The 143,029-nt window shown below is 39.9% G+C and overlaps 9 protein-coding genes across 12 annotated transcripts; 6 read left to right on the top strand and 3 right to left on the bottom strand.

Annotated features, from left to right (window-relative positions):
- Positions 1 to 50,320: 50,320 nt before the first annotated feature.
- Positions 50,321 to 54,700, top strand: cdcp2 (CUB domain containing protein 2). The gene is made up of 6 exons (XM_070919519.1): positions 50,321 to 50,387; positions 50,609 to 50,956; positions 51,827 to 52,168; positions 53,503 to 53,856; positions 54,089 to 54,267; positions 54,395 to 54,700. The coding sequence occupies exons 1-6, from the start codon at positions 50,321 to 50,323 to the stop codon at positions 54,698 to 54,700; spliced, it is 1,596 nt and encodes a 531-aa protein (XP_070775620.1).
- Positions 54,701 to 54,959: 259 nt separating this feature from the next.
- Positions 54,960 to 56,974, bottom strand: tceanc2 (transcription elongation factor A (SII) N-terminal and central domain containing 2). The gene is made up of 4 exons (XM_070919520.1): positions 56,620 to 56,974; positions 56,382 to 56,523; positions 55,805 to 55,998; positions 54,960 to 55,282 (listed from the first exon to the last, which is right to left on the bottom strand). The coding sequence occupies exons 1-4, from the start codon at positions 56,716 to 56,718 to the stop codon at positions 55,094 to 55,096; spliced, it is 624 nt and encodes a 207-aa protein (XP_070775621.1). The 5' UTR covers positions 56,719 to 56,974; the 3' UTR covers positions 54,960 to 55,093.
- Positions 56,975 to 57,443: 469 nt separating this feature from the next.
- tmem59 (transmembrane protein 59) lies at positions 57,444 to 61,121 on the top strand. 3 transcript variants are annotated; one of them, XM_070918977.1, is made up of 8 exons: positions 57,444 to 57,633; positions 57,859 to 57,964; positions 58,197 to 58,291; positions 58,379 to 58,531; positions 58,696 to 58,738; positions 59,330 to 59,453; positions 59,586 to 59,703; positions 60,377 to 61,121. In XM_070918977.1, the coding sequence occupies exons 1-8, from the start codon at positions 57,478 to 57,480 to the stop codon at positions 60,527 to 60,529; spliced, it is 948 nt and encodes a 315-aa protein (XP_070775078.1). In that variant the 5' UTR covers positions 57,444 to 57,477; the 3' UTR covers positions 60,530 to 61,121. The 3 variants fall into 3 exon arrangements, with proteins under 3 accessions (XP_070775078.1, XP_070775077.1, XP_070775076.1); XM_070918976.1 differs by having other exon boundaries at positions 58,666 to 58,738; XM_070918975.1 differs by having other exon boundaries at positions 58,197 to 58,531; positions 58,666 to 58,738.
- Positions 61,122 to 63,818: 2,697 nt separating this feature from the next.
- Positions 63,819 to 65,882, bottom strand: lrrc42 (leucine rich repeat containing 42). 2 transcript variants are annotated; one of them, XM_070919417.1, is made up of 7 exons: positions 65,397 to 65,882; positions 65,178 to 65,309; positions 64,971 to 65,089; positions 64,770 to 64,855; positions 64,575 to 64,688; positions 64,363 to 64,447; positions 63,819 to 64,261 (listed from the first exon to the last, which is right to left on the bottom strand). In XM_070919417.1, the coding sequence occupies exons 1-7, from the start codon at positions 65,783 to 65,785 to the stop codon at positions 63,966 to 63,968; spliced, it is 1,221 nt and encodes a 406-aa protein (XP_070775518.1). In that variant the 5' UTR covers positions 65,786 to 65,882; the 3' UTR covers positions 63,819 to 63,965. The 2 variants fall into 2 exon arrangements, with proteins under 2 accessions (XP_070775518.1, XP_070775517.1); XM_070919416.1 differs by having other exon boundaries at positions 64,971 to 65,092; positions 65,397 to 65,880.
- A 426-nt stretch (positions 65,883 to 66,308) lies between these two features.
- yipf1 (Yip1 domain family, member 1) lies at positions 66,309 to 70,575 on the top strand. The gene is made up of 10 exons (XM_070919200.1): positions 66,309 to 66,380; positions 66,673 to 66,784; positions 66,977 to 67,131; positions 67,253 to 67,333; positions 67,452 to 67,539; positions 67,680 to 67,796; positions 67,910 to 68,076; positions 68,649 to 68,831; positions 69,546 to 69,652; positions 69,962 to 70,575. Exons 2-9 carry the CDS (start codon positions 66,751 to 66,753, stop codon positions 69,648 to 69,650), a joined length of 930 nt encoding a protein of 309 aa, XP_070775301.1. The 5' UTR covers positions 66,309 to 66,380; positions 66,673 to 66,750; the 3' UTR covers positions 69,651 to 69,652; positions 69,962 to 70,575.
- Positions 70,576 to 71,341: 766 nt separating this feature from the next.
- On the top strand, positions 71,342 to 72,515 carry LOC139297015 (myosin-11). The gene has a single exon (XM_070919596.1). The coding sequence runs from the start codon at positions 71,662 to 71,664 to the stop codon at positions 72,418 to 72,420; it is 759 nt and encodes a 252-aa protein (XP_070775697.1). The 5' UTR covers positions 71,342 to 71,661; the 3' UTR covers positions 72,421 to 72,515.
- A 442-nt stretch (positions 72,516 to 72,957) lies between these two features.
- Positions 72,958 to 80,359, top strand: ndc1 (NDC1 transmembrane nucleoporin). The gene is made up of 18 exons (XM_070919307.1): positions 72,958 to 72,996; positions 73,711 to 73,831; positions 73,918 to 74,019; positions 74,319 to 74,493; positions 74,575 to 74,710; positions 75,020 to 75,128; positions 75,353 to 75,404; positions 75,516 to 75,648; positions 75,938 to 76,030; positions 76,124 to 76,205; positions 76,357 to 76,518; positions 76,597 to 76,857; positions 77,167 to 77,279; positions 77,773 to 77,823; positions 78,366 to 78,429; positions 78,522 to 78,622; positions 79,257 to 79,417; positions 79,515 to 80,359. Exons 1-18 carry the CDS (start codon positions 72,958 to 72,960, stop codon positions 79,576 to 79,578), a joined length of 2,019 nt encoding a protein of 672 aa, XP_070775408.1. The 3' UTR covers positions 79,579 to 80,359.
- A 1,470-nt stretch (positions 80,360 to 81,829) lies between these two features.
- dcaf8 (DDB1 and CUL4 associated factor 8) lies at positions 81,830 to 89,936 on the bottom strand. The gene is made up of 13 exons (XM_070918520.1): positions 89,749 to 89,936; positions 89,146 to 89,219; positions 88,934 to 89,029; positions 87,994 to 88,637; positions 87,602 to 87,742; positions 87,354 to 87,448; positions 86,918 to 87,028; positions 86,642 to 86,772; positions 85,924 to 86,031; positions 85,579 to 85,709; positions 85,150 to 85,269; positions 84,777 to 84,893; positions 81,830 to 84,075 (listed from the first exon to the last, which is right to left on the bottom strand). Exons 2-13 carry the CDS (start codon positions 89,180 to 89,182, stop codon positions 83,968 to 83,970), a joined length of 1,839 nt encoding a protein of 612 aa, XP_070774621.1. The 5' UTR covers positions 89,183 to 89,219; positions 89,749 to 89,936; the 3' UTR covers positions 81,830 to 83,967.
- A 2,723-nt stretch (positions 89,937 to 92,659) lies between these two features.
- LOC139296204 (guanine nucleotide exchange factor VAV3-like) lies at positions 92,660 to 136,820 on the top strand. Its single transcript, XM_070918551.1, has 27 exons — positions 92,660 to 92,952; positions 96,092 to 96,208; positions 101,110 to 101,168; positions 101,932 to 101,997; positions 102,653 to 102,770; positions 103,273 to 103,362; positions 104,265 to 104,333; positions 104,424 to 104,527; positions 105,291 to 105,390; positions 105,952 to 106,047; positions 108,013 to 108,081; positions 109,125 to 109,211; positions 110,480 to 110,565; positions 110,825 to 110,957; positions 113,710 to 113,819; positions 115,989 to 116,090; positions 116,649 to 116,740; positions 117,377 to 117,399; positions 118,018 to 118,042; positions 119,932 to 120,062; positions 123,315 to 123,380; positions 123,628 to 123,662; positions 123,813 to 123,929; positions 127,666 to 127,753; positions 129,024 to 129,153; positions 135,931 to 136,094; positions 136,779 to 136,820. Exons 1-27 carry the CDS (start codon positions 92,749 to 92,751, stop codon positions 136,818 to 136,820), a joined length of 2,523 nt encoding a protein of 840 aa, XP_070774652.1. The 5' UTR covers positions 92,660 to 92,748.
- Positions 136,821 to 143,029: the final 6,209 nt, after the last annotated feature.

Raw genomic sequence — 143,029 nt, 5'->3', positions numbered from 1 at the left:
TGACAGCAAATGACCAGTAGGCAAACAGTAGCTCAACAAAGTCGACACTCAGCTCTGGCACACACGAGCACTTCATACACCTGGGTTTCTGAGTTAAGGAAATCAGTAGTGTGAGCCTAATAATATGAGCTTAATACTCAACCGAACAGAGGTAAATTTTGAAATGGGAAAAATACTCTACTATTACTCTGTGTATAATAAGTAGTCATATAAAACAGTTTAAAGACTATTTCAAAAGAGCATAACACAGTGTCTATATTCCTAAAAGCTAAGAAAGGTCAACAGAGTTGGAAAAAACTAAATATCTTGGGGAATTAGCTTATAGGAGTCGATTGAAAAAATTATCAAAAAGTCAATAGTTGAGCTAGACAGTTTATTCCTGACATCTCCGCCATGTTGGCTTAAAGCTGGCTTAAGTGTCTTCAAGTCAAGTTGAAGATCTCCGGAAAAGGACAACGTAGTTTACGCTAATGTAACCCAGTAGAATGTATACCCACACCACAACTCTCTTTTTTGGATCCCCAGAAGTGATATATTTCAACTTTATTCACACACGGCTGACACTTCAGTGGACGTCCTCATCAGCAGCAGCTGTTGCTGAAAGATTAACTTCAAAAGGTTCCATACATCTTAAAAGGATCCCTTTTGTTTGTGAGGAGAAAACAAAAACAAACTGCTTATCCCACTGTGTTACCAGCAAGCGTCCGTCCACAGCATGCAGACCATGGAATGAATTCTTATCGGTAGCAGTGCAGTCTGGTCTCTATGCAACACTGACACTGTGTCTGGATGAAAGATGTGTTTTGATGAGAGCTGTATAAGAATTTAATGAGGCATGATGGGAGTGAGCCTGAAGCTATGGACGCCTATTGATGTGAGATGTTTTAAGGGGATTCCTCCTTCTTTGCCTAGTACCTGCACATGTATTGCAAATACTATTTCATTATTTGTTTTCCAAAAAAGTTTCTTTGACCCTGACTTGAACTGCTTCATAGCCTTAATGTGACCTAAAAGACCAGGTCATAGATAACAATGATCTAAAAATATATTTGTCAGATAACACCATCGCACCTCAGTGAAATCCCCTGATTCATCTTTAGTTGAAAAGCGAGCAGGATTCAAAGGCACGCCTCGGGCAACACACATCTGAAGTAAAGGAAAATTTGCTTCTCCAGTTACACTTTGATATTGGGACACCCCATCGTAAGTCCTGGTTTCTTACGTTATTCATCAGTTGCTTCATCAGATCCGTGATGGTCTCAGCTCAAAATGGAAAGAACGAGAATCCTCCTCAGGGGTGAATATGCACAGTGTGTTGAATGGAGTAATGTCATCTTCTAATGTGCTTTCCATTCACTTCCTCGCAGTCTTCTCAACATAACCTCTTAATGTTTCTGTCTGTATACAGGCATCCTCTCCAGCGTTCCAGTAACAGGTCTCCAAGAGGTCAATTAACGGTAATGAGGCAATAATGTGGTTTACTCCGAACCTAATTAGATTTCGTTTAGCCAATGGGCTCTCAGATGTCCCATGTAAGAGGCTAAACTATGCATATCATTTACTGTGTTTTCTTTCATTTCACTTCACTTGGACTCGAAGTGGTTCTCACAGAGGCAGCAGTAACACCCACCCATCAAAGATACAATTGTTTGCCATTTAAGTCTCCATCAACCTATCCCAGTTACTGTGTATGTTCACAAATCCCTTTAGTCTGTGCTCTCTGGTGTCTCTAACATCCAATTACATGCCGCCTCCTGATTTTTTCCTTTGCAATCAGACATTAGCAGTCAGATATCAAATATGAAAGAAATTCAAACCAAGACTGCAGGAAGATGTTGACATCTTTGTAAATTTCATGAAGATTCATGTTAATGCAGCCTTTTCAAACATTTGTGACCTTACTTTGGCAGCTACACAGACCCAAACTGTGTGGGAGGAGGAAGCACAGGAACAACCAGAATTAAGACAAAGGTGTAAATCAGTGTTATTACTAAAGATTCGGTCGAGCTGGGGCGAGAGACAAAGTCGAGAGCCCCGTTCTGGTGGTTTGATTCAAATAAATGAAGAGGTGGGCAGAAAAGTGGTGCTATAATGCAAATTCGATCAGATGAAATATTACACACTCAAATCTTAAGTGGCCTTTGAGGTCAATTGACTGGCTGCTGAGTCGAAACGTGGCAGGGGTGGTGTCCATATTTCACACGCCATTCCACCGCACGGAGCTTATAAGTTATCACACGTGGGGAGAATAGCTTAGCTCCGACCTTATGGCCCTCAGAGCCGGCGTAACACAGACTGCATCCGTCACGAGCGCAGAGCAGGGATGAGGTCTTTTCTTGGCAATTTGTACCACAAAGACTCTTTTAAGTTATAGGGAATTTAGGGGGACTTGCAGTTTCACAGTGAACATAAATAATAAAAGAGTTAATGAATATAGATATTTAACCAAATTCAATCTGTGCTTAATATCTCACTTAGAGCTAATATCACGTGTAGGATGGTTGGGGTTCACAGAGTGCAGAGTTAAAATTTTGCCCAGAGTGGATGCTGCAGCTGAACTATCTCCTTTATTGTTGATTAGTTGCCTCTTAACTTCCTTGGAGTGATTCCCTCCAAAAAGATGAAAGGACAATTTCCATGTTAAGTGGACTTCTTCCCTCAATTGTGTCTGTGGAGGCAGAATATCTATATGTGCACATGTGCGAGCGAGGGGCTTTTCAACAACTCAGATTTGATAAGGTTTTGCTGCAGCTTCCATCTATTGGATTCCTCCCGCTCTTAATGTAATTCTTCCAACTGTACTGTGTTTAATATGGGCCCAACAATTACATTATTCTAACTGAATTAGGAGATAAAAATAGCATACTGTAATCCATGTGCTTTGTTTATTAAAATACATATGTATGTTTTGGTTTGTTCAGAATATCCTTGGAAAGCAAACAGATTGCTTGGCGCATCTGTGCATAATTTGATTCTTGTCATATCAAAACTTTTCAGATGAATGCCGCATCCTCTCCATGCTCTCCACGGTGACAGAAAAATGAAGAATATCTATTCATTTTTCTTTTTTTTTTCCTGTTAAGGCTTTCCATCTGCTCCAGCAAAGTCATAAAAGTATTAACATTCCTGGATGTGACAAGTAAAAAATGGCTCTTAGTTTTGGCTGAGGTACAAAGGAGAGGAGCAGAGAAGAACTAAAAATGAGACATCTGTAGCTTTATAACCATCTACTGTGAAATGCATGGTCCGTGTTTTGTCTTTTTTCTACTCAAGAAGTTGGCTGTTGAGAACCAGAGAGATATTTTCTCTTTTACTTATTACAGACACATTGCTACAGCAGCTACCGCTTTTCAAAAGTGGACTGTGGAGAACACGTTTTCCCTTAATCTTAAAACTTGGGACTTCACACCATTTCATCAGGATAAATTCATGTGAGTTAGCATCCCCCTCTTCAGCTCTTCTCAAGGGACACTCTTTTCTTTAACTCCCACTTTCGACCCGGTGAGGGCAGCTGTAATCCCAGCTGTGTTACCTATTGTCTATATGACCATTCCCGGGGCTATAACGAACAGTACCAGACTCCCAAATCCCATAACAGATGTCAGGGGAAACAAATTATTCACTCATACCGACAGGTTTATCGTTCTCCATTGAAGCCTGTCAAAAAAGCCAATACTTCAGGGTTCCAGCGTGAATTGTTGTCTTACTTTTCTCTAATGGACTACTGCTAGCTACAGGAGAAAGTTGAAAAAGAATTGCCTCAAGGACGTGAGTCAGCTTCCCAAATAAACAGGCTATGTATAGTTACCCTTAATGAATGTGGTATATGATGTTTAAATAGTTTCTTTTCCAGCTGAATATCTCCATATAATATCTATATTTGTCACTATAATGTTTTTTAAAAGTTTAAACTACCTTTATGTTCATACTTCGAGGTATGCATCACAAAATGGGAAGTTTCTAAGCAAACATAGTTCAACTTTTGACCTTTGAACTTTGGCCTGAGCACACCCCTGCTGACAAAGCCATTACCCTCCAGGAAGCTACTGACACAAAGAGCATAATTCATACAGCGTGCGCCTGCAGCCAACTAATCAGTGTTCAGAGCGGTGTAACTCAGCCTCGTACACATCAGGCGTTTGCCAGACAAACATTTCCCAGAGGAGGACGGCAGCACTCTGACTGTCAGTCACAGCCTCACTTTACTATTACAGGAACGTAGTTATATAGCGGAAACAAATAAATCTGAAAGGCCGATATATCATATTCATTTGTCTATGTAAAAAAATCCCCGTTTGGGAATACATTAGTTACAACAACATAAACACGTCTAGGTACGACTTTATATTTCTTACACATGGATATCACAAAGTTGGTAATATATCCCATAGCTTTCCTGGTGCATTTCCATCTAATTAGAAAGAAGTCATCACTCAATATAGGCCGCTCTACTGATCAAGAATCATAACAAGCAACGTGTTGAGCATAAAACATGATTATCGGCTCGACATGAATGTGCTACTGCAGTTTATTCTATGCACCCAATTAACTTCAGCACTTCAGGCATGAACATTCTGCAAATAGCACTTTTTCATTTTTGGATTGACATGAATGTACACAGATTACATATTTTCCTGGTGACAAAATTGACAGGAGGCATGGTTCTTTCTTGTGTTGGAGGGAGGGGAAATTAAAAACAAACACAGTATAATCACATTCGAATAAACTCGAAGGTGTTGCAAAAATGTAGCAAGGCATCATGAGTTATGTAGCTGTGATGGAAAGTTGATAAATGATGGGTTGTTAAAATCAAAGTTTAAGCAAAGTTGACAAATCCACAGATGAATTTTTAACCACCCCTCATTCAAAAAGAACCGCAGAAAGCATCTAATTTTCCACACTTGGAGTCTCTGCCCATCATTATAGCATTACAAAGAATAAAGCTCCACTTATTTTCCTTATTTGACAGGACCGAATCTCTTCAAATACTGTCGATAAAGTTGTATGTATGTGTTGTTCCATTTACAAAAGGGGGAGGATGTAATAATCCAAAATCATAATCCAAACATCATTTAATGCCTTGAAGCCCTGTGTGTGTTTATGAAATATTGCCTTTCTGTCATAGGACATTTTGTGCTTCTCACACCCAATGGATGAGAAAGGAAGCCAAACCAGTCTACTTCAGTCTCTACAGCCTTGAATATGGAAATATCACACTTAACTGTTAGGCATTTCCGTCAAAAATAACGCCTATCAATTATCTCTGCAATACACATTTTTAAAATTCAAAGGCATGTCTTTGAATGAATCAGTGGACACTCACACATACAAAAGTGAAGGAAGAGGAGTTGCTAGAAAAAAATTAGGTTTAATTTGCTTTTTTTCTTGTGAATTCCTTAATAATTTTACCTCTAAAAATAACTCTAATTTAAAAAGAGGGGGAAAAGTCACTCATTTGAACTGGTCACAGTCGGTAAACAAACGTGACCTATGACAAGGGATCGCAAGTCGACATTTCTTTTTTAAAAGAGTCACAAGCCAAAAACGTGACTGTCTCAATCATCCGTTTGTGTTGATGTCAGTTAAAGTTCAGCTGTTACACAAGTGTAGAGGCTAGTTCTTTTTTGCTTTGCACAGTAGAAGAATACAGTATTTGTTCTGTCTTACATCAGCACTGGTGTGCCACGGCAGAAACATTTCTATTTTTTTTAAGAAATAGCCGTATAAGATAGGAGCATAACTTGACCTAAAACAAACTCAAGTGCATTGCTTTGTCAAATGATAAGCGTATTCTAACAAAATCAGAATCAAAACTGGGACCAAAAGGACAGATGTGGAAATAAAACAAAAAATACCCGTAAGCGCCAGCTACAGTACATAAAACTAGAGGAAACACTTGCAAACTGTGTTTAGATTTATCAGATAACTGTTATGGAGTCAGAACAGCCGCAATAAATGGATAGTTCAAACTGAATTTCCCCATCATTATATAGCCAGAGGTACAAAGAAATATCCTGCTTAAGAAGAATTACTGATACTGTGCTGAATTTTTACTAAATCAGAAGTACGGCGTCTGGTGTATAGAAGAAATAAAAAATCCAAACAATGTTTTTACAATGGCCTTTCCTCTGCAGTGTAATAAAGAGAGTCCTCGCATTCCTCTTAATTCTTTAAAGCAGCTTCTCTGCAGCATTAACTGCAAGAGTCTGGCAGAACGTAATGCAGCCCGAGCACAGAAAAACAAAGATAAAGTGGCCATCAGAAAATGTGTCACATAATTGGCAGGTGATGTACTGTGCTCTGGAGACTGCAGTCAGATGAAGCATGAATCTTTCCTCAAACAACCTGTCAACAACTTCTCTACCTTGATAGTTATTTACTCTAATGCACCGTTGACATTATAGCATGTTTTTTATGGACTCTGTTAAGCATTCTGAAGATAAAATGTTGAAATTTATGTCAGTATTCACTCTATGGTTTAACATTTTTTAATCTTCATTATTCAGTATTACACTGGTATAGCCTAAAACCTGCAAATGCTTTTAGGCCAGTATTATCTATCTGCTACAGATAAATGGGAACATTTAATGGTGCAGTTGCTTTACATTACTTTTAGCGAGCTTGCACAGGTTTGACACATGCAATTTATTCATGCAAAATATGAGAAACATCAATTTTCACATCCAGCGTTTATGGAGAGCCTTTAAAACAAATATATATGTGATTGAAGTTATTTACGGTACTGCAGGTCCAATACTTCTAAAGTATTATGTTCTTGTATTGCTCAGATGTCACAAAAAGTGGAGTGACTGACACTAGAGACCACAGTTTATGTTCTACACTCCGTGTGTGGTAAGATATAGGCTTCATAAACACTTTGGTTAAGGTTAGGGAGAGATTGTGGTTTCGACTGTATGTAGAGAAAGTACATTTCATTGAATGGTGATTTGCAGATACATTCAGTAGGAACATTTTGTGACTTTGCAGATATGTTTGTCAATGTTAACTTATTATGTGAATATAAAAACATAATACAAGCGGCATTACGTTTCTTTTAAAGAAGATAAACCTATATTGTAGGAGACAGGCAAAAAAACATTATCCATTTGGGTAAATGTGATGGACTGTTGGATCACAACAAGAATATGGTAAACTGAAAACACTGCTCTTATAAAGTAATGTTACTAAGGTTCATGATATCAGTTATCTTACCCTATAGCTGGACAAGCTGCCACAGCCCATTATTTTTAATTAGCTCAACCTTTTTAGTCTGTTAGTGCCAGTTGTACAGATTCTTATGCTGCATGCCAAACTGGTGAACCGACCTTTAACGCTGCAGATAAACATTAATGTTTGCTGTCTTCAGTAGAGGCCTAAGTGTTTGAACCAAGCAGCATTATTCAGATCTATCTATCTATCTATCTAAAACATCATCTGTACATTAAATATTGCCCTTTAGAGAAAATACTTACCACTTTATACTGGCACTGATCAGTCATGCAAGGAGAAAAAATACAACCAAAAAAACATCTCTCCACCAATGGTGGCCCCACTAGACCAGAATTCAATGCAGCCATAAGACATGATGCACTTTGAGAAAGTGCTTTAGAAACTCTCTTTCTCTTCACTTACACATTAAACCCACATCTAAAATCACGCTAAGGGGATTCTGAGAAGTTTAGGAACTCACAAACTGCAGTAGAACTAGAGGAAGCAGCTTGAGGAAATTGGGTACACCAAAAACTGAAGAACAAACTCAGAGACCTTAATACACCTAAAATACGTGAATGTCACAGTATATTTAGATATATGTATACTACTTGTGTATGGGCAAGAGTCCAAGGATGAGTCATTTTTCCATTAAGGTTGCATTTGCATGTTAAACTAATCTACAGGCACAGAGGACACTAAACGTTACTTTTGCATATTGTGGGAAGCAGCACAGAAAATTGCATTCACAGCACCACATAAATCAGATCTTATTTAACAGTAATTTAGTCACAGCGCAGTTGTTATTTACTGTATTTGTTTATATACTTTCAACCCCACACTTGGACTAAAGAACCCATTCACAATAACTATATATTTCTCCCAGTGCAAAATACCTTGTTGGGCATTTCCTCATTACTTCCAATTAAGTAAGCTTGTACATTACTGCATTTGTTCAGGCTATATGCATCCTCATGGGAGTGTGTTAAATCAGACAACTTGGTTATTCATTTTCATACGAATGACCTCTCTTGAAGAGTGAAGAGAGCAGTCTAAATTGGAAAGGGCCTCATTTTGGCTTCAAACTTCCACTCAGCTGAGAAGGAAAGAGACGGGAATTAATTTGCAGTGAGTGAATGGGCTTTGACAGGGGGCTATTTCACCAGTCGGTGTCAGTGTTATCCTGGCTGTGCAATAATGCAATAAGGAAAACAATCAAACAGCGAGCTGCAACACATCTGACCTCAGATTCTGTTTTCATATAAAATATAATTGCATTGTGCAGAGGACTTACACTGGCCTCTGTGTTCTGCTGATTTCTTAAAATAAGTTAGACTGAAGTGCAGTGCCAGAAGCATGGTTATTTTCATACTGCCTTTGTTCTGCGAGATCAGTCAGAACGTCTCCAACAGGGAGAGCTAGTCTCTTTGAAACATACGGATAAACCTTCATCTTCAGATTGTTTCCCACTTCTCTCCCGCTTCCACTTCACACTTCCACAGTACCCCGAGAATGTTATAAAAGCTGAGAAAAAGAGTGCATGTCATCTAGTTTCTCCAGCAAGTTTTCATGTTGTTTTTGCTCTCTCCAGGAACAATTGTTCTTCCTCTGCAAGTCTGGTTGTTCTGTGTGTTGGAGAAAAAAACCCCTCCTAATTGCTGTAATGATGCTGCATCAGCACACTGATTGACCGGTTGATCAACAAACGTAAATACAGAAACATCTGCAGTAGGGTTGGGATTTGATAGCACTTTATTGAATCCGAATCCAGTATCAAAACCACTATCAAACCCAACCCCAATCTGCAGTATGTTGACCACTTAGTTAAGCATTAGTTGTATGTTGTTTAGTATAATATGAAAAATATGCATCATGTATGACTGACAGTATCATTATTTTACCACGAATAAACTGTCACCCTTCATGTCAAACAGGGAAAGTATTTATTTTTCACAGTGTGTAGTTGTCAATATACAAGCACTTGAAAAGCAAAATAAATGTCCAAGGATCAGAGACACTGCAGAAACGGCAGGTCTAAAAGTGGATTATATTCTGTAGCGCAACAGTCTCGCTCTGTCCCTGCATTTCCTCTCTTAATCCAATCATGTCCCAATTACAAAAACCCAAGATGAAGTCCGGGAAACACAGAAGAACACTCTAAATGCAAACTTGGCTTTCTGGCTCCATTTTTGATAGATGAGCTTATGACTTTTATTTTTGTGTATTTACACAGATCTCAAGTACAGAGTCCCCCTGGGGTCAGCTGAGAAAAAAAAGAGCAATGTGTAAATGTGTGCTCTCGGTTTACAAATCCAAGAGCACGGTTTACAAATCTATGCCCATAGATTTGTAAACCGTGCACATGGGAGTCCCTGGTTCGTAACCGGGTGGAAACATGTTTTTGCCAGTAAAATGCTTTTAGTGAGATTATAGTTTTCATTTTTAGTTAGAGCTGCGCTAACTAGCGTTATTATGCATCTGTTTTTTTATTTCAGTCCATCATCCTCTTAATATTTCTGTAATTTCTTCTTGCCGCTTCGCTAAAAGACAGTTTCGAACCAGGAACGTCCGTGCACTCTATTTACAAAACCGTGGGCACTGATTATGAATCAGAGAGCAAAATTTATAAACCTGTGCACATATTTATAAACGGAGAGTACAAATTTACACACACTCTTTTTACTCTCTCAGCTGACCCCAGGGGGGGCTCCATACAAAAGGAGCCCAGAGGGCAACCCAAGAAAGCTTCATCATTGCTGAGTGAAGCACATGTAAAATATCATGAACGTGTGTCTGGCCTGAAGACTACATCTGCCGGGAGAGAGAAAGGAAGTGACAAATGGGAAAGGTATTTTTCTGCAAAAGAAAAAGCAAGGACCAGCTAATCATAAAATTGCAACATAAACCGAATCCTTTACAGTAACAATGTTTGTATTGCCAGATGGCTGTGAACACCCTGATGAAAAAGCTGTGTTTTCCATCAGGGATGCAGAGATCATTTACTGGTTTACAATATTGTTGTCTTAACTGCAGCTTCAAACCATTAACTCCTAATTGATTAAATTTTTTAAAGGAAAAGTTACATTGCTTTTTAGAGGCAATGTCTCAAGGTCCCTTGATTGAAAAAATCATTATCTTTTATGGGACCTGATGGAAGTCATTTGAATCGTTCTTTATACCTTGGTCACAGGAAATGTTGCTTGACATAATAACTGAGAATTGATTCAATTTGTTTTTAGTGGATCTTTCTGCCCCAGGCAAAATAATTCCACAATCATATATCTGTATATATTGTACAACTGACTATCAAATAACTTTGTGAGACAATCTCATCTAATGTTTCACTAATAGTAGTCACACTCAACATGGACACATTTAGTGCCAAGGGCCATCTTTATTTGAATGTGACAGTTTCACTCTGTCGAGTTTACTAAAAGGCTTAACACACATTTTACATGGAGGGTATCACTACAGAAAAAAACCCATTTCAAGTGGAAACTGAGATTGACCAAAGCCTTTGAGAATGAACAACATCTATCATTTTGTTTTTCAGAAGAATTTAGGTTGCATACACACACACACACATTTCCAACCAATTAACCAATTAGTCAGACAACCTACCAAAACTTATCCACTGTTTTCAGATATGTGGGTTGGCATTGGAGATTTATTTGTCAAACGGAATTTCAATAAATTATTCATTATATCCCAACACTTTATCATACAAGTCAAGAATTTTTTATTCATATAGCCTAATATCGCAAATTTGCCTCAAGGGGGCTTTACAATCTATACAGCATACAACACCCCATTCTTAGACCCTCAATTCGCATAAAGCCCCCCCAAAAAAAATACTGTATGTTAGAGGGAAACCCCATCTCCCACAAACTATGTTAACAATTTTCTTTGCCAAATACATTTTGAAGGAAATATAATTGCTGCCTGGATTATGTTCAGTCGTATCGTTATTTCCATTACAGGAAGTGTGACATCTTTATACTACTCAGAGGACAAAAGGAAGAGGCAAGGGTGGATGGTTAGGAGTTTTCACACCTGGGACCAGGGAGCTGAGTAAGGTTAGGTTTCAGCTACTGAAACACTTTGTTTTGTTAAATATTAAAACAGTAAATGAGTCATGTTGTGTGCTTTAACTCAGCGTTGACTCTTTAAATATTTAACCAAAACCACCACCTTTCCTGGTGCTTTTAGTTGTCTAACCACAAAGACAGATATTGTAGGTAAAACAAATGGAATACATTCATAGTTAATGTATGTATGTTAAATATAAATGTTGAATGTTAAAAGATTTAATGGTGGCATTATGTTTCTTTCATAACTTATTTGCTGATACAAATTAACCATGTTGTATGTGAATGTGATTTTTAGAAGACAGGGCCGTAGGGGGGATTGGATAAACATGCCTCAAAAAAAATCCATATGTTCACCGCATTTCATTGAAACTGTTTTGATCATTCATGAAAAGGTAAAGGATAAGACACTCATATTTGAAGCCTTGATTTGTATTGTAGAGCTGTAATAAATCATTATTTTCATTATTAATGAATCATTTAGTTTATGTAAAGTCAAAAAACGTAGAAAAAGTGCCTGTCACGATGTCTCAGAGCCAAAGCTGACATCCTCAAAATACTTGCTTTGTCTGCCCAACAGTCAAATATGTAAGCTAAATATACTCAATTTAATATCATATAAGACAAACGAAAAGCAAATCCTCATAACTGAAAAGCTGGAACCAGTGAACTTTTGCATGTAAAAATGACCAAAACCATCAATTGTTTATCAAAATAGTTGACAATTCATTTTCTGCCAATCGACTAATAAACAATTTGTTTCAAGCTGTAGTGCTTAATGACTGAATAGTCACGTGCTACATTACAGTTAAATGTAAGTGAGGTTCTACCCCTGAATATCTGTCCATATGTATCGTGTGACTATTTAAGCTGTCTATTTATCTTTGGAACAATGTCACCGCGGCAAATTCATGTAGTTATTGTACTTGACAAATAGAGTTACACTGACGCTCATCATTCAATGTGGGAGCCCAGTTCTCGAGGTTAATATATTTTGCCAAAACTTGTGAAGCAGTATGGCCTTGTGGAACATCTGAGCCATTATTCCTCACAAATTATGTTGTGAAAGACAGAAGGACTTTGGTTTATGTGCCTGAGGCCTCTTGTTGACCTGAATCATGAAATAATTCTGCTGCAGCAACAACTGTGTGTGTGTGTGTGTGTGTGTGTGTGTGTGTGTGTGAGATGCTTAAAAAGGAGCCTTGGGTAGCACGTAATGCAGGTCAGTAATTACGGTTTGCTCAGCTGAGCAACACTGTTAATCTGTATGTCACTGTTAATCTGCCACTATCTATATATGGATGTTGCTTCATCGCACCTGAAGGCACAACAATTACTCTTTTTGTTTACCTTTAAATTGGGTCATTAAACACAACAGAAACCGTGTGGAATATTCCTCATGTAAATGTCATCCCTGTGATAGAAGCCTGTCACATTAATGTAAAACTTAAAAACAGGCCCTTTTGGAGATACATCTGCGGGCAGTTTTGACAGCAGCATCACTAATTAAACTTATTATATGACTTCATTAGTGTGTGAGACAGCGTCTTTCCAAAGCGACACTGGGTAATCAGATTTAGAGCTCACATCTCTGACAGTTCACCGTTGACTCACCTACCCTCATCCCGCCCCCTTTTGTCTTTGACATCCCCTCTTTAAAGATTCATAAGCCAGGCCAATTTACATAAAAGTTAAAGCGTCTGATTAGTCGTATTACAACCCACTCTGACCGGCATGAGCCCTGCAGGGACTGGAAGATTGGCCAAGGTTACAGCTGAGGCATGTGCTCAACAGCACGCCATGGGACCCACCGTGACGCCAGGCGTAGAAGAGATTATACATTTCTTTGAGGGAGGCAAAGCTATTCTACAGTATTTTAGAGTCTCTTTTACCTCTATGCTTCCCCTAATTATTGATAGTACTATGTGGGGACCGTTTAATAACACTATTATCTTGACACTTATTACACAGAGTTAATTCCACAAATAGATTCAAAAAGGACTATTTGTATTTATGACACTCAGCTATTTTGCATGAATAATAATAGACTATGGGCATGTTCTCCACAATACACACAAAGATATTTTGTTCTTTCTTTGTTTGTGGACTGAAATGAGTGACCATGATGCAATGCTGGAACAATTTCAATGTTTTCATGCACATAAAAACATTGAAATTGAAACTATTCCTTGCAATTCAATTGGGGTCATTAAGTCAAAATTTGCATTTAAATAGCAACATTAAAATGTTACATAGCATTGCTGAATAATGTGCTCATTCATACTCGGGCATCATAATTAATGGGTGTTTCCAAGGAAACCTAAGAAACCTAATTGCTCACAGGGTGGTCTCATTACAGCAGCAACACAACACTTTGCGCAAGTCTGGTTGACCAGAGCACAGAAACTGAAGCAGTATGTTTAAGGTGGCTGTTAGGAATGCAATCAAGACCAAGTCACACATTCTACTACAAATATGGAATATTTATATTTCTACATTCTCTGTGAATATCTTGTCATAGCTCCTCTCTGTGCAGGCTCATCTGTCTTTTTGGAATAATTCTGTACTGGAGTGTGCAGATGAATTTTGGAGAGGACCCTCGAGCAAACCCCTGCCCAGGCAACATCCCCGAGGCTGGGCAGAAATGCATCAGGACTTATAATAACTGCCTCCTTTTCTTTCCCAAGACATGCCAGCAGCAGTCCACACCATGTTCTACAGGGTACAAGAGAAGGCCTCTGCAGACTAAGACAGACCTCTTTTATAAAAGACAAAGAAATACAGCCCTCTTCCACAGGTAAGGCCCTGGGGCGTTCTTGCATGCATGTCTTGATAAGGAAAACAGTCAGGCTTGACTGCAGGTTACGGGTTTGAGAGGTTTATCAGGGCAACACAAGGTCTTTTTTGTGGGTGATGCAATAAAACTCACACATAAAATAATACTTGATGTAAAAAAAACACTAGAGACAGCTAGATAAAACTTTTATTTCTAAAACCTGCTTTAAAATATACCACTAGCATTGCATTTTCAAGCAAATGTACTTTACGGAGCACCAATTTCTCCATCATCTCCTCCATTAGCTGCAGTAATGCAGGCTATTAAGAACAAGGAGGGCAAATTGGAAGGAATATGGTGCTTATGGGAGGACTATGTGGCACCATTGCAGCAGCGGTGACATTTTGTTGTTTGTTTTGCAGGATGGAGCAAGAGGTGAGGAAGGTAGCCATATGGTGGGTATTTATCAGCCGATGGCTGCCAGAGTGATTGAATGTGAGCTGAAGGTGAAGCTGCAGACAGCTGAGAGGGAGAGCAGGGCCTGAGGCCCAGGGTCTGGTACCAGGTTGTTCATCATCTCCCTTAAAGGAAGGTCAACAGTCCAATGAATCACACTCACCACCAAACTTACAGCTTGTTCTCTGTCAGCTTTACTGCATTTCGCTGCAGTTCTCAGTGTTCAGCTGGAACCTAATCCACTCCCAGTGTCCCTGCATTAGATTCTTTAGAAGAGATTGGAAGAAACCAAGATGCCAAATTATTTTAATTCTAATGATCCAATATTCTTAGACGTCATCACAAATGGCTGCTGACGTCAGTAAAGACAGCAACAGTACAATATTGGATTTGCCCTGATGTAACTACAGACACAAACGGTACAGTGCACATGTGGCACAAAGTCAATGAAGTGTTATGGAGCAGTTCCATGAACACCTTAGCATGGTCAGAGGGCTACTACCCATTCAGCTGAGAGCTCCAGTGGGAAACACTGCAAATCCCAAGGAGCATACAGTTTTTATACACTTAACTCAACCTTTTTCCACCAGCCACCAAGACCTCACAAAACACATGGGAGGCAGGGAAGGCAGGGATTTGGCTCAGAATACTGTAGACTATGCAAAACATGACAAGGACACTCATGTTCGAAGAAAAGTAATCCCCCTCCGTGTGAAATCCGAGCATCAGTGAGGAGAAAAACATGTATGCACATTTTCTCTCTCCGGGAGACATGAGAGTCTTCCAACTTGGTTCAAATTATGAAAACTCCAGAAGTTAATTCCCTTTTTGACTGACACCCAAGGCTGATTTGGCCATCCCAGGGGGTCAGTGCATGACAAGCATCCAGTTAGTGCTACAGAGCCAGCAGTTTCCAACAGTAGGTTCAGATGTAGGTGATGCAAGTGTGACAGATTAAAGAAGATTAAAGAAATAAAATGTATTGCATGAGTATTTGCAACAATGTCAAAGGGAAGACTTTTGTTTTCCAAGATAAATCTAGTAGAAGACTCTAGTCCAGTTAGCAATTGTAATGCAGCCAATAAACAAGAAGAAGGAAGACAGAGAATTACAAGAAAAGAGACAAAAACGAACCTGAGAAGACCACTTATTTCCAACCAGGTCTTGTTTCTGAACATACATAAGAAGAGGCAAAGATTTTCAGAAAGAAATAGTTCAGATTTTGTTGACATAAAGTGATATCTAAACATTGACATTAGCTGAGCCTACTTGTCCTGTGGATGGAAATATCCCAGAGAGCCAAAAGCTTGTCACACAGAAATGAACATGACAATTGTTGCCTGTCATCCCCACTCTGTCTCCTCTCTTTTGCTTCCCCTCTCACCACTTGTACACAATCTAATAAAAGTAGGAATGTCATGAAAATATTATTCTAAAAACAGGACGCATTGATATGGAGAGGCATCACTTTCATTTCACTTTCGTATGACACTATCACAGTAGCACAGAAGGCTTGTTTCATAGCAGGTGGTAAATACTGCAGCTCCCCTCCCAAGCAGCTCAGCCATCAACCCCTGAGGGTACAACAAGAAGACTCACACTTTATAAGTATACGTACACATACACACCACTTTATCTGGCACACCTTGCTGTTTACACTGCTCCTCCACATTCCTGTGTGACTAAAGCTTAAGCACAAATAATGCAGAGATAAAATGCACGGTTACTGTTCAAGTAAATGTTAGAAGTGGCAAGACGTGTGGTTCAAGTGACCTTGAATGTGTCATGATGTGCCATGGCCAGCAATTCAGAAACAACCAAAAGTGGCCAGAAATGGCTGCCTTGCTGATTAGAGATGAGGGGAGAAAAGCAAGGCCCCAGGCTGGTTGCACACACGGGGGGGACCAGGTATGTAAATACCAACCCTGTACAACAATGGTGTGCAGAGGAGCATCTCCAAACAAACAACTTACAAGGGCTCGGAATGGATCAAGAGACAGCAGGAGATCACTACTGGCTTCCTGCTAAGAATTTTAGGAGGGTATGGTGGGCACGAAAAGGCCACCTGGCCCAATAATCACAGTAAATATTGTAATACTGAGAGCAGGGTCATGAATCCATATATCCACCAGGTCTCAGCCGAGTAAAAGTAAAGTAAGTCAAGCCACGATACTTGTGAATGTAGTCTTGCAGACCTGAAGAAAAAAAAAGAGCACAGGCTTCTCTATTTCTTTGTAGCTATGTATTCATGTGCTGGTCTGAAACTCTGGACATCCAAAACTTCAGTGCCAGCATCCTTGCTACTTTGTCAGGAAATCAAACTCAACACACAAGCAACAAGTACACATGATTGCCATCAAAAAGACTACATTTGCAAGTTTTGTAAGTTGGGAGTTTCCCACAGCACATGAGCACTACAGCACTAGTGTCAGCTACGCACACAGAGCAGCCTGCAGTGAACTTTCTCAACCAAATCTGAGAAGTCATGCAAAAACACAGGTACTGTATGGTGCTTGAACATCATAAAAGATGCACGAGTGAGGGAGAAGAAGCAATGAATTCATCATTCTGTAGCTAAGAGCTTAGCAGCTCCAGGAGGAGGGAGTTAACAGAGGTCAGGGAAGCAAAGGAAAGGTAAGTGTTAAATATGTATACTAAGTGCCACATTCAGCTCTGCTCATACATAAGGAAAAAATGCAATGTGTCTATCCAGATATTTGTCTCTTGTATTGGTGCAGTAGCTGCTTTTGGAAATAAATGTGATGGATATTTGGATCTTGTGATTGGCTGTTTTCCTTTTTTGGCCACTCATATGGACGTGAGTGTGGACAAAACACGATTTGATAAATAAATCGACAACAATTTTGATATCAAGTAAAAATAATTGCTAGTTCCGGCTTTGCAAATGTGATGATTTGCTGCTTTCCCGTTTTATATTTTTGGACTGTTAGTCATTATCGGTGTGGTCTCTGGGAAATCGAGTGGCCTTTTCCAGAATATTCTGACATTATATAGAATAAATCTATCAATCATCGATGAATACAAAAAATAGTCTGAAGATTAATCAATAATTAGAAGAGTACGACCACCGTCTTCCCCTTTCTAAAATGCATGCATCCAACACATAATGCACCATGTCACTTTGTATGCTGCAGCCACTGTGTGTCCTAAGATTACAATGACTTTAACAGCAGAACATAGCAGTGACTTTAGATCAGTCCCCATATCTCAACCCAAAAGTGCACCTTTGGGATAACATAAAATGGGATGTTAACACCAAAAAGGTGAAGTCAGGGTAGACCAGGATCTGAGCAGTGTTTTCAGCACTTTGCTGAGTCAATGACTTGAAGAATCCAAATTGTTTTGGTGGCAAAGTTATCCTATATGGTGCTGGTTAGGTGTCCTCAATAAAGAGGCTATGGAGTGGAAAATGTTTTGTGCTTTCTGCCTAAATACTGAGCTATGTTCTAGGGATCAGTGCGTTGTTCCAAAGAAGGGAAATTACTCTCTCCACTCTGTTGGATATATGCAAAGTCCCTGTCTCTCTCACACACTCACTGGCAGGTTATTGATTCCCAACCTCCCATTGTGTTACATAGTGAAACTGACACCTAACTCACAGAACACATTATGCAGAAGTCGCTGCAAATGGTGGGGGAAAGTGAGGGATAACAGAAAGAGACAACAGCAAGCTCCTCTTCCCTGTACTGACCCTCCTTCACTGATAACCAGTGTAATACAGGCACTCAGTCCCTATTGCACCTCCAGAAACCTCAAATCTATTGACCAATCACGTCTCTTAATTCATCTCCTCTAAAATCTATCAAGTCTGACCCCTTTTTTCTTAAACGTTTTGAATGCTATGGTGCCATATTCTGACTTTATTATTAATGGTTTTCTATGTAATATGCATATTAGAGCTAGACTGATAAGTTGGCAGTGCTGATACATTATCTGATATTACTAGCCGTATACATTGGGCAATAATTAACAAGAAATGTCAGCACAGAAATGCCAAGTAATTGTTTGAGGTAGTGTAGAAACTGTCACCATTACATCATTTGTCCACCAGAGAGCACTTACAAGTTTATTTTTCAATTGCAAAATGTCTTGTTCAGCACACATCTAGGTTACAATGTAGTTATGTGATGATGTATTTCTCCCTTCTTACTGTATATAACTTCTATATAAAAGCACTCTGGACAACAATTGTGTATGTGTGTATGTGTGTGTGCGTGTGTGTGTGTGTTGAAAAAAGAAAACGGAAAATCGTCAATATTTACAAACCAGCATATTATGAGATGTCAATGTTGGTCTACGGGGCTGTGCTGCCAGGATAGTGAGGAGGACTCCATCGCTGTAACGTTTACCATCACATATAAGGAAGTGGCTACAAGGTACATCAAACATGATGAGGTATAATTCAAGGATAAGTGAAAATAGAAGAATATTCTAGGAGTACTCAGTGTTCCTGTGCCAGGAAAATGTCAGGTATACTGGTAGATACCTTACCATGCCATACATTCTTTCACTCAAGCATAGAGACCCTTAAGGGTGACAGCATGAATAGTTTAGTTGCAGTCGAAACACGCATGACAGTGTGTACTGTATATTCACACAGAGCATGCACGCTTCCACACAGCTGTCTTTTTTTTCATGCATGGATCATATCAGAGCAATGATGAACGTTACAGGGCATTGCATAGCAGCTTTTACATGTAAGCAAACCATTGTTTGCTAGAATAGCACACTTGCTTGACTCTCACTCTAATTAGCAATACTTTTATGGATAGAAAAAGAAAAAGGCTGGAAAAAGGCAGTACAGAAGTAATTCAGCTATTACATCAGACCGCTTATAAAAGCAGAGCCTTTAAATAAGCCATGCATCTATTGGTTCAAGAGTGGGGCAGATTTATAGGGAGCATTTGAAGAGATTTATTTTTAAATGAAATATTCAACTTTAAAAAAAAAAATGTAGGCGTGAAGGTAAATCATATTAGGAGTTACTGATGAAGTTGAGCTTCCTTAGCTTAAAGAATAGTAAATGTTTCTGACGGTAAAATCATCTGGGTTTATATCACAATGCTTTTATTTTTTAAATATTGTGTTTTGAAGTAACAACATCTAATTTCCCTTAGTTATGCTCTGTAGTCAGGCAGGGTCCGGTCTGAATGAGGACAGCGTGTGCCCAAAAACAATCATCTCCCTCATTTAATTCTGCATGTGTGGGTGGATCTGATGATTCTCAGTCCAAGCATTCAAATTCCTGGCTGTCTGAAATGTAGCCTAGCCTCAGGGTGTATGCCTACAATTCTCCAATACACATAGGGTGGCTATGGGAACACTGGTCACAAAGTACGGTGACAGTGTAGAGAACTGCAGCCGACCACCGAAACCAGTCCACAAATTACTGCAGGTAAGATATTGCCCCCTAGTGGTTTGCTTGCCAAAAGCAGGGACTTCTGAGAGAGCTTAAGTTGAGTGACAGTGAGGCTGAAAAGCAGAGCCATTGGACAGTAAAGCACTAAACTGTAGATCATCTGCATTTGACCAAATTGCCGTTCATTTTTGTCCACTATCAATGCAAGCTAAATACCCAAGACAAACAAAACAACTTATAAATCATGCAGAATGCAGATTCCTTCACATAGCTAAAACAAAGCAGGGCAACACACGGTGAAATGACGGGAACATGAAACATGCTTGTACATCCAAAAAGACAAAATTAAATATATAAAACCATACGCTGGAAGAAGTACAGGATTTTCTCCTTCTGTGCCTGCAGAGAATGTGCAGCTGTTCGGGCACTGTGCCAACAACACGCCAAGGCTGACTCACTTCCAGAAGCTGCTGTGCAGAATCATCCAGAGACTGGGGAGTCACCGGTGCTGGGGCTCACCGACGCACTGTGCAGATTTCTTTATGAAATCCTAATAATGGTTTATAGATGGAAGGATGAAATTTATCCCTCACTCTAGTCCTGTGGTATTAAAGAGAAGGCATTGCTATGAGGGTATGTTTTTTGTTTTTTTTTTAGTTTTCTTCTAAAAGTTTCTTCTATCCTGAATTTTCTGTCTAGATTTGAACATTTTGCTCAGTGTCCGATGGATCAGTGGCACAATCAAAATTATGGTAAAAGACATACAATAATAGAGCTCAATGGATATGTACAGGGGAGGAATGAAGCCAAGAGTCCTCCCCAATACAAAACAATTAAATCAAAGTGTTGTCATAAAAATACAGCAAAATAATAAGAGCAGATGAAAGAAACATAAAAGGGAACTTACAATCAAAAACAAAATAAATTTGAACAATAAGACTATCAATTCAGTCTCTCTAACAGGAGTGGAACCTTTACAACAATAAATACCTAATGATGAGAAACTTTTTATACCAGACTTTTCAAAACAACATGGAAACTACATGGATCTATTCTTTGATTTGTTGTTGTTTGTTAAGCCACTGAAAAGTGCATCTGTGTATTTGTCACTTTTCGTTTCTAAAGAAACACCAGCAGGAAAAATGGAAATCGTAAATGCTGACACGGTTGTCAGATCTAATTAGAGTGCGACAACAAACCGGCTCGGTGTCGCATAGTCCTGTAAAGCCATCCATTTTGTTGCCAAGTTACATTTCTCATCATCTGAGCGACAACAAAATTACAAGTGACAATTGTCGTGATCCCCTGGAAACTCTCAGATCATCTGATAATTGGATGGTTGGCACAAGCAAAGAACAAACGCCATAGTAACATTGCACATAGGCCTAATTGCTCTGTGTCTCACGTTGCGTATTCAGTAATGCAGGCTGGCTCTGCTGCCACTGTGGTGATGGGTTCACTCTGTCATTACAAAAACATTGTGATCGCAAGAGCATTTCCCATTCTATACTGAAACCAGACACTCAGACAGTAATTGGAAACACAAGGTTGTTGTTTGAGGTTTCATGGTCAAACACAAAAACCAAAGACTTGAGCAACACCCTGCACGGTTTCGAGTTAATTCCACAGAATCCTCTCCTTAAAAAATTATCTAAACTTGAATTAAAATAGTTTTTGAAAACCTTTGATGGCAGGAATGTTGAGGCTTCTTCATTATAGCAGGCACAATTGAATAAAAATAGGTTCTTCAGAGTGCTTTAGCTCAACGGCTGTTTGTGTAATGTAGCATGAATAGTACAAATTGCTACAGAGGCCTGTCTCTTATCCTCTCTATATTCGGCTGGTGCTCTTCTGAGCAGTCAAGGTCCTTTAACGCGTATTCTCTCAGACAGTAAATGGAGAACAACCTCACTCACATGTCTCCTATTCATTCTCTCAACAATCCACCATACATTTATCTTCGAAATGGCAGTGTTTTTGGAAAACATCAGCCACAGCGGAGCCAATTAACCTTTTTTTTGTGCTCAAATACATGTTGGCTCAGGACAGGGAAGACACATTTCTACGTGAATCAAGAAGAAATGGTTTGAAACATCCCAGTTTTGAGAGTTCAATGAGTGTGAATAATGCGTGAAGATTGTTGTTCATTTGACAGAAACACATACAGCACATAGAGAGACAAGATAGAGAGATGGAGTGGGAGACACAGAAAGGAATTTAGTTGTAACATAGCAGCCAGGTGAGTGGCCACGCTGTCATGCCTGGTATGCTGCAGCAAGTGTAGATAGTGATAGATGCTTAAATGCACAGTTTTTTTGCTTAATGACTTTCACGCTTTCTGCACTACAAAAAAAAAAAATGCACCCACATAAATGACCATAAACCAAAATATTGCACCAATTAAAAATTCGACCTGATGATGGCACTGAAAGAAAAGTCAGAGGATCATCAACATTATTACAGTTCACCCTGAGGGGGACATTAATGTCACAAAATTTCAAGGCAATCCATCTAACAGTAGTTGATACATTTCACTCAAAATCACAAATGGTGGCGCTAGAGGAAAAGTCAGTTCCATGGCAGTTCATACGATAGTTATTGATGTATGTTTCAGTCTGGAGTGACGTGCTGGAGTGACTGACCAACACACAGACATTTTCTAAAACTCTACAGTGCCATGTTGTTTTAGGAAGTACCTTAGCTTTTTGTGACCCGTTTTTAAAGATTTACAACTTGGAGCTGACTAGAACACACAGAATAGGGAAGTCGGAAAGCACGGACGACGACAAACACATCGTTGGTTTTGGTCTTTTCATGAAATTCGTTGACAATACGAAAAATTTAGAATGACAGCAACCTTGACCCTTAACATAGGCAATGTAAAAAGGTTATCCATGATAATCTGCTGCTGCTCAGTAAGAATCGAATCACAGATAAAGACAACTCCAGGAAAGATGCTGAGGTTGCATGCTTTTTTTCAGCTATACCTTGACCCATACAGACACTTTCATAAATGTTTTCTTTCTACAGAACAAGTATCAAGAGTGATCTAACAGCACAGCAGTGCTGTGTATCAGAGAAAAACACAGAGTGTGCCCAACATAACAATCGTCCTATAGGATCAACTGGAATTACAAAATGTGCTAACCACTGGGTAAAACAGCATCCATCTCCAGTGGATACAAATCTGCTGCTGTGAAAATATGCAAGGAGGGGAAAAACAATCCAATTTGTCTGGGCTGTTAAGGATAACCTCTAATTCAGTGTTTCCGTCAATACCCAAAATGTAAAATGCAGATTAAAGAGAGAATAATAAATGGAGCATGATAAGCAGGGGAAATTGCTGATAAAGAGAAAATTGTTACAGAGACTAATGTGCTTGGAAGTTCTCATCTCTTTAGACGGCCATTAGCTATTTTGATTGATGCGTGAGAGCATCGCCGGTCGGAGTTTACACTGAATGTTGAAGGAAAGAGGAATGGAATCGGTGAAACAGGGCAGCAGCTGGAAAAAAGTATGATTCACAATTCTCAGCTCTTCCTGGAAACCCTGGGCTGATGGACTGCTGATGAGCGGTGGATGTTGTGGCGGATGAGTGGAGGACAGAGAGAACCCACTGAGAGGTCAATAGTTCTGCGCTGACCTGTGAAGAACTCCATTATACCTCGATCACATCTCTGACTCGCTCCTTTTTTCCAACTGGTGCTGCCATCCAATACTGAGCAGTAACAATATCATTGTTGCCAACTGGACTAGAGTCCTGATTCAATCATAAACCTGTACAGAAATATATCACAGTCGTCTCTTGCTTTCAGAAAAACTTTGAAACACTTTGGCTGTAATATAGGTTGCGATTTGATGGCATTTCAGTCAATACGTCGCCCTTCTATATGATCCCAAAACCTGAGATCACTCTAAAAACATGACACACAAAGAGATGCACATCTACACTATTGTAAGGCTGATTTATATGATCTGTTATAAACAAGCAAATGGCTGCCCCCTCACTTTCAATGAAACAAAAAAGGAGAAAACGTAGCTGATTGAATTCCATAACACCTTCGTCTGTTGTTGAGAGGAACAATCTGTTATTGCTGAAGCTTCGCTTTGTCACTGCCATTACAGCCGAACAATTACATGCCTGATTGTATTCACGTTGCCCTTACACACACCCACTGCAATTCTTTATGCTCTTACAACTGACTCAAATGGTTTGCATATGATACAGCTGCTAAATTGCATTATTCCATTTAGAAGCAGGAAGACTATAATCTGCAGGAAACACATGACATTAAAGTATCTTTGATTTCTCTGGGGTACAGTGTGTCTCTCAATACTAGGGCAGTGATGGAAGAAGTATTTAGATAATTAAATCTTAACAAAACTAAACTAAAAAAACTACACTATTACAAGTTAAGGTCCTGCATTGAATTTTTTACTTAAGTGAAAGTAAAAATGTACCTGAAAAATATATTTAAGTGTGGAAATACTTTATGCAGAAAGGTCCCTTTTCAGATGGTTAAATTATTATATACATCATATTATGGGATTATTATTACTGGCACACTATCTTGATTGAAATACTTTATATACTGTTGGGTAATTCAATCTACAACAGTGCCTCATGTTTTATAAAATTTGACTGTGTTCTAGTATGCATTACTGTAGACAAAACTGTTAACAAGTGACTGTGACTGTTTTATTTGAATCATTAATTTGGTAGAAATTCTATAAACGTATTCATATGCTACTGTATATTCAATATCCCCATGAAAGCCTATAAAGAATAATATCAAATTATTGCCCAGCAATATCCAAACTCCGAAACATAAAACTTTGGTATAATATAATCCATTCAATAGAGTGACATGGAGGTCTCCAGGTCATTATGACCAATGTCAGGTTGGTTTTGGAGCCACACAATAACAGAAGATGGACAGTCTGTCCTGCAATAGGTCTCGCTCCTTATTTGGGTAATAACTCCTCTTGGGAATAAAGGCATATAAAACACACGGCAATTTTTTTCATATCCCCAACAGCGCACACAAATCGCCGGTTACCACAATTATCTCTTTCTGAACCTTTATGAATAGGAAATTACAAATGGTAAACTGATCCAGGAGATGTCTGTCCAGCTACATGGCATGAGAGAATAGTGATTCATGGCGTTATATTTGGTTGTAGGGAGATGAGCCCATGGTAATGAATGAGCCTTAAGGAGGGCTTGGCTTGTCATTAATCTTATAAAACTGGGCTACAGAAAAACGCAGAGTCACTCTATTAACACAAAAGAAGACATGCATTCAGTTACGCTTTGTTGAACTCACCTAAGAAATATGCAGATTGCTTCAAAGCAATTATACAATTCACATAGGCCATTATATGGTCCTCTAGGTACAAATGAGAAAGCAAAGCTACCCTAAAAAAACATGACAGATGGATAACAGGCGGAGGACATATCTGATTCAATTAGGATTCAGAGCAATTTCTCTCGTACCTAAAGACTGAAGGAAAAAGTAAAGAAAATCTGGACGAGAGTAAAAATCTGAAAATCTTTGACTAGGTACAGAGCTATTATAGCTGCCGAAGTAATGGTGCGTATGGTTTATGTCACAAGGCGAATGATACCACCATCATTACACACCTTAGTTTCTTTTGATGAAACAGCTATCTTGGAAAATGTGTCTTCTTCCTGACACACTGTGCAGTCTATTTCAAGTCACCCTGCTCTGAGCGTGATGAGAAAACGCAGAGAAGAATATGACAACTTTCTTAAAGCTATGAGAGAAGAGCATCAGTCACATTTTCCTCCTCATTCACTTTCATTGAGCAAGGCTCGGAAACTTTGAAGACCTTCTGAGGGATTCTCGAGGTGCGGCAGAGAAGGTTTCAGTTTTCAGGAAAGTCTGAATTTCTTGCATAATTCCCCATCCACTCATCCAGCTGTTATCACCTTTTCAATTTATTCATTTCATGAGTGTAGGACGCAATCCTGTGATAGACCTCTGAGTGTGCAGTTCTATAAAAGCTTTTTTTTCACTCATCAAGTGTTTTGATTTGATGAAATCAAAGTGTTGGAAAACGTTACTTTTCAAATGTAAAATACAGATAAAATACATCTGAGACTTCCTGGTGGCAATCATAGGCCTAATTCAGTGCTACTATTCAATAGCAGCTCCTGTTAAATATGCCTTAAAGTAACTGCTAGAAAAGCAATAATTTTCATTTCAGTTCCATTTCTGATATGCACAGTGCACCATTTCCCACAGGAACTATTGTACTGTAGCTTATATTGTGGAACATGTCTCATAAATGCAACATTTATAGTATCCGTATTACCTGGTCTCATACGGTATATAGTATATTTAAAATCTCATTTTTTTCTACTATTGATCGTCACTTTTTTCTGTAATAGCCATTTAATGTATTTGCATTCTGTAATTGTCTTATAGTTAGTTATATTTCCATTAATAAAATGTAGAAAAAATTATCATCAAGTACCTTTTTCATTTGCCACATGTAATACGGCTGGTGAAAAGAAGGATTGTTCTGGATTCAGGTCCAGATGTCTGACTGACCAAACTAATATTCCAAATCAGTGTTGAATGATGAATGATACTTGGCAGGAATCTCTAACACTATAGTTAATATTCTGAAAGGCGTGCATTAATGACAGTAAGCACGGTGTGTCTGATGCACTGAGGCATCAACAACGTTAGTCAACATTTTGTTTTCTTCAATAAATCCCTTGATCATTTTTTCTCTAATTACCGTTTCACTACACTGGATAATTGCTTGAGTTTAATTTATTTCTAAGTATTCCAGCTTCAGTGCCTTCAGCTTTCATTTTACCCCTTCACCAGAATTACAGTGCATCTGCCACAAGTTTTGTTTTAGTCCACTTGGTCTGCATCGGGGACTGACAGTGAATTAGGGTCGAGAGAGACGAGCTCAGGGTGGAAATTGATACAATTACGTTCATCTTTTTGGAGGATGCCTCAGTGAAAGGTGCTCCCTGGGGAATTAATCACCCCAGTGTTTGAGCATCTTACCTGTTTAATAACCAATTTAATCACTTCCTCCCAAGGTTCAACACTCCTAAAAAGATACGAGCGGTTGATTTTTATTAACACACTGCTTCCATTAAAGGCCAATTAGGAGCCATGAATCAGTTGTGTGCTTGTGTGTGTGTCTGCTGCAATTCATTTGTTGTAAACAAAATGAGATAGGACCATAGAGAGTAACTCAACATAGCCTTATCCGGATTAGCGGTATTATTTATTACAATAACAGACACGTAAAAATAAGGTGCTGCTGCTCAACTATCATATGTTATACATCAAATGTATCAATAAAATCCGTCATCTTTTATTTCTACAGTCACTGTATGTGTCTCATAAACTATTTATCCTCAAGTGACTTGAAAGCCTTAACATTCAAACCAGGAACCACGTTTTAAAAAGAGCCCTTTTCAAGGTCGATGGCGCACTTACAACAGGCCTAATTGAGAATTTGATCTAGTCGCTCTAGGGGGTGGACAAAGTGCTGCTGTGAATGTTAAAGATGAGCTATCAGGATTTGATCGGAAGTAATCAAAATGCTGGCCTACTTTTAGGTCACTTCCTTCTTTACCACCAAACTGTGCAGCAGGACATGCTTTTCTGTAGCATTTGTATTCTATACAACTGCCAGACTTTCTTAAGCACAGCGAACACATAGAGAGCTTCTGGTATATCAGCAGAGACAGATATAAATCACAAAATATATTTCCAGACATCTGGACAGTGGAGAAATAGTACAGCAACAACTGTCTGATGAAAGGAGGCTGCTATCCTCTGCAGAGCTCAGAGGGAATTGCTATTGCAAGCTATGATGATATACACTGTACTTGTGTGACTGCAAATTAATCAGAGCACAAGGATTTACACCAAATTAATTTCCTTACGGACTGTTTAAAAGTCTGAAATAAAAAAGCTATAAACCCTCCTGAGTAACTTAGTCAAACATAATCACAAACAAGGAAAGCACAGCTATATGGTTTTAAAATGACTAAAATGGCATTCATTCAAGAGCATCTACTGTACATAAAAGGACTAAAAGGCTTCATTCTAGTGAAACCGATAACATTACAAGTGATCATATACTTTTAACTGCTTTTATATTTAAGCATCCAATGAAGAGGCAGGTATAAAGCAAACTGAATACTGTAATTAATTCTTCATAATGCTGTTACTGCCATGCTCTGCAAGATTTCATTTACAGAAGCGTACTTGAATTATAAGAGCTGTATGCGAGCATTGATACCGCAGCCTAAAGGTCTTAGTGAAAGGCAGCTTGTTTTCAGGGAAACAAACTCTTTGCAGAAAATAATGCTGCTCTGCTCTGATTAAAGGCAGACACCATTGAATATTTCATTGCAGCTTCAAAATGAACTTGTGTTGTGAGGGGCTTTGATGTAAACTTGCCGTTTCAACCAGTGGTGGCTTGTTTGACAGGCAGCAGTCACACAGAGACGAAAACAGCCCAAAGTTGAGCGGGAGAAATGTGCCCCCCTTCTACAAGCTGGCAGAGTGGTAATGATTAGCTCTCTAGCAGGATTCTCCTAAGGCAAGTGATTACGACACGCTCTGCAAACTATGACACCTCTTACCTGGAGCCCAAACAAAGACAGCATCCCAAAATATTTCTAGAGCGCTGCTAAGAACAGTTTGAGCTGAAATGTTGTTTTTGCCTTCTCCCTGCAAGAGTTTGTGTTTATTATTCAGGTTGACTTGGGAGGAAATTGGTTTTGCTAATGAAAATTACTTCCTGCAAAAACAAATGAACTGTAAATGCCAGCCACAAGAGTTGCATACCTGTTTTTTTGTTTATTTTTTTTCTGCTGGGTGCTTGAGTTGGATGAGGGCTGTTGAGTATGAATCATTTTTCTCAGTGTTTCGCTCTGTTTTGCCCCTTACCCGGGTTGTGAGCAATGCTAAGCCTCCATGAGAGGAATAACCTGAAATGGAGGAACACTTCAATGTCGCCCTTTCCCCCTCTCCTCCACGAGTGATTATACAATTGATTTTTTTTCCACCAGTGGTTCCCGCTATAGGAGCAGTAATAACAATTTATCTTGGCTCCTTGTTCCATTACAGCAGAGCTGCAGTGAAACCAGAGGAAAAGTGCTGTGTTTTATGATTTATGGAGGCTATTTGACCTGTGCTTATTAGAGGGATCTACCGAACGTGATGCAGACTTCGGGAAATAGACTATGAGCTTTGCTCTGTGAGGGGAGTGTGAACATGGCTTTCAGAGAAGATGGAATGGCTGTCCCAGCTGATTGAAAAACAAACAAGACCTAGTCTGAACAGTGATGTTTAAATATACAGCATATCCGCTCTGCTGACACATTCCAACACTCCACTTGTTTCCGACTGATTTCAATCTAATTTAGAGATCAATAAGAAGAAAATCTCAGCCTTAACCCCTCTGACTGTCCTTCCCAAAAGGGTTTAAGTTTTGTAGCATCACCAGTCAATCACATTACAGCCCCAGTTGTCTGGTATAATTTGGCATGGATGGAGATAAGCACCTGAGTGATAAGTGAGATGCTTATCGTCATGTGTCCTTACTCTGGTACTAGTTTTTGTTAGAGTGATGCCTGAAGGAAACTGCCGTGGATCTGAGGGGCCCCTGGTTATTCCTCATTTATTGCCGTTTATGGAGCCGTTTAAGCATGGCGGCTACCTCCCTGACTCCCTCCACCAAATCCAGGTCTCTCTCCTGTGGCTAGTGATAATATTTAACTGCTGACCTTATCTTCTCTCCCCCACATCTCTTCTCTGCCAGCAAATGGGGAGCATGTTAATGTCTGACACAGCTCTATATGTAGCATGCTAATCCATCTGTGGCCTGGTTGATTAAAGATGAATATCAGTGGGATGGTAAACACAGGCATGCCCGAGGCAGCTTCACCGATGACTACATCTGCACAGGACCATGTAAGCGGTTACACTCCAACCTGCATATAATATTGCAGATCTTGGGGCTAGATGAATAAATCAAGGGTCCCCACTTAATAGCAAGCAAACAAGCTGCAAACTTTTATTGTCAAGTATGTAAACCACATGACTCTCATGTTTCCTTGGAAAAAAGAAAACCTCATTCCCATACCCCCACATCCACCACAGTTAAACAAAATGTTATTATGATCACATATTTTGCATTTCAAAATGTAATTTAAAACTGTATGTACCAATTTCACACCAAACCTTATTATTGATTTAAAAAAATGTAAGATAGAATCACATTAATATAGAAACACACATGCTAGGGCTGAATTTAATGTGGTAAATAGCTCACTTTGATGTTTGAGGAATGAGATGTCTAATGGGACAGCACTGTATAGGAGCATTGCAAAGTGTCTGTTAAATTAAATAAACTCTCAAATACATATTGTTTATGTGACAGTCAATTTTGAAAGAAAACAAGCCATAAATCATTCTCTTATTCACTTTAATCCCAAAGGGACATGTACAATCTGAGCAAACCATTTCAGCAAGCTGGTGAATATAATATAGCTAAAAGCACTACCCGTATCCCTAAATATTATAATCCTAAATGTAAATAAGGCTGTGTAGATAATGTGTAAATATTATACATATTTGTGACAGAAGGTTACCGGGACCAATTAAAAGTGCAAAGGTTTTTATTGCAGTAACAGCAGCCCAAGGCAGAATAACATCTACTTCTATCTATTACATTTCATTATCATTTAATGTTACTTTGGGATCAAAAATCCCTGTTGTCAAAGACTCAAATATCCCTAATATCTGCACTTTCAGATGTTGTGTATGTGTCTTTTGTTTTGTGGATAAACAATCTATGAGTTTGGCCCCACAGATATTAAAATGCTTTTATTATTATAGGACTCTGCTGAAAAATCATTTGATACAGCATTTGATACTTAAATGTTTATACATTTATAAAAATGTAAACAGATTGATATAGTATAGTAAGCCTTACTTTCATGATAATTGGATGGGCTTTTTTTAAAGGGAGAAGTGCTATATCTTTGTCTAGTAAAACACTACTTGTTTCTGGAGCACCCATAGGTTCCTTTACATGCTGTTACAAATGTCTTCTTCAGCAGACAAAGATAGAATATATGCCGCCTTCAGCTGATCGATAGTGGACCACTTGAGAGTTGTGCCCTTTCTGTGTAGGCAGAGGAGTCACCTTTAGCTGCATGGACGAGGAGCACAAAGTTGAGGGAAAAACTTATAATATTGGTTGACAAGCTGCCCAAAATACCAGGTTGAAAACTGTGAACATTTCTCTGAAAGTGATGATTTACTTTACTTTATAAATATCATCAGAAGCAATCATTATCTCTGTAGTGCCAGGAGGGCGAGCACAGTGCTCTGCTGGCATCATATCAGCTGTAGTTCTCTTCTCAGACAAGCCATGGGGTGGCTAGACAGGAGAACCACAGTCTTACTCAGCTAGACTACTAATGAATCTGGGGAGTTGTTTGTCATCACCCATATGAATAGTTTTGGCTCATGCCATCATCTTCCCCAATCAAACATAATACTTGATCAACAGAAATTAATACACTTTGACAAGCATGCAACATTTCCTCACAGAGGAAGCACAGTGGTCAGCAATTTAACCTGAGACGCAAACTTTTGAATCATATCATTAATAAGGTTAATACTATACCGGATATCTTAAATACTACAACTTACTGATATGATGTCGCTTCTGTGATATATAAGCAGATTCACCATGGGCATGATTCAGGCTAAATAAATAACTATGCCTGCATAAATAGTACAAGAGGCTCGAAATAAAATTATTTTTCTTTACTGAGTTTGCAAATGCTCTGTCAAGGGTAGTTTACTCATCTTACATTCAAGGGCAAAAAATTCTGACTAACATCTCAAAGCAAGCACAGATGCTGCAGTTTGGGAATTCTTCCAAGGGAACATGTAAAAGGTTCTTCACCACTAATTATCATTGCTGATTTTAAAAAAAGCAGAAAGATACAAAATTACCCAACAGCAATAATATCCCTACTCCACAACTAGGTGTTTTAGTTTCTGTGTTTATTTTGTTTTTTTAAAAATCTGTGAATTTAACTGTTATTTTATCTGAAATATAAGAAATGTGTGAACATGCAAAACTCTGTAGTTACACCATTTTTGTTGTTTTGTTTCCAACCTACTTAGAGGGACTGGTGGTGCACAAGCCACAGCTTATTTGCATCCTCTCTCCACTTGTTTATTAGTGGTAAAATGACCTTTGCTCATCACTAGAGAACCTTTACTGTGAACTACATCTTGCAGCAGGCAACACAATAATGTTTAGGTGCGTGGGGATATAAAATCCACTTTCAATATACTAATCAATATTGTTCAGTGAAATTGGATAAGAAACTGAAAACAATGAGCCTAGACATATTTAATCACTGCTCCTATACTTTCATTGCCATAATATGGAATGAACTGCTACCATCAAACCTGTTAACTACGACGCATTTTGGAAAGAAACATCCAATCACTGAGCATAAAATTCTGTTACGTGCACCGCTAAAAACTAGTGGAAACAATAATGGTGTCGATAAAACTGACAAACTACACCACCGTGTTTTGTTGTCAACTGTAAAGCGTATTCAAATGCTGCCACTCTGATTGGCTTCTCCTCCATGACAGCAGTGACCGAGGCTCATGGGTATTGTAGTTTTTACACCCCTCTGCCACCCTGAAATTATGGACAAAACATGATTTCTCAGAAATTATAAAGTTGAAATAATTAAAACTTGTGGCCATAACATAAACCAAGAGGATTGTTCCATCATCCTGGAGTCCCGTGTTTCTATGTTCAGTAACACTGATGAGCTCGTTTAAAGAAAACATTTAAATGGGAACACAACAGGTAAAAACACTTCAGTTACCAACGGTCCCTCCCACTTCACAACTCGATTAATGCCCACCATATATCACGAACTGAGCAAAGCTGACCCATTCATCAGTTTTTAACGTTATTTTATCAGCAAAAAGATAGTCGTGAATTGTAATTTTTCATCTCTGTAGATAGGCACATGTCAGCGAGGTGAGAGGGATGTTTTGTGTTTAATCTTATTTATATGTCATGGACACAGCACATTAATCAACATGAGAATGTAAATGTGCCAGAGCTGGCTAATATTAATTTTCATCAGCAGTCTCTGTCCAGAATTTATCTGCAAAGATAAAGAGTTAATTGCAGTTAACTGAGCTGATAAGAATGCTTTGTGTTTCACTCAAAGGCAAGTCAAGTAAGCAACATTGGGAAGCTTAGTTGAATTTACTTGGGTTATACTTTTTTTTTTCTTTCTCAGCATTTGTTCCATCTTAACCCAGGGCCAACTCAACTTTACACTACTACTTTGGGCAGTGACGGCTTCCAGTGTTTTCCAAAGGTTGTACATTTTTGGCTTTGGATGTCAGTACTGGTAAGTTCATTGGTGCTGTATCTGTGTGGGTGGGCACAAGTACATAATGTCACTTTAATTCCAATGGCCACAGAGACAATTTACCCACTTTGTGGGTGGAAGCTAGTTAGCCTAGCTTAACAGCATGACTGCCCCCCTTCCCCCAGTGTTGAATGTTACGTTCAGCTGATGGCCAACATTATGTAGGTTTCATGAAAAAGGGGGTAAAAAAATGTCTTGTATCAACTTTCGTAAGCTGTACAGGGCTGTGACTTTCTCCTGTCAGTAGCACACCGCAGAAGTTCACAGCGGGTCTCCGAGCAACGCTGTCTCCCAGATGTCAGTCAACCGTTGCCATGGAAAACACCCTCCCAAAAGCTTGAAGTTTGACCCTGTTTCTATAAATATGTTCAAAAAGGTTTATCCTTGTTTGGAAAATGGAAAGATATGCACAACATCTGCAGTTTTGTTTATATTTACTAACAAAAATAGTGGAGAATTTTCAATTCAACTTTGACATATAAATAAAAAAAAGATTTTTCTTGATGAGGGTGGCATTGTGGTGGCCCATCTTTTAGTATGGTTTAACTGAGCCCCTAAAACTGTACTTTTAGCTTCCCCTCTACTATGTGCTCTACATTAATCTAAAAGCAGCCACCCTCCAGATACCAGCTGGCATCTGGAACATGCCCTTCTGTTGGTGTTGGCAACCAAACCAGCAGGCTTTTGCTGTTAATTAGCCTCTCCACCACTAGGCCAATGAGCAGCACCCATGGCACAGCATTTACGCACTCAAAGCAACAGATCACACTGGTCCATTTTCCTTTTATATTTCAGACCTTCACTTGCCACACACACAAGCACGTCAAAACCAGATGCCAATATCTTCAGCCTCAGTTTGGGAGAAGAGGAAGGGGAGCAGCACATTAGCATAAATCTGGATTACTATGCATGACTGTCACTTCAAAGATAATCAAACAAATTAGAAAATTCTTCTTGTGTTCACGAACGTTGGAGTGAGTCACAGATAATCCACTTTGCTTTTATTTATTTATTTTTTTGTTTTTTCACCAGTCAAGAGCATTTCACATGCTTATGTAACTTGGAGCGGGGTGCTGATACAGGGCAGCAGCTGCAAGACGCACAAGGACAGGGGGAAAAAATATAATGAAGAGGGAGCAACAGGGACAAAAGGAAAAGGCGAGCACAGACAAAAGTCTAGACAATGTAATGGATATGGTCAAAAGCCAATAATCAATACACTTCCACTGCCAAGTGATCATTATTAGCACCTCCAGATCCTCAGACACAGAGGTGGTTTCTTCAGACTGCCTGAAGATGAAGAAGGGGGCAGTTTCAGACATCTTGTCCTAAATACGTTTGCTCCTTTCCTAATGTTTACAGTAACCACTGCTGAAGCAATAAGTCAATTCATCTATTAATGTTGACGGTTTCCAGCTTCTCAAATGAGAATTTGGTGGCTTTCTTTGTTATATATTATTGTAAATTAAATATTTTTGGATTTTGGGTTGCTGTCTGTCAAAACAAGCACTTTTTAAAAACTTTTTCTAACATTTTATAGACCAAAAAAACAACCAGTGAATCTGAAAAATCAGGATCAATAATGGAAAAAATCATTAGTTGAACCAAACAGAACTAATCCATTACAGGCAGTGGTAGCCTGAGGATCAGAGAGCTTATGAAAGGTGGGTTTCCGTTAACATTTCTTGCTGGGAATAACTGGGTGGAAGACGTTATTGCTGATCCTTTAATCAATAACAGTTAACTGCTTGTCCTACTGCCCCAATAAAGCTGCTCACTCTACTGTACAACACATAACTGCTGGGATTTTTGTAGGTGCACGTGAGTTTAACAGCTGAACTTTCTGTAAACTTCCCCTGGGCTGTTAGTGTAGTCGACTTGCCCGATTTAATGTTTACTGTATATGAAAATGAAGAAATAAAATTTCCATCCCCCAACACTGTAAATTAATGACATCATATCTAAGAGCCCTGGGCCTCATCAAGCAGCCATAAAGTTTAATAAAGCAAAATGAAATGTGATTTTCACATGGTGCCATTCATTTCCATAAGCCCTGCCTTTACTACCCTCCCGTGTCGCCTCAGTGTCTCAGTGGGGTTGTAGAAAGTGGGGCTTGCGCAGGAGCGGAACACTTTCACAGCTCCATTTTCATTTAGTATCATTAGAAATTCAATTCCCAGCAAATGACTTTTTAGAATTTCACAGCAGTCCCTTAAGATGTTCTTGCATGACCCACTTTTGTCTCAAGCAGCACAGGCTTCTCTTCATCGCTGCAGCTCACAACGTACATGTATATTCCTAAACTGCTCCATCTGAGTCCCAGGGTTCTTGTTTAAGAGTGGGTTTTTCAGGTTGCTTGCTCAGACTGCCAGGGTCACTGCAGGGGAAACTGGTCATTTGTGTTAAAACTCCCATGGTGATTCAGGGCTACTGTAGCAGCTGGCTATTTTCAGCTTGTACATAATGGTGTCTGCAACCTATGTGACTGTGTCAAATATGCCTCCTTGGCTCGACATAAAAAGAGAATATTAACAATGACACAGCCACCCTGGGAAACAGAACATTTCTACCCTGGAGTCCAGGTTATACCTATTCCACTGTGATTTTATATTTCTCTGAAAAAGTCCTAATTCTGCTAACACTGAGCCAGATTCAGCCAGATCACAGGCTGATTTTCACTGGTGTATAAACATGAATTCCTCTCGGGTTCTGTTGATTGCTGACTTCAGGTGCAAACACAATGTACATCAACAGCTAAGCATGCTGAGATTATGTTCTGAGATCAGCTCCATCTGTTAAAAGGGCGATGACAAAGACAGCAGATCCGTCTCGGTTCCCCTTTGGAGTTAAGTAGGAAGTGGGTACAGCTGACACTTGTAACTTTAAGCGTGAAATGAACACACTCACTTTTCTGTCTGTGCAAACAAGGCTTAATAAAGGTGATGGGCTATAAATCTGGTGCTCCACCTTTTTCAATTTCCTGCTTCATCGAGCATCCTATGGAAGCAGGGGACCACCTATCCCCAGGAAATACCCCTACAAAGTGACATCACATGTGTAGTAATGCGACACACATGAAATGTGAAGAAATAGTGATTTCACACTGGGGGATTTGGGACACTGACCAAAAGCAAATTAAATCATGTCGAAAAAGCAGGTATGGGCCATCAGCTAAAGAGAAAGTTGACTAGTAGGACCCCAGAGGAAAGTTCAGACTCCAGGACATTAAGTGAATGATGATTCTAACAGAAATCACTCTGTTCAGGTCAATGACACCGTTACCCTTTGAAAGTCTAGGACTAATGGAGCTAATGAATGCTCTGCGATTGAGTTTATGAAGCGTACATCCTTGAAGTAAAGTCCACTGCCCCCAAGTTGATCTTAAACATCATCAATTGTGAGCCTGCTGGCTCTGACAGGTGGTCCTGCGTTAGAGAGCAGGTGACCCCTCCCTCTCTTCCCTCGATGCTGTCAGTCACAGTGACAAAGGTGACATTAGGAGCAGATCCTGCCATGATGGAAAGGGCATCTGCACAGCATGTACATCTTTTAATAGCCTCTACCCAGATCAGACAGGCAGATAGGAGACACGCAAATTTACCCACTTTTGAGAGAGTACACACACGGTCAGATACAGGGTCCCTCTGTGGTCTGAAAACACACACTACACACAGCAGTAATTTATGACTACAAGGTGCCCTCCCGAGAAAAAGAGGACAAACAGTTTATACTTGATGAGAAGAAGTGATAAAAGTACCATAGGTAGAAGACTACAATGTCTTCAAATCATTTTTTTGTGACTTTTGGATACCGTTTCTACAAACATTGTACTCAAAAGTAATTGCTGAAATCTTTGCCTTGATTTTGAAGTTTCATCATCTGACTGTGTTTCTTGCCCTGTCGGACTTCTTTTCAGCAATGTGACCATATTCCAAGATCTCAGGGATTGCCATTAGAAATCTACAAAAATAACACCCAAGATGTAATAAAACAGGATCCTTTGAAATATTATTAATATGTTCCACTTTTCTGTTGCTACTTGGACACTTTACAGTGTAGAAACAGAAATAGTGCACTCCTGTAAAGATGGATTGTGAACATTCTGAATCTTTCACAACCTCGCTCTGAAAATAACGGCGTGCTTTGAGGAAATGTGAAATGGCTGATGTGTTGGAAAGCTCAAGAAGAGATACGGTGCAAGTCTGCACCGCAGAACAAAAATGGTCTCCCCAGAGTAACACAAGAGACAAGAGCAATCACTTCCTCCTCCTGTTCTTCCTGTCGTCATACTTCAGATCTGCCACTGTTGAAAACATGCTGTGGCCTGTAATGGATGTCTTTTCATCATTGTCTCTGTGCTAATTGAAACAGAATCTGTGGGTAAATAGGTCCATTTGGTCAGGCTAGGCTTTTAACTCCAGTTAATGCACCATTTGTCTGAGCATATGCTAGAGTCGAAATATAACCACTGACTCAAGGGAGGAGTTAGATTTCTTCAGACATGGACAGTGAAGACTCTCCTTGAAAACTATTGCTGATAGCTGCGCTTTGCTTCGCTTTAGGGATTCTTCAGGTTTTTTCTTACTACATTGCCAAAGGTGATAAAAATGCACAACATCTAATGCTTGGGAAAAGTTCTGCTGTGTTTTCACCAGAACTAGAGGTCAGACTTTTGAGTTGTTTAACCCTGAAATGTCTAACATTTTCAGCCTTATGATAATGTGAAATTTGTATCATACATTTCATCAACTATGTGATTAATACAGCGAGACCTATTCTTGCACTTCAGATTAGCGAAATGTGATAATGGGGAGCAATGAGTGCAGCCCTTGAGAGTATTTTTTTTCCTATCATGTAGAAAAACACCACAATTAATAAATAATAGATGGTGCCATGTATAAAAGATTTGTGAATTATTCAGAACTAATAATAGTTCATTCCAGAGGTCCGATGTTTGTCGAGCGCAAATAACAAATCCAGCTGATACATTTCTATGAATATTTTATAAGAGCTGAGCTGTGTCAATTATTCATGTTTATTTTGTAGTGACATCTTGACACGAAAGCCCGGACAGAGTGTGTGGAGTTCTTCCAGGTTCCATGAAGTTAAACAAGAGTTAAAAAAATCTCTTTAGTAACAGTTCTAAATCAACATTAGCAGATTAACATCTGTCATAACCCTAAGAGGAGACACTATGTTTACTGAAACATTTTTAGGCCTTGAATTTATCATTTTGAACTGAGTGATTCCCTATTCTATGTTTTTTGTATCAACAAATCACACGAAAAGACCAAAACCAACAATTCATTTTCCGACTAGCAAGTATTGTCTATTGATGTTACTTATTCCTCTGTGCCACAGAACTCCATTCTTACTATTAAAGCCCCTACACAGCCTTGCTCCACCCATACAGGTGTTTTCACTTAAGTTCCCTGATTAAACTTCTTCTCAGGACTGCATGGATGTGTGCAAACTATGGTTGACTGACGTCTCTGTTACTCTCTGATTAGTTTTGTTGCACCTGTTATGCATCATATCATTCACACCATAATCACAAAGAACTGAGTTGGAAAAAAGTTGATGAAAGACCTTTCACCAAGTGGGAAAAAAAGTGTCAAAACCCGCAATATGGCTGCAAAGCTGGATGCTTTGCTGGCAGTTACAGTTTGTTTGTATCTGATTTCACTGATTTAATGAACTGTTCTAAATACATAACACAGCAAATTTAGACTATTTAAATGGTGTGGCTACAAGGCTAGCAGTGGTGTAACCTTCTTGGAATAATGCGTTAACTCTCCCAAATCGTATTAATGGGAGGTTTTCCTGTCCTTCCAATTCTGCTGACATTGCCTGAACGCAGCATCAGGACAGAACAAGTTACACCATTATTATTTATCATTATCATTTATACCTTTATTATTAGGTAACGTCACACAATTCCCAGCATAACTCCAGCCAGCTTCTACCTGACTAGAGGTCTAATCATCCAGAATTGACCTGTGTGGGTGTACATCAGTGAGCCATACCGTTGCACTGATATATTCCTTTATTACCATGAACATGGACACTGTAGTTTAGTTAGTCCTTGGGTCATTAACACTAACTAGCTCATCAAATGTGTATTAATCTGTGGCTGAAAATAGTCCCCAAGAAAATGCACTATGTACTTCTGTTTGACTCTGCTAAAAACTACTACAAGCCCTGCTGTTTTAGGAAATTACTGAGTCTTTATTGAAAATGAAACTATACATTTCATCCTCGTCAGAAACAAATGGGCTTGGAGCTGGGTACCACTGACAGGGTAGGAAAATATTGGGAGAGAGACAAATTAAGGCATTATTGGTTTTGGTCTTTCTATTGGATTTATTGACACGTAAAAAATAGAGAATACTGTCAGCCTTATCCTTTAAGGACCCGCATACATCAGCTCCTAAACCCATATGACCAGGACAACATCCTTTGGGAATTTATATAAAATCATACACTAAAAAGGAAGACGCTGTCAAAAGAAACAGACTGTGAAAATTAAATGAGCTTCATGACACCCTTATTTTCCCTTTTTTTTTCCCCCAGTCCGTGTAGTCTCTGGTCCAATTCCTCCCTGTGTCACAAAACACAATTTATCCACAAAGGACCAGCTGGGAAAACACTGGCAAACCAAGGACATCCGCACAAGATGCCCTAGTGAGAAGTTGATGAAATGGTTATACGATATAGTGAAACATCATCCACACATAAGCTAAAACACATTTCCATATTCCATTCCTGGAGAAAAAACACATTTGAATGAGGAAGGGACACGTGGGGCATAAGATGTAGAGCAGGGAATGGAATAATCTAAGCTCAGTGACCATACAACCTTTCGAAAATAATAAGGTGACTGGAGTTGTAGGTAGGCAGGGAGGGAGATTTGCAAGATTTTATCACATGAGGGCAAAGGCATATTAATCACAGTCTGGGCACACATGAGCACAACGGTAAGGAAAGAACTCAGCAAAGGTTAATGTGTGGAAACGGGTGTAATAATGTGCGGCGTTGGAATACTAAAATGGTACGTTCAATATGCAGCAAAGCAATCACTGCGCTTTGTCACATGTCATTGTACATAAGGCAATGCTACGCATATACTGCTGGCAAAAAATAAGATGAAAAAATGTACACCATCTGCCAAACAGCATGAATTTAACAATAAAAACAGAACTGTTTGTGTGTGGGAAGCTCAGCTGGTTAAGGCTGTCAGTTTGAATCTGACTCATTCTTTCCTGCATGCCATCCCCTTTCTCTCATATTTTCCACATCTCTGTATAGACAAATAATCTCAAACATCATCTTAATCATCATCAACAACCTCCACTTTAGGCAAATAATCCTTCACAAAACCTCTCCAGAGAGAAGACAACGCTTTAACTATTTTCAGTTCCATTTCTGACTCATTGATGACCTTGATAATGACAATAAAGAGTGGAAGGAACAAAAGCAAAGCTGGCACAAAATAAATCCAAACTTGAGTGATTCAGCTCAGCCTCTTTCTGACAGTCCAACGGGCTACAAGCTTTACATCTCTGTTTCAAATGCAAAATCAAAGAGACTGTGTACTCATCAGCAAGCTACAGAGCCGGCGATCTCCCTCATTGTCTCGCGGCATGGATGTCTTGGCGGCTGGCCCTGGTATTCATGGTGCCATTGCTTCCCACTAATGAATGCAGACAAGAATTCAAAGGCCATATTGAAAAGTAGCAACATAACTCAAATGTTCACTTTTCAAGACATGCAGTTTTGCTGACACAGACAGTACCAAAGAGACTGAAAACACTGACGAGAGAAAGAAGAGAGATCACATGGAAAAAGTATGTTTTCATCAAGGAAACCATATAAATGTCTGATCTTGTACGCTCACCAATTTATACTGCTCTCTTTTCATTTTAATAGCACCTACTATGTCATTTTTATTTGATCAAGGATGTTTAACACAGACGTTGAAACTTTGATTCCGTTTGATCAGCTGGCTTTCAAGTTAACGGTTTTCATTTCATTTGAAAAAAAAGAAAAAAAAAACATCCACTTTCATGTTGTTTCAGATAGCTCATAAGTGGAATCATAAGAGGACTGGACCTTGACTGTCGCAGCTCCCACAACAGCTGCTTAAATCCTTCCAATCAAGCAGGTTTGCAGCATTTCAACCGACATACCGGCTCAAATGTAACGACTTAGCAGCTCTGAATCATCCAAATCAGGGAAGCTTGTACAGTCTGTCAGTCAGGGTCCAGAACCGTTCCACATGAAAGAACTTATTCTTCAAATTCATTCAACAAACACCCTTATTATCTGAACTGCCCTGTTTTCAAAAACATTATTCTTACTCAGATACACGGTACATTTGCAAACAAATTCCTGAAAGCAAATCATTTTAGACGTTTGCTGACCTCACCATCAATGCAAATCTGAGCCTCACGACATCAGCATACCAATTTCCCTTTTTCTGCGGTGAAAAGGTGTTGTAATAAGCATGTCGCTGGTTCAGAACAACAATCCTAGCCTTCCAACACAGTATTGTGCAACATCAATCAGGACTGTGGGTACTAATGGAGCTTCAGTGGCCATCAGAGAGGGCAGCCTACTGATAGATGAGGGAACACGGCGCAAACAACCCCATGTAACACACAGAAATACACAAACACACTCCCATCAGTCTGCATGCGAGTAATGATAATGTCTTATGAGAGGCACTGACAAACGCTGAGATTCACAGATATGGACACCACAGGAGTAATAAAAAGTGAGAAAGAATAAGCAATATCTTCTTACTGTTTTATTACACTGAAAACATTACTCGCAATCTTTAGGAGGGAGACTATTTAATTAGACCCCTATTAATCATAGTAATTGGTCATTCTGCATCCCAGGAGTGTAACTGGCCAATAGCTGTTAACCTTCTGTCTCTATCGCTGCTGTTGTCCCCCCTAACTATTAATATACTGGTGGGCATCATTTCCAAATGACTCCTGGGAAGAATTTTCATTGGTTCTCAATAACAGGTTGATTATCTCCAACTGTTTATTCATGCAAAGTGGATCATTCCTCAAGAGTACTTTGAATTGGTATCGCATACAAACACTCATGTTTTGTTTAGCTGTAAATGCAGGCATCTCATGGATTACACTTCACATCTAATATTAAAGAGAGACATGTCACAGAATAATTAGGTTGCTGTGTTTTTTTGTTTTTTTTGTTTTTACCTCCTTGTTTTGTCAGATTACTGCAACATTATGTAAACTGGTCGGATGGAACACCACTGGCGTGGCCTTTGTCAAGTGCTAAACTTGGTGAAATTGGTTTTCATATTGTGGTGCAATGCAAGACTTCACATTATTTGCAGCTAAACATAGTGTAAATGTTGAATGAGAGGTACATTGTGGGTATTCTCTGTGCCCAGTCTGTACATACAGCTGGTGCCCCCCACAGACCGGGAAATGACTGGTACACTAGGCCATCTGTCCGGAAGCGACGAGCAACATCAGACCCAAAAGGCCACCAAGGCCAAAAGGGTCAGCAGTAGGGAGGAAAACTGTGGCCAGAGACGGGTCCTTATGGTATTCATACGAGCACAATACACTGAAAGACCATGTTGTTGTGCTTTCGGGTTGAGCTCCAGTGAAGTAAAAGTCATATCAATTCTGTTGATGTGACATGGCATTGAAGTATTTAATGACCTCAAGTTACAGGTTCTACTTACGTACGCTGTATTGTACAAGATACTGGCGTTACACACCTTAGTCATGTCACTTAAGAGCAGTGCCGGTAGGTATGAGAGTATTTAGGATATGTTCAACACTGTTCTCCAAATTAAATGACAAACACAGTTTTTTGGTTAAGGTTAGGCAACGATTGTGGTCATGGTTAAAAGAAACAGATGTTAACTGTCAGCAGGAAATGACAATGAACAGCAAATTTGTGTTAACCCATCCAACCACCTCAACCTGCTACCTCTACGGACTTTGTGGCTCTATAACAATGTCACACTATCTCCTCCTTCGTCCACAACGGAAAAGAGTCATAATTCCTACGGCTGCAAGAGGACTCTGTCATAAACATATGTTGTTTTTGGGCATTTGCGGTCATTTTTCCTGGTAGGACAGTCTCAGTATATTAAACTGAAAGATTACAAGACTGTACACGTGACATAATAATTCAAATATTTTCAAGTCACTGCACTCATATTTGTCATCGAGTAGCTGAGCGGTTTGTGTCACTGATCCCAGTCCCCATCCACTTCATCATTCCATTCTTTTAATTACTTGTGTGAATATTCATGCAAGATCATAGCAAGAGCAATCTTCTGATATAGCTGATGCATTATGAGTCAGATGTTTAGTACCCAGTGAGTAAAGGGTACTAAAACAGCTTAATCAAGTGCTCTTGCTAAGGGCCATAATTGTACTCTGTTTTTGTGCCACGGTGCCCCCGTCCCGTCCCCCCCACCCCTTTGAGTTCCTGCTATCTGGAGTATTTACACTGCAGCATTGCTATGTGAGTGATTAATTAAAATGCTGTCGCTTTTTGCCCAAAACAACAAAGCCGTCTAGAAGTCTCAGTTAGAATTGATTTATAGAGCTCTGCTTTTGATGTTATACTTTATGTGTTTGTTTTATGAAAAGCTATGATGTATATTATTATTATTATACAGAAACACTTCACTTGTCACTGATGAAAGTACATCTCAGGGCCTTTCAAAATAATTTGCACAATTAGCAAAGCTGAACTGATTAATATTGAATTTGCTGCTGTAAACAAACAGCATCAGCAAGTACTAGAAACTAGTGTCTGTGTATTAAAAGGCTTGTCACTCAATTTGAGCAGGATATGAGGTTCAACCCTTGTGTTTTGGTTTTGGTAGAAAGGCTACCATTTTGTTTACAAGAGATACACCAGTGCCTTTAAGAAAAACTACTATTTTGATGGATTTCAGACAGCCTAGTAGTCACCACAAGCATACAGCACATTCACCACAGCAGAAAAACAAAAAAATGCATTAGATACTGAGCCCAAAGCCAGCTATGAAGGAATGTGTGTGGATTGATTTTTAGCCATTACAAAAGTCAAATGCTTTGAGTTTAATTACACCATTTCTCTAATGCTTCACTCAATGTAAAGCATTTGGTGAAAATGTTACTGACTACCAACCCTATATGCGACAAAAGCCACGTTGACATTCCCATGGAGCCAGCATTACATGGAAATAACTATGCAACTGCGCTGTGTGCAAGACAACAGTCATTTTTAAAGCCATTATACAATTTTACCCTCGACTCGAGTCGTGGTTTGAAGTAAGCAAATAGCAACAAGCAGCAACCTTTCTAAACCTATCAATCCGTTTCATATGCAGCAGGCGTGTCAGCACTGCGCGAAAAACACAGCCCCATTATTTCTTTCACTGTTTTCAGTCTGAATGCTCGACACAAGAGCTATTAACCTGAACATATCAAAATCGCACAAATTCATACATGCTCTTCTATGAAAGGTTATGTGGCATTGATAAGCAGCCTGACCATCAGTACATGAAGTTTATGACTCTATATGGGTGTAGCAGGCACATAAACCAAAGAACAGGAGTTCAGCAGTTTACATGTAATTATGTGTGAAGAATAGTAAAGCAACAACCCATTCTCGTGATACAAAAGCTTGATGTTCAGCTTCCCATGAAGCCATTACTGGGAAATAATTGTATGAGGAGGCTGTGTGCAAGGTAACAATCATGTTTACATCCCTACAGCCACACAATTTTAGCCTCTATTAGAGACCCAGGTGTCCAATGAGGCAATAGAAAACCTTCACAAAAGGATGGAAACATCTTGCACAACCTATCCAAGTTATTTTTCACCTCCTCATACCACAGCAGCATAAAACCTCACGAAACGCATGGCAAACTAAAAGAAACTAAATAAAAAAGACAGAAATATGCTCAGTCGCTGGAATAAAACAGTTCACAACTGCGCATAGATAGCAGCAACACAGCAGGAATTTGCAAACAACCAACACCATGACACTGCAAACAAGTCAGCTAACATTAGCAGTGTAACTGGCCGGACTGAACAGAAACATTGGCTCAATTATGAATTAGCACAAAAATCAAGCACTTACTTTAGCTTGGCATTTGTTTGGGAAGAGTCAACGTCGTGGTCCCACAGCAAAGACAGGAAACCCCCATTTGAAGTACAAATTTGAGACAGTCTTCCTGAAGTCACATTATGGGGACCATTAGCCGGTTAGCTATCTTATGAAATGCTACACGACGAGCAGGTTTAGCCAATGAGCAAACAATGTAATTTAGTAAACAAGTGCGTGAACAGATTTGACAGGTTAAATCTGCAATTTTTTTGGCCACTTGGGGGCAGCAGAAATAAGTTTTGAGCACAGCATCTACCTTTTAAATTGATATGACAACGCTTTTATTAGCTAACAGTTGCTAATTTACACATCCAGCTCCTACCGAGCAACATTAGCATTCATGTGCAGTCCTGTTCCTGCCCACCTGGCGAATGATGTTCACTCACCTTTTAGCTCTGTTTGTGGTCTCCACCAACACCTGAGGGAAATATAGGTAGTGCAGCCTACATGTGCTGTGGACAGAAGGTTTTTAACAGCGTTTTCTCTCAAAACAGCTGCCTGCTGCGGCTGAAAACGACACTATGAAAGAGAGAGTGAACCAAAACAGTAAAGTTGCTGCCAGACAGCTAAACAATGAGCTGAAACTCACTATACAAGTTAAATGGAGGAGTAAACTAATAAGTGAGGTCTGCTCACTGACAAGTCCTACTCTCCTAGAAGAAGTTATCTTTATAGACTAGAATTTGTTTTGCCAATACGGTTTATATGCATATATAAACTTTGAGATAAAGTTAGGGAAAGATTGTGGTTTCATGTCATGTGATATTGTATTGCAAGAGTGGATAATATGAATATATCAATCAAGGTGTTCACTAACATCCGTGGGAACATTGAACATTTTTCGTGAACATATAAACTTAATTTCGAGGAGATAGGGTTGCCTGATTGGAGGTTATGGGAAAAATATAAAGTTCAACTGTATATTTGTTTTACATTCCATTGTAATTATATAACAGTGTTATTTAGTGATGGTAGTATTAGTATTTCTGTCTCATCTCATAAGCTTTTAATGCCTTTTGTCTGTTACCAGAAAGTTCATCAGTTGTAAAAATAAATAAATAAATACATTTTAAAAACTAGTCTAGTCTAGTATTGTATGTATGTATATTCATTTTGATTTTATAAATGTATGTGTTGGGTTCATTCAAATTCATTTCTCAAAAGTGTATGTAAGAATTTCCAAAAACCAGGCTTTGAGACAATTTACCTTTGCTGCACAACCAATGACAACCAATTAGTGATACACAAAGTATGTTTTATAAGAAAGATTGTTTCATGCAGTGCAAAGTTCTTTTCTAAGAAAAAAAGGAGTTCTAATTAAAACCGCTAAATCTTCTATTTAAGCCTCCAGGCACTGACTACAGTGTCTCATTACTTGCATTTTACATTGTTTCTGTGGCCATTTTCTGTGATGCTTTTGGTTCATTTTGACTCCATATGCAATTAAATGTGTATAAATAACAAAAACAACTACGAACATAATAAATTTCATCTCATCTAATGTAGCAGAGCGAAGAGAGTTGAAGTAGCAGTTTCCAAGGGAAGTCGATTCTTTCTCCTTTCTGTTCCTTAACCTGAATAACGGATTTCATTGCCCTCATAACTATAGAGGGAGGCTTAGCTCATTATGGTCCATAATCCAATCTGTGAGCTCCCTGAATTGGAGGTGCAATGACATATCAATATTGTCCTTGGTAGAGAGAGAAGGGGGAAGTGTAACAAAGTGGCACAGAGAAAATGTTAACAAAACCACTGCAAGGGAGAAAAAAAACGACATTTCTGGCTGTAAGTGAGCACCAGCTGGGAATACAAGGTACAAGGTTGTAGCAATGTTTCCTGTGTACTCATTCAGTTTGGCTGGTCCAATCCTGCCTAAAAAAAAAAGGCAGCCACTTCTATAGAAATGTGATGTCAATACTCTGAATGATATTAAGTAAAGCTATGTTGTTAGGAAAAGCTTTTAGTGCAACCTGCACTCAAAAGAGCTGAAATAGGAGTCACAAATCCAGCCAGCTGCAATGCAAAACAATACGGATGAAACACTGATTTAGTGTACATCTGAACAACATAGCAGCATAAGTTGATTCAGGGTTATCCTTAGGCTCTTTCTGCAGAAACACACCATGCATTAAAAATATTAAAAGACATCTAGCACCGGATGCACTCAGAAATGGCATGGAGATGTTCTGCCAAGCTGCAGGCTGTCAGAAACATTAAGTTTTTATTGTCCTGTGACATATATGCTTATATATTCATCTCATCTCCCCCCGACTGTCAGGAGCTTTTAGAGAACATTCATCAGAGGGAGCAGTTACCAACTGTCCCTGTGTACCCGTAGCAGAATCCAACATAATCTGTCTTGATGTGGAAAAATATGTTTTGTTAACAGATTATGCTTTATTAAAATTTTATCAACATTCACATCATTTTGCCTTCTTGCTGTTTGGATCAAAAGATGCCAGATGCCATAGCTGTCAAGTGCCCCCACCCACAACAACAACACACACACACATAGACACTCCTTTCTCCAGATAAAACAGATAAATCCCATCTACCTATGATTCAGGGTGTTAATAATGGATTTCTTCATGATGCTGAATATAACTAAATGTAACAAAAAGCTCATGTTAGGTATTTCTAACCAAAATCATTCAATTAAGTTCCAAGAGGTATACACGGTCAAAAGGCTGTCATTTGTTGACTGGTTGACTGACAGTTTCCTTTTATTCTACTGGAATTTTCCAATCGTTTCAACCTTATTCATTTGTTGAGTATTTACTCACTAATAGGTGATTTAATTGCTCTAAACAAACGATATCTTTCTGAAACACATTTCAGCACTGCCCAGTACCCACATCCTTGAACAATGACAAGCTTTCAGAGAGGACAGAATTAAAATTCAAAGGCAAGGCGGTTCATTTTAGTTCCAGGAGCCGCTGTGTGACATACACTTGACTGATTTTAATCTCATTCTTATTTATTTCAGTTTAGAGCTCAGCATGACTTTTTAAAAGCCAGTGGTGAGTTTTCAGTGTGTTTTCACAGTGCAACAGCACCATCTAGCAGGTCTCTTTAGGTACTAGCTTTGCTCACTGAAGCCATTAGATATTCACTCTAAAAGCCCTGCCTTCACAGCATTGCTGGAATAGCAAACATTTATTTGCAGGATAGGCTTTTAGTAAGAGTACTCCCTGTCTGTTATACACTCCACTGAGTCAGGATTATTGTTGTCTACATGTGTCTGCACTGTTAGTTATAAGAGCGCCAAACCAGGAGGAATGAGTCATGGGATATGATTGGCATTTGGCAAATACAACAAAATCTCAGGGTCATTGTAGCATTCTTCTTTCAGAAACAGAAACGAGAGTGTAAACAAAATTTGCATTAAAAAAGCTTGCATCTGTGAGAGCAATGACCTTGCTTAGGAGTCATAATGCAGTGACTTCTGCTGTCTGTAGTTTAATTAGTTTGTAATGAAACAGACAGACAGGAACCATTCCTCACAATTGGTACTTTTATTTTTTTTATTTTAATATTCAAGTACATTAAAATGCAAATGCTTTAACACTTTGAGGCAAATGACTACTTATAGTGGAATATTAGAGTGGTGTTGATACTTTTACTTAAAGGAACAGTGGGAGATACATTATTCAAGAGTTAGATGAGGAGGTCGATACCACTCTCTTATCTGTCCGTTAAATATGAAGCTACAGCCAGTAGACAGTTGGCTAAGCTTAGCATTAAAAGTGGAGACAGCTAGCCAAACTATTACTTGGCCTTGAGCTGTGACCTCGAGACAAGACTCCAGCATGACACTGCTCCTGCCCAAGAAAAGGTTACGCACATCAACCCCCCTTAAACCACATATTGTAATTTTTACTTTTCTTTTTTGGGGAACTGACTAAAGAAATGGCCTGTGACATCATTTGTGAGCTTTAGCTGGTAGGATGATTTTCTTTACCCATGTGCAGAGCCTTCTATTTCCAATCTTTGTGCTAAGCTAAGCTAAACACTCTGCAAACACTAATATATTATATTTTACAAGAAAAGATTCAGTAACTGCAGTAGCAGCTATTATAATAGCAACAAAGCATTTGATGCCACCATCCAATGACTGTTATCATTTTATTCTTATTTGTTTATTTCTTCATTGACATACATCCCCATTCAAAGTGAAGATGTTGATGTCTTTGTGTCATGCTTAAGCTGCTTTTACACAAGAAAAGCAAAGTCTGCAGTACACAGTGCCCCTTACTCCATGACATCAATAGTTCTGGGATCTTCTCTCCCTCACATCGCTCTAATAAAGCCATTTATATTAGTGACAAATGTGATCTTCCTCCTCTCTTTCTTTCTGTCTCTTTTATCAACTCATCTCGCATCTGGTGTTCAGTGTGTGTGCGTGTGTGTGTGTGTGTGTGTGCGTGTGTGTGTGTGTGTGTGTGCGTGTGTGTGTGCTTGTGTGTGACCATCATTAAAAATGTATTGCATCTCTCCAAACAGTGTCCTGACAAGCCACTCATGCTCATTGGATATCAGTCATTAAAATTTAGCGAAGAGGGCAAAGCGTGGCCTAGGTGAGTATCAGGTTCCTCATTCAGGCTGTGGATGAATTTTTCAAAGTCTTATTACCTCTACAGGCACCACTGCTGATGTCTCAAGGCTGTACGCTCTGACACTGTCGTTGTTTGTCTGTGCTGGTATTGTAGCTGAGGCGTGACAAAAGCCGAATCAACAATAACAACATGAGTCTCAGGGTGGCCATACTCATTCATTTACTACTGCTTGTTCACAAGGCTGATTCTAAAAAAGGTGAGTTGCTATTTGTTATCTAGATGGAGCAAAACTTAAATTTGATGGAAGTGCTTTATCTTGCGGGTACCGTATGTACAGAGAAAGTTGGGCCTCAGTTGTTCAATGTCAGGTTATATCAGGTTGCTAGAAAATAGTCAAATAAGTATGCAAGGAAAGAGCTATAAACTTACTCAATATCTTTTTTCTTTGAGTTTAAACTTTTCTTTTGTAATTATAAGGTGTCAAATGTGGAGGAATCCTCTCTGCTCCATCTGGCAATATTTCCAGTCCAAACTTCCCAGGCCTGTATCCCTACAACATTGACTGTTCCTGGCTAATTGTGGTGGCAGAGGGCTCCTCTGTCCTCCTCACTTTTCACCACTTTGAGCTGGAATACCATGCCAACTGTGCTTACGACTACATCAAGATCTACAATGGCATATCTGAGGATGAGGGGAACCTCCTTGGGACATTTTGTGGTGACATCTCCCCGCCACAGTTCACCTCTTCTTGGAATGTCATGTCCATCATCTTCCATTCAGACCGCCATGTGGCCTACAGGGGCTTCAGTGTTGGCTACAGAAAAGGTAACTCGTTGTATTTGATGCAATATGACAAGGATCAGTTGGCTAACTGCCCAAAACTTGAGTTGATTTATCCTGGAAATACCATAACTCATGGCTTTTAGCTAAAACTTCTTGACCTTAACCTCACTGGAGATCTTAGATCAGACCAGGACATTATACAGAAACAAGACTAAGAGTCTACAGCCTTGCTAGCGCCTCTGTGAGGTTGTACTGAGGAACAGTGGTGCTTTGAGCAAAATGCTCACATCAGCATGCTAGCATGTTTGTGTTTAGGTATAATGTTTATCATGTTCATCATCTGAGTTTAGAGTGTTAGCATGCGTGTTATTCAGCACTAAACACAAAGTACAACAAAGGGCTGATGTCAGACATTTAGGCATAAAGCAAAGTATTGGACAGAATAAAGATTTGACCTGATGATGGCGCTAGATGGAAGGATCTAAGTTATTACAGTTCATCCTCTGGGGACCATGAATGTGTGCCACATTTCATAGCAACAAATACTATTTCAGTAAAAAACAAAAATGCCAAGCTCATGGTGGTGCTAGCGGAAGTCTGGGGGATCACCAAAGTCATTAGAATTTATCCTCTAAGGACTTTGAATATATGTACCAAATTTAAAAAGGTCACTGGCAGTTTTCAAATATATGTCATTTTCTGACTGCAAATATTGCTCTAACTATAAAGATGCAAACTGAATAACCAGTATACTTCCAATGTTGTAGGTTGACCCTAGTTGTTTTCCAGATTGCCCCATGAAACAAGTTCTGTAGAACCCTCTGTAGAGGTTGCTGTACCCTTTAAGTTTCATCTGTAATGTTACTCCTTTTCAAAAAGAAAAGGTGCATCTGAGTTTGCTGTCTGTCCTAGATATGTGCGGTGGAGTCCTAACTGGCCTATCAGGTGTAATCTCCAGTCCAGGCTACCCTCGGGAGTACAGCAACAATGCCGACTGCTCTTGGGCCATCCACGTGTCTAACATTAGTGTGGTCACCTTGGTCTTCTTGGACTTTCAGCTGGAAAACAATGAGGGATGTAATTTTGACTTTGTGGCCCTGTTTGATGGCCCGACAGTCACCCACCGCCACCTGGGCAAATACTGCGGGGCAGATAAACCCCCCAACATAGTCACCACCTCCAACCAGCTTCTGGTAGTCTTCAAGTCTGATTTCAACATTGGTGGACGTGGGTTCAAGGCCTACTACTACTCAGGTAGGAAAGTTCGGTGTCATCAGTTGTATTTCAATATGGACTTTAACAATAGAAAACAATGGGATCTATGATTATGCTGATGCAGCGTGCAAAACATTCTTCTTAGGACCCCCGGAAGACGTCAAAATCAAATTTTGATCAACCTAATTATTTCATTTACTATTTATCTGTATAGTGAAATGTATTTTCATGTTTAAATATTGAAAGGTGAGGAGCAAACAAAGAAAATGTGACTGACAGTGAACAGGCAGCTGCTGGTGTGGATACTGGCACTGGTTGTAATTCTGCAAACTATACCATTAATTTCTGCGGTTCTGCTCCTCCTCTCCATATTTGAAAACCAAATTTATGTCTTATGTCCTTATTCATCCAACTGAGGAAGTTCTTAAGCAGTCCTTAAATCTCAAAACACAGTAATAAAACATGGGGTTTGGAGATTTGCTGCTATTTAACAATTATGTCAGAGTATAAATTGTGAATCTTTCAACAGCTCGCCTGTGTCAGAAAAGCACAGTGGGCTGATGTAAGCGGCGAGAAGAGAGAAAAAAAACATTTTAGATCATACTGGGAGTTTGAAACAAGGCACAAGAAATACCTAGAATATGACACAAAAGATCCTGTCACCTGATGAAATGAAAATTGAATACTTCTGCTCCAACGCAAAGCACTATCTCTGGGTAGAGAAGAGCTCATCAGCCATCTCGCACCATCCCTACCAAACTTGAAAAAAAGTCCCCAAAGTAAAAGCCCTTGAGTGTTCTAGCCAAAGCCCAGGCTTGAATCCAACTGAAACACTGCAGAATAACGTTTTGACAGCTGATTATAGACTCTCCTGGACTGGACGCTGGCACAGATGGTTTACTGCCTATCTAAATTGTTAATCTTCACTTTTTTAATTTGTAAAAGTAATGTAATGTAAGAGTTGCAAGAATTGCAATCATCAAGATGTCATGCTTTTAAAGTTATAGTTTGACATGTCTGTGAGTTCAATATACAACAGCTGTTTCCCTATATTTCCAGTCCTTATGCTAAGCTAAGCTAAGCAGCTGCTGGCTGTAGCTTCATACTTATTGTGCACAAATGAGAGTGGTATCGATCTTCCCATTTTGGGAAAAATACAGAACTTTTCCTATAAATTGTGAAGAAGTCATGTTTTTTGCTAGACTTTAATTACATACCTGCTACAAACATAAAGATTTACGTTTTTTGAGACTCACTTGTATCAGAAAGTGAATGCAGCATCCTTAAGCAACAATACTGACCAGAATACACTGTAGTAAACTAATATCATAAATAAATTTGACTAACTTATATGATCAACTGTACTTTAACAGGTGAATGCCAGCAGGTCCTGTCAGCTGTAAGTGGCAACTTCAGCAGCCCACATTTCCCAAACATCTACCCAAACAACATCAACTGCCACTGGAGCATCACTCTAGCGGCTGGATACCGCATCAAACTCTTCTTCCTTGTCATGGACTTGGAAGACCGCAACAGTCTGTCAGACGAGTGTGACTATGACTCTGTTGCAGTGTATGACGGGGACAGTCAGACAGACACCCTGCTGGGGCGCTGGTGTGGCAGAGAGCATCCTCCCTCTCTCATCTCAAAGGGCAACAAGTTGCTGGTGGTACTCAGCACAGACAGAAATGAGGCTCATAGAGGGTTCACTGCTTCTTATCTCGGAGGTAAATCTGCCCTATGTAGGCAAACGATTTTCTTTCAGAATGAAAAACTTTCATAAACTGCAGGAGTGTTAATTCTACTTATGTGGGTGCTATAGGTTTAACTCATGCACTCCCTACTGCTTACAATGTTGACAGTCTAAATCTCAGCTAAATATACTCATGTCATTATTATATATGCTGCTCGTCAAAAAGAAAAAGAGTGAACTGTGTCTTTTCTCCCCCATAATCCAAGTGGTACCTGTAAACGTTAGCTGCACAAGATCAGAATTCACCATTTTGATACCCCAGCAGTCCTTACCTCAGCTGGACCGTGAGAGCATCTACCTGGGAAACCCAACCTGCACAGCCCAGTTGACAGCCACCTCATATAAGATACTTGCTCAGTTCGTCAACTGTGGTACTGCTGGCCAGGTGACTAGCTAGTCTCATATCACTTACTGGTACACCATAATAGGCAATCATTTACCGTACTTTAGTGGTTAAAGACATTGATTTGTGACTTGCTTCTATTAATACTGTAACCCCTGATGTCTTACAGAAACATCGGAACATCACCGTGCTGGTAAACAAACTCTACATTGATTTCTCTGACGGAAAGCAGCAGAACGTGCAAGAATACAAGGTGCAGTGTGATGCCCTGCGGAAGATAGCATCAGTGTCCATCATTACGGCAGAGGAGCGTCGTCTCGAGGAGCAGGCCCAGCAAACCGACAATGACAGTCATGGCAATGCAGGGAATCCAGAATCTGTGCCTCATGACCTGAGCGATATTGTCTTCATCAGCATCTGTGTTCTGGCTGTTATTCTCATGGTGATAGCTATTGTTTGGCTGGTGCTGCTTTAGTAATGTATGGTCTTATCCAACAAAGAAAGGACTCCAACGCTGACAATCATATTTTGTATAAAAATCTTCACAAAACAGTATAAAAACAGATCAACAAAAAAAAAAAATCAACAAAACAATTCCTGATTCCAATACGAAGGAGTTTCATTATCAACACCACCGACAATAAATTACATATTCTTGACTGTTATTTACATGAATTTCTAAAACAATGTAAGGTTGCTGATGTGCCACAAAGTGTATTTTATATCTCCTTTACATAAAATCAAGAAAATAATCAAAAAAAGTAAAAAAAATAAAATGTGTATGCATCAAAAAACATTTACAAATTTCAAGTAAAACAACCAGAAGTCTTCAATATGCAGTTGGAGGTTCAGCCTAATTCATTATCAGTTATTTCTTGTATTTAGAAACCAGCTGGTTGACTGATATTGTGTTGTCCTTCACTTGAGTTCTGATCTCAGGGTTGTGTTTGAAGGCAAACACCAGCGCTCTGACAGTCCGCCTGTATGAGCTGCTGACTAAACGGGAGCTCTGATGAAACACTTCTCTCTCAAGGTTGTCTATGAGACCAGAATCCTCCTGTAGGACAGACAAGAAAATAAAAAACACACATACATAAGCAAATAGATATATAAAAATATGTCAATGGCCATTTTTCTGTCACAAGTACCACGATGAGAAAAGCCAGTTTTGCTACACATTTTTACTTGTGGAATGTATATACGTTCAATTAAACATTAAACAAAGGTGCTGCGGGATGCAAGGATTGTGTGTGCTGAATTTTAAGCAGACATTATTGATTTGGTAAAGGTCTTAAAACATTTACAATGTACAGCATGGTTTCTGATAAGGAAGGAAACATTTTACTGCAAGATGTTTGATGGGATTTTTTTTTATCTCTGATGCCATACAAAAACAGAAACGAAAATATGACTCGAGCTACATTTCATACATCCATACACTTGACCACATACTGTAGCTTCTACATCAATTTATATTCCCACCATATCACAGCCAATGTAATGTAAATTAGAGGTGGAATAAACAGAACGAGTAGACTTTTGTCCTTAGATTGGACTTCACCGAGATACTGTTTCTCACCTTGACCTCCAGGGCCCCAGACATTAGTCTTCTAGCGTTGCTCCTGAGTCCTTCAGATTGTTTGTCAGAGCGTACTTCAATAGACGGCTTATTGGAATTCTCCTCGATGAACGTCCTCCAGTCAGTGTAAACCTTTGCTGCCATTGTATTCACCTCAGGGTCCAGATGCTTTCGCATTTTGTTGACAGTGTGACCTTAGAGGAGAGAGGTTTTCATAATGTGTTGAACTAATTTGTGTACTGTGAATTTAATGAAGGGCCTGGCATGTATGAGGTAAACACAATTTTGATGGCCATTTGCTCTTTTGAGTCATAATGCTGCTGAAACAATTCAGTGAAAGCCAACTCGGGACAATCATGCAGGATATTCAACCTATGAACTATTCATTTTTTAAGTTTAAATTGACTTGGCTGTTCTACAGTCTGTGCCACATCCTGAACAGAAAGATACTAACATGCAAACGTTTTACTGCTTGACAATATTCTGATATATTGCTGTGTAGACTACTGACACAGTGCACTCTGCAACGAGCAAAGTGTAAAATAATATCATAACACAAAGTTTTCCCTCAGTCTACCTATTTTTGTGGACTTGAGCACCTCCCTGGATGGGATCTTCTTGCTCAGCTCTGTCAGGGCAGTCAGCAGGTTGTCGTTGCTCTGTTCTGGCAGTTCCAAGATGGATTTGTAGCGCATGATATCCTCAATCACGACCACCCTCTGTGAGAAGCACAAGGGCAATGAATGACTAAGTAGATCTCTCACACAGTAACACTGACTTTGGCTGATCATTCACATGTAGGACTGATAGCTCACCCGTAAAGATTCAATAGTAGTTTGTTTGTAAACCTTTTCGTTGCTATGAGATTTTTTCGGTGCTCCCCCCTTGGGAAGCCGCACTACAAACTTGTCCATCTCCAAATAACGTTACAAACTACCTGGTAGACTGGTTGTTTTTGACAAACTAGTGAACAAACAGTTAAGTTGTGTTCAACAAAAGGGAATTAGTTGCCGATAACTAACTTCAGGTCAGAAGGAGGGTCCAAAGACAACCAACGCTATTTAACTGCAGTTAGCAGTTAGCTAACGTTACCCGGTTAACGTTACCTAGCTAACTCTAATTTACGTTTTAACTTAAATGTACTAAACACATTGCTGGCTTGGTTCAAGTAATTCGTCCATACTTCACTAATCAATAGTTGCCTTTATAACGACAACTGTGACAAATATGTTTGGTATAGCTAGCTACAGCTGAGTTGAAATGGTAGCTCAACAGGAGCGTCTAATGTTGCCTTTAGGTACTGTCGGAAATAACAAGAGTGTGGTGGACCCGACCAAACAAGGTGGGGAATAAGGAAATTCAGTTCTTCGAAATTCCACAACTATTCTGAACAATCAGTAACTAAATAATCATATGAACAAATAAATAATATTAAACTACAAAATGATTAAACACCGTATTATGTAATTTAATTATTCTTATCTATTCTTTAGTATCTACAGAATTAGAACGCGGGTTTATGATGACAGAGAAGAATTAAGGAGTTTACAAGGAGAAATTGAACATAGCAAAACATTTATAAACAGTCTCGCGTGAGACAGAGTCCCCGCGAGATAACAACCCGATTAGGGAGGAAGAAGAGCGTGTTGTTTGTTTAGATTTTCGCAGGCAAAATGGGGACTCTTTCCTCCTTTGTCTGTGTTTTAGGACTGTTCGTCCTGCTTGCGTCCACATCAGCGTCTTCAGATGTGTTTGATAGCGTTTTGGGAAACACAGCATCCTGTCATAAGTCATGTGAAATGACATACAGTTTGCACACGTATCCACGGGTGAGTACTCATCTCGATGATGACAGTGATGTGTGCTAGCGTTAGCTAACGTTTGGTAAGTTAGCTAAGCAAAAGTGGGCCTGTGTGCTTCGCGTTGTTACAACGCCTTCCGTTTAATTAAATGTGGCTTGCGGAGTGAATATCTTCAAAGTTGAAAGTGCGTCATTTTTCACTGTTGTCGTTGTTTGTCGAGGCATTCAACTGGTCCTCTGGTTTGTTTTGCAGGAAGAGGAACTCTATGCCTGTCAGAGAGGCTGCCGTCTGTTCTCCATTTGTCAGTTTGTTCGTGATAGCGAAGATCTGAATCAGACCAAATCCGAGTGTGAATCAAGTAAGCTGTACACTGAGCATTTTGACCTATTTAATTCACCTGTGTGCAGTGTCATGGACTCCATGATATCGCTTGTTGTTCGTGTACAGCGCTAAACAATTGTTCGTGCATATTATCAGCCCCGTGTTTACACCCCCAGTTCCAAAAGGGTTTGCTGTAAACACCCCTTTTGTCCTTTGTCTGTAATCCTGTTTGATCTGTGTTACCTTTCACCACCTCCAAACTTCTGCAGCCTGCCGCGAAGCCTACATCCAGTCTGATGAGCAGTATGCATGCAACCTGGGCTGTCAAAATCAGCTTCCGTTTGCTGAGCAACGGCATGAGCAGGTGTGTAAATATCACTCAGTGGTCTGTATGCATATACACATCTCTCAATATAGAACAGTGAACTCAGTATTGCTTGTTTTTTTTCAGTTGGAAGCCATGATGCCTAGGATTCACCTGCTGTACCCCCTGACTCTGGTCAGAGGGCTTTGGGAGGATGTAATGAATCAGGCCCACAGCTTCATCACTTCCACATGGACATTTTACCTTCAGGCTGATGATGGCAAAGTGGTCATTTTCCAGGTATGGTACTCGGTAGAGTGTGGGTGGGTAGGTGAGGGGGTCTAATTCAGCATGCAAACAACACAGTTCATCCTGTTAGTGGGCAACTGTAATCAAGAACTTTTAGAAATCTCGTCCTGTTTTGTGTTTAACAGACTGAACCCCAAGTCAAGTTTTTCTCCCAGGTTGACGTGGAAAAGGAAGTTAAAGAGGAGCCACAGAAGAGCTGTAAGCCCTCCACTCAATTTTCTTAAAATTCACTGAAAGGATGAAGTTGATGATATTCTCTACTTTTATTGTCAAGAAATCTTACGAAAAAACAAAACCAACAATGAATGTATCCTCACAAGTATTGCCTGTATAGTCAGAACCTGATTGAGTGTATTCCTCTGTGCCATAGACTACAATTATTGTCCCAAAAAACACACATAAATGAGTCACATAGTTGCTCTGAGTGATATGTTCCTTCATTATGATGAATATGCTGTAGGTTATTTTCATTCAATCCCACACCGTCCTTCTGCAATACTCACTAGCGCACCAAATAAGTATTAATCGATGGCTGAAAATAGGAGGTTTTCCAGTTTTGACTGGCCCCTTAAGTGCCACTGATGCAATGGAAAGTATTTAGAGACAAACCAACGCATTTGACAGTAAGAAAAATATAATACCAGCCTCATCCTTCAAAATCAGCGCTCTTAATAACACCATCATCAAGGCTATATTTCAAACACAATACATAATCTTGCAATACAACAAAAAAAATAAACTGATTACATGTGTGTGTATGTCAAGTAACATTTATTTCTCATTTTCAAGTCCCTGGGCTGAGCAGCCCAGTTTACAAGGAATACCATCGCACTTTAATCCAGGAGAGGGACAGAGATATGACCGGGGACCGCAGCTATGATGATGAATACAACCTCTTTAGCTGTCTTTCAAGGTTGGTTAGCACACATTTATCAACATTGTCAAGGAAGTTAAATTGTTTAACTTGCTTAGTAGAGCATGACATTAACAGCACCAAGGATCTAATCCCAGTGGCGCCACACAATATTTGTACATTTCTCCTCAGGAACCCTTGGCTACCAGGGTGGATCCTAACCACAACTCTGATCCTGTCTGTGCTGGTCCTGATCTGGATCTGCTGTGCCACTGTGGCAACTGCTGTAGACCAGTATGTACCTGCTGAGGTAAGTTTTGTCCTTTTTTTTTTTTTCTTTTTTTTTTTTAGAGATTCCTTGCACTTTGGTTAACATACAAGCTCAATCTAGGCATGTAAATGTTTGTTGCGTGTCATTCCAGGACACGTAACATGTTGTTACTTGTTTTAACAACTTGTTTTTGTACTCCTTTTGGTTGATTGCTTTTGTATAGGTAATTGCTTGTAATGTATGTGACCTGAGGAAGTTCAAATAATAGTTTGACATTTTGGGAAATGTGCTTATCCACTTTCTTCCCTTGAGTTAGATGAGAACATCTATACCACCCTTATATCTGTAGGTTAAATATGTAGCTGGAGCCGGTAACTGGTTAGTTTAGCATAGAATAAAGACCGTAAACCGTGGGAAACTGCTAACCTGGCTCCTGTCCCAAGGTAACAAAATCTGCCTACCAGCACCTCTAAAGCTCACTAATAAACACGTCATATCTGTTAATTTAATCTGTACAAAAACTGAAGTGTTAAACGTCGTTTTACTGGGAATGTGTCCCATACTGCATTTGACCTTTTCCATATTTAACATAAAGTGGTTGTATATTCAAGGTTGTGACTATCTTTGCTTTTGAGTTCTATATATGTTGGCAATGCCAAACATGTTAAAAGCCAAAAACATTATTTCAATGGTTTCCTTTTTTTTCTTTCAGAAATTGAGCATCTATGGTGACAGGGAGTACATGAAGGAACAGAAACTGACTCCGTATCCAGCATCCTCCCTGCTGATCATCACCTCCAAAGGGCCAGAGGAAGAGGCCGGGCCACTCCCTTCCAAAGTGAACCTGGGCCAGTCCGACATCTAGAAGCCAAAGCTGTAGCAGAGAAGGGATATCCTCCTTTATGAATAATCTTTAGTTGATTTTTATCCTCTGGCACAAGACCTGTGCTTCTTGCGGTCTAAACAGGAGAAACTACGTGCACAACATTTTGTATTACTGATATAATGTCTCGTCTCCCTTTTTAAAGCTTTTAAATTGGAGTAATGAAAAGGTGTTTTTTCTGTATATTGGTTTGATTGAGGCATTATAATATAGTGATCGAATTACGAGTAAAATAGGTTGGGGGATTTTTCTTATGTATGTAACTCTCTTTTGGTGTGCTTATTTTATTGAATAATGTTTAAATTAACTATTTGTGACTTGAAGTGATAGAGGTTTCCCCCAAAACCCTCAACTTTTGGTAAAAATAGATTGTGCTAATATTGCAGACTCTCCCTGTTTGTTTTCATGTTTCTACTGCAGTGATTTTCAGATGGAATTGCATTTTCCAATAAAATTCTATGCTCTTAATCTTAATTAATAGTTATGGTACATTACAGTAGGTCTTTCCTGCTTCACTGTTGTCTGTTCTCGTAAAGATGGATCAGAATTAAATACAAAGGAGTGAAGTTGTTGACATGGGTGTGTTTTTTTTTTTTTTCATTCATATACTGTAACTAACTTAGGGTCTTTTTTTAACACAAGAACGTATGTTTAAGTCAAACTATATTGCAGTATGATAAATGTTCTTTGTTCAGGTTACACTGCTGTGAAGGTCTCATTTGCATCTCCAGCATTATGTTGCAGTGGGCTTAGTGGGCCTTTGGCTGGACATGGTGACCATTCAGTGTTATTTCTTTCTCTTATTGTTTATGCAAGACTGCAGAGAACAGCACTAGTTTCCTGTATGATGACAGATTGACCGTTTTATCACTCTAATCTCTGTAATGGGATAGTGAGCTGTCTGAGGACTTGCAAATGCAGTAATGCACCATCACACAACATGACAACTGGAATTGGGATTGAAAGTTTTTCGCTTTAGTCAGACTACCCAGCCAGCTTCTTATTGTTTTGGTGTGAATATCTTCAAAACTCGTTCATTGTCAATATGTGTGATAACTTCAATGACTGTGTGGACTGCACTGATGTCAGAGAAGCAGCAATTACACAGTACATAAAATATGTAATTCTTGGCTGCATTAACCTGCTCGGGGGCCCAAGGGCAAAAATGAGCTGCTAGGCCCCCTATTAACCCCCTTTTACCCCCACTCTCTGTGCTATGTGTACAACATTTCTGTGTTGGAATACTGCCTGGCCTTCAGGTTTGCTGTGTGGTAATGTGCTTTAACGAGGAACTGCACCGATATTACACATCAAGGTCTGTTTATAGGTCTTGGGGAGCACTATTGCATATGTGAAACAAGTTTTATAAAGCCTTTTGCAGCTTTAGAGGGCACTGTGCAAAGTCTGAAAAGTTGCTTGAAGGGATGAAAAAAATCTGGAGGTGTGGAGTTAGAAAGAAGTGAGTTTATCAGAGCTCTGTGGCCCACTCATCTCTGCTTGAGGCTAGTAGGCTGAAGCTACATTAGCCGCTACTAGCATAACACAGCTGAATCTCAGATCTTACTTTTAGCTGTGAAATTGCATTGTGGGTAACGTAGGCCAGTTAGTAATCAAGTATTGGTTATACAGTGCATCCGGAAAGTATTCACAGCGCTTCACTTTTTCCACATTTTGTTATGTTGCAGCCTTATACCAAAATGGATTAAATTCATTTTTTTCCTCAAAATTCTACACACAACACCCCATAATGACAACATGAAAAAAGTTTATTTGAGATTTTTGCAAATTTATTAAAAATAAAAAACCTGAGAAATCACATGTACATAAGTATTCACAGCCTTTGCTCAATACTTTGTTGATGCACCTTTGGCAGCAATTACAGCCTCAAGTCTTTTTGAATATGATGCCACAAGCTTGGCACACCTATCTTTGGGCAGTTTCACCCATTCCTCTTTGCAGCACCTCTCAAGCTCCATCAGGTTGGATGGGAAGCGTCGGTGCACAGCCATTTTCAGATCTCTCCAGAGATGTTCAATCGGATTCAAGTCTGGGCTCTGGCTGGGCCACTCAAGGACATTCACAGAGTTGTCCTGAAGCCACTCCTTTGAGATCTTGGCTGTGTGCTTAGGGTCGTTGTCCTGCTGAAAGATAAACCGTCGCCCCAGTCTGAGGTCAAGAGCGCTCTGGAGCAGGTTTTCATCCAGGATGTCTCTGTACTTTGCTGCATTCATCTTTCCCTCTATCCTGACTAGTCTCCCAGTTCCTGCCGCTGAAAAACATCCCCACAGCATGATGCTGCCACCACCATGCTTCACTGTAGGGATGGTATTGGCCTGGTGATGAGCGGTGCCTGGTTTCCTCCAAACGTGACGCCTGGCATTCACACCAAAGAGTTCAATCTTTGTCTCATCAGACCAGAGAATTTTGTTTCTCATGGTCTGAGAGTCCTTCAGGTGCCTTTTGGCAAACTCCAGGCGGGCTGCTATGTGCCTTTTACTAAGGAGTGGCTTCCGTCTGGCCACTCTACCATACAGGCCTGATTGGTGGATTGCTGCAGAGATGGTTGTCCTTCTGGAAGGTTCTCCTCTCTCCACAGAGGAACTCTGGAGCTCTGACAGAGTGACCATCGTGTTCTTGGTCACCTCCCTGACTAAGGCCCTCCTCCCCCGATTACTCAGTTTAGATGGCCGGCCAGCTCTAGGAAGAGTCCTGGTGGTTCCGAACTTCTTCCACTTACGGATGACGCCACTGTGCTCATTGGGACCTTCAAAGCAGCAGAAATTTTTCTGTAACCTTCCCCAGATTTGTGCCTCGAGACAATCCTGTCTCGGAGGTCTACAGACAATTCCTTTGACTTCATGCTTGGTTTGTGCTCTGGCATGCACTGTCAACTGTGGGACCTTATATAGACAGGTGTGTGCCTTTCCAAATCATGTCCAATCAACTGAATTTACCACAGGTGGACTCCAATTAAGCTGCAGAAACATCTCAAGGATGATCAGTGGAAACAGGATGCACCTGAGCTCAATTTTGAGCTTCATGGCAAAGGCTGTGAATACTTATGTACATGTGATTTCTTAATTTTTTATTTTTAATAAATTTGCAAAAAATTCAAAAAAACTTTTTTCACATTGTCATTATGGGGTGTTGTGTGTAGAATTTTGAGGAAAAATACTTTCCGGATGCACTGTATATGTTTGGTCTGAGCACACTCGTCTTTCTAAAGAGCAAAATGACAAGCGAGAAAGTAGACACATACAAAATACTCAACTTTATTTGTAAAAACATATAAACAACACCACCACGTGTATCCAAGGAAATGTGTTTACAGTTCACCAGTGTGAATCATCTTGGGAACATCTTCTTCATTAATAACCGACATACTTGTGCTGCTCTCTGCTCTATGTGGAATGCTACCTCAATAGCTGTTCAACAAGTCCATGTCCTCTGCAGTAAGAGCTGATGAGGACAGGCGCTTTGTTGGGCGGCTCTGATGTGAACTGTCACACCTGTCTGATTGACGCTGCCTTTTTTTGATATTATACCAGGAAGGTTTTGTTTGGTGAGTTGTTGTGGAGGGAGTCTGTTTCTCTGGGATGTGACTGTTTGCTGCAGGTCTGTAGAAATGCAGTCTCTCTCTCGTGGCCTCTCCCTCGCTCTCACATACCAAGGGCGCCGCATTCAGTACCTCTCTGACAAACTTCTGCCTGCCAACTAGAGAACAAAAACACTTTGAAAACTTAGATAAGGTGTGATAATGTTAAGCCTGACTTTTGAAAATAGCCTATTACAATGTTAGAGTGAAATTAACTTACAAAAGCGAAGTGCTGATGTCCTGGATTCGTCAATTTTCTTCTGTTTTGTCATTTGTGAGCCATTTGTTTCCCACTGGTTTACAACCTGAGACAATGCATTTTTATGAGATGTCAAACAGCTCTACATCTACAACATGTAGTCTATATATGAAGAACAGTGCTTACACTAAAGAAATGTACATTTATTTTCATCAACATCTGAAAATATTTACCTGCTCTGCCCAACCTTCTGTTTTACATCTTGAGTGTTCAAAAGCGTAGAGTGGTTTCTCAGAATAAATGAGCCCTAACAGGTCCCACATGTTTGTCTTCAATCCCGTGCCAAGCTGGAGGTATAAATTACATTTAGCTGTCAGCATTATTATAAAGGTACAGCCAAGTGTTGCACACAACAATTACTGTTGTACCTTGAAACTGGTCCCAGATACATCAAGTTTTTCAAGTTTGGGGAGGCATGTGAGGTATCTGAGAGCCCTCCCTGAGATAGGGTTATCTGTACAAGAGATAGAAGAATTGATCAACATCTTAATCTAAATTCTCTAAATTTGCAGGTGGTGGTATTTGCGCTGCCACTACAATATGGAAGAAAATCATTTTTGGTTACTGACAGGAAACATCAAGGAACTGTAGACAGTCCAGTCCCTTCCTCATCATCCGGACAGGTGCAGTCAATCTTTGTAGGCCGACATCTGACAGACTGTTACCACCAATGAAAAGCTGAATCAGACTGCTGAAGAAGAAAGGCAGACGTGTTAGTAACATCTTTTCTTAAATTCCCCACATCAAATCTTGGGGACTGAGAAATCTGGTATTACCTTGCCAATGAGCTGGATGTTAGATGCAGGAATATCTCGTGATCATCACCCAGTCTACAGCCAAACAGATCCAGAGACTTCAAACTATGAAATGTTTTTATTTCATCCATCCTCTCATGCAAGAGTGGGAATCTGCAAAAATGACAAGGGGACAAGAGACATTGCTGTCTCTGGCAAAACAAACTGGGAGGCAGGAGATATGTTGGCACTATAACTTACCTATTTCTCAAACAGAGGGATCCGAGCACCATCTCCCCATATGCATCACTGAATAACTGCAGTGCTTTTGCAGAAATGTCTGCGTTTAAAAATACACGATTCTCCTCTGCTGCTGCAAAAAGTCTGTCTCCTATTTGCTCAGGGAAGCCCACCAGAGAGTCCACATGGTGAATGTTGTCAGCCACGAATAACAGAGTGATGTCAAAGAGAGATTTTGTGGTGTATCTCAGACTTCCCTCTGCATTGTAGGTGAATATGAAGTGCTCTTTTCTCAGCATAAATGGATTTGTCCTTCTGCATGATGACACTGGCTTTGGCTGTGCCAAGACTATGTCACTGACACGACGAAGGTTGCCCTTTTCTCGGACATAAATAGTGCTATTGTCCATATTAAGGTCACACTTTTCCGTTAACTTATGCACGTTTGGTCAGCTAGCCGGCTAAACACCTGAAGCATTACAAAAACTCAAGGTAGCTTGCTAGTTAGCTAATCTATGGTTGTTGAGTGAGCTAAAAACCAAGACCAAAAGGACCCCCAAGTCGTAAGTAGGGCTCTTTTATTATCTGTTATAGTTTCTCATATTATTCGGCATATTAAACCAAATTATTTCCTACTTGCGCGCTATTTTTTACACGTACTTTGAGGTCCTTGTCGTAGCCTACAGTGCAACTTATCACGGTTGTTGTCGTTGCTAGCTAACTTCAAAATAAAAGTCCATTACCAATAGAAACTCACTATAATATCGCAAAATCCAAAATAAGTAGCAAGCTTTTCGCCGGAACACATCTCTAAAAATATGATACGTAATCCGCCATGACACGATCAAGTATATGTTAGATTTAAAAAACGTTCAAATCCTTACTTTGAAAATGTTTAGTAACAGGAAGAAGTGTTGTTTACATGGCTTGTATGTCCGGTTCCACGCAACACTAACCTAGCTGAGAGAAGTGAAATGATTTTCGAAAGTTTTGGAAGATAATTTGGTAAGCATGTAGTGTTTAAAGAAAACTATGCACTGGGGGTTTTAAACCGAGGCCCTTGCTATATTTTTTCCAGTCCCAATGTTACGTTAGGCATTCAATGTTATTAGTTAGTTAGTTGTTGATGAGCTGTCAACGGAGGACTTGGTAGCTAACTTGAGCTAACTCAACGTTATAACGCTATTTCTTTTAGTATACAACGCTTTAAACAAACAAACAAACAAACCAAAAAGCAAATGATGAATTAATAATTATGCCAGGAAGCTAAAAAAAGTTATGTTTCTTTCCTTCACAGCTTTCTAAGATTAAGTTGTTGCCTTTGTGCAACATTAACTTGCCGATAAATTCCTGAGAGACGAGTGAATCCGTGTAAATGGCGTCGACAAAAGATCCATTTCAATTTCAAGGTGAGTCCTCCATAATCTTTTGTTTGATTAGGAGATGAAGTTGCGTATTGACGCTACAGTTGATTGTTCTCTTTCTTAGTCTCCATGGCATCTGTAAACTCACTTCTCTCAGAACTTTGTGCTGCACTGTGATGCATTGGTAGCAACAGTATTCATATTCATATTTTCCATTTATCCATGACATGAAATTAGAATTTGAAGAAGCTGGAAATCTTTTGGAAGCAAACAGAGATGCAATCACCATTAACATTGATGATGAAGATGTCAAACCTGAGAAGCAGAGAAAAGCTGCTGGTTTCACTCCTGATGGTGATGAAGACCCACTTGCCAGTGATGACACGACAGAGGTCTGGACAAGACTAACACTTACTGGAAATATGTGACCTTTCTTGAACTGTTAAATGTTGCATTAAATATGCATTTGATTCATTAAGTTTTTCTCCATTTTCTTTCATTTTTCAATTGAAGCTCCTCTCTGGGCAAAAGAAAAGTGCCCCTTTCTGGACGTTCGAGTACTACCAAAGATTTTTTGACATCGAGACCCATCATGTAATATCTTCACAACTTTGAATGACTTTTAACCACTGTCACAATTTGTCATGTAATAAGGAGTACTTCAGAACAAATGTAGCTTTAAATATGTAATTGTTGTTAACATTTCTTTCAGGTGAAGGAGAGGATCATTGGATCAGTGGTGCCATGGCCTGGAAAGAACTTTATTCATGTCTACCTTCGCAGAAATCCTGATCTTTATGGTTAGCACTTAGAGAGTTTGAAATTCGTCTCCCAATGTACTGTAGCTTAAAGTTTGTAATATTTGTAATAAATGTTGTTTAAAGAAACCAAATGGGCACAGAAACTGAAGTTCTAATGCCATCTTTTTGTGTTTTTTCAGGACCATTCTGGATTTGTACCACTCTTGTGTTTGCCATTGCCATCAGTGGAAACCTATCCAACTTTCTGGCACACTTAGGCAGACCAAAGTATAAGTATACCCCAGAGTTTGGAAAGGGTAAGTGCTGTTATTCTTTGGTATTCATGGCTCACCTATTCAGGTTGAATGTTAGAGTAATCTGTACATTTATATTTACTATTTTTATCTTTTTTATTTGCTGTGATTTACAGTGACCATAGCTGCAACAGCGATCTTCAGCTATGCTTGGTTGGTTCCCCTCGCTCTTTGGGGCTTCTTGCTATGGAGAAATAACAAGATCATGAACTTGGTGTCATACTCTTTTATGGAGATTGTCTGTGTGTATGGATATTCTCTTGCGATTTACATTCCAGCAGTGGTAAGACCTGAAATGTTCAGAATAACATGTTTATAATGTGTGTATATATATATATTGTTATATATGGTATTTTTCTTATAGTCAGCAAATCCCATGAAAAGGCCAAAACATGTTAGTCTGTCTGTCTATATTTTGCAAATCCCTCTCCCTTTCAGTCTGTGGCGCTCAGCCCCAAGCCCAGTGGTTCCTACTGAAGATGTAGTTTTTAAAAATGGGCAACAAAATTATAGCTTCATTTTTTAAAAAGGCTCAGTAATTTCCTAAACCAGAACTGTAGTTTTTTTGATTAATACACATTTAATGAACTAATGAATACTTATGGCAGCAGGACGATGTATGTGGGATTGACTCAAAATAGACTGCAGTGGCCATGTTCATGATAATGAATTTTAAATATATATAATATACCATGGTGTTCCCTTTCTTCACAATGTGTGTCTGCTACACATTACACTTCGTGACAGTTGATGAGTACTTCTTTTTTCTGTATCATGAATACATTTGATTGTGTCTTGTAATAGCTCTCAAAAAATGAAACGCATATTATTTAACACTGTTGTTTCCCACACAAGGTCCTGTGGATTATCCCTTTTGAGTGGTTGAGGTGGTGCTCCATCATGGTGGCTCTATTCCTCTCCGGCTCAGTTCTGGTGATGACCTTCTGGCCTGCTGTCAAGGATGACCACCCCAAAGTTATCATATCAGTCATGTCAGCCATTGTTGTGCTCAACCTTCTGCTTGCTGTTGGTTGTAAGGTAATCATGCTAGCTATTGTTATGATGCTGCTTTTACATAACTTTACTGTTAGCTTTAATTACAAATTTGAGAGATATGGAAAAGAAATCTGTTCGGGGAAATAAGATACAACATTCATTGTCCTGCTTTGGCAAACTACATCTTCACTAATCCAGTTGATTCAAGCTGCCTGTCCATCTTGGTGTAGATAACCACAATGATTGACTCACTCTCATTTGTCCTCAATGATCTCAGTAGCATGGCCATGCCTTGACCCAACTTGTCTACGTCAATCACAGACGCTACACTACAAGGACATTTTGTTGCGTGTCTCTCCCTGTGTGTTTCTGGGAAATGAATATACCTGATAGTGTCAAGTTAACTCCCTCTGGGGAGACTCTCTTCATTGGAAACTTTGACCGCATTTGCTAACTGGTGTGAGAACGGGCTGTTAGTGCACTTCTTAATGTGAATACTGTCAGGTGCACAGAGGTATCATATGTCTGGTCACATTCATGTAATTAGTCTACAAAGTAAGCCCGTGTCTGAAGGCTGACCAAGATGAATGGATTGCAGGAATGCTGTATTCTCTCCTGTAACACTGAACATTTGCTGCACACTTACTCCCAGACACACCGGATTTAGTTCTTGATTGATTAGTAGTTTCTCTCAATACTGATTGTTTCTTTGCCGGGTTGTTTTACACTCTTTTGCTTATTTGTTTGGTTTTTCAGGCCTATTTCTTTTGCAACCCAGAGCCAGTACTACAAGTTGTCAGTTCTGCTGCACCAGTGGTGATCAAGGCACCATCTGCGACATTAAAGCCTCTCAATGTCTGAAGGTAAACACTAGTGACACAGAAGCTTTTTAAGCCATGATCCCATTGTACATATACACTAATAACCTGATACGTTTAAGTCATATTCCTCCGCCTTATAATTTGTTGTGGCCATTTTTATATTTACATTCAATTGTATGAAGAATGATGACCTCCTACTTCAGCAGCAGCTCTACATCGTTGGCCTATTTTAGTGGCTTTGGCTTCAGTGTGTGTTTTTCTGTGACCTGCTAGAGCAGAACATCTGACACCGGACTTCCTTTACATGATTTCTCCTTCCCAAAGCACATGTTATTCTTTTTTAAATTGCAGGTTCTCCTGTTGCCTTAGAGAATCAGGTTGCTGTGGTGATGAAGTCATGGGTCGACTGGATTTCACCTGCACTCTGACATTCTGGCCTAAGACCTTAAAACCCAGTGTGTACGCTTGGTTCAACTGTGTGACCTCTGAAAATGAACACTGGTACCAAGTGTGTTATTTCCAATGGGATGGGTTCTAAACTTCCTTGAAGATAAATGGGGTATAGTGTAACAGCACATAAGATCTCTTTTAGTATGATAGTTTTCTGTTTTATAGTTTTTATGTTGAAATATTTAGATAACCAGTCTGTGCAGTAATGTTGGTGCCATCAAAGGCATTTTGTATATGCATTTTTTTATATTCTGTTAATGGGAACTGGCTACTATACTTTGTGTAAATAATCTGTGTGAACAGCACAACAATTATAGGTGTTGGTGAGATATTCAAGGGTTGGACTTATTACGTACAAATAGAATTATTGTATTCTCCTGCAACCGTAAGTGCCCTCAACTAATGCCAAAGACCCATTCTAAATGTCCAAGGGATTTACAACTTGTGTAACAATTCTTTTTGTTAATTTGTTTTTATGGTAACAAATTGCATTTGGTAAAATGTATGAAATTGAATATGTCCATTCTCACTGTGTTTCATGGCGGGGGGGCTATTTTTCAACTGAACAGATCATTCACATACTGTCGTTACCCGCACTAAAGAAGTAGTTAGACATTTTGGGAAATTCGCTTTCTTGCCATGAGTTTCATCAGAAGATTGATACCACTGTCATGTCTCACACACACTACACCTAATCTCTGCAGTGTTTCTTCATTTAGTTTCCAAATATTATCTGGAATCAATGTTTGTCATCTGTAAAAACTATCTATTTCAAAATCCTTGCAAAAGAGACTCTGGATAGTTGCATCATTTTAATGCTTAAAATGTCAAGAAACCTTAAGTTCTTTAGGTACGACAACCTTAAATCACCCCAGCCCCCACACGTGTAGGCAACGTGACTCTTTTCTAGCAGCTCTTGACAGCATTAAAGGCTGCCAGTACATTTCAACAGTTGGACATTTTAAATATTTAAGAGCGAGATTGTAACTAATAGGTGTAACTTCAACAATTCAAAGAGGGTGTCTAACTTTAAAAGTGGACATTTGGCTGCTGCTGCTGTTTTTCCAATTCATCCATCTAAACTGTCGTGTGGTCGAGCAAACTGATAGAATCTACTGTGTCACTGTTTGGATGCACAGATCACATGCAGTGGAAAATGTTACTTAAGTATGTAAAGCCTGTTTCTACAGGGACACAGCACCTTAAACGCAGGGGACCTCCGCAGGGGAAGTCAGTGTTTAATATTTCCAGTGTTTGTATCCACAGGGGCAGAGTTTTTAGATTAATTAACAAAATAGAAAAAAAAATTGTGTCACTTGAAACGGTGTCAAAGGGATGGTGGCGCCCTAATTAATGGTCATTCTAGCCCCAGCTTTGAGTTACACAGGAGCTGCCTGTCAAACAGATAACCCTGTTAGAGGAATGTCACCTGCCTCAGTCTCAGGCATGCATGTAGTGGCTCGTGCTTGTGAAGTGGATTTGCCAACACAATGCTCAAGGCCTATTTCAATATCTTGTGAGTATTAACGTTTTTTTAAAAAAGAAAATGCCCTTTTAATATCTTTTTTTTTTATATTGTGATTTGGAAACCTTATCATAGGATGGCAACCTCAAATGGGAAAGGAGAAAAAGTGTCCAAATTTGAGACATTGAAACTTTTGGAGAAATGCAGAAAGGAAAGAGATGATGCCATGCACAGAGAAAGTATTCTCAGAGAGAAACTCAGACAGTATGAGTCAAGGATGCGTTCAACTGAGGCTCTGAAACAGAAACTGAAGACGTTGACTATGGACAACAAGGAGTTCAGGAAACAAGTGAAGGCTCTTCGTACTGAAATTGGACTTGAGTGCAACCCTAAGTTCAATGGAAAGACAACAAAGGACATAATCAATGACTTGCATGATAAGGAGCGTGAGTGCAGTTCCCTGGTGGAGAAGGCTGGGAAACTGAGTCTGACCATTGATGATTTGACATCAGAGTTGGCGAATACAGTCACGTCCAAAACACTTTTAGAGGATCAAGTGCAGTCATTGCAGCAAAATCTCAAAGATATGACAAATAATCAACGCCGTCTGTTGAAGTTGTGGGAAGACAAGAAGTCCCAGAGGGAGCAGCTCGCCCTCCCTGCAATTACCCCGAAACCTGGACAGAAACCATTCGTCCATAAAGCAGTTCAAACTGAGATGTCCATCAATTCATCCCAAAAGCTCCCAGTCAATGCTTTTGAGACCAAGCCATTCTCTCGGGACCACGACAGAAAGACTGTTTTGGATAAACACAGTTTTCCATCTTATGGAAATGGCTATCATCATGACAAGAAGGCTTTCATGCATGATGAAACTAAAGGAATTCAGAATTGACTTGACTCATTGACTATCACTCTGCACTGAGAAAGTAAAACAGAGATATAGCAAATAATCACTAATGTTTAATATATCTGTAAATAAACAAATGAGTAAAAAGAGATACAATTTAAACAATGAAAAGCTGACTTATGGCTTGTGTAATTCAATTCTGTGACAATGTAGTTATTTCAGTATTTGTATCATTCAACTGTAACCTAACTTTATAGATGTTTAGCTCAACATTTAACCAAAGCAACTTTTAAAAGATATTGTTTGTGAGCTTCTTCTGTTCAACCTAGCTTGCATTGGCCGGACAGTCGGAATTTATACATTTATTATATATTCTTTTTTCTTGAACAAGCTCATAAAACTAAATTCGTGTGGCTGCGATACTGGCAGCAGGCAGGAATATGGACAACTTTTAATCTGGGTCCTTCAGAGGTCCTTTGAATGCATGTGGCGCGATATGGGAAACTGAGTGGAAAATAGTTTGACAGCAGGAGAGCCGAAGAGATTATTATCGACGTGTGGCTCTCTGTCTATCCAAACAACATGTTTTCTGTACAGCAAAGTTGTTGGTTTGTTCGCAAGGTGAGTCTTTAAACTTCTTCATTCATAAAAGAGAACATGTATCGCGCCTGCTAGCGTGCTAACTTAAATTAGCCTGTAGTCTGTTTATGCTAGCTTTGTGAGCGTAGCTAACGTTTGTCTGCTTTTATTAAGTAAAGAAACATTAAAATACAAAAACAAGTTACAGAAAGTAAAGTTAAATTAAGGTAAAGACATTTGGCACTAGGTATGAGCACAAACTTCACAGGAAAAAATGGAGCAAGTAAAAGATAAAGAGCATTATCAAGAGCATAGCTATATTTATAAAACGATATTAGACATACAAGAGACAGTGAACATTAAATATATCATGACATGTCAACATACAGTTGTTGAGTTTTTCTATTAATCTTCGATATAATTTAGATTTATGTTAAAAGTAATTCAATCCAATCGAGCAGAAACACATTTGGAAAGGGTCGTTTGCTAGTCCACTTACATACGTAAATGATGATTTTTTTTGATGATTAAATTATGATTATTTTCTTGATTAGCCAAATAATCTTTTAGCCTATAAAATGTAAGAAACTTAAATGTGGGTCATTTTTCTAATATTCCCTTTTATAGCATATTGACAGCTAAGCAGAATACTTTGTCAGTTTTTAAATGTTATAGTCTTAACAGCGGCTTCTGTTAAGGTGAGGTAATAATTATGTATTTGTTATGTATATAGTAATGACTGACTGCTCTGTTCAGGTGATTTGCTGGAGAGCTGTGGCCAGTATTGCTTGGGCTGTCCTGTTGTTGCCACCCATCACAGCAGTTTTTGCAGTCCTCAGCAGGTTCAGTCTCCTCCACCCCATCCAGACGATATCAGGTCAGTCACCACGTTCATTGTAAGGTTTGATTCATAGCCATCTGAAGTTGCATGAAGCTTACTGTTGACTGCTTTTTTACATGCAGAATGCCTGTCCCTCTTAACCAGTGCAAGTGCCATCTTCTCCTTAATCCTGCTGTGTGGAGTGATCCTCATGGTTGGGTTCCTGAACCTAGAGTATTATACAGGTGAGTGGCAGGATGCTGCTGTTGTTTACTCACATCCGACAGAGCAAAGACACATTGCATCAGCTCATCAGTTCAGGGTTTATGTACACAAGACAAATCAAACTGATTTTGGCACTGCTTTATACACATACGAACATTGCTGAAGTTGCACTCCTTGTAACTGTTGACTAAATCTGCAAATTCATATTATGCAGTGTTGGAAACAGTGTTAAGTTAGCAAAATACAAGAAATTTGACAGCTAGCACATACTGTGTGTTAGTCTTTGGTTGTAACTGCTATTTTTCCTGTTTCTCTTCAGTCATCCCAACTATTGCATGCTCGAAAATTGCCCTGTTGGGTCAGCTGCTCCACCCTCGTCAGTTTCTCAACTCCCTGGCCCACTGCATCATGGGAATAATCGTGGCTTGGTGTTGTGCTGTCACCATCGGGGGCAGATATGAGACAGTCGGCTACCCTTGTACCCAGAGTGATGGGTAAGCAGCTATCGCATAAGTCTTACCATGTTGAGCTTTACATGCTTCATCCATAGTCTATTTGCCTCAATGTGTTTTCAGCGCTGACAGTTCCCCTCAGATGTGTCTGAATGAGTATCACCTTGTCCTTCTGCTGGCTGGAGCCTTTGTTGGATTCTCTCACAGTCTGCTGGGTGTGATCCATAACATGAACTATGTCTCTTTCCACACTGTTCAGGTATGTGATATGAGTATCATATATCTGACTGTTGATGAAGACTGAATATTTAAGATCTATTTTTGCCTAAATGGCTGAGTTTCAAATAGACACTAAATTACCACAAAAGACAGTGCCCTTTGTGGTCATTTAGATGTCGTCCTCCATTTACATTTACCACTCTGTTAAATCCTGGTTTACATTTCTGCCAGTCAACATGCATACATGCCGGTTTCTTCAGCACTGATATCCCCAACTACTCAGGCTGATCCTTTTTAAATATCAATTTATGGTTAATGTTGGTGTTCACCCATTGCTGTTTTTCCCCAGCAATACAAATACCTTCGCTTCAAGGGATCCCTGCCTTTGGTGGTGAAGTGCAGTGCCACTCAAGCACTTTACTCTGTCAGGAACTACATTGTTGTGTATTTCTTTTTGGGTAAGTGATCTCTGTTTGCAAATGAAACTTCAGTAACAAAGAGCTCCTATAGTTTAAAACAAACTGCTCGAGGAGTTTAAACTTTCATGATCTCCCAAATAGGCTCTTAAAAGGAACTTATTTCTAGACATGCTTTTATTTATTGTTCACTTATTGTACCTGATTACCATACTTTGCTCTTGTCCTTTTCCAAACAAAGTCATATTTCAATTTTATGTTAACAGGATACATTCCAAAAGCATGGATTTGTAAAACACTGAATCTTCATTTGAACAGGTCAGTGTGGATTCTGTGTTTATATGTGATTAAACAAACATGCTTGTTTTGTTTTCTTGGACTCATGTAAAGCACTGCATTAATGTATTTGTGTGTGATCTCCAACTCCAGCTCCGTACACCCTCTTGACAGCATAGCTGGACTGCTGGACCTCTCCCTGCTCTACCACCTGTGGATCAGTGCGAGCTTCCTCCTTTTCACATGGCACATCACACAGCTGCTCTTTAGGATCTTTGTTACTGAGGTATGTGTATCATTAAAAGACAACATTTATACAATTCATCATATTGCAAAAGGTCTCACTTTGCTACTGAAGTGAAATGTCCATACTTCCATCAAATTGCCTTTGATTATTACAGACACTAGGGGGCAATGTTGTCATTGCTTTGAATGTTCAAGTATCTGAAGATAACTGGATTATAATATTCATGGCGAACATCCCAGCATTCATCTCAAGTGATCAATTAAAATTACACCTGAGGAGCTTGATTTTAAGGTAATATGTTATCTAATATATTTCCTGTTAACTGCAGGTGTACAGTTTTCCTGTGCAGCCATCTTTTACTGAGGATGCCCACCAGAGTCTTCCTAAAGTTCTTACCGACAAGCAGCCAATGATATTGAAGGTAGATAAAACACATATAGATTCTTTCAAGTTTCCTGCTAACACACTGATCATCAAATTTGGATGTTGAAACACGTCATTTCCCAAATTGTAGTTTCTAGCTCTGCAGGACTTGGCTCTGCTGTCTCAACACACCCCATCAAGACGCTGTGAGGTCTTCAGTCTGAGTCAGCCAGGTCTGTTATGTTGTCTATGCAGAAAATGGCTCCTTGCTTGAACTATTTTTCTTGTTTAAAATACATTTTGACACACTTCATTATATAATATTCAGATTATATTCATAAGTGCCTAACAACAAAAGCAAAATGTATGTCTTGTCTTTCCCAGGTGGCCATCCTCATAATTGGAACGCCATCAGTAAGGAGTGTCTGTCTCTGCTGGCTGATCTGACCCAGAGACTCGTAGCCTATCATGACACTGTAGCAACCAATGGCAGGGCTAAATCACTGTCTACTGGGAGTGAAAGGAAGACTTCATCTGAGACATCAGGTATGTTGCTGTAAAATATAACGAAACTTTTTGTTTAAGACCAGTCCTCTTTATCACACTTTGTTTTTTTTGTAAAAGTTACCTCTGGCACAGAAGATCTGATGAGTCCGAGGCCCACTTTACTGATGAAAACTCCAGCTTCAGTCTTCGCACGCTCCATTGTTGGCGGCCCACAGAGCCCTCTGACGGCACCATTCACTCCTGATCTGGACAGCCCTTTTGCTTCTCCCGCCCTGCGGCGTCTTACTGCTCCTGTGGAACAATGCTCGCCGTGGTTCGGCACAGTGCAGAGCCCACACGTCATGAGGAGAGGCCCAAAACTCTGGTCCACTTCCACAGGTGAGAGGAGGCTAATGGAAGACATCAGGTCAATAAGATCATACAGGTCCAATTTTCACTAAAAATGATTAAATACTAATAGTATGTAAGGTAATAGTGAACATGTCGTCCCCTTTAGATAATGCAAAGGGGTTTTTGGCCAGTGATGGATGATTTCAGCTATTGCCAAAGGTTTTGAAACTTCTGACATGGCATTATGTCAACTTGTCAGTGGGTCAGGGTATCATTACATGAGTTTAGTAGAATGATAGATATCTGCGAATCCAGCTTTCTCGCTGGTTCCCCTTTGTGATTTAGCATCTGTCTCAGATTCACAGGTCAATGGCAGTCCACAGCCGTCCCCTTCCTCAGTTCCCAGTCCCAAGCAGGAAGCGTCCAAACCAAGTCTCCTGGCTCAGTTCCTCCAGAACAGAAAAGAACAGGTTCTTAAGTCTTGTTGTTACAATACAGAATTACAAAATATATGTTAGTATGTTGATACAGCATTGACAAAGGGCTTTTCATACTTAACATTTATTAACCTTGGGCTAACAGTAGTAGTCCTAAAGAGGGGTCTGTCTTGTCCGATTTTTGTAACTTTCCAAAACCAACAATTCAACAGTCCTCTCTGCTTTAAGCAGTGATTGGCCAGGATGTGCACAGGTGTGAAAATGCTCCACAAATTCTTTTCTCTACTTTAACAATTGAAATTGTCTCATCTGTACCCTGGTTACTGATGATTTAGTAGTAGTAAAGGTCACATCATCTGCCTTCTTAAAAAGTGTGCATTCATCTTAAGAGTGTGGATATCCCAGATTTGAAGCAGTTGTGGAGGTCTTAGCCAAGGGTTAAGTGTGAAAAGCCAATATATCTTCATTTATGTTACATGTTCTTGTATAGGTTTTATACAACTTCACACTTAATTGTCTCATTCAGGTTAAAAATTTCTTGGCAAAGCGGGTGCTGATAATGTATTTGTTCAACAAGGTAAGGATGTGTGACATGTGCATGCTGTCTTTAGGCCTCTGAACTCCCTGCATGCTCTCACCTGACACAGTAGATTTTCATTTGGTATTAGCAAATCTAACAGCCTCACCCTGCAGGCATCACTAATTGAACCCCTGGTTTTGGGCTTAAATGTGCAGACATTACTAATGTAGCTCTTTTCCATCCATCTAGCTGTTAAAATGAGTCTTACTAATTACTTTGAGAGCTTGAATTAAGGAGTAGTGTAAAACGTGTCTTGCAAGTCCCTTGGCTATTATAAAACCAAATGTTGAAATCATTATCCTTGAGATCATATAAGATTTGTGAGAGTACTGATAAGTTTATCACAGCCAAATATCGTACTTGCATTGCACTATTTCCTATTTGTAGAACCTAGTTTGGTTAGCCTGCTTTGCTCTCTGAGGTTTATGTATCTTCCTTTGATCATGCATGCATGTGGTAGTGTAGTATCGCTAAAACGTGTGCATCTAACAACTTCCTAATTCATCAGAACTCGCACTAGTTAACATTGTCTCTTACAGCTTCCAGAAGCTTCCAGTCAAGCTCTGTTTGCAGACAGCCAGGCTCACATCTGGGCTTTAGAAGGTAGGAAGAGAGGGCGGGCATTATTTTAATTTATAGACATGACCTGTTGATACAAGATGCACATTACTGTGTCCTCTATCATCCTCCTCCAGGGCTTTCTTACCTTGTCCAAGCCTCTTTCTCTGAAGACCAGTTTGGGGTTGTACAGACTACTTTACCCAGCATTCTCAGTTGCATGCTGGTCTTACAAGAGGTAAGCTGTCATGCTTTGCTGCAGCTACCCTGAGCGCACATATTGACGCAGTGGTTGGACAGTGGTTAAAAAAAACTGACTGCTATCTTATTTCATAGCCCAGTTGTATTGTACTGAGTGTGTGTGTGTGTGAATTGGCTTTGTTTGTAACTGTGGTTAAGTATGAACCTTGCACTTGAACTTTGTGCCTTGAAACCAAACCGTACAGTACTTCCCTTTATCTACATGGTATTAATGTGTACATGGTGATTAGCCATGTATAGAGTCCATTTTAGAGTTTATCTAATGAAATCTCTTTGTATTGATCAACTCAAATGAAATTCCAGTGTTTGCTAAGAGGCCAAATCAGGTGGGTCAGTCAGACAAGAGTTTCTCTGTATGTGCAACAGTCATTGTTGAAATGTAGCTTTGACATTCACAATTTGAATTCTCAAGTGTTTCTGCATGGAAAAGACTACCTGTCCTTTTTACAAGAAACTGAGACATCAGGGAAAAAGAGGACATTGTACAGTGACCACAGACACAACCAGGATATCATTACATACACTGCAGCGTGGATGTAGGTAATACTATGTTCTTGCTTTGCGTTGTGCGCCCACTGACAGCAGTTGTGTCTTGTCCTCCTTGTCTTCAGGCAGTAGATCGACACTTCAAGCTGCCTCATGCCTCCAGTAAGCCTGTCAGGTCGAGCAGCAGCATGGGAGACTCCACTCACAAGACACTGCGCTTTGCTCTCAGGGCCACTCTCAAGACTGCCATCTACAGGATAACAACTACTTTTGGAGATCACTTAAAGTAAGGCCTGTCATTAAAATGGACTTTCTTCAAATTATTAAAAAGAAATGATGCTGAGGATACTAATTTTTGGTGTATGTTTTTTTTAAATCCTCAGTGCTGTTCAGTTGTCTGCAGAGCACCGGAAAAGATTGCAGCAGTTTCTGGAGTACAAAGAATAACACACCTGACACTTGGCTCTTGTGCCTTCAGATTCTTATCAGTGTGATTTGTGTGTGTGTATGTGAGCACATTAGCATAAATGAGGCAACAAGTGATAGTGCCTCTTTTAATATTTATGCCTGCACTATGTCATGGCGGATTGTATTTGATAGGCTAGATCACATCTCCTTCATGTATAAGTCGACGGCAGGAAGCCCAAACCGATAAACTGAAACCGAAGACTCGCCTCCTGTGTTTGGACTGCGGAGATTTAAACTAGCTTACTGTATTGATAAGCAGCTCATTCCAAAAGATGTTTGTTTTGTATTACAAGAAAATAATCACATTTGACTTTGTTAATGGGGATGAGTTGTAAAGGGCTATTTGTGCTGCATTTGTACTAAATTCTTTCATCTGACCAGGTGTGATGGCTGAGAGAGATTGCTCGATGTGTCAGAGTGGTGAGCAAGAAGTTGAGGTTTCTGTTATGAGATCTGTTCAGTTTCACAGGAGTCGGAGAATGTGTTCTGATATGTATTTTCGCAGATCTGGTTTTGTTCTAGACACCAGCCTGGAGAACTAGTTTACAGCTATGTTCAGGTTCTCCAACGAGGAAATGCACCATAATCAGATGTATGGATCAGACACCTACGTTTGTACATTTGTTTCTGTCAAATGAGGCTGTCATTTATGTCAGATTAAGGATGGATAAATGGTGTGAGTGGTTACAAGTGTGGGTGAATATGTTTTGTCACTGCCAACATGTATTGAGTTTAAATTCCCACTCAAAGTCCTGTTGAATAAAAACATTATGTAAAGATAATTTACCAGATTTGTGTAATTTCTGCTGAAATAAGTTCATGAATGTGGAGCACACTTTTCTTCAACTGCTCCCATAAATTTGTATATAGATCAAATTTTACTTCACTTGAGTCGCTTTCAATATAACAGAAAAGAGCAAGAGGTCAAGGGATAAGAAAGTGGAGGGCACTGACAGAACAAAAGGCAGCTCTTGTACATCAAAGTTACCTAAGAGTCCTTGATGTGCTTAACAAGATGCAGTAGAGGAATAATGGAAACTAATTTTAAAATGGTTTTAAACCCAAATCATCAGTTGGACAGCAGACGTTTTGGACAGGTGCCCTTTCTCAGTTTGCACACTGGAAACAGCCAGAAGGAAAAAGGAAGTGTGTCTGCTGGAAACATCCCTTAATACAATAGTACTTTTCCACAGCAAACATTGTGACTTACCATTGTAGGAACAGCACAATGACTCCACTTTACTCAAGAATCCCAGTAAGCCATGACCTTGTGACAGTGAGCCAACATGAACAGTAGGGGGACCCTAAAACTGAAACACCTAAACAAATTATTTAAACCTGTGCATCTCACTGACAGGACAAATGTCTTAAAACTAGGTCTGCTATACAAAATATCTTATTTTTTGTTTCATATGCTTGAAATAAGACATAACATCCTATAGACCAAATACTCCATTTGAAGAAGTTACTCAGGAGAAGTCACTCAGTCCATTAATCTTAGTAAAATCTTACAAAAAACTTAAAGAGTCCTAATGGTGATCCTGAGATGGTAAAATTGGAAATATACTGTAGTGGTAGCGCTGCGGGATTAGCGTTAAACTTGTAAATCAGGACCATGCTGATCAAACACCAGATTTTAATTAGTAAGTATCCACTTTTAGAGCACTTGGTCACTCCTTGTCACCTTTTGGCATAAAAATGGGACAGATTTAAAATGGCACTCCACCAGTTTTACAGAGTACTATTCAATTGTATAAAGTTATTGTATAATGCAACAGGTGTATAATGTTTCCTGTGGCTCTGGTGGAGAAAATAACCCTGATGATGGCATTGTCAGTTATTTCGGTTTGAGACTATCTTTTTTAATAGACAGCCTGTATTACAAACTGGAAGTGGATGGTCTCAGGAAAGACGCTGTTGTGTTGGATTATGGGAAATGTAGGATAGTGTCTTTGGGGCTTGACCTAAACTTGAGATTAAAGTTGAGACAATTAAGATTCTGCAGCACGGATTTTGACGATTCTTTTTTAAATCTTTCTCCAACTTAATGGAAGTACAATAAGAAAACGAAGGAGTGCCTCTTTGAAAAATTAACAAATATTGGCACAGAACATCCATCACTTGCATTAATCTAAAGACAGCAGCCTGCAAAACCTAATGACCTCTTATGGCCACTTCATACAGTATGTTACAACAATACAACACCGAATGAGACCATGAAATGACAACATCAAGAGCACTGTCTTTTTGTTTATTGCACGAATCGTACATATTTCCAACTGAACTGGTAGAACACAATATTAGGCAGTGGTGGAAAAAAAATTGTTCATCAAAAGCCTTATTATGTATACAAGATGCCAAAAATAGCCAGTGGGAAAATCTGGATATAACCGTCTCAAATGATGGATTAAGATTTAGAAAGGAAATACTTCTTTTTTTTTTTCTTGAACAAGAAAGAGAATCAAAACGGTAATACTTGACATGACGGCAGTTCTGTTCATAACAGAGGGGTGCCATTCATAAAAGGAAAAACTGAACAAAAATGGTGCCTCAAGTCAACCTTTTTTTCTCTGGATTTTAAAAGTACTTTGTCCTCATATAGAATATAAACCTCTGCATCAATACCAATCAAATGTTTTGACATCTTTTTTTTTTTCTTTTTTGAAGTCAAACAGCATTTGCTAAAGTTGATTTTTTTTTTTTTTTTACAGTTTTAATATATATTTATATATGTACATATAAATTCAACTAACTAGAGTTCTCATAGAAAATGAGAAAAGCTGGACTTTATCGCTCTCACACAACAAATGACTGGCAAGCATATTGACCCTACCGCCCGCCCCCCCATCCTCCTCTTTGAGCCAATGTCAATACAGCACAGACACAAGTTTCCTCACAAGCCGTGTGCTGGCTGCAATCGCACGACCTGGTTCAAATGTTTGTCTGAAAAATGTTACTCAGCAATTGATTTGAGACTGTTAGCATCACGGAAGGATTTTAAGGAACCACGTGGACAAGTGGAGTCCTTTATTACTCCAATCTCGATTGGCACATAGGCAGTCTTTCAATTGAGATTTGATCCAGGTCTGTTCTGGCTCTTTAAAATAACACAGTTCCCCAACAGAGCCCAACAGCAGTCCTTTTATCCAATGCACATGCTGATCACCATCTAACTCTGTATTGTCATGTTTACTGCGAGAGGTGAACTGAAGATTTTCTGTCAAAGACGGGTGTCAGGATGGAGAGTGAGGGAGGAAGAACAGGAAGGAGGAGGAGGAGGAAAGGCTGGTGCAAGCAAAAGAATCCTCTTCCTTTGTCAAGAAACGCTTAAGTGCAAAATATCCCCCCCACTCAAAAACTCTGAAGAAATACACTGAACTTCACTGTGGGTTTTCCAATGAGAGATACAAGACAACAGCTCTTCCCCCCAAAAATCACACACTCAGTGCACGCTTTGTCTGTGTCTCAAACTAAAGCATCCCTGATTCAAAGTGCACACAGTAGTGAGGGTGGGGGTGGTGGAAAGAGGAGGAGTGGGAGTAGCTGAGGGCAGCATGTAGGGAGACGCAGCATGTAGAGATTTAGTAGTCCTCGGAGAGAAAACGTGAGATAAATGCAACTAGCTGCACAAGCTCGGGGGCCACAAATCAGTACGAGACTGGGGCGATGCAGTGAGGGTCACTGGGGTTTCCTTCCATGAAGTTCAAATCTTAAAAAGGAAGTCACATTTAGGGGATGGTTTGAGGGTGCAATTCTACGCTCTTCCTCCCTGCTGAACCCCTCCTCATCAGCACAGAAAGATCGAGAGCAAGAGGTTTGTTACCAAGAGAGAGAGGGGGGGGGGTGCTGGTGATGTATAGCTTCCTACAGGGTGCCTAAAGAGGAGGTGCTTGTTTCCATACACGCACAGTACATTGTTCTGGGGCTAGGCAGAGCGCACAGGTAATGTATGGACTAGCAGGGACCTCCAAGTGGTTTATAGGGATGTAAGCACTCACTAAACCTCTTTGTACAATTCTCAAAAATAAGGATTCTGAAAGAGTGTATGCAGTCTGTAGTTGCCATTTGCACACTCACAACTGCTGGGAAACCAGGCGTTAAGCATCTCTGTCACTCTGCTTCAACACTATGTTTAAGTAAATGTGTGTGTTTATCTGTCTGAGTTTGTATGTGTAAAAAAATAACAACAACCCAAATCTGTGGCTCGTCAGTGTTTGAGTGTGCCAGTGTGTCAATAGTGCTTGCCTATGTGCATCAATTCAAGGGCAATAAAGTGTGTATGTATGTATGTATGCGTGTGTGTGTGTGTGTGTGTGTGTGTGTGTGTGTGTGTGTATGTGTCTGTGTCTAAGTATGTATGTGTGTGGCTCAGGAGGACATGCACTGGACGTGGTCTGGACCTCCTTCCTCTTCATCAGAGGAATCTGGAGAGCTCCAGGACTCATCTGTGTCTGCGTCTGCGCCCTCACGACGGGCCTGTACCGAGACGAATAAGAGGAGAACACAGAAAAGTAAGGACACTATTTCGATCCAAACTGACAATTTTTCTACATTTTCTTTCTGCCTCCAGGTGACCAAAGGGTTAACAAATTGTCATGTTCATGTTGCCTTCTTGACAAACAATAGATCCAACATGCTCAATAAACGTACTTGGGTGAATTATCTATTGACAGGTTTGATTCAGTGACAACTTTTCTATCATAAAAAGGGCTGAAGGGCCTGTATTTTAGTATTTACATGCATAGTAAAAGTAGTAGTAAGTAAATAAATGCATGACACACATTCCCTAAAGGTGTCCTGTGGAGTTTTCTTGTAAACAAACAAAAGTTTTTTACATTTTGTCTCATCGAAATACAGTGTGTGTATCCCTGAGGCCTAAAATGTACATTTCCATCCTAATAAAATATTTGCAAAATTTTTCTTTTTTGTACATTTAAATTATTAAATCATCCAAGTGTAATACCATGTGCATCTGACATACTATTTCAGGGGAACAGCAATTTGTTACATTTCTATAAAACAGAGGGAAAACGCTGGATCCTACATTTCCCATAATGCAACCAAAAGGATCTTTTTGTTGGGCCTTGCCTGCTTGGTAAATGCCCACACCTTTTAAACTCCACACCCCAAAAGATGACTAATGTTTCCTAGGTTTGTTGTAGTGTTTGAGAGCTCACCCTCGCGGGCCGTCTGTTCCTCATGTGTCTCATGAGGAACCACAGCAGCTGGGTGTCGTACTGGTCACCGTGGCGCACGCTGTCTTCATCGCGCTCCCGCTTGTTTTTCTTCATCACCTTGACAAACACAACCAATCGTTAATTAAAGGTGTGAATGTGGGGAGAAGAGCAGGCATGCACAGCAAACATGTCCCTGACACAAATTCCATTACTTTTCCGGGACTTGTTAAATATCTGTCTGGTCCACCTATGTTGTGATATCACACAGACTCTGTTGTAAAGCTGCATCCTCCTGCATCTCTAGAGAGAAGTGGGTAAAATGGTACCACAACTAGAATAGAATGATGGCCAAAATAAGACCAGAATAGAATACCTCTTTCAGACCCTTCAGTCCTGTGGGGCTTTCAGCTGTGGGGGCCCACAGTTTGATGTCGTGGTCCAGCCCACTGGTGGCCATACCTGGCAGGTGGGGATGTGGCTCCAAACAGTTCACCTGAGGGTAGATGATAGCATGAAGATGTAGGGAGATTTTACAGAGAATATTCCAAAAAAGCCAACTCTACTGTTAAAGAAAATATACAACAGACAACACCTTTATTAAGTAAAACCAGTACATAGGCCAAGTGTATTTTCATCACAATAAAATATTAAAAATAGTACTTTGCTGCAACTGAAAACAAATACTGGGTAATCACCACTAAGACAAAGAGATTACAGAAGAAACACTCCCAACCATCAATGTGTTTGTACAGCCTATCTTCGAACCAACAAAAATATGTTATTCTCCCTCTCTTTGACTCACCACTCCTCCTCTGTCTCCCTCCATAAACTGGACAATGCGAGCAGAGTACTTGTCCCACAGGTAGATGTGTCCGCAGTCACTGCCACTGACCACAAACTCACTGGATGGCCCGTAGAAGTTCACCCCCTTCACTGTGAGAAAGAAGATGAGATAGGACGATACAGCGTCAGCCTGTGTGCTAACCAGAAGCTCCGTACAGTCCTGCAGAATACGTTCAGGAAAAATTACCCCATAAATACACAACAAGAGTTTGTAACAGCAAGACGAATGATCAGTTGTCAGCCAAATGCTCGTGAAGTTGGGCGATAGCTGATAAATTGGATTATTTGGAACTGAATTTAACACCTGTGGCATTATTGCGGTGTCCCTTGTATCTCCTGCGATAGTCAGCCCCATCACTGTGGTTGGAGTCAAACAAGTAGATGTCTTCGTCATTGTAACTGGCCAGGAGCTCTGCACAGACAAAAGGAGTCAAACACTCATTTGTTTAATTTCCTTTAATGCCATAAAGGCAGAATCTGGCCTGGGCTTTCTATCATACGGAGATGATTCAGACAAGCTCAGCTAAGTTGTTGAGCTCAGGAAAATAGACATTCATTGGATGCAAGTAAATTCCTGCAACTGGCACTAAACCTGAACTTATTGGTGTTCTGCAAAGATGAGAGCATACTAATGCTTTTTATTCAGGGAGAATAGACCTCATTCTGTTTGGGCATCACTGGTATTGCATTGTGGTTGCATCAGGAAGGCGAAGAAGTTTGGGCATTTTAAGACAATGAATCAAGCAAGCATAAAGTTTAGGGCTCAGTATTTTCAGTACATTTCTAAAACACAACAGAATGAGAAATTAAGGACAATCAAATGTGAGACAGGATTATGGAGATTGCTAGAAAATTAGGTCATGCCATAGGGATATTAAATGATTTCCATACATACTGCATGCAAACTGTTCCATGTCTTTATTTTTGCTGTGCTTATGATTATGTAAGGGAAATGTGAGATAACATAGTACTTTAAACATTACATTTTTCTTTAAATGTTTTCATTGTGTAAGTTTTCTTACCTGTGCCATCGTGACTATACACAAGGCAGGTTATGTTGGTTTTGGACTCACTGGATACCAGATGTGAAGGACAAAACTTTTTCAGTACCCCATTGTTGTCATTCTCATTAATCTTCCTCTGGTCATAGATCCTAAAGAGGATAAGGAGAAGACAAAATAATGAAGACGTGACATCTAAGGTAAGCAACAATATCAAATATTATTGCTATTTCCATTGCATCCCAATTTACATTATTCGTGAAATAATCAGCACAAGAACTACAACCTGGTTCATACCTCACATACTGATCTCTTCCGCCCACAGCAAAGTGGTGTGTCTTTGCTGGGTTGACAAAGATGGTGTACAGCCCTACTTTTTTATCACCCTCCTTTACAACCACCAGTTTACTGCCACACAAAAGTAAAGAAACACAAAGAAAAAACAGATATTAACTCTGGCAAGGGGGAAAGTTTTACAAATCATTAATGACATATGATAAACACAGGAAAACGACACAACAACACTACAAACTATGACCTAAAAAGGACACAGTTGTATCAATACCCTGGACTGTTGCAACAGAAATCAAACATTATGAGTGTATTGTGTCGTTGTCTATGATATTTTATCCATCTCTTGCCCAAGCCAGTCAGTTTAGAAATTCTACAGAAAATCTCATTCCTGAGGTGACTAAATTTACCCTTGGTAAACTTTAATAATCGCATCACTCACTTGGCGGGACGGTCTAGACGCAGGTCAATACCAAACACCACAGCATCCTCTCCGGCGGACAGAAAGGAGCAAGGAGAATCTGGTTCAAGGGCCAGCTGGAAAGAAATAGGTAGAAAAAAAAAAAAACACACAGACAGGAGACTTCTTAATCATCAGGCTATCAGAGTCATACATGTATTTACCACAGCTGCAATTTATGGCACAAACACCTTAACACTTACATTCACAGGTACAGTACAAACACTCACCTTGTGTGCTGCCCCTTTATGCTGTGCTACCCGTTTGGTGTTCTTGCAGCGCTGCGTGGCCGAGAGCTCAGCCACTCTGATCTGACCGTCTCGAGCACACATGGCCAAGGTTGAGTCTCCACTGTGAGGCAGGAACTTTGCCTGTGTACATTAAGACACTTTGATTAGTCACTCACTCAGTCACTTCATTCTGTGTCTAGTCTCTTGTCTTGCAAGATTTATCATTTACTATTGATTTATATGAAATAATAACCTAACCCTAACCCTCATTGTTAAATCAAAATATACAATTTTCTTTGCCTTTGGTTAAATTCCTCTTAGCGTTAATCAACTCTAGTCCTTAATCCATCTGCTTCTTTGCTCTCAAGAGACAGATTTTTGTTTTCCCTTACCTGAAAGACATTGCTCTTGTGGCCGCTGTCAAATTCCAGCTCAGCGCGGCGGACAGCCCAGTCCCAGATCACTACTCGCAGGTCATCGCTGCCTGAAGCCAGGCGTGTGCCCGAGGGGTTGAAGTGCAATGTGTTGACGCAGCCCGTGTGCCTCTCCAGTCGGCCCTGGAGCTCCAGCCTCTGTACCAAACCCCGGGCTCCACACACACGCCTCACAAACTGGTGCGAGTCCCTGCCGATCTCCCTGAAGCGCAGTGAGGGTACCGCCCGCCACACAGGACCACGCAGGTCACGGAGCTCTGCTCCCAGCCACGCCTCCATAGCTTCATTATCGTCTTCATCATCATCTTTCTGTTCTTCTTCTTCGTCGTCATCCTCCTCCTCATCTGAACTGGTGGAGTGATTAGTGCCGCCGCCAGGTCTATTCCTCTTTCTAGCTGCCCTTTTCCCGCCATCTTTTTCCTTTGCTCTCTCCCGTCTGCCCCCCTCACTCTCTCTTTCACCATCTTCGGTCAGGGAGTAAAGACCGCTGCCATCCATACTGTCTGTGTCTTCTTCCTCCTCTCCCTCTCTGTTTGCCCCCGTCTCTCCCTCCGCATCTGGCATAGGCTTGTCTCCAGATGCCTCTCCTGCTTCTTTGGGAGCTGTAGAAAAGCCAAAGCCATGGAGGATAAGCTTAATACATTGCTGTCTCATTGTGAGATTCAACAAGTCAAGGGTGTACAACTGCTGCACAAATTCTACTATTAGGCTGCAAAAAATGAGAGAAAATGAAACTCCAACAATGTGGGAAATAGCAAAGTATCCTGGCAGTAAAGATATATGCATTTAAAATTTTAGCATAATTAAAAATGTATTTAAGCAAAGTTTCTACCATACCAAAAAATGTTTGCAGCATAAACTTTCTGAGGAGCTGTTAAACTACAAGAATGGGGGTTACCATCTTGAGAGGACGGCTGTGTTTGTCCCTCTTTGTTTCCAGAGGCATCTCCTTCCTTTTGTTGATCTTCTCCAGATTCTTTTTCCTCAGAGCCACCTAGTAAAACCAAACATGTCCTCTGGTTAACTGTCAGCGCCAAGGAGAATGACAGCTCGCACGGCTATTGTCAGTATAAATAAATGGTCAGTTACTTTCTAGCACTGATCCTTTACCGTTAAGCACAGTGGATTTGCCGTCAGCTTCAGCCATTCTGTCTCCTTTGTCCTGCGTCGACCCGAGGGAGAACCTTTGGGTGTCACACACAAAAACAATATTCAGGTTGTTTATTTAACCAAAGTTACAAGGGCTGACATTAACAGACAACTTGTATGCATAGGTAAGCCGACATCATTGCTTGCACTCTCTGAACTGTTGTCAACAACCGACGCCGCACCGGGTGCCGTGAGACACAAGTTACCTGTTAGCTCCGTAGCTTCCAAACTGACAGCCTGGCTAATTTCACCACCTATCTACCGCTGCCTGTGGCGACATAAACAAACTAACTCGATTTGCTAGCTCGCTCACAGGCCTGACTAATGCCCGATTTTGCTTCGTGGTGTTTACTAGTGCATTGTCCTCTGCAGTGCTCGACTACCTGACACTGTTGTTAACGGGAGCTAATGCTAACTAGTCTGTGTGAGGCTAACACATATCGAAACTAAAACACAAGTGTCAGCCTCGCTTAACAACCAAACAGCTGGGTGTCAAAAAAAAAGAAGCGAGCAAGCAGCTAGCTAACATTGCTTGTAGTGGCTAACTAGCATAGCTAACGTTACCTCTACTCGAAGGCCCGACGAGGCGTACTTCTTAGTTTAGTCCTAATCTTTATTGCAGATTTATTTTCTCCACCTCACTGCTTAGCAATTGAGCTAAGTACCTCGACTAAGAATTATCTGACAGTTAACACACGACATTAGGAACGCGTGCATAAAGCTTTTAGTAAAAGACAGACTGTAAAGCAAGCTTGCTGCGTCCATACAAGGTTGACTGCTCTGTTTATGTTTTGACGGTTCAGCTTCTTTTTTTTTTTTTTTTTTTTTTGTGGTTCCATTTCCGGTGTCGTGCTCGCTGCGTTTTTTTTTCTCCGGAAGTTTACAGAAGAGAAACGGGAGGCCTAATAATAATAATAATAATAATAATAACAATAATAATAATACATATTCAGAAATATATGAGTATTTTTATATGTGTCTATATTAGTGTGGTAGCGTGACTTATTTTAAATAACTGAACAAATTCCACATTAATCCGTCTTTGAGTGTCACTTGGCTTATTGACACTAAATGGCTTATTATTTATTTAATTCATTTTGCTGAGCCCCTCTCATTCTCTGAGCAATGTGTATGGTGATTTAGGCATAGGCAACTTTATGGGCATGGAAAACAGACACTTACATTGCCAAAGCAAGTGTGAAATAAAAAAGAAATATATGTGCATAATCAGAAGAATTGTGATTTTGCTGTTAGAAGATAAGTTAAAAAAAAAAACTTAACATAAAATAGGGGGAAAAAATCATCTTGCAAATACAACGTCGACATCTGATCACCTTATAAAGTTGGTATGGCAAACAGCAAATACGGAGTAATGTGAGCATCCATGTGGAGTTGTGTTTCTGACAATGTCCAATATTCACTCTCCTTTTAGCTCTGTTTTTGTCTCCACCAACTCCTGAGCGAAGCACCTGGCTCTTTATCTTCTAAAGGCTCCACTATGTTCACCAGCTAGTTACTAACTGTGTCTGTCTGCCATTAGTCTCTTTTTCTGAAAACAGTTGCCTGATGCAGGAGTTGATGAGAGCTGTGAGACTGAACAAAAACAGGCCTCAAAAAAACAGGGACCTGAAACTCACTAAACTTAAGTTCAAGCAAGCACTTTCATATTACACATAGTAATTTGATCCATTGTTAATATAAAAATAATGATTTTTAAATTATCTTTAAATACTTTTGACATAAATATATCTTTTGTGAATATATTTTCCTCATGGCCAGATTAATCTGTTAGGGCCCCCCGGGGCAAAATTGAGCTGATCTCACTCTGAGTTTTTCCCAGCTGGTAATTCAACCCTGATTTTGTTCAATCAGAATTCATTTCTTTCAAGTGAGACTCTTCTAACTTCATTGCTAAATTTGTCCTACCTTCTATTAGTAATGTCCAATTAACCAGTTCTTATTTAACCTCAGCTATGGGACATTTCACAACATGATTAGGTGTCGGCATATGGTGGTATTTGTATGGTGTTTGTGCAAGAAGTACTCTTATGTGTTTTACAACTATAAGAGGGCATTAACCATGAATATATGCTATGGCAGAGACAGACTGGGTTGTTGTCCTCAATTTATTTTCAGGGAAATCATCTGATATTGTGGACAGTATCGGATGTGTGCTATTCAGTGGGTATTTGTATTGTATTATTTCTTGTATTTAAGTAATCAAGAGAGCAAGTTTTCCTTCTTAACCTACTTACTCTTATACAAGTTGAAAGTTATGAGCCAGCTCAGTGTCTAAGGAAACATCTGGCTCCATCACTCTGGGTAAAACAAGATGGGATCCCTCAGCTTCCTTCCTGTGTTTATGTCATGGGTTTAATGACAGTGATCTACAGTAAATCCCATGGCAGGAGGATGTCCTTCTCTCTGCCTCTATAAGATCCCTTGATTTGTTTCTATCTGGTTTAATTTATGACTATATTGACAGCTTCCCGGCGTATGCCCCACAAAGACATCCGATTAAAGTCACCTGTCAAAGCTGTTTTAATCCACATGGAATGTCAGCTGAGAGTTGGAGACTGTGAGGGAAAAGGATTACTACTAGCACGTTTCCTTATATAATAGATAGGCTACACTGTATGTGAGTGATAGAATAATTGCTGATGTTAGTTGATTAATTGATTGCTAATTGCCAACTTTAATAATCAATCACAACCAAAATGACAAATAGTAGCTGGTTACATCTTCCCAAATGTCAGGATTTGCTATTTTTATATCATTATAAATGGAATATCTTTTGTTTTGGATGTTTGTCAGACAATTTGGCAGTAATTTGAAGATGCCACCTTGGGCTCTGGAACATGTGATGGGCATACTCTTTACTATTTTCTGAGTTTATAGACTAAGCACTCCTTCAGAATTAATTTAAATATTAGTCTACAGATTAATTGATGACGTAAATAATCATTAGTTGCAGCCTTATAGATAAAATTAAACCCAGCCATACACGTGAATGTGAAATTATAGTTTTACTTGCTGTCAACAGCTGGAACTTCGTATTTAAAGTCTAATCAGGTTATTATTTGCATGCATATCAATGGTGGTGGTCATGAGAAACATCTGTCACTTCAAATTACAGCAGAAACAGCCTCAGAAATAACCAACGTTGATTCAACACCTTTCTGACGTGTCAAAAAACACGAGAAGCTTCACAAAGATTGTGCAGGACATGTTTCATTAGATTCTGCAGGTGCATAAACAGGCCACTCATTTCATAAGTAAAAAGGAAATATAACAGTTACGACCACCTCTGTGGAAATATGTCAGAAGAAGGAAGGGGAAGTTGACACGGTCAGAGGGGGGTTTCACGGCAGCCTGCCCCAGCTGTGGCTCTGTGCAGCGCTCATAAGCTGCAGCGGCTCCCTCTGCCCTCCAGAGGCGGTGCTGGAGTTTGGAGAGACGAGCGGACGGCGTTGAGCACAGCTATCATGCCGTGCACAGGCTTAAAATACGGACAAAGTTTTTACATTTGGCAATAACCTGCTCTTTTCACCGCTCTCCGACGACATGGAGTACTGGAGGCAGTGCGCGATGTGGCTGATCAGCTGCAACGTGCTGCCCGCGAACCACAGAGTGACCGCGGACACGGCGCAGGTGTTCGACCTGGCGCAAACCCTGCGGGACGGGGTGCTGCTGTGTCAGCTTCTGAACAACTTGAGACCTCACACCATCAACCTGAAGGAGATCAATCTCCGGCCACAGATGTCACAGGTAGGACCGAGCACTTCTGCGCTGCTTTCAGAGCAACTTGTAGTTGTAATTTGTGCAAAACTGCTTCAGGTCAATCGGTTAGTGGAAGAAACCAAGTCATTGTGTTGTGGCAGGCATGAATTTGGTAGACTTACAGTCACAAGTTGGCAGTTGCTTTTAAAGAAATGACTGTAGGAGATAAAAAAAATACTAATATAGAGACATAAGGTCTCTAAACACACCACCACAAAACAAGTACAATCTATGTGAACACATCATTAAGATTTGTGTTTTGTTAAAACACCTGCAGGCAACAACACAGACGGTTGCAGACGTATTTGTCACAGACAACATGATGTTCAGGTCCAGAGTTTGGGAACACAGAGCACACCCTTTCTCTTCTAGCACTGTGTCACTGTAAACATTTTAGAAAATAAGGCCACAGAGAGACAGACTCATTTGGAGATTATCATCTGATGTGGACACGTCTTCATCAGTTTATTTATTCTAAACATGATAAGTGATCCAAACTGATTCATTGTGTACTCTTCTAAATGTCTGCATTTTTTAAAAATAAATTGTACTTTAAGCAATTGAAACTCTTTTACGCTGAATTTCCCTCAGCCTGTAAAACCCAAAGGAATGGCCCAAAGCTTGACCTCTCTTTACCCATAATTCTTCCCTCTGCCACTGGAGAGGCCTGATAAAATCCTGGCTTTGATCCACCCATTAGTTAGGGAACTTTTACTATGTGTGCAGCAGCTTGCAGTTTGCGTACTGAGTATGAAGTCTTATAAGTAGTTAGCCATTAGGGGACTTTTGTCATTTCTCAAAAGGCTCATTAACTACACATTTCTATTCAAGAAATCTATTTTGGCCAGGACGCTCTTGAAGAAGATGTTTATTTATTTATTTTTTTCATCTCAGTGGTTAAATAAAGGTTTAATGAAAGAAAAGAAAATATAATAACTTAATAGATAGCTAGAGAGAAGCTTTATTTATTCCCAGGGTGAAATTCTCATGTCACAGCAGCAGTATGTCACTATGAGAACAAGACTTCCTGTGTACCGACTTGTACGCACTTCATTCAGGCAACATTGCATGTCATTAGATCTTTACCTGGCCTTCTTAAAAGTATGATACATACGACAAATGCATCATGTAGTCGCACTTTGAACACATTTGATTCCAAGTAATCTCCAACACACTTTTTTTCATCTCAACCTATTACGGTCAAAGGGCCCATCAATAGATAAGACCATGATATTAAGCACACTCACAAAAAAAGTTGGTCAAAAGATTTGTTACTGGACTTCACATGGTTAGTTTTTGAGAGATGAGATTTCTTTAGTTGTTGTCACAAATGTATGATTGAAATGCTGTGTCACCACAGATTCCTTAAAAGTGACTTAATTAAAAAAACGTTTTTAAGTTTTTAATTTTAAAAATAACTTCATAAATAAATGGGGACATCTTGTCAAAATGACACATTTTCTTTAAAAAAAACTTTGCCTCCGTAATAAATAAAAGCCAGTCTCCTAGCCGGGCATTAGATTGTGCTCTGTCTTGTAGACTGCAGCATGTTCTCTGTCAGTGCACGTCCACTCGTCTTTTATATTCTTGACAGACAGGGAAAGCAAACCCAGGGCACAACGTGCCAAACAATGGATAGCCATAGCCTGCAGCTGTAGGCCATCCGAATATGGTCGAGAAAGGCATGTGTGTCAGCGGGCTCCACATTTTAAATGGCCCTTTCATTGTGCCCTGCTGACCTACGATCTTGGAAATGGAAACATGGGCATCAATGAAGGTAATGGACTGGTGGACAAGAGTGCAGTGTGCTGTGATGAAAATGCGCCCAGAAGTGCTATTTTTATCATACTGTATGTTAGGCCTTTGGTGCTAATGCAAACTATGGAGCGTACTTTATAGTTTTTCATCAGTGAAGCCAAGAATGCAGCGTTTATTGCACCAGGACTGTGACTGTAATCTGGAGTATATGAGGCTGGTGGTGGTGTAAAACCATCATGTTCGTGCACTTCCTCCGCAAACAAACAGGGCCCCAGGGGGCGGTGGAGTGATTACAGGCGTCTCCATGATGAGCTGACGTGATAAAAAGGAGCCTATCTGTTCTCAAGAATCCTGCCACAGCTCATCACTTAATAATGTGCAAATTATGCTGGTACCATTTACTGCTTGTTTACGTTAGAATACTTCACTGGGTGTTTTTAGAATAAGTGGCCCCAACCTTGAACTCAAACCCATAACCATAAGCACATTGTCTTTATGAAAGTTATTTGACTGCGCTCTTCCCAGTGAGACACAGATCCTAATAGGAAGCGACACCAAAAGAGCACATGTTTAGTGGTTTCATTTTGCACCGAGAAACTTTCAGTTTTCATTTTCAGTTTGCTGTGTGTGCGTGGATCACCTTCACTTTTATAAAGGTGACTTCAAGTTCTCTATGCTCTCATTATACTGTCAATAAAGGTTATTAAGGCTGAAACAGAGTTAGGGGGTTGGTTCTTCCAAATTACAAAAAAACCCACACCACCGTGGTGGAATCTAGCCATGCAGATATCTGTCAGAGATTTCTGCAGTGGAGACACCTGTACTTATTTGTGGTGCTCAAAGCATGAAAAATTCTATTTAAAACATTCAAAAGCAACATCTCTTTCCAGAAACTGTCACTGCTACTCTGGATAATTCACAGGCCATGCTGTCAGCCGTTCAGATGATCATAGGGACTATTTCTTCAGTAAAAAGTACTTCCAATGAAAACTTTAAGCAGCTTTTTCTGTGACACTGTTTCTGTAAAGAGCAACGTTTTTATTTGTAATTTCTCAATGCTGTGAGCATTTGAGACTTCTCAAACCTGGGCAGTTGTAATTTGGTTGAACATACCCTTGCTTACTTTGCAGGTGGTGGTAGTCAATATTACTTTTGGGTAGAAAATGTAAAGAAATAGATAACATTGTCATGACAGCAAAAAAGAAACATTTGTAAAAACTAAAACATGTTTTTTTGTCTTTTTCTGTAAAAAGAATTGTGTGCAATTCAATGATCATGATTGTGATGATTCTAGAAAATGAAAATTTCTGCAAGAGCTACAGTACATGGAGATACTAAATTGATGAGTGTCAATTTTTGCCCTTTACAGTTCCTGTGCTTGAAGAACATCCGCACATTCCTGACGTCTTGCTATGCGGTTTTTGGGATGAAGAAAAGTGACTTATTTGAAGCCTTCGATCTCTTCGATGTTCGAGACTTTGGAAAGGTGACACCCACATCCATCATTCTGAGACAATCGTGTGTGTTTTCACGTATGATGCTGCTCTCCGACAACGGCCAAATTTCTTCCCTTCTGCGCTTTTCTGTTCTCCTTCCTTCCTTCAGCTGCTTTCTTCTTTCGTTGAAATGATTTATGAAAGTCTTGATGCAGCTCAGGATCTACCACCTTTACGAGCTGTTTTACAAGAAAATCAGTTTGAGTGAGCATATTGTTAAATTCATGTGACATCTATTACAGCTGAGTGATGATGGTTATTGTGCTGTCTGTCTAATCAATAGTGCATTTTACAGTTTTTCTCCATTGCTCAGCTGTTATAGTTATAAAGCGGCGACACAAACATCAAAACTGTGTTCCAGTTTGCAAATCAGCAAAATGAGTGTTGTATTACCACAACCCTTCTAACACCAAGAAAATCACATAATGGAGACAGCAAAAGACAGAACATAACTTTACATAGTGCATCAAATCCATGGCTCGCAGCTGCAGTTATTCAGAGGCGATAAAAACAATTTAATGAACTAAATATTTATTTTATTTATCTTCAATTAAAGAAAAATATTGAAGCTCAGTACCTGCATTTGTGTTAAAGCTATACTGTATGTACTGTGTGAAAAGTAAAGACAACTGCTGAAACAGAACTGGAATTGACTTGTCATCACTGCATTTGCAATCTGCGTCTGAACATTGTAGAAAAATGGTAACACATCATTCAGACGCATGCAGCGTAACATAGTGAGACCCATATGATGTAGAGCCAGTCATGTCTTTTCCCCTGATGGAGGCCACCCGTTACTCGGTCTTGCATTTTTCTGGTGCACTTCTGAAGGGCTTGGTCGACTTCTTTTTATTGCTGTGTTATTGTGGGAGCTGGTGTCAGTGTGTGTGTGTGTGTGTACACGGTGTTACCAGGTCAGTGGGTTTGTAGTGTGCTCCTCCTAGCTGCTCAGTGGAGTCGCAGCTCGCAGCACAGGAGCCTGATTAAACTCAGCTGAAGAAAACACACTCCGTCTGACCAGCCTTGTTTCCTTAGTTCAGTGCATAACTTTGCCTCGGAGCATAATGATGTGTTTGGGCATCTCTGTGTTATCCATGGGGAAATACATTCTTATTTCTCTCTAAACCATTTAACTATTGGAATGTGTTTTCTTTGTATTAATTGCCTTTGTGCAATATTTTCTTTTTTATAAATCCAATTATTTTGTCAGAGCAGATCTGTTTTAAATGATTTATACAGTATCACATGTGGTTTGAGAACTCCAGGTATACTTTATTTATGTGTGAGCAAATTTGAATTAAGAGAAATGTTTTTCAGGGAAAAGGTACATCAAAAGTCCTTTAGTCAGGCATACTAAACAAGATTAGACTTTTTATTCACTCCCCTGCAGAGAATAGACAGTGGTCATTGGTTCTCTCTATAAATTTGAGGGATTGCATATTGAGCTTTGCGTGCAGTTTCCCACACAGACTCTCTTTTCTTTCAGTTGTGTTCTAAAGAAGCTTCCAGTTAATCTGGCTGCTGATAATCCCACAGGGGAGGTGCAGCCTGCAAATATGTACAGTACATCCAAGCCGGGCTGCATAATCTCAGTCATGTTCAAGGGTTGTCCATCAAACAAACAAGCTTCCGGAGGGAGAAGATTGCGCCGCATCATTAGTTTTTTTTAAAGTTAAAAATACGGGTGTCCGCAGGTTCAGCGATTGGGTTGGATTGGCTCCAGGAAGCGTTGTACAGCTGAATAAGAAATACTCAATCTCTTCCTTATTTTCCAGAAAACATTCAAAAGAGAACATCTCAAATCTCAGCCAGTCTAATCCACTTGGATTGAGTTGTGCCAACTCTGCCCGTAGACTGAGCATTAGTCCACTGAATGAGGGCTCTCTAACCTACATTCCTCTGCTGAGTTACTGCGTTGGATACCACTCTCATGTCTGTATGGTAAATATGAAGCTACAGCTACAGGCGGTTAGCTTAGCTTAGCATAAAGACTAGAAACAGGGAAACAGCTAGCTTGGCTTTCCCCAAAGGTTACAAATTCCACCTATCCTCTAATTAACGTTGTATCTGGTTTGTTTGATAGTTTCCGTTGGTTGCCTGTCAGGAAATTACTGTGCCTGGTCAAGTCCGGCACATAACCCCCCATAAACCCAAAATGTGCCGTTTGTATGTTTTTGTATGGATTAAACAAAGATACAAAAGATACCTTTAACTTGCTGCAACAAAATAACAGAGAGAGTCAGACATGCACATTTGATTTTTGACAACTTTCCTACCATGCTTTCTTTTTTTTCATGGTGCTCTGGGGATTTAAGATACACTTTGTAAATAGGCCACATTCACCGCGGCGGTTGGACGTCAGCTCAGCTTGTGGCTTTGCTTTTCAAGTCACGTGTGGCTTAGAATAAGTGTCAGATCATCAGACCAGTCAGGTTTCTCAGACTTGTGTTTAAGACAACATAGAAGGATTTACAATTCATTACACAAAGTAAACAAATGTTTGATTCTTCCAGCATATTTGTACAGGTTCTTCCTTCTCTCTTGAAGAACTGATATTCTACTTATTCCTCTTAAGTCATTCTCCCCTCTTAGCACTACATGTCTTTGAAAAGACAGATCCTGCATAGCATCAGCTATTATATATATACAAGCATTACATCAGTTCCTATGGTTGTAATGTGTGAAAATTTGCACTGATGGTGACAAAGTTCTTCCTTTTGCAAAAATACCACAGAAATAAAATCATTCATGTTTTTTTTCCTCTTCATACATCATGTTGTCAAACCAAAAGCCAATGGAGATTCTAATGCTAATCAAGTTCTGCATTTTATTTTGTTGAATCAGTTCACATGTGACCTTTAGAGTGTGTTTCAGGTGTCTAGTTGTGGAATAACGATACACAGCTAAATATTAGGTCTGCAAGTACATTTAACACCACATTTCAAACAAGTGAAATCATCTCACTTCAAAAACAACATTTGTGTTTAGTTTCAGGAAAGACATCATTTTGACTGCTCTAAATAACTTGAAAGATGCAAAAGGCCCTTTGCAGTTTTAAAGTTGGCCTCTCACACTACAAACAGGACTCTTTCAAGTCACAAGCACACCTGGGTTCAGCCAAAGCCACAGCACTCACACAGGAAGAGGAGTCAAACTGCAGATAGACAGGCTGTTCACATATCTAACCCCATCAGCTATCTTTTTTAACCGTGCCTGCAATCCAAATCCTCAGAACAGAGTCATTTGCAGTGTTGTTACTTGAAGCTTCTTCATACCAACCAGAGAAACAACTCTAGTCATTTTTTGGAGATAGAAGCATGAAATTATTATATTTTCTGTGTTTGTAATGAAACATAAAATACATGTTGCTTCTTGATGCAAACATCATGATTTTTACTTTTGCAGCTTTCTAAGGACATCACGTGATCCTCATCAAACACACATTACATTTCCTTTCAATATTTCTCCCATAGCATCAACTGACTGCACTGTGCAAACTGTCAATACTGTGTGTCCCAACATCGACCAGGACAAGTTGATGGCAACATCCTGTTGTTCATCAGTTTGGTCAGTAATGATCTCGTATTTGAGTGGATAAAATTGATGTTCGGTGTTGATGGACTCTGATAAAGGAACACAAAGGATTATTATAGCACAGTTTTATAATTCAAATCAGTTTTGCCCTCTGCTTTCATTTATGTGAGCAGACTTCAGGTACATAAATGTGCAACTACTTTATGATTATCGCACACAAGTTGTTAATTGCTTAAATGTAATGGTGAACATCCATGCATTAGCTGTATTTTTTCATGTCTAGAATTATAATGTATTTATTTACTTAACATCTGACTGAGAAAAGTGACTTTCTATTAACAAAAGTAAGAATTTAATTTAATTTTGATGTAAAATAATATTTTATATTGGCAAAGGAAGCAGCATGTAGATGTTTTAACATTGATTTATTTGTGTATTAGTTGCAGTACAGTGTACTGTTCATCAGACTCTCACTTTCTTTTTCTCTTTGTCTCTCTATCTTACACACTAACACCCCACCACACAAACAGTCACACACACACACACACACACACACCAACATCTTTATGCAAAGGTGTGAGAGGTAGCATGACCATTTCCTGCAGACCATGTTTGTCTTTCTCTGTCACTCTTTGCTTGCTTGCTGTCTGTCTCTTGCTGTCGATTTGAAATTTATTTACTGGCATGATCATAAGTAACTAAGGTTTTGCCAAACAGATTGTCCGACATTTACAGCATAATAATTTGGGATGTGAGAAGAAAAAGACAGCAAATGGTTGACACATTACTACACAACATTGCTAGGAGTATTGTTGGTGTGTTCATCGGTGGTTGCTACATGGTTTCTCTGGCCTTTGAGGTGATTACAAGGACTTCAATAGGTGTTTGCTAGATGGTTGCTAAGCGGTAGCTGGTTGGTTGCTACGTGTTTGTTAAGGTGTTACTTGGTTTTAACTTGGTTTACTTGGTTTTCAAGTATTTGCTAGGGTGATTGCAGTGGTTGCTCCTGCATTTTTCAGTAATCGGACAACTCATATCCATTAGATGGGAGTTTAATCAGATTGCTTGATGGACTTTGGCTGACGTCTGGCGTCCATATTTGTTATGTTTTCAGGCACTCCTGTATTATAAAGCAGCAAGTCCAATATATCAGAGCTTTTCACATCGTAATTAAGGCTTGGATGTTGACGTGAATGCTGGTTACAACTCAGAAACTGGCAATTACAATAACTCTGATATGACATGAATGCATCATTAGCATAGCAAGTCTCTCTCTCTCTCTCTCTCTCTCTCTCTCTCTCTGTCTGTTTCTGAGACTTTCAGAAACATGAATTAAAACAGCTTTTTTCCCCACCAGGTTATGGACACTCTATCCAAGCTCTCTTACACAGCCATTGCACAGCAAGGAGGATTCAAGTAAGTCCCCCAAAAGTGTGTAAACTCTTACAACTTACACTGTTACTCTTGATTACACAAATTTAGAAAATGTGCCCTCCAACCCCCGAGTACATGCACTCCCACTTCACCTCCACCTCCTCACTCCTTTACCGACACTGCAGCCACGCTCAGCCACATCTCGCCCACTAATTTCCAGTTTTACCAGGTGTTTTACTTTATTACCAGAAATGACAGACACCATTTGTTCCCAAATGCTGATTTTCCTTTTTTAAACAATCTGTTTATTTAATTTTTGAAGGAGTGCAAAGCACAACCACTAACAACAGCAATATATCATATATATATAGCAATAGGACGTGACAGAATAAGATATATTAGTTTTTATGATATAATATATAAACACATCAAAGAAAAAAAAACTAGATGGAGTACATACTGAGAGACTAAGATATATAAATGAGGATGTTGTTCTTTTAATCTGTTGTATTTTGGCATCTTTAACAATGTTCAGTGATAATGGCAGAGTTGCAGATCTCTATCTCAGTAAAATGAGGCTTGTGGCCTCAGTTGCTGGTTTTCAAGATGCACTGATAAATCTGTAAATTTGTCCAAACAAATTGTAACCAGTTTGTGCCCTTTCCTGCTATATGAAAGCATATGAGGCTGTTCTGGATGTTTGAATACATTTTAATACATCAAATCAAGTCACTCATTAATCATAGTTTCTTCATAGTGATTTTTCTGTTAAACACTGAGCCTCACACTTTGCTTTCATTTCCAGGCCATTCCCAACCGAGGAGAGCCTAAAAGACGAGGACATTTACAATAATCTGGAAGACTTGATTGAGTATGTATGAGGCTCCTCTCTGCGGGCCCTTTACTGGTGTTGATAGAACGTGATTATTTCGCTCAGTAGCAGAACCAGCTTTGCTCATCATCCATGCGCTCCAGGGGTCTGGACACCCACGTGTTTTGGTTAAAGGCTTGGCTCCGTTTCTCTGTTACTGTCAGAGGGAACGAATGAGTAATTCATGTTTTTGTTGAGTGCTTGCATACCACCCACATCAAGGCTCTGGATGGTTGCTGCTGACAGTTTGATTGATAGATAAAGAGGAATATTTGTATTATTTTCATGTCACATTAGAGTTTCAGAGCATGTTTGCTTTGAATTGTGCATCATGCCTTTCTAAAGTATTTAATTATCGAATACATGCAGTGATTAGTAGTTAATGATGAGTTGATGACTATGAGAAAAAGAGCAGCCCAAGTCTTTATAATGATAGAAAACAATTTGTAATTAAGTATACACTGTATAGAAGGTGTGTTGGTCTTTGTTTATATCTGTGTATATTTCTTACTGTTTAACATTGCATTTAGCCTACTATTGTTTACTTTATCCACAAATTGTTGCCCCACTGCTTTCACAATGCCAGAAGTCATTAATGACGGATAATCAACACATTTAAGAGGTGTTAATATGTGTGTGTGTGTGTGTGTGATAGTGAGAATGCCCCCGAGGACGAGGACGACTTGTATGCGGCAGTCTACGGGCTGGAGGAAGAATATGCAGGTGGAGAGATCTATGAAGACCTCATGAGGACTGAGCAGCACCCCCCATTGGTACTGCAATGAGTCACACGACTCACACACACACACACACACACACACACACACACACACACACACACACACACACACACACACACACTCTCAACGTTGGACAGGATATGTGGAAAAATAATTTCGAGTAAAGGTACTTTATTGTGTTATTTCCCACCACTGTTATTAACAGGAGTACTACAGCGGCCTATTTTGGGCCCAGTGTTAGTTACAGTTTGGTTTGAAATGTTTTTGTGATCTCGCCCTGACCTGCTGGGGTGGAACTTGTAGACTTGTGTGGACCGTTCAAGTGTGCACATGCTGCTTATAAAATACTGTAGGAAATAGTTGTGACATTTTCTGAGGTGATCTGAATACAGATATTTCGTTTCTGTGTTCTGAGTACATATTCTGAATACACCGACTCACCTTCTTGTCTGCAGATATAAAAGAAAATCAAATGTTTCTCCATCGGATAGTATTATTTAAGCAACATTTTCTAAGGTGCGTGTCTTCCTAGAAGCAGGCAGAGGTCGACGTCCGCAGCTGCTGCCTTACAGAGATCAAACAGACGGAGGAGAAATACACAGAGACCCTGGAGTCCATCGAGAAGGTACCGAACCTCCTTTAATAGTCTCCTCTGCGCTGAGATAACATTGTTAAGTGACAAACGTTAAATGTGTTAAAAGTGTCAAGTTATTAAATCATAGTCTGACCTAAGTGATTCACTGATATATTCTTTCACACTGAGCACAACGTTGATGTTGATTATTGATTTGGGATCAGTGGGCAAAATGTAAAATGATATCATGTACACATTTTTCACCACAGGACATACCAAACTTTCGAAAAGATGAATAAATCAGTAAAGCAAGCCAATCTTTTTTTGTTTTTGCCAATGTTTTCGGGTTGTCAGTCCGAGTTTCACCTACAGCTCATAGAGAGGCTTCGCATTTTAAAACGGCAGGAGAAAACAACAGCAACACAAAATGTTACTTATATATCTTATATATACTCTGTAAGAATCCATCTTTACATAGCACAATATGTACCTGGTCAGCCAATACATCTATGATAATCCGTCATTAATTAGTTCAACAAGGTATATTCACTGGAGTCATACATATGTATCATCAATATAGTGATAACTTACATTTAGCAGAAAATACACTAATTTCTTACTTCCAAGTATTCACTACATATATTATATGAGTCTGGACAGACATGCTTGTAAACTGCAACTTGACTGTTTGGCGGAGGCATACATCCGCAGGGTGGTGATGCATATGACACAATTTTATGGGCATTTCAGGGAAATTCCAGGTTATCAGTTCTAATTTGCCATGCTATGGTCCTCTAATCTGACATCTAGGGTGATGTCTGCTATTAGTTTCAGTATGAGTGCACCCCAGCCATGTCACTGATTGTAATCTAGTTAAATAATCAGTTTGTGAGGGGATCTGAGGAGAAGAGCTGAAGTGTTTCACTCAGGTTTTCAATTGTTTCCTTCTCCAGTATTTCTTGAATCCTCTGAAGAAATTTTTCTCTGCGGCTGAAATTGACAAAGTTTTTGTCAACATACCTGTAAGTCTCACAAGTTTCCCTTCTTGTCGCACGACATGATAATAAAATGTTTATGTCCAGATACACTGATCTCTTCTTTCTTTAATGCAGGAGCTGGTTAAAGTTCACAAGAGCCTGATGGTCGATGTTCAGGACTCCATCCTAAACAAAAATGCCTTAAATCTCTACCAGATTTTTATCAGCTACAAAGAGAGGTATTCATGAACACTGTTCATTTACATGTATTGTTGGGTTGCAGGGAAAGAATGTAAGAGCACTTTTGATGCTGCTTTCGTTTCACTGTCTTAGGTGTGAGTTTCATGAGGAGCATTTATGATTTAAAAGGCCTTAAATGAAGAAACTGCATTGGCATCTTCTTCCTTCCGTTTTGTGCTGTCATGTCTCAGTAATCAGCTTTACGTGTGCAGGAGGTTTCACTTTAGGTTCTCTACACCCCTGCACTTTCACGTGTATTGATAGCAAACTTTTGCAATTTTCTATCAATACACTGGCAGACATATTGTCTTGCAATACCGAGGAAGACGTATACTTAATTAATGTCAGACATTTTGAGCCGTGGATCTGTTCTGCACACAGGCAGTCTTACATTTGAATTTGAAAGCATCTGTGTGTGTGTGTATTAAAAAGGCTCAGATTTTATGCAGGTTGTTCCATTTAAGTTCTTTCTTAAATTAAGGGTCAAACTGAAAGTACTTCAAAATGTAGTTAATAGATGTAGAATTTGTTCGACACCTGCTTTTTGAGAAATAATCTTCCCGTATTAGAGGATTTCCTTGTCAGTCATATCATGATGTAGTGTGGAGGACTGTCTCGCAACAGATTCTGTATCCGAGGGTCACGTGATACCGTCTTTATCACGAGCAACACAATTGCAACATATTGTCCACACGCACTCGTCCTTTTTACTCCAAATCCCACGCTCATCAATGGCTCCGCTGTCTTTCCTCTGCATTGCAGACTGCTCATTTATGGGATATACTGCAGTCGGGTGGAGATCGCCATCGCTGTTTTAGACCTCATTTGCAAAGAGAAAGAGGATGTTCGTCTAAAGCTGGAGGTGAGACACCTGAAGAAGCTGGCTTGTCAATAACACACATATACACACACTCTCCAATATTCACAGATCCAGTTTTCCAGCGGCCCCTAGTGTTTATTTTGTGCACTACGCATACGTTAGTGTTTTTTTCTTTATTGCATTATGTGTCTCTCCAGCTTAGACGTATTTTAAAATGCATACTATACTAGTATGAATTAATCAAAAAGGCTGATTTTATGTGATAGATTTTAAGTAAGTAAGATACTTAATGGTTTAAAGTGTGTGTTATATATCATTTCTTTATAAGCTGTGAGCTCAGTGCATGCTCTTTAAAACAGAAGAGGATACAAAAATATGCCATACTCAAGATCACATGACTTGTTTGGTTTGTGACAAGTTTGGGCCCTAAAACAAACAAGGACAGACACATATAAGCTTTGGCAAACACAATGTGTTTTGTCTCGGTTGAACTCACCCTTGTGAAAAAGCCTCAGTAACACCAAAGAATGGCATCTCAGTCATCTGTGTAAGGATGCATTGCAGCTCATGCTGTTATAAATATGTGTACTGTGTTTGTTCCAGGAGTGCTCAAAGAGAGCCAACAACGGGAAGTTTACACTGCGGGACCTGCTGGTTGTCCCAATGCAGAGAGTCCTCAAGTACCATCTACTTCTTCAGGTAGGGGAGGTGTCAAACCACGTGTGATGGAAAACTGAGAGTTTGCTGGGTTTTTAAAAGAAAATGGTTTATTTCTGAGATCAGCCCTCCCTGATTATATAAAGTGTGTTAGTCACTGCAATCACCTGACTCTCGATCTTGACACTTGTTCTGACACCCCTGGTTTAGATATGCATAGTCATTTTTGAATGGATTTGCTTAATTTGCTTGAATTTTACTTGATTATTACATGTAATGGTTTTAATCAGCAGCTCCACTGGAACATTTGGGGCTTACTGCTTTACTCCAGGACACCACAACAGTAGATGTTGAGGCAGGAATAAGTATCAACATTGCCCAGATTTCACTTGTTGCTGGAGGGATGATTCAAACTTACAGCCTTCTCTAAAGATGATCACATACATGTCTGTTTTATTTTATCACTTTTTTCCTATAAATAAGTGTAAGTTTTATTCCTGTGAGACTGAGCTCTGGGAGTTTTTGTCAACGTTATTTCAATAGATTCAACTTGATGATAATGTTCTTCTTTCAGTATATAAGTGACCACTTGGGGGCGACATGCTCCACATTTTTGCTTTGTGTTTGCCTCCCTTCACAGTGTCTCGGCAGATTCACACTGTATCAAACCCCCATTTATTTTGACAAGTAATTTAGGTGTTCATTTCTCACACCTCACCTCTCAGAGAAAGTAGTGAATGAATGAAGTAACATCATCTTGATACATTTCAGCTTACAGAATTTTCCTCAAACAAGTATTTTTAAGGAGAAGATAATTCATTCCTGGAGTGTCTGTCACCTGATTGTGAAATAGATTTACAGTTGAGATTATCATGACATTACTTATTGATTTCATACATGATTGCAGTTCTAAAAACTTTGGCACGTCTTGCAGTGTAGTTGCACTCTTGCTTCCTGTAGAAACCAGCCTTTCAAAATCCCCCCAATTTCACTGCCTACTGATAACTGCGTGACACCGTCTCCCCTGGTTAGTATGAATCAGAGGTCAGACTATAGCTGGCAGGGCAGATGAGGACAATGACTGAAGAGCTGTTTTAAATTGTTGTGGAGGGTGAAGGCCTCGGTGGTGATCTCAGCCGCCGCCCTGAGAAGAGACTTTGGGAAGGGGGTAAAAAGGGAAGAGGAAGTGATAAAGCGAGAATGAAGTGAAAAGTGGATACAGCATGAAAGCTGTAGCACTGTGGAGAAAAAGTTAATCTCTTTACTTTGTAATGCCGAAGTAATGAAGGGTAAACAGGCCTACAGTGATTCTGTCCACCTTTTATATTAGATGTAATGTACATATCACTGTAATTATGATTAAGTCTTGATGATATAATTGGCCGCATGTTGTTAACAAACAGCATCTGTCTAGAATTAAGCAAAAACTGAAAATGTAAGCTGGAGTAAGAAATTAAGCATGAAGCTGTGCATATACTTTCCTGATAAAGTGGTGGAACTGGTGCCAAGTTAAATCTTAACCTGCAAAGTAACTAGTAGGGATAGCTCTCAAATACTGTAGTGAGGTAAAAGTAGCATTAAATGGAAATACTCAAGTAAAGTGCAGTTACTTCAAATTTGTGCTCAAGTACAGTAATTTAGTATAATTTACTTTGTTGTGGTCCATCACAGCTGTATAGCTTTATGAATTATGTATATTCTTACGCAAAGAAACAAATCAGAAGGACAAAAATCCTTTCTATCACTCCTTTCTTTATCTTTCTTAACTTTTACTGTGTTAATATATCATTTTTATGGTATTAAGTGAAGCATATTTGCCAATCTTGCCTATAAAACCCAATTTTTGCCATCAAATGAGATTAACGAGGAAATTTAGCCTTCTGATTGCGGCTTTATTTTGTTGTGAAAACGCCATGGTGGCAACTACTCATCCTAAATGTGTTTGCTTGAGTGTGAGTTTTGTGTGTGAACATAGTCCATCCTTTCTCCTCTCTTCTCCTCTAACAGGAGCTAGTCAAACACACTCACGATGCTGCTGACAAGAGCAACTTGAAGATCGCTCTTGATGCCATGAAAGTAAGTGCAGTGCTTATGGTAAATGGTCTGTAATCATTGTGATTTCGGCTTGTTACCAATAGCAAGCTGATTTAGCGGATACTTCCACACAGTCTCTGCCACTCAACTATCAGCTTTTATCAGATGAAATCATTCGTGTTTCTCTTCTACAAATCGGTGTGAATTGATAAAACTTTACATTTACATCACATAAGTGAGCGCTGAGTGCTCTCTTCGCTTTTCCAGTCCTGAAGGGAGCCAGAGCTTGATAGGCAGCTGATTTGAGGACCAAGCAACAAAAATGCAGGAAATGCATAACATTACACTTGAATGCTTGATTAAAACTATATTAATACTATACTATTAATAATATTTACATGAAGTGCATGCTCGGCTCACAGAAGCACAAAAAACTCCCTACAACATAAACATACGTGTATAAAATTAAAGAAATAGGTTAACATTATTAAGTGCTCCTTTTCGCTTGCCAAGAGTTAGATGAGAAGATCGATTCCATTCTTGTATCTGTATGTTAAATATGAAGCTCCTGCCAGCTACTGGACGATTAGCGCAGCTTAGCATAAAGCCTGAAAGTGGGGAAACAGCTAGCTTGGCTCTGTTCAAAATCTGCCGACCAGCTCACTAATTGACACGTTATATCTATTTTTTTTTGTCTGTACCAAAAGTAAAGTGTAAAAACAACAAGCTGCAGTTTTGTTTGGGGCTCGACTATCCCCCGTAAAACAGCAACTTGTCATCTTTCCACTTTGGTTTTAACGGGTTAGCAGTTTCACACTGCTTCCAGTCTTTATGCTGAGCTAAAATAAGCTAGCCTAACCGTCTCCAGGCTTCAGCTTCAATTTGTTATAAAGTTTATTTTCCATGATGTACAAACTGCCTTTAAATGTACAGTACAGTGCAGAATTTCAGTGTTTTTTTCTTCTAGGCTTCACAAATAAATGCGTCCTGAATTCTCTGACATATTTCACGACCTCCAGACTAAACTAACCCAACAAAATGTGTGTGTATGTGTGTGTGTGTGTGTGTGTGTGTGTGTTGCCCAGGACCTGGCTCAGTATGTCAACGAGGTGAAGAGAGATAATGAGACTCTGAGGGAGATCGACCAGTACCAGAGGTCTATTGAAAACCTGGTAAACCAAAAATCTTTTTCTACAACTATCAGCAGCTGTTAGTGTTATAAGAGTGCAAAACTATCACGAAGACATGCTGTTTACTTTTTGTAGATGGTCAGCTTTGAAAGTCAAGTTTCACCCAACAAGGTCAGTCTTCCTTCAAATTTGGTGTGAGGGAATCAGCCAGTAGCACAGGATTCAACGTAGACACCTGCATTGAATGTATAAGACACCTGCTCTTTAGTGTCTTACAGGGTTAATGGGTTTCTGTGATTTTCTGTGACATTTCTTTAATTGTTTTTTTTTTTGTCAGAAGTCTCGTCTTCAGGATAATAAAGTTAAAGTCTAAAAAAAACCTTATAACAAGCTTAAATGAGCTTCTACCAGCCAAAGATAATGTTTACAGCAACTACATGTCTTCGGCTTCAGCATGGAGTACAGTAAACTCTGTCCCAGGGCCATACACAGCACACCACAAGCGTATCATATGGGAGGTAGAATATATGGAACACACATCACACATAAGGCGAGAGATGCCCTCACCAAGCGCGGTAATAAGAAAGCAGAACGTGAGAGAAGGTGAGACACGGTGGCAAAAGAAGAAATCAGTTGACAGAACCTGTAGCAGGTTGAAAAACAAGTGTGACCAGCAGCAGAGGCATTGTGAGTGAGAGAGCTTGTCAGGTTATACAGACCTTCTCTTTGTGTTGATTGAACCAAATTGGTGACTTGAGTGAATGTCAATGGTGATAACAAGAGTACTTATCAGCTGATGGTGTCTGAACGTTTTGGATTCCTCTACTGAAATAAGTGTTTTTTTCTTTGTTTTTCATCTGGGTTATATTTCAAGTAGTTGTGAGATCTCTTGTGACAAATCTGATAGCATGGTGTGTATCATGAACTATGCATTTCTGGAATAAAAACCATAGAGACAGCAATTTGTTAGAGGTTGCCATACCCCAGAACTAGAAATGAATTCAATAGTTTATTTTCTCAAAAACTCTATTCAATGTTCATGAAATACCCAGATCTTCTTTTAATAAATGAAGTAGACGGTGTGGTGAATCCCAGCTCTGCATCAAAGTGTCAGTTTTCAAAGCTTCAGACAAATGAGACATTAATTGTGCGAAAGATGCTTAATGCTGGAAATGTGTCCCTAGTGACAAATTTGAACTGAGTTTGAATTATGCTTTGGACTAGTGTGGATTACTAATTGATGCATTTATTTAATATATAATTCATACATATTCCGTATTAATTTTAACCCCCTCTTATCTCACTTTCAGAATCAGCCTCTAATCAGCTATGGTCGACCAAAAGGAGACGGAGAAGTGCGCATGGTCTCCAGCATTGACAAGAGGAAACAAGACAGGTTGTTCTAATTCATTGTCCTGAAAAAGAAATTAGGATTGCAGACAGAGAAAACACACATGAAATGTTGGATGTAACTTACTTATTTCCTACGCAGCTGTCTGACTACAGGTGTGCAAAGATAACATATTCTGCTAAACACACAGTAAAAACAGTATGTGAATAAAAAAAATAAAAAATCTGAACCCTCAACATAAGATAATGAATATACAAAAGTATAATGATAGAACATTATGACACTCTGTCTTCTTATTTTACAGACACATCTTTTTATTTGACGTGGCTGTCATCATCTGCAAGAGAAGAGGAGACAACTATGAGATGAAGGACATACTCGACCTCAACTACTTCAAGATCACAAACAACCCCACCTCTGACAGAGAGGGTAAAAAGGTCAGCTGGCTGGGAGAACACAATATACTTCTAGACACTGCACTTGTATATTAGTATTTGTGCACTTTGCATATCACTGAATATTGGCTCTCTATCTGTATCGACCTCACATTTTGATTCGTTTTACGGCACCAGTAAACTAGACTACTGTATGGAAATGTTGCTATTCAACATCTGTTTGGCTGTAGATTTTATCGCAATCTATTGTAATCTAGAATGATGTCCCCCTCCTCTCTGGTGTAGGGTCAGTGGTGTTTTCTCCTTTTCTGGAAAATCCTCATTTAGAAACCTGCATGGCTCCCTTTTGTCACCCCATACAGTTTATACAGTATGTTATTTTTCGCCTTGTGGGAATGTTTCGCAGGCCGTATTGTAGTGGAGCGGACTTGTTGATGTCTTGTTGATGTATGCCCACAGATGGTGTCTTCTCACTCCGGTGCTGATTGCTAATGTGAAACTGACGGCTTGCCAGAATGGGATGGCTCTGTGTTTTTTATTGAAGGGACTCCATTATCTTCCTCATTTACTCTATTGTGCAATCATGATGTGTGTGTGTTTGGGTGTTGTGTGGGACATGTGTATGGCAGTGATTGGTATTTAACATGTGTGGTCATGGTCTTTACGTGTTCTTTGGGATTATGTGTGTGTTTTGGCGTTATTCAGGGTCGTCTAACATTGTTTCTAGAAAAACAATCTTGCAAACATGAAATGGCAAAAACCTTTATTTTTCTCCCGCCTACCTTCCAACATTTTGCTGCACAAAAAGACATGTTTAACAGAAACACAGAAAAAGACAAATATTCACAGACATACAGATTCGGTGTAACTACATCCACCTCGGCACACATGCACACACCCACAAACACACACACACACACACACACACCGCAGGACAGAGATGCTAATGTCAGGTGATGAATGTGCGCAGTCCTCCAAGGCTGCTTACAGCTATATATCATTTTCTGCTAAATGAAACTTCAGAGTGTGAATGTGGTGCCACTGAGCACCCACACAGTCATCAATGATTTAACACTCAGCAGAGCTCTAAAACACTCAGGACATTGCAGGGCTGGCCAATCACTGACGGGTAAACCCTACCACTTTTCCTGTTATTAGATATGACACAACAAGCTGGGACAGATTAGGGTGGCGAAAGCCGAGAGGTTTGGGAATTGATTGAAAATGGTTCCCAAATATGCCCATAAGCAAGGCATTTAACCTCTAAGTGCTGCAGTGAAGTAGATATTTGGTGGCCCGCTGTGAATATGTTGCTGAAGAGAAAACAAGAAAGCAATATCTGTTATATTTTACATCCAGAAGTTTCCTAAAATCGATATAACACCATAGTTGAGGTCTAAAAGTTTTGGTGGTGTTTCTATATTTAGGATGTATTTGGAAAAGAAAGATCGAACGCCGTCCTTGCTTCCTTTGAGGCAGATTAGCAGACTCTGCCTCACTGTCATCACAGCTTAAGTCCTCTTTGGGCAGAACTCTGGTTAAACTCTCATTTCTGCTGCTCTCTTGACGTTGACAAAAAACAGCAGCCAACACACTCTGGGTCTGTGAGCCTGGTGCCACCAAGACACATGAACTAAAGCCGGTGAGGACTGATGACAGCGGAGAGTCAGACGAAGTCATCTTTGCCTGTTGTCGTTGTAGGAACTGAAAAAAGTGGATGATTGGCATGGCTGTAACTTTAGGGTTGGATCAACATAATGGGTGTTTGAGTGGCTAAACATAAGGAGCTGAATTATACTAAAATCAGGCCTTACGATATTTTGTAGTTGTTTTGAGGTCGCCATAAATCAGACTAGACAATTAGCCCCTTCATGTGTCTTGGTCTGATTGGACACACTGGTACATGTTTGACAACATAGTAGATAGCGATCAAAGAAGGGGGTCTCTATCGTGCTGGTATTGTGTAGTTTTGTGCATTGTTTGAGATATGTCAGTGACATTTTAGGATCTGTGAAAGATTGGAACTGAAAGTCCCACAACTACAATATAATTTATTACTTTCTGTGGTAATTAACCAGCTAGTTAATGTTGCTACATAGCATTGTTTGACATTTTGGGAAATACTCGCCTCACTTTCTTGCCAAGAGTTAGATGGGAAAATTGATACTACTCTCACGTCTGTGCAGTAAATATGACCGACAGCAGCTGGTTAGCTTAGCACAGAAACTGAAAAAAGTGGCCAAAGGCAACAAAATCTGCCTTCTTAGAGTTTCCCCCTGTTCTCAGTCTTTATGCTAAGCTAAGTTGATTCAAATGTATAAAAGCATTGAATCAAACTGCAATTACACATCTTTTTTCTTGTATATGTTTTCTTTTCTTAACAGCTTTTATACAGCTATTTTTTAACAGCCACACCACAAATAGCATTTGGCCATCCTCCAGTCTTTGAAAAAGTGCACCTATTTATGTAACTGCCAGTTGCAGAGTATCAGGCACTGTTTACACTTACATAACAACCTACCATGGGCATTAGAGATTTATGACACAAATGAAAAGAAAAGCATGCAAACTCTTAAAACAGAGACAGCGCAGTTTGAACTCAGATTGCACTTACTGTGAACTATCAGTGCTAACCACTGAGCCACTGTGCCACCCACCATTGAAAGTGTACATTCTGCGTGATAATCATTACAGTATAAATTTAGCTGTGGAAGTAATAAATATGCAAATGTACATATGCATTCATGAGAGAATGCATGCAGTTTGATTGCTGTCTTCTTCCTGACCTCCACAGTGGTGCTACGGGTTCTACGTGACTCACCAGCAGGGGCACACAGGCTTTGAACTCTTTTTTAAGACCAGAGAGCTGAAGAAGAAGTGGCTGGATCAGTTTGAGATGGCCATGTAAGTACACGAAGACATGAACACCACAGTCATGACAGTTTTGTCGTCAATGCAGAGGGCCAGTGTGTGTATCCTAGGAAAAACAAACTGTGTATGTGCATGGGTGTGTATGGTGTTTATTTGTCTTTTGTTTGCGTGCATGTTATTCCAAGGCCGAGAGAGGTGTTGACTCTTTCATGTACACTGTTTGATCAGGTTTTTGCTGTAATCAAGCACACACTGCTGACAACAGTACGATAACACGCACACACACACACACACACACACACACACACATTAAACATAAACTGTTCCAAAGAACTGCAAAACTACAAAGAAGTCACTCTGCCTCGATGTTTCTTCAAATCAGTGCTTTATGGAGGTATATCTTTTGTATTATTTTGTAACAGTGGGAGGTTTTTCTCAGGCAGATATCCTGCCTGTATCCTTTGTTATGTTGATTCGGGAGAATACAGTGTTGTTTTGACGTTACACTCTGATTGACTGAACAAATGCTTTTGTGTTTGGGGTGGATATGTATGAAAACATCCCTGATATGCATGCTGACTACCTGCTATGGCCTTCCTGAATACATTTTCCCTTCTCATATTGTGCTGGATTAAACTTGATGTGTGCACTGTAGCGAAACAATGCAGTGTGTGGGGACGTACATTAAAAAATGTGCAATTTATGTGCCTTACTTTCTCTAACTTGAACTGTAAGTTGTCACATGTATGTATGGATTCATAAATGACCACTAGCACCTTGACACCTGCTCAAAGCTTCATGTGTAATTTCCAGAATGTAAACCAGAAATAACTATTTTTCACACCCTTCTTAAGACTGTTATTTTTTCACAGATACAGGGTTTGTGTTTGAAAACAGATATGTGTGCCTCTGTGCATTGGGTAATGACACCAGAAGGGGGCCATTCAGAAAGTGAAAATTGTACCTGCACAGAGGATGTGGGCTCCTGATGAAGGACTCACTTATGGGAGCACTCAGTTTAAGTGGCTTCTGGATGGTGGGTTCCATACAAAAAGACATTTTTGCGTCGGCCGTGTTTGTTCACATGCCAGAAAGGCTGCTTATTTCTGCTATGCATGTTTCCCCTCTCACGTTTGAACACGTGCAGCTCAAAATTGGATTTGAGCAAGTCCTCTTCATTTACAAGTACACATTCACTGGGGGTAAAATTGCTTTTATTTCCGATTTCTGAAGGAATTAATTGCAGATTTTTTTTGCCACATCAGAGTTGTTTTATTCAGTTTTGTATATTGAGTAAATTGAAAGAAAATTGTACCACTGAGACACACAAACCCAATTACAACATGTTTTTAGCCATGCTATCAACATCACTCAGTCATTACACCATTTTGGTCTCGTCTGAAATATCTCAACAAATATAGGATGGGTTGCCATTCAATTTTGAACAGACATTTATGTCTCCCTCAGGATAATTGTATTAGCTTTGGTGACTTTTCATCTCTTTTTGTCCCATTTTGTCTCTCTTTTTTGTCAAATACTTAAACTAATTACATTGCCATCAGCCTCAGCTGTACTTTTTGTTCAGTGCCAATTAGCAAATGTTATCATACTGCAGTAACACGCTAAAGATTGTGAACATGGTAAACATTATAACGTCAGCATGCATTGTCATTTTTAGCATGTTAGCATGCTGACTTTAGCATTTAGCTCAAAGCACCGGCGTCACAGAGCCACTAGCATGGCTGTAGACTCTAGTTTTCATTTACAGGGTTCGTACAGCTTTTTAAGAGGAAAATTAAAGCACTTTGAAGGTACCTAAACCAAAAATTTCCAGATTCTTGGAGCCTTTATAATCACATCTAAATTGTTACGTTTATCGAATTTTCTTTCCCATTGTCACTTTGTTTATTTTATCAGCTGTTAACTTTGATCGTATGTTTTGATCATGATTATTTAACGCTTGCAGAGACACCATGAGACAAACAAATATGACACCGGGATCGTTTCATTTCAGATATGAAAAGAGTTTTGGTTTACATGAGAGATTGTGTAGATGAAACACCAGATTATGTATAAAGTCAAGCATTTTTCAAGGAGTATATTTGAATTCAAGCATATTTCTAACATTTGAAAACTTTCAAGACTTTGTACGAGCCCTGCCTTCACCATTTTCATTTCATTTAACCGTATTTCCTGTCTCAGATCAAATATCCGACCAGAGAAAGCAAACCACAACACCCACCAGTTCAAGATGCACACCTTTGAGAGGATCACTTCCTGTAATTTCTGTCACCTCTTGCTCAGGTAATATTCAGACATTGTGAACAGACTATTCTATTCTGTTTTGGATGATTACGTAGACCTGATGAAGTTCCAGTAGAGTAAAAATGTGTCTATGTGGGACCACGTCTGAGACAGCGTGAACTTGAACTGTAACTACACACATTGTTCTAGGATAGGAAATCATCATGTGTTATTGCACTGATAGTGTTTTTCTGTTTTTAGAAAAATTTTCAAATCTTTTTCATATTGAAGGTATGAAAGGAACACCATGACATTTTACATTTCAGTCAGTTTTCCTCAGGCACTAGGGAAAATGCGACTTTTGAATTCAGCCTCTCACTTACAAGTGGCTTATTAGCACCGGGTTTAATTGAAATACATAGGGACGACTGACTGTTGGCAGTCTCAGTTTTCAGCAGACAGTATCAGTTTTATGGTTTTGGAAAGCTGAAGGACATTTCTTGTGTCATTTTTCTTATCGTGCAACTGTGACAGAAGCCTGAATATTCAAAATGTCAAGGTGTTTCTCTTAAGGAGGCTGTTATACATGAAATATGTCCTGTGGTTTATTGTGTCCAGGGGCATCTTTAACCAGGGTTATCTCTGTCTAAAATGTGGGCTGGGGGCTCATAAGGAGTGTTTGGGTCGACTGGGAGTCTGCGGGAGAACAGGTGAGATGGAGGCCTCCCAAACTGATTGTGTTTCACTGTTTGGTTTGTAACATGTTATTTTGAAAAGTAATGGCACCATTTCCATGTTATCTGCTGTGCATATTTATCTCCCTCAGAGAATATATCCTAATTATTTGGGGAGGCCTTTCCTCTAGTGCCACCGTCAGGACACAGTTTACATGTATACACACAAAATATCAAAATCTGAAAGGGCAGATTGCCATGAAATTTACTGAGCATATTCAGGCTCTCTAGAGGAGGACCTATTTACATTTTTGGCTCTCCATGAGCTTTCCCCTAGCACCACACCAGATTGCCAAATTGTACATAAGATGTCTAACAGCTGGTATACTATGAAATGTGTTGTAAATATTTATGGTCCCCAAGAAATTAATCTCTTGGGATGCTCCTATGTCAAGCTATAGCTCTTTTTCTGCGGCTATAGTTCGGGTACATTACACTGCTTGAATACGCAGACAGCTAAAGGCAGCTCTGTGGTCCAACGCTGTGGTCTTTATGCATTCAGAGGCGTGATGAGGGCCAGCAGAGGTTGACAGTTGAGGTTGTATGTAAGGAAGCCACCACACACTGATATTGTATTCCTCTCACTGTGTCTTGTCTCTCACCTGACTGCAGATTCTGCCAAGCTGAAGCCCAAGGTAAGACCTGGACTGTTTCTCCTCTTTGACTTAGACACCAAAGCTAACATAATTAGCGAAGCTAACCTAGCAGATATCACAGAGCACACATACACTCAACTATCAACAGGGATACATAAAAGGATTTCGTTACCCATATCAACAATTGGTAATGCTGGTGAACAGTTTGTATTGTGGAATTGCAAAGTGGGAGGAGCTGCTGGTAATGTTTTTACCACTGTATATTCATGTTTGAGGGCTTCTTTTCAATAGTATCCTCAATGTTCCTCATTATAGGACCACAGCACTCTTCTAGATCATTTAGCCTCCCATAGACTGTGTTCAGATATAATCAGTTGATAAATTGAGATGTTTTAAAAGCTGGTGTATATACTTTCCCAACAAGATAAAGTGCTCAGAAACAGAACTCACTCACTTTTTAAAATGGTTAGGCCACATCTAAAGAGTATAACACTCACAGATGATTGTATTGAAGGTATGAGTCATTCCTCAGGTCAGGCTTATCCTGCACCAGGAGCAAGAATGGCCGCACCGTATTTATCAATCTCTTCCTTTCACCGTAATTCTTTCCTTTCTTGCTTTTTCTCTGTCTTGCTTACTTTCTCTCTCCATCTGCAGGAAAGCACAACACCACCAGACCCAGGTCAGTATGGCTTGACCACTTTCCTTTTTCTTGTGAACCTGCTAAGGGGTTTACGTGGTACCTCTTAAGCTGCTTTCATCTCGGTTCTGTAACAAAACAGAAACACAGGCAGAATGAAAAGGAGACGGTTAGTCAGAGGCCAGAGAGAGACCTGGAGGAGATCGATGGTGGTTTAAAACTAACCCTCAGATGTTATCATACCCCCCTCTCATTTTTGATAAAATGTTACTCAACTCTTTTTTTTTTTTTCACGCCCCAAAAAAAACTTGAAGATGTTTTCTTAGAAATGCACTGACAGGAATCTCTCCTGTTCACACAGAGGGTTCAAAGGAGGAAATGAGCAACAACAGTTTCCTCCTGACAAATATATTTGAGTAAGAATAACCAATGAATAATAGGATGCAGAAGGGATCCTTAACCAAAGCACCCCATGCTGTGATGCCTAAACCCAAGACGGCACTGAGATGAATTGGAGTGGGTGAAATCATTATGAGGACCTGGAATCCTGGCAGAAAAGCACTTCCAGCAGTCTATATGCCTCAGCCGCAACCGCTGAGCTGTGCCTTTGTGATAAATCAATTTCCATAAGGGGCTTTATGAAAAAGACATCCGTGCTTATTGTTCTTATTAAAAACATGAATGTGAGATATCCCATTCATCTGAGGTCACCGTCAGCTAATAGTTTCCTCGGGCCTGGTTTGCAGGGGAGCCATGGCTGGAAGGAAGATGTGTCTGATTGTCTGAGGGGGCTAGATGTGTGAGTCGGGGGAGAGTAAGTGGCTGTGTCTTTTAAGATGGCAGGGGTGTTTAGTCTTAGCCTTAGCCGGATGCTTGTGGCTGTATTTGTCTGCCACGCTGAGGAAAGATTGGAGCTGCGGCGTACAGGAATCAAAGAGATGAATTTCCTGCAAGAGTAAATGCCTCCTTTTTTAAGGATGGTGCCATTCTGGCGGTTTAGACCTCAATCAAAGAGACTGTGAGGGCGTCCGCATTCATGTACATGTTAGAAATCAATTGTGCTGAAACCTTTAGGACAATGACAGTAAGGGAATTTGCTTTGTATACAGGATTAGTGCAAGCAATATAAATAATTATTGAAACAAACAAAAAAAGTTCTTACCCACCTCTAGTGATATCTCGTCATGCAGATAGTTTTGGTTTTATTTGCCCATGTTTTGACATATTTGCCTCTGAGATTTCTGCTGTCAACCCAGTGCAATGGAGTTGTGATGGGGAATTTTGTGGGTTTTGCTCAGAAGATTGAAAAAATACATTTAAAGAGCAGCTTAACAGCAATCAAACATCCTGGTTTAACTTTTCACCTTTGCCGCAGTGTCATAGAAGTGTGTTGGCTGTGGTTACAGGTGAAACAGAGAAAACTCTCTTACTGAAGTCAGAGAGGGCATTGAAACGCAGCTTTTAACTCAAAGAAATGTAAATGAAAATGACAGAAAATGCATCAAAATATCTTGTTGTGCATGTAGTCTTGGTAACAGGTGGCTCTAATAAGAATAAGAGACACATTGTACCATTAGAATCACATTTCTAGTTCTGTTTATACCTCCACTTATACGCTTCACCTGGATAAATGTTTGTTTGTGACTGATCAAATGTTCTAACAGCTGGTGTAACTCTACACGTCTAGTACTTAATACTAATACTTAAAATATCTGAGCTTTCGATTGTCGTTATAGCCTGAGCAACACATTTTTTCCTCTCATCAGTAGTGCCCTCTCCCTTATGGCAGTTTCAAGAAGTCTCTCTGTCACACACAGTTACGGCATATGTAATGATGAATCGATCAGGCTACACAAGGTTCCTCTGTATAGGACTCTCTGATAAATGTCTAAAATGCGAGTATAAATGTATTTGTATTCCCTGTCTGCTAGGTTTACCCAGGATGATTGTGATCAGAGACTACAGTGGCATCCCCTATCCCCACTGTGGGCCCCCACTAAGCATTCACGCGGGGGATGTCATTGAACTGATGTTTGCCGACCTGCACAGCTCCTGGTGGCAGGTGCGTGTCACTCAGCTCATCCTCGTTTTATCTCAACATCTGTGACTCTATGAGAAAGTAACATGTTACGGCTCACCGAGTTGGCTCGGTGCACGCAATGTCTTTGCAGTGTCATGTGTTTGAATCTGTGCCGCATGTCATCTCTTCTCTCTTTCGTGCTGGATGTCCCACTGTCTGTCAAAGAAAAAAAAGCAAAAATATATGAATGGGGTGACATCAACAATTTGTCTCCCTTTGGCCATTGTTGTGGCGGTTGTTTATCGTCTTCTCTGTCCTTTCAGGTAAGACATAAATATGACATTATGATGAGGCCAGCGTTAATTAGAAATATCAGTCGAAGATCTGTGTGAACTCCACAGAACCCCAGTTACGTTACAAACGGGGTATCTGTCTGTTCTTTCACTCCTCAGATTGAATCACAGCCTACATCAGATGATCTAACCAATTAGTGGCTTCAGTTGATTAATTGAGGGCCACGGTGAGACAATAAAACAGCAGACACTTCAGCCTCTGGAGGATGTTTTAATGGTGGCGCACAACCTCATGTACAGGCACATTTAGAAACCATCTCACGAGGTCAGCCAACGGTTGACAGCGTTTGACCTTATCTATTTTTGAAAGGATGGCGATTTATCTGGGGTCTTCCAGCAGCCTCCCTAGCTGTTTCTCACTCTGCTTTACGCCGGCATTAAAGCCTCATCCTCCTTCTGGTGCTGCTCCAATCAGACTGCGGTCTTTGCCAACGGCACGGCTGGGAGTTGGCCGTTAGCCTGATTTCCTATGCTCCATGTTTCTCTCTGTTGTGACAGAGCACAAGGTGGAGGCTGAGGGCATGAATGCCAGGAGAGTTCTTGTAAGCCGATAGAACGAGTAGCAGAATGTCACACCGCAGACCTGATGGCACTGCATTGTTTGCTACCATGGTAACCATGTGTGCTGGGAGAGGATAATTAAATTAATTAAACGATAATACACATTTGAGTATTCCTGTCCTGTGCAAAATTATACTGTAATATGGCTATTTAAAGCTCTCCTATTGAGTTTTTGCTACTAGTTTTGAGCTTTAGCACAATGTTTTGAAGTCCCATATTGTTTGTATTACGTGTTCTATCTGTGCACATCAGAAGATGTGTATGCACGGCACGTGCATGGGTTGACAAAATGCAGATTTCTGAAGTGCCCTTTTAAGGCAGAGAGCAAAGAGACACTGAGAAAAAAACAAGAAATGAGGGTAAAATACAGTATATACAAACAAAATGTGTTCTTTCAGCTTTCTTGTACATTTGAACAAATCTATTTAAGCGAATGTACTTTTATTTGATTTTTCATGTTAGCTATCTGTCTCCATTACTATTACTTTTTATGTCAAAATCAATATAATGAATTAATCTGCAATTGAATACATTTGAATATGTGATTAAAAGGTAGCTTAACCATACCAAATCACATTAACTCCACTAGAGTCAGAAGCAGAGATGGCAGTTTTAGTCAGATTTAGTTACATGGAATAACAAACTGAACATAAGATGTTGGTTCATCAAAATGTATATTTTTCAATAACGGATAACAGCTAGGGAAAAATAAGTAAGCAAATTTAGTTTTAGCCTTAGCTGCTCTGCTAGCCATTTGTAATTCACCAGCTAGTTTTCACTTGATACAGCCTACTTGCTGGAGCTGTCTGGTCGACCGTCTATCTATGCAGTTTGGCTTGATATTTAGCTCTGTTTTGTACTTACTGCCAATTTTACATTCTGTTTTCACAGAAATTGTTCATTTCTATAGCATAATATTTTTTTATATGGTAAAACACCCACAAAAAAGTCAGATTCCAGTTAGCCTATTGTGCTTTGGCTTTCGTAGAGTGTCACTGTATCAATTATGATCAAAATGCTGTTTAAATATATTCATAGTTTGGAGTCTGTGTTCAGGTGGTAAAGATTCACATTTCTGCGAAAATTCTGCAGAGTGTGGTAATTCATATCAGCAGTTAGTGGCAGTAATGAGCTTTAACATGTAGGATGCAGTAATAAAAGACAACAATGTTAAGAAGACTACAATCTGATATTAACAATACAAGTTTCAAAGCATACAAAATAAGGCTGTAAAGTGTTTTCAACAAGTTTGTTAGGTCTTACGGTCACACACAATGTTTTGGTGAGAAACACGGAATCTGAACAAAACTGTGTTTGTTTACAATGAAAGCTCCACAGGGTAGCTTTAATCTTCAGCGTTCCCAGTGGCGCCAGAGGATGGAATTACAGAACACTGAGAATTCATATCCCCTGTTACCCAGGAGGCAATTATCCCCCATCCCACTGGCAGAACAATACAATCAATCACCGTAATTTCATTTGATCCTTTGGCTGCTGCCTGTTTATGCCAACAGAGTAATAAGTTTAATCTTTATCATACGCTTATCGAAGGCATAACAAATAGAGAGGGGCTCTCAAAAAACCTTTGATGAAATGTTATTACACAGAATGAATCATAGAGATGGGTAAAGATTCGCTTTCCAATCTAGTTACTGCCAGGGCTTGCACGGTCCCAAAAAGCATTTCATACTCTAATAAAGAGGAGGGAGGAGGAAAGCATAAGCAGGGCAGGAAGCTGAATGAAGAGCTCCACATGCCCTCAACAGTCACTGTCTTCTCAGATTGACTCAATGGACTTCAAATTGACCTCAAACTCAGAGCTGGAAACTCAAATTATCTTGAGCTTAATGTTAATATATATGCTTATTACTGTTTACAAGATAATGTACATGACAGAATTACATTTATCACACTGAACATCTATGTAAGTCTGTATGAAAATTAAGTAATTTGTTTAACCAATTTGGTTTATTTAGCTGGAGAAGAAAGTCTGTCTACACTATGTTTGTTGAAGGAATTAATGATTTTCATATAAAGCTTGTGTTTGCTTGAGGCGGGTCAGCTAAAATGCAATTGTTAGTCTTTAGTGCGAGCCAGAGAGCTCACGCTGTTTGGATATTCAAAGACTAGAATAAGATCCATTATTTAGTGTTAAACGAGGCTCTTGTTTTGATGCAGTACAAATCTAACTGCCGGCAGAGTTTGAACCATAATTAACTTGGGCTGCAAATTAGATGCACTGCTTGTTGTGTGCTAATTGCTGAGGATTTATTGAAGCGAATGTGGGAGGGGAAGAGAAAAGGAAGAGAGAGAGGGAGAGAGAGGGAGGTGTAGTTGCTCCCAGACACATAATGCGATTAACAGCCAGTTACCATTGCAGGGCAAAATTCTGGCGACAAGCAAGATTGGCTTCTTTCCAAGTGACGCTGTGAGGCCTTGCCCATGTGTAAGTGTGCATATTTTTCGTAATCAATAAGACACATTTATTGTGATTACAATGCATTCAGTGGATAATGGCTACTATTGATGTCTTAGCAAAGGAATGTAGTGCTTTTCAATTGCACTTTTTCACTGTAGAAGACTGATTTTAGCCATTAGATGTGGCTTGAATATCGCATTACCACAAATGACCTCCACCCCTCGGTATCGACTCCATTAAGACACAAAATAACCGCAATTCTTTTCCATGCCAGGTTCCAAAACCTGTCGATTACTCTGCCCAGCTCTGGTAAGCATTGAAAACAAATGACTGTAGATTGCTAGCAATAACCACAAGTGATTCTTACTCTATTTTATTGATTGTATTGACTGTTCTCGTCCTTATGTTCAGAATGATTGATTGCAGTGTAAGTGCAGTAGTTGTTCACGGGTGGTTCAGGTTTGCAGGGCCTATGGAGAGATACCAGGCTGAGGTGGAGCTCCTGGACCGGGGAAACAGCACCTATCTGGTTCGACACAGGAGTAAAGAGTGCACTGAATACGCCATCAGTATAAAGTAAGTGACATGGCGGCTTGTTTTTCATTTATTTCCATTCTAAATCTCCTACAGTTTGCACTCACTACAGTTTTACCAAGAATGGCGGAACAAACACAACACATGCCGTCAGCAGCAGTCTTGTGGGCAAAAACACCTTATTGTGAGAGGCGAGAGGCAAAGAACCATTCAAGCAAGCAAAGTGCCCACATGCAAATAACAGCTCCGTACAACAATGGTGCAGTATCTGAAAACAAACAGCTCATCAAATGTTAAAGTGGATGGTCCACAGAAGAAGGAGATCATGCTGTGTTCCACTCATGTCAATGAAAAACCAGACGTTATAGTGACTATGGAATCATCAAAAGCCACAACTGAAGAATAAAATGGTCTGATGAATCACAGTTGATGCTGAAATTCAGGTAGTGGGGGACAGAATTTGGTTTAAAGGGTTGTTTCCCCCAAATTACAAAAAAATAACGTGTTTTTCCCCTCATGCCTTGTGGTGTCAAGCTAATTGTTTTGCCAAGGTTTTGAGGTTTCTGTCTCAGAGCTTTAAGTCTCTAAAGAAACCTGCACAACTAGAAGAAGTACCAAACTCAGTGTTCAATAAACATGAATGGATTGTGGACCACTTTTGCTCCAGGCTTTGCACTTTCAGAGTTATTTTAAAACTTGCAGTACAATGGGTCGGCAAACATAGGCTACTCATGAAGTTACCACAGTAACTTTAGTTCATATAACGTTAGCTAATCGCTTTAGCTAATGTGTGTGGGATAAACATCGATATGGGCAAGTGGTGGACATATCAATGCTGCTTATTACATTCATGATTTAGTTTGTATTTCTTTTTCGTTGCCTTTGCAGTGTAACATTACACCCCAGTTGACGCTAAAGTTTGGCTGAGGTTGCGTGTGAATACATGCTACTGTTTTTAGGTATGTAAACACCTGAAAAGGGACAGTATAATCATTATATAAGTGCATTTCAATTATTTTACCACTGTATGTGTGGCAAGTGGTCAGAGGTTGAAAACCATCCCCATTTAATAACTTATTTATGAGAAAACAATGAATCAGCCATTGTTCATGGACACACTTCCACCCTTCAATATGGCCCTTGAAAAATGCTTTTCAGTCATTATTTACCCTGGACAATTCTCAGGCCTCGCTGTGAACTGTTTTCATTTGAACTACTTAGCACAGAAAAAATAGTCCCTCTGAAAACTGTTAACAGTGAGGTCTGTGTCTATTTCTAGAAAGGGATGTTGCTGTTTTGAATTTATTCTGTTCTGAAATTGTCATTTTCAATGCTCTGAGCATCAAACGTGAAATTCTGCCTCTATTACATTGAGGCACAGGTAGAAAAGATAAATATTCCTTTACCTGGGCAAAGAAAACCCAAACTTTCTGCATGGCTAGACACTAGAGGTAAGTGAGAAAATGTTTTTTCTAATTTGAGTGTCAGCCCTTCCTGTGTGAATGGCGCAGGCTTCATTTGAACCTTACATCATACCTAAACATTGTTGCCGTTAATTTTAGCTTTCTTTGATGGCTGGAGTCCACACATCTCAGCTGAATGCAGTATGGGGAAGAGGTGGAATTGGATGATCTATTTTACCATCTATCTATTGTCTGTCTCTTCAGACATATGCTCAAGGAGAGCCTGATAGCTTTGCATCATATTATTTGCTGCTCAGTCTTAGAAATGTATTTCAAAAGAAAGCCAGCAACATCCTTGAATTGTAGATAAAACATCCATTCCTTTAGGCCTCAATGAATGGCTGCTTTATCTGCAAGTTGAGTGCCTCTGTATTCCTCTTTTGAAATACACTGTCCATTTCACTAGTGAATATCTTTCAGGCTACATCAAAGCTTGTTCTTTTAAAAAAGAGAAAGGACTATCGAGTCCTCCTGACCTGGCGTGACAGCTCCAAGAGATTATAACGATTGAGGGTGCACTCTGAAATAGTGTTTGGATGTTAAGACTATTTAGCCAGTGACACGCCATTCCAGCCCATTTGGTTTGGTGGACTCATACCGTCTCTCATTCAAAGCTTTGATGTACGGGGCCAGTTTCTGAACACTCCAATCCTAATTGCCTGTCTCACTGCTTAAGATCATTATCAGGATGGCCGTTTGAGATAATGGAGCTTTATACAGAGAGCAGCTAGTAATCAACTGGAACTGTCTAATGTCAAACACTATGAGTTGTCAGTTTGTGTGTATGTTTGTGTGTTGAATGATGTTTGTGTGTTTGTGCTGCCTCAGGAGCCTATACAGTAGAAGGAAAGAAGGACTCACCAAAACAAGATTCATCTGTCTCCATGTGTTATGCACCATATAATTTAACACACATCAATAATGTATTACTCACCATACATTCATAATGTATCAGTGAATTTGCAACATGACCATATTCTTCTCATCCGTTATGCACTGCATTGGGAGATTTACAATGCGGATCTATCTCCAGTGTAACTTGCACATCACCATATGGGAGACATGCAATATACTGCTGTATATTGTGCTCGCAATTGGCTTGACAGCACATCCCCACTTGTGCCTACAGTATGTATGTACTGAACAGTGTGTGTGTATTTTCAAGGTTGGTCCGCATTACTTTCCAACAAAGTACTTAGCATGAGCTATGACAAGACTCACATGAATCAGGCCTATAGCATACACTCTCAAGTCCTGTACGGTAAGTTTTGCAGTCAGTTGTGATACATTTTTCTTTCTTAGGTTAAGTGAGCACTTTAAATGGCGTCTTCCAGGATATGGGTGCTATGTACATAAAAGAAATTACACAGAAAGGGAAAGAAATGCCTGTGATAATTATGTAAAACATATTTCAAAAATGTGTCATTAAAAAACAAGCTTAATGTGTTTCTACATCATTATAGTGTCGTTATAGCTTGAGTATTATAGACACCTGTTCTTCTACCAAGTAGTGATTGGCTGATTAGAAGCAGGTGTGGAGAGAACAACTTAATATACAAAAAAAGATATTGTGTCAGCTGATGTATATAATGAATGATGTTAACGATTCCTTTGTTTATACCTGCATTGTGTCCCAAAACCATAAGACATATTAATTAAATAGTTGAATGGGTTGTTACCATACAACACAATATATTATCCATACAGAGTTTACAGGCTTTATTTGTTCAGACAGAATTTTAAAGTCAGTTTAACATACTCTCAGTTTTCTTTGAGAGTTTTAAGAGTTTTTGACTAAATCAGTCGTTCCCAAACGGGGTTGTACCTGAGAGAAATCTGAGGGGCCACAAGATGATTAAACACTTTTCTGTTACACAAAATTATGTCTTTTCTCTCTAATTTCTCGCTTTTCTCGTTAAATACTGGACACTTTTAGCTCTAAATGCCTCTAAAATATTTGAAATGAAACACTCTAAGTAGGAAAACCACTGTTTGGTATAACACAAGTAGACATTGCTTCATTTTAAGGGTGAAAATGTTGGAAACCACTGATAGAGTATGAATTGATCTTACAGGGTAAAACTGGATAATCCCATGAAGCTTCTATTATTATCTTATGTAAGTGAATTGGATCTGATTTCCACAGCAGAGAAACCCCATGGTGTTCTTGTCAAGACAAAGTTGCTTTGCTCAGCGCAGCATGGTAACCGACTGTCAGCTCAGACAGACCTTCGTAATGATTCACCATAGAGACTGGATTGATGTGGAAGCATGTATAGTTGATTAGCAGCCTATCTCTTATTCATCCTCCACAGGTTCAACGATAAAGTCAAGCACATTAAGATTCTGACCAAGGATTGCTGCTTTTACATCGCTGAGAGCCGGCTGTTCAAGACTGTGCTGGTAAAGGTTTTAACTTTGAATGGATTTTTTTGTGCCCTGTAAACTACTGTAGCATTAACGAGTATAATCATTTTGCTACTTCTGCAGCACTCTCTTGAGATAAACTTAACTTTTGTTTTGTACAATGATAAAAAATATGCCTGCTAGTGTTTTCTACATTTGTGTACGCACTCACACAGCCAGAAGTATGAGGTGCCAAATGGGACAAAAGACGAGCAAAAATTGCAAGAGGAATGATGAGATGCTGAAGGACTGTTCTTGTGGTGAACCATGAAGTGCCTCTGTTTACTCATTCTAATTCTATTTCACATGATACAATGCATTGTATCATGTGAAATAGATGCATGATTTCATTGAAATTTAAAACCTGTATGCTGTTTGCTGAAGAGAGAAAACTGCAAAATGCTAAACTGTATTATTGTATTCGAAGAGCGATACATGTTTCATAACTAGATAAGGCTGTCGACCTGCTAGTAAAGAGGGAAGTAGGAAACTCTTATTTTGAAGGCAGCACAGTGGAAAAATAATTGACAGTAATCAATCAGGAGCAAGGCCGCCCACAGGTGGAACATTAAATGAGTGCTACAACCTGGAAATAAGTTAGCATTTTTACACTTCTGGTTCCCTCGTCTCGAAGTCTGTGGGTTTTTTAAATGGGTTTTTGGTTAGATGCCTGAAATAAGGCCTGTGGTTAACACAAGCTTAAGAGATTTTTCGCGTTTTGTTCTACAACATTAAACAGCCCACTCGCAAATAGTAACAAGTGGCTAAATGAGACTACAGTGGCTGTCAGGGACAGTAAACTTCTTCACGCCGAACAAAGAAACTCATCTACTCACTACTGTGGTGTAGTTTGTTTATAGCCTGACGTTAGCTTTTTTACTTCTGCCGATTGCATTTACACTATAGAAAGTTTGCCGCAACTTTCGCTTGTCTTTTGTCCAATTGGCACCTTATATACGCAAGGGCATGTTGTAAGCAACTGCCTTTGTAATTGTATGGCCGTAGCTAATATTAGCTTGTTTCCAGTACTTGTACTTGCAATGAGCAGATAGAAAGATATGTGGTGGTTAGTTGCACTGCTCAGAAACACTTCCTCAGTACTGGCTGCTGTTGTATTGTCAAGATCAAACAAGCAGCTCCTCCCTAACCAACCTTCCCACGTGCTTTGCTTTCATTTCTATACATTTGTACACAATACCTTCTAGCTTTACCCTGCTTTATCATTGTTAAAGGTATGTTTTTTCTGTATTGTGCTTGTCTTACACAGGACTTGGTGGAATACTACAAGCAGCACTCTCTGAAGGAGGGTTTCAGCAATCTTGACACCACTCTGCAGATCCCCTATAGGGAACTGTCCAATGGAAACATGCCCAGGGCCATTACCAAGGCTGGCAATGGTGAGTCTGCTTCACAAACATCCCTCCCTGAGACGATCAGTCTGACAGGTGGAAATGCTACCAGTTCAGATCAGATCTTGATCCAGTTATAGTTCAAAGTAATTCTGAGCATTTGTTTTGACCTGTTTGGAGTACCGGAGGGGTGAGTTTTCCTGCAACAGTTCAGTTCAGAGAAACTAAGGTGAGTTGTTTTTCCCTGGGAAGGTTGGATCTATATGACCGAAGCAGTCAATGGAAACAACAGTACAAGCTGAGGGCAGAAACAGTGTGCTGAAAGCAGTATCTCACTTGCTATATTTTGTTATTATTGGCCAGCTGATGTACTGTATGCTAAAAAACTGTAGAAAAATGTCCCTGCTTACATTAAAATCATGCTGACAGAGCGTTTGCTTGGTTATTAGACATTCAAGTTCAAACTGTGTCTTAATACCTGAGGCGGTCCTATCTGACGTGTGAGATGTGCTAGAATGCTATTTAGCGCAGCATAATGAGCTAACACGATTTCCTGTGGAACAGGGCAGGGTGGAAGACAGCAGTGCTCCTTGGGAGACGATCCTCTTCACTCTTGCTGGGTTGATCCTCTTTTGTCGTCATCATCATAATGAAGTCAAACACAACATTTTTAGCACATAATGTCATTTAGATTTGACTACATATGCAAGACGTTATCTCCTTATTACATGGGATCAAGACCTTGGTCAGACTAACTAGCAAATAGTGTTTACAGCGTTACGGTTCAATGATGTCAGATGTCAAAGATTTAAAAACAATTGTCAAAACATTTTTGATAAATTGGCTTCACAATAATTCCATGACAATGATCATTTTGTGTCCTTTATTCCAGTTTAATTATTTTCAAGATGTCGTTGATTGTAATCTATCATGCATTTGTTTATTCATGCTAAAATATATGATAAATCAAAAGGTGTCGAAGTTCACACCGCCGAATGATGCATTACTGTCAATGTACATTTAACCTTAAAAAAAATTAAGCAGCACTGTTTTTCGGGAGCTTTTTTGGAGCTTGCGACCAAATCTTTATCGGCAGATGTAGTTTGCCCAGTTGTCATGAAATGCAATTTACATTTTTCCCTTTTTTATGAGAAAATAAAATGAGAATGATGAGAAAATAGAACTAAATATACATTTAAAAAAATGAATGGTATCATTTCAGTAGAGATGGGCTTTTGCTAAATGTGTTCTTGATAATAAGAAAGAATAGAAAAAGAAGAAAAGAAGAAGAATTGAAAGAAATATGATAAATTAATTTTACAGGCAAGACTTAGTGCTGACCCTCTGTGTGATTATTTTATCTGATAGATTCTATACATGTGGCAGATCCCATCCATCTGGGTCGAACTAATATTAGGTGTTCTATTGAAATGCTGTTTTGTGAGAAGCTTTCACAGGTTCAGAATGAAACAAGCACCCAGTATTGTATTGCTAAAGTACCTTCACCATGTGATAAATATAAATTGGTAATTCTTGGCTGTGAGAGGTAAAGCAGCATGTTTGATTTCAACCTGCTGGCATGATCAGGCATGAATAAATCCATTCTTGTGCTTAAGTTCAGTCAATGCGACATTACTGGCCCTCAGAAACAGAAGCAGATGCTCATTCACTCTGAGGAAGCATGCGAAGGAGAAAGAGGAAGGAGGAAGAGGGAGAATAGAGGAAGAGGCAGGTTAGGAAATGGGGAGTGCGAGTGAGAGACAGAGAATGTGGATAGAAATGGACAGTAGAAGGGAAAGACAGGAGAGAGATGGAAAGTAGGGAGCGCAGGAGGAAGAAGAGAGGCAGGAAGAGGTGGGAATTGCAAAAAAGGGAGAGAGACAACAAATGTAGCACACAGTGAGAAAGACTGACGATTGACGTAATAAAGATTGAGAGAGATGGAAGGTAAGGAGAGAGTAAAGAAAAGGAAAGAGGTAGAGATGGGGGTAAAAAGAAAGCACAAAGACCGAATGACTTCATTATTACAGTAAATATATAGCTATTTATGCTGTCTTAGCTTAGAATGGAAACAGGGGGGAACTGCCAGCCTGATTCTGCACCTCTAAAGATCACTAATTAGAATGTATATCCAACCAAATTTGTGTTTTAGGAAGTTGCTGCTCCCGACCCAAAAATGGTTCAGCACATAACTCATGTCTTCCAGTCTTTATGCTAAGCTAATGAACCATCTTTCTGGGTCTAGCTTCAGATTTAGCACACAGACACGAGAGCGGTCTTTTTCTTTAAAACTATTAAACTCAAACTATTTAAAACTATTCCTTTTGCGGCCCAACTCTCCACATTACATTTACACGCGGCTGAGATCCAACACAAGCCAGACCTCCTCCAGATGTGATCTAACTGATCCAATCATATTCTGATAGCAATGTACTCCATGTGCATTTGCACCTTGAATTAATGTGTTTTTCCTTATATAGATAACATATCCACATACAGATGGCATGTTAATACCAGGTGTAAATGGGGTAAAAGAGAGACACACGATACAAAGGGAAGGTATGAGGTAAGAGAGGGAGAGAGCAAAAGACAAAAGAGATAGTGAGAGAGACAGTGAGTGAAAGAAATGGAAAGGAGCCTCGGCAGCTCGCCAGGCTTGGCAGAGAGGTCCCAGTTAGGGCCCAATGCCCCAGGCAAGCACCAGGAGCCTGCTACTCCAAACGTCACACTCTGCACGCTGCTCAGCTCTGAGATGGCTTCACAATTTTCCTGACAGGACATGACATTTCACTTGGGCTGGCAGCAGGGAAAACTGTGTGACAGCCGCCTGCTGACACACACCTGGGGGATACCCCTGGTCCTACTGAGGGACTGCGCCTGTTTCCACAAAACTGGGAAAAGTTTGCAAATATGATCTGATGTAAAAGAGCAGAAAGCAGCTGGAGGTAAACTGTCTTAACTTAAAGAGAGGTGTACGTGTAAACAACAACAGCCACTGAAACAGCAGCCGAGGCAAGCAGACGAACGCTGGAACAAAGTCAAAGTTAGCCCTTTGTGTCTGTTCGGATGTAAAATTCTGCTACATCCTTGTCCCTCTGCCTCTTTTGGCAGCGTCGGTCTCCCAGCACATCAGGCTTCAAAGCAGCTCTGCAAGAGGTGTGTTTGTGCATCGCTGCCATTCACCGCGCTTCCTTCTGTGAGGAAGCCTTGACAGACCCGCCGTTGCCTTAGTGCATTCTGGGATAGATTATTATTGCCTTAAGTCGTCCACCCCCATAGACAGACTTAGTGTGGGCACCGCGTTCTCTGTCTGGTAAACAGCCTCCGTGGAAAGACAGATGTCATGCCAAAACAAAAAACACACACACAAAATGGTTTTAATCTCAAAACAGACACCTCGTAGCAGAGAAAACAGAATGCAAGGCTGAGCAAACAATCACAAGATGCAGAACTACTGAAAAACCGTCCAAACTCTGGAGTAATTTGCCAGGGAGAAACCCCAGCTAGCATCTTTAATTAAGTCTAACTGAGTGCTTTTCGTCTGTGTGTCGTGTGTGAATGTTAGAGCTGGAAATAATTAAAAATATATTCTATTTTTCTTTCAGGCAGATAATGTTGTAGATAAGTATGAGTGTTATTGAGATATACAATTCTGTTGAATGATTATATGTGAATCTGAAAATATTAGAGAAATAATGAAAACATTACAGATATATGTATATACAGGATATTTAGTTTGATTATACTAAACTGTATCAACATGTAGTATCAAATTCTAGTGCTGCTTTATGGTTGTACGTACAGTGCATGTGTACTAATATATTTGCACATACAGTATGTGTTTGTTTTTGCTGTATATTCCTCCTGCAGGTATGTGTATAGTTGTTTGTGTGCACTCTGGTCAGACAAACAGTTGACACATATTGGCCTGCATTTACTTATCCCTGTGGGGGAGAGGAAGAAGGCATGGAACCATATTGTTGTCTTGACAGGAGGTGGTTTTCTCAGTGTGAGGGTCTGCTGGCTCAGATGGGATTTCATATGGGAGCAGAAGTCGTTGGCTCAGCGGCGTGGAGTCCCAGCCGTTACCTTGTCAGGGCGCCGTGCTGTGCCCAGACGTATACTTACCCCCATGCTGCTGCTTTGGCTCACCTGGTCTGAAGCTCAAAAGGTTGTTATTGCTGATTATCATGCAGTATGACCTGGGGGAAAGTTGTAGAAGCTACACTATACAGCCAAAAGTATGTATTGTGTTGGACACCTGATCTTTACACCCATATGTGATTGTTGAACATTTCATTCAACAATATGCTGCTACAACAGCCTTAACTCGTCTGGGAAGACCCTCCACAATGTTCCCATTCAGCCACAATAGCATCAGTGAGGTCGGCTACTGCTGTTGGGCAATAAGGGGACGTCAGACCGAAAACATCCATGTGTTAACAAAACAGAAAGGGGCTGCATTGGTTGGGGCATGTTGCTTCAGTTACCGGTGGGATGATTTAAATCAGCAGGTCCAGTTTGAGTAACAGATCAATGAGTTTGAAGGCTTATCAGAGGCCAAAACATTGTACAGAGGTTTTTGGAAAGTTACCGCCTGGGCTGTGCTTTTTTCATGCAGGGTCGGTCTGAATGCAGCCTATGGCCTGTGTCACAGCGTTTCAGATCATCCCAAAGGTGTTGGATGGGCCGGAGGGCAGGGCTTTGTGCAGGTCTCTCAAGTTCTCTCCCAATCTTGGGAAATCCATTTCCTTATGGACTTGGCTTTGTGCGGGAAAACAAGAAAGGGCTCTCTCCAAACAGTTGTAAGCACACGATAGTCTGAAGTATCATCGTATGTTGCAGCATTAAGACTCACCTTAACTGGAACTAAAGGGCAAATCCCAAATAATGAAAAACAGCCCCAGACCAAATAATGTGAACACGGGCGACTGCATACATTTGGACACATCAATAAGTAGGTGAAGTATGTGTGTTAATTACTCAATACCCACCTTCTATTGGTCAGTGTCACATAAAAATCATGTGCCAGGTGAAATGACAGATTCACTGTTTTGCACTGTCTGATGCGGTCCTCCTCTCTCACTCTTCTCTCCCACCCGTCCTTGCTTTTTGCTTGTTCTTTGACTTTGCCAACTTTTTCCCTTTCTCTTTCTTTTACCCTCTCTCACACTCTCTTTCTGTCAAACTTGGGTTTTCTTTGCTTATGTTCTCTCTTTGCTCCCACTACGGCCTGAACCCCCCATCACTCGCTACGTCTCTCTGTAGTTCCTCCTGGCGGCTGCAGCTTTGTTCCTCCCTCCTCCTCGCCTTTCTGGTCAGGTACAGGTACATATTTTCTACTCTCTTTGTCTCTCCCTTGCTATATACCCACATTTCCAGGTTTCCAAAGAAGACTGTCTTGTTTTCCTGTCTCTATTAAATGATATAGTCTAATATTGCGTGGAGCGTAAGAATTGCCATGTGGGGAAAAACATTCACGTCAGCGTCCTATAATTCCAAATCGTAAATATTGTGAATTTCTGACAGCTGTGATATCTCCCACTGAAAATAACTGCATAATTGTCAACAAACTAGTGGCAAAGAGCTGCAAAGCCACCATTGCTGGCATTTACATTTTAATCAAATTTATCATACTTTATAACAATGACATTATCAATTCAGCTAATTAAAAGGGGACATACAGTTTTGTTTGAATGGTTTCACTTGATAATGAATCACAACAAATATGCAACAGCTAAATTAATATTATTTTTTTAGGTGTGTCTACAAAGGCAGTAACCATCTCGTAATAATGAATAAATGCTCCCAACTCAGAATAACGGGGGGGGGGGTTTCCCTTTTTTCTCGTTCTGCCGACATGGCATGAATACAGCATAGTGTATTATGTTGACTTTGTGCCTGTCTTTGTGTGCATGAGCGTATGTATGCATGCATGCATGTGTGGGCTCCAGCGTCCCTGTGTGTGCATCAGGGAGTGGATTTATTCCTTTCATCCAGCATATCTTTGCAGTTGTGTAACCTGTATTTCCACAGATAAGGTAAACAAACCTATGCACACCTGTGTTCACATGTGATATGAGCCCTGACCTGCATGTTTAGGAGTAACCTTGGATAACCCAAATGTGTGAGCTGTGTTGAAAATTAACTTTCAATAAGATCAACCATGACCATGATAACCTATGACCTCTACTGTGTGTTTGGCACCACCAAGCTGGGCAGCTGTATATATTTCTCCTCTCTCTGTGGTTTGGCTTTTATCCTTTGTATGACCCAAGAGTCAAGGCTATTTTCTGATCGTGTCATCCTTACAATGTAGACATTGTCATTTTACTGTGGATAATACCTGTGAGAAATGTGTCCATACCATTGTAAACCGTGGTAAAACTGAGTTTAGTTGAGCTGAGTTTTCTCTCTCATTGTCCTGGTAGTTCCAAAAAGCTTGTTAGTACTTAGTTTGACAAAAGGTTAACACTTTTCTTCAAGGTTTTATAAGAATTTAAAGTTAGTCACCAATCATCCTTGAGGATAACGTTTAGAAAGCCCAGGATTCCAAACCAAAGCCAAGTTCTCCAAATGCTGAATGACATGATGCTACAGATTAGATTGTGCAAAGTGAGAATGTTTTTTTTTCAGTTCAGTTATTGTTATATAAGTTTGAAAACTAGTTAGGTTGCGGCTGAGTGTGATAGTCTTGGTGGACCAACAACAGCAGAGAGCCTCATAACCACAGTTACTGAAATAATAGTTTTTTGTCCATTTGTAGTCAAAGAGTTGCTCTAAGAACTCACATTTAACGGAGATGGCTGTCAATAATAAGACAAGATCTCTTTGTCTCAGTGTTTTCTCCCAGGGTGGTGGGTATCGCAGTTGCACGCTATGACTTCAGCTCCAGAGACACACGGGAGCTCTCCCTGCTGCAGGGAGACGTTATCACCATCTACACCAAGATGTCCAATGGGTGGTGGAAGGGAGAGATCGATGGCAGGGTAGGTCTGCTGTCATTGTGGCAAATGTCTATACACCTTTTATTTCATCTCATGTCATCTGTGCTCTTATCATAAACAGTGGAAACTACTGTAGAATTTCTTTATACATCTATCCTACATTACACATCCAATTGATTGGACAGTTCCCTATTGAGTATCATGCATTAAAATACTGTGGCATAATTCTGCTGTCAGTCAATTAGAATAATAAAAATCTCAGAGGACAGTAAAAAAGAAGTCTTCTTGGCGGTTCAACTGTCCGAGCACCAGAGTTTCAGTGTATGTATTGACCTAAATATTTTAGTGTTTAATTAAAGCTCATTAAGTAATTTTTTGACCAAACAAATGCTTGATATTTGGGTACCTTGGTGCTGCAGGGGTAAAAGAATTGTCGGACATGATTGGGGATCATGTCTTTGGTTTGCTGGGTGGGAAGGGGTAGTATGAAACTGTCTGTGCGCATTTTGCAACCTAGGTGAATCTCCTCACTGTTAGCGCCATGTGTAGACCGAGCCATGAGTGAGAGTTGGTGGTGACAGGGCCTGCAGTGTGGGGACAATTCACCATTCAAAGTTTGGGGAAAGAGGGGAGAGTAGAAAAAGTACATAAACATATATATCCCATGTAGTATTTGTGCAGTTGAGTGCTTCTGCCAGAATAGTATCCTATTTTGCTGCTTTTCAGGTGGGCTGGTTTCCCTCTACTTACGTGGAAGAGGAGGATTGACTGTGCTGGATGAATGACGTCTATTCTATTCAAAGTTGACCACCTCCAGTCAGCGCCATGCTGCTCAGCCACTCTCTGTGCCCTGCAAGTCAGATCTCTTTGATAAAACCAAGGAGGCTCGGACTTAAGAGGAAGCAGCAGCGCCCTCAAAAACCTTCTCCTGCCCTCTGACAGACTCTCACACAGAGCAGATGTCAAATCACAGATTCCAGGAGCGTCACGCCGTATCTCGCCTCTCTGCGGCCCTGTCTGCCCCCGCGGCCCACTGGGAAGTGCATGTGCTGTGCCCAGATAACCCTCCCTTCCTGCTCACCTTGTCTTATTATTGATGACTCCATTGGCTGGCGTGAGACTTGCCTTCACTGTCATCATGTTTCAATACCAGGAAGGCTCAGTAACCCAACTGGAACACAGATCCTGCTGACAGCGCACCGCCCAGGTACTCGTACCAAATTGAAATGCGGGAGCTGAGCTAATACTGGAACACTATAGCCCTCTTGGCTGTTCAGACTTTTGTGTTCAACTTTCTGTCGAAGACCTGTTTTTATTTTTTTAATTCTAAATCACTGGACTGATATAAACTATGTGATATTTAAATGCGATCGCTGAAACCGGATTTTACACCATTTACAAAAAGGATGAAACGATTTCAGCACCACAACTTGAAGGACTGATCCGTCATTCACGTGTGATGAGTTTGCAGTCTTAATGACTATTAGTCTTGCGGAGCCAGAAGTCAATTGGTCATATCATGACAGGAACACGTCTGGAGTCGAAACGTCAACATTTCTAGTTTACCCACCCAAATGTAAAGCAATAGTTCGACATTTTGCGAAACACACTTATTCACTCTCTTGCCAACCGTTAGATGAGAAGATCAATATCATGCTCATATCTGTTGAATATGAAGCTACAGCCAGCAGCTGGTTAGCTTAGCTTATCATAAAGACTGGAAACGGGGAAACAGTTAGCTCCTATCAGCACCTCTAAAGCTCACTAATTAATTATATTACTTAAATACATTATATTTTGTTTGTTTAATCCGGTCAGAAACCAAATTGTTAAAATGACAATTTATGGTTTTATGAGGGATTGTGTGGGGGACTACTTCCTGGAGACCCTGCTGGTTGCCTGGCAACCTCACGGTGATGACAAGACCCCAGGTATTAGTGAGCTTTAGAGATGCTGGTAGGTGGATTTTGTTACGTTCAGACAGAGCCAAGTTAGCTGTTTTCCCATGTTTTCCAGTCTGCAGTCTGTATGCTAAGCTAACAGCTGGCTACTGGCTGTAGCTTCATATTTAGCAGACAGAGAGTGGTATCAATGTTCTCACGTAACTCTCGTCAAGAAAGCGAATGAGCGTATTTTCCAAAATATAATTTAAGCCTAAAATTGACCACATTATGGCTGGCCCCATGAGACTAAGTGAATATGATGAGTCATCAAAAGGAGGAAGCAACACACACATATATGATCACAATGTTCCCATTTGATTCCACTAAAGGGAAAATATAAAAAAATATGCCCAGTTCTCATGTTTGGCTTCAGACATGTGAAGTCATCAAAGAGAGAAAATATGCACAAAAGGAATTACAAAGCCACATAAGTTTTTGAAGTGATGTGTGGTAGGTCTATACTTCACTGTGAGCCCCTTCATCTTTTGATCATTCACTGTGGAAACCGGAGAGCCCTTTTACATTCCACAGATTTTGTGTTTACCTCAACTCTTTCTGGTTTCAGAATGAATGATTCAAGGATGATGTAACAGCTGTTCACTGTAGAGCAAGGTAGCACAAGGGCGTTAAGTGAAGCTGTTTTCCTTCAAACGTTAACATCCCGCTAACCATGTGTGTGACATCAATATTTAATAAAAGCTTACTCTTTGAATTGTACTTTTGAAATTTGATAGGCTATTTTTCCCTCCTCAGACAAATGTTACATTGCATCATAAATCACAGCCGTGTCTGCCACGGTCTGGATTGTGGAGGTGCAGTGGAGGTCTGGCAGTGCTCAAACAATGGTTAAACAGACAGAACAGAATCAGCAGAGACACCTGAAGACATTTGTGGTCTAGGAACATGTAAGCTCAGTGAGGGTCCGTGTTTTCTTTCTAAATTTGCATCACCAAAATAAAAATCTTGGGCGCCTTTCATCAAATCTGCAACATGCAAGCTGCTATTTGCAAAATGATAACCTTGACACATTTTCATTCCCTAATTAAAACAAACACCATACCTGTGCAAGAGCACGCGAGAGCCCTTTATGACTCCCAAATGAATCTCCCACTTGCAGGCGACAGTCATTTGTGAATTGTGACTCCACCATTTGCAGCCTGCGTGTAAGCACTGATCACAAATCGCTTTTGTGAAACCAGCCCCTTGTTTTTAGCCCTTTCTCGCTGATCATCTGCTCAAAATCATCATGTATAGTTTGCAAAGAACAGCTGTTGTTTTACACACACAATCCATGGCTCTTTTGTGTCATGTCAGTAAAAGACAAGTGATGGTGGCAGCTTTATAAAAAGTATGTTTAGAATAAAAAAATGGTATTGGCTGTATCCAAATAAGTTCCCTGTCAACCAAATGGCATACTGCTAAATATGCAAACAAGGATGTCCTTAGGGAGTGAATGTCATAGTTCACATCATTGCCTCCAGTTATTGTGTTTTGTTTTGATATTTTCCAACTGATAAATTGTTTGTTGGAATACAGCTTTTGATTTTAAAATATCAGTACTTCTGTAAGCACTAAGGAACTGTGTACATCCAGTTTATGTTCCGTGTCTTTTGACAATGCGTAAATCAAAATTTGCTGCTAAAAGCTACATTAATGGCTTTTTAACAACAGATTCAGCAGATGCTACAATTAATACAAGTGATTAGGCCCTTCGAACTATTAGTATGCAGCCAGTTATTGTCAAATGATGTCTGTAACAATAATATTCTGCTGTTTTTTGGCATTTTCCTGCAGTGTTGTGATGCTGTGAGCCTATTTTCTTTATGCTGTTTGACATCTGTTGATGTGCTCTTTCTACTGTTTTATACACATATATTAATTTATTGCCTTTTGTATTTTATGGATTTTTAAATATAAGATTCAACAGAAACACACTGTCAGATATGAGTATGCATTCCTACACCAGAGTGTCACAACATCTGTATGCTTGTAATGTAAACACTCCCTCAGGCTTACTTTCCCCCCACTGCTCTGCAGCCTCTCTAATGACCAAATTCAGCAGAGGGAGGGCTCTGCTGCGCTAACAGTAACCCTCCCATCACAAAGAGGCAGAAAGAATGGCTCCCCTAATACTCTTCCTCCCCGTAATCTGCCTGCTCCTGTCTTAGCCAAAGAGATGAAAGGCGACGACAGAGAAGTTGGACAGCAGCCAGAGAGAGAGAAATGGGTGTTCAAGGTTGCATGGAGTAGATAAAGTACAGCAAGCAGGAGGATGGTGTGTTGGTATGTGTGTGTGCGTCTGAGAGAGAGACAAAAGGCAGAGCAAAGGAAGCCATGCATCATCTTCATCTGTCTGAATGATCTCCTTAACCCCAGGTCTTTGCCAGTCAGCCCCTCTGGATCTCTATATGGGGTTAAACAGGGATTTAGCAGAAGCTGAAGCTGCCCTCAAATACGTTGAGCTCTCGGTTCCTCTCAAAAGGGCTCGACTCTCTGAAAGACTTTATCTGTAAGATTTATATTCAACTGCTGACTTGTGACCATCAACCCCCTTTACAAAATCATAAAACTACAACTACAGAGTTTTTCTGTATTAGGACAAGGTACATTAAAAGCTGCCTTGCAAGAGAAAAGAGGAATGTAGATGAAAAACATATCCAGTCCTGTTACAAAACCCACAGAAGCTGTTGAAGCTGACATTTACAATGAAATGGCTAGAATGACATGATGCCATAAAATCGGGATTTGACTTGATGAAGGGTGACTCAGCCAAACACTCAAAAAAAAGCCAATAAATCAAAATTCCCATTCTCACCTTTACAGTGGCTCGGCTGGGATTTTGTTGCGCATATTTAAGAAAGTGAGAGCATCACCAGGAAAACAAAAGCATTGATTGTTAAACAGCTTAAAACTACCCATGTTTACAGCTGTCCACTCCTGAAAAACCACAATCATTTGTTTAAACAACGTACAGAAACTGGCAGAAGTGTCAGAATATTGTTACGTCGCTTCAAAAGGTCGTCTTATGGAGGATGCATCCTTCTCCTATCAACGGTCAAAGTTGGTTTCTTTTAACCTTGAAGGCAGTCTTTTTTTTTTTTACTTTAACCAGGACCATGGTGTTTAACTAATCTTAATCAAGGTATTTTTCAATGAAGAGAGATCATGAGTTGTTTTTAGAAAAGTCTGGCAACCAGCAGGTCAAATGTGTCACGCATCTAGTGAACTATATCAACACCTGCTTGATAGATAGATAAACCACTTTGTCTAAAACTTTGGTTTACAGTATGACCAAATACCTGCAAAACTAATAATATTTCCGTCAGCCTAAACTGAACTTTGTATTTAGTGCAAACACAATATACTAAGATGAACATTACCTGCTAAATGTAAGCATGGTAACTGGCTGATTTTAGCGTTTCACTCAAAGCCTCCCAGAGCTTCCAGCGAGGTTGTAGACGCTTATTCTTTCTAATCATTAATAGAAACAATAATGTCCAGTAATTGAGATGAGTTTCTTCAGAGAAAGAGGGAATGAGGGAGAGAAGGTAATGGCATGACCACCCTCCTCCCTCCTCGTGTGGATGGTGTTGCTAAGTCTCTGTGAGGACTCTATCAGTGCTACCGAGCAATTAAGATCTCACAGATCAAAGCAGTCTAAATGAGCTAATCCTCAGAGAACCGCTGCTCTCTCCTCCTCTGTCTATCTCTCTTTCCCTCTCTATCTCTCCCTCACCCTAGTTACTTCCTCTTGACTCATGGCTCCATGTGCTGACTGCGCTTTGATGCTTGACAGCGGTGGGTCTCCTAAATGTAAAATGGTGAATAAATGTGCATTAATGGGTAACACTTTCATATCCTTAATGCCAATTTGCACAGGCTGGGGAGCATGTTTTCAAAGGTCTGAAGATATAATTGGTGATCATGAATCTGTAGCTACTCTATCTGATGCCCACATGCAGCTCAGTCGAGCGCAGAGGCCTATCACAAACTTATGAAGAACATATCAGCAGAAAGGCATTTTGTACAACGTTTGATAACAGGCAATATTAATACATCTTGGCCCGCATTAAAACTTATGGTGCAACAAGCCCATCACTGGCGTGAAACCGAGTGACAGCTTTGAGGTCAGTAGTTGTTCAAAGGAGCGTGACGCCGCTGGCTGCTTAGCAGGTCGGCCATTATCATAGAAAAAGCAGAGCATCTGCCTGTGACTCCTGCGGACAGGTTTAACGAGGTGGCGCTGCTCGTCCTGGGGGCCGCTTTGGCAGGGTCTGTCTCTCACCCCTCCTGCCCCCCCCCTCCCTTCTGTCTCCCTCTTTTTCTCCAAGTCCTTCCCCCAGGTCTGCCAAACAGGGGTGTTCGTGTTTACTGCTGCCTCTTTCCATCAGGGAACTATTGTTTCATGGCTAGCTTTTGTGATGAAGGCTTCTTCCCTCCTTTATTTCTCCCCACTGTAACCGGAATCTCTTTGTTTTGGTGTGCCCGTCGTCTGCTTCTAAACTACCTCACTTGTGTCCCTGTCAATCTGTCTCTCTGACTATCTTCCTGTGTGTCTGTTTCTTCTCTAACTGTGTCTTTGTACCAGCTCTTTGTTTTGGGATTTTCTGCCACCACCGCCACCTGTGCCTCTCTCTCCTCCAATACATGAGACAACAGTTCTTGGATTAACCAATGCCGATTGTCAAGACTGGTTTGTAACAAATGAGGAACAAATACTTTTTGTTAAAGTAACAGGCGTGTAACAAAATAAAACATGAAAATTGTGGGGGGTTTTTTTTGTAAAATGTAATTAATCATGTGCCTGCTTTCCACAGCCATGCTTACAGCTGAGCAACCTTTGGATTCACTTTTATCAATGCCACTTGTAGCCTTAGCTCAGCATATCACTGTCCCCTTCTGTTAACATTTTACTGAATCAAAATGCAAAATACAATTTTCTAATTTGAATGTAAACTCTAATATTTATACATTATCCTTTCTGATCAGGGTGTGGTCCTATCAGGCAAACCCAACCCATCTGATGCCTATTTT

The sequence above is a fragment of the Enoplosus armatus genome, chromosome 14, assembly GCF_043641665.1.
Source record: "Enoplosus armatus isolate fEnoArm2 chromosome 14, fEnoArm2.hap1, whole genome shotgun sequence".
NCBI lineage: Eukaryota > Metazoa > Chordata > Actinopteri > Centrarchiformes > Enoplosidae > Enoplosus > Enoplosus armatus.
The sequence above is the reverse complement of the archived record's forward strand: the minus strand, read 5'-3'. Positions and strand labels throughout refer to the sequence as shown.

Bases quoted from the DNA above. Each gene is read 5' to 3' on its own strand.
- cdcp2 (XM_070919519.1), top strand. From the start codon at position 50,321: ATGAGTCTCAGGGTGGCCATACTCATTCATTTACTACTGCTTGTTCAC. The intron at 52,169-53,502 runs GTAGGAAAGTTC...GTACTTTAACAG, and splicing joins CAAGGCCTACTACTACTCAG to GTGAATGCCAGCAGGTCCTG. The intron at 53,857-54,088 runs GTAAATCTGCCC...CCATAATCCAAG, and splicing joins CACTGCTTCTTATCTCGGAG to TGGTACCTGTAAACGTTAGC.
- tceanc2 (XM_070919520.1), bottom strand. From the start codon at position 56,718: ATGGACAAGTTTGTAGTGCGGCTTCCCAAGGGGGGAGCACCGAAAAAA. The intron at 55,999-56,381 runs GTAGACTGAGGG...CTCTCCTCTAAG, and splicing joins GCTCAAGTCCACAAAAATAG to GTCACACTGTCAACAAAATG. The intron at 55,283-55,804 runs GTGAGAAACAGT...TCTGTCCTACAG, and splicing joins CTGGGGCCCTGGAGGTCAAG to GAGGATTCTGGTCTCATAGA.
- tmem59 (XM_070918975.1), top strand. From the start codon at position 57,478: ATGGGGACTCTTTCCTCCTTTGTCTGTGTTTTAGGACTGTTCGTCCTG. The intron at 57,634-57,858 runs GTGAGTACTCAT...TTTGTTTTGCAG, and splicing joins GTTTGCACACGTATCCACGG to GAAGAGGAACTCTATGCCTG. The intron at 59,704-60,376 runs GTAAGTTTTGTC...TTTTTCTTTCAG, and splicing joins ACCAGTATGTACCTGCTGAG to AAATTGAGCATCTATGGTGA.
- lrrc42 (XM_070919416.1), bottom strand. From the start codon at position 65,785: ATGGACAATAGCACTATTTATGTCCGAGAAAAGGGCAACCTTCGTCGT. The intron at 64,689-64,769 runs GTACAACAGTAA...TTATACCTCCAG, and splicing joins TATCTGGGACCAGTTTCAAG to CTTGGCACGGGATTGAAGAC. The intron at 64,448-64,574 runs GTAAATATTTTC...GCATTGTCTCAG, and splicing joins CAGAAGGTTGGGCAGAGCAG to GTTGTAAACCAGTGGGAAAC.
- yipf1 (XM_070919200.1), top strand. From the start codon at position 66,751: ATGGCGTCGACAAAAGATCCATTTCAATTTCAAG. The intron at 67,132-67,252 runs GTCTGGACAAGA...TTTCAATTGAAG, and splicing joins CCAGTGATGACACGACAGAG to CTCCTCTCTGGGCAAAAGAA. The intron at 67,797-67,909 runs GTAAGTGCTGTT...TGTGATTTACAG, and splicing joins TACCCCAGAGTTTGGAAAGG to TGACCATAGCTGCAACAGCG.
- LOC139297015 (XM_070919596.1), top strand. From the start codon at position 71,662: ATGGCAACCTCAAATGGGAAAGGAGAAAAAGTGTCCAAATTTGAGACA.
- ndc1 (XM_070919307.1), top strand. From the start codon at position 72,958: ATGTTTTCTGTACAGCAAAGTTGTTGGTTTGTTCGCAAG. The intron at 74,020-74,318 runs GTGAGTGGCAGG...GTTTCTCTTCAG, and splicing joins GAACCTAGAGTATTATACAG to TCATCCCAACTATTGCATGC. The intron at 78,623-79,256 runs GTAAGCTGTCAT...CCTTGTCTTCAG, and splicing joins GCATGCTGGTCTTACAAGAG to GCAGTAGATCGACACTTCAA.
- dcaf8 (XM_070918520.1), bottom strand. From the start codon at position 89,182: ATGGCTGAAGCTGACGGCAAATCCACTGTGCTTAACG. The intron at 86,032-86,641 runs GTAAGAAAACTT...TTGTCTGTGCAG, and splicing joins GTATAGTCACGATGGCACAG to AGCTCCTGGCCAGTTACAAT. The intron at 84,894-85,149 runs GTATTCTATTCT...GTGTTTGTCAAG, and splicing joins GACTGAAGGGTCTGAAAGAG to GTGATGAAGAAAAACAAGCG.
- LOC139296204 (XM_070918551.1), top strand. From the start codon at position 92,749: ATGGAGTACTGGAGGCAGTGCGCGATGTGGCTGATCAGCTGCAACGTG. The intron at 103,363-104,264 runs GTACCGAACCTC...TTCCTTCTCCAG, and splicing joins CCCTGGAGTCCATCGAGAAG to TATTTCTTGAATCCTCTGAA. The intron at 127,754-129,023 runs GTAAAGGTTTTA...TGTCTTACACAG, and splicing joins GGCTGTTCAAGACTGTGCTG to GACTTGGTGGAATACTACAA.